Source organism: Carcharodon carcharias, chromosome 2 (assembly GCF_017639515.1).
Source record: "Carcharodon carcharias isolate sCarCar2 chromosome 2, sCarCar2.pri, whole genome shotgun sequence".
Lineage (NCBI taxonomy): Eukaryota > Metazoa > Chordata > Chondrichthyes > Lamniformes > Lamnidae > Carcharodon > Carcharodon carcharias.
The window spans coordinates 141,617,913-141,746,747 of record NC_054468.1 but is presented as its reverse complement, the minus strand read 5'-3'; the positions used below and the strand labels follow the sequence as shown (position 1 = coordinate 141,746,747).

General features: G+C 45.2%; 2 protein-coding genes across 4 annotated transcripts in view; both read left to right on the top strand.

Annotated features, from left to right (window-relative positions):
- Positions 1 to 24,443: 24,443 nt before the first annotated feature.
- Positions 24,444 to 91,599, top strand: LOC121271616 (platelet-activating factor receptor-like). 3 transcript variants are annotated; one of them, XM_041177661.1, is made up of 2 exons: positions 24,444 to 26,062; positions 91,548 to 91,599. In XM_041177661.1, coding segments are annotated over exons 1-2 (963 nt in total). In that variant the 5' UTR covers positions 24,444 to 25,101; the 3' UTR covers positions 91,550 to 91,599. The 3 variants fall into 3 exon arrangements, with proteins under 3 accessions (XP_041033595.1, XP_041033604.1, XP_041033613.1); XM_041177670.1 differs by lacking the exon at positions 91,548 to 91,599 and adding an exon at positions 41,944 to 42,367; XM_041177679.1 differs by lacking the exon at positions 91,548 to 91,599 and adding an exon at positions 32,871 to 33,253.
- Positions 91,600 to 111,850: 20,251 nt separating this feature from the next.
- igf2r (insulin-like growth factor 2 receptor) overlaps positions 111,851 to 128,835 on the top strand; it is a 227,071-nt gene continuing 210,086 nt past the window's right edge. Inside the window, exon 1 of the mRNA XM_041211704.1 lies at positions 111,851 to 112,153. Within this exon, the coding sequence (XP_041067638.1) occupies positions 112,041 to 112,153 (113 nt within the window). The 5' untranslated portion in view covers positions 111,851 to 112,040. The remainder of the gene's footprint in view (positions 112,154 to 128,835) is intronic.

Genomic DNA, 128,835 nt, shown 5'->3' with positions numbered 1-128,835 from the left:
ACAGGGAAGAAGCCCTGGACTTAGACACCTGCCTTTATCCTGTGCAGGAACCAAGTCTTTACATCTGAGTGACACGAACACTGCTCATCATAACAAGGAGCCATAGGCAAGGAGACATTCTTGGAAGTTTATTTACAATCATGAACATTATGTACAAATAATTAATACCCATGCCCAGGCTCTGCAACTACATCTTCTTAACCTTCCTAACCCTGCTGTTACATCTTAGTGCTCCCCCGACATCCACAGTGGAGGTGGAGGCAGCCTGCTGACTGCGATGCCCTGTCTATGGTCACCTTGGCAGGTGTCCTCTGCAGGGCTGAGACCTGGAGGGTTCTGGGCTGCTTTGGGTGTCCTGCTTTGGACACCCTCCTTGGCCCGTTTAGCTGGAGCTGTGGGGATCACAGAAAGAGGGGGTTTGGATCTGCTGGACATTCCCAGGGTCATCTGGGTGTTTGGCCCCTGGGTGTCAAGATGCTGGTCCTCCTCCCTTTGGGGCTCCTCCTCTCCTTGAGGAGAAGGGAAACTTGGAGTGAGATTGAGCTTCCCTGGACCCCTCTCGCATTGACACTGCTGGAGGTCAACTATGGCTGCAACGATGGAATTTAGCCTGCGCAGCAGTGCAGGACCGATGTCCTGGACCAATGTCTCCATGGCAGCCGCCGTCCTATCAGTGTTGACCTCGGTGCATTGGCATGCCGACACTATCACCTCAGACTGAGGGTGGACAGACTCCTGCATTGTGCCTTGCAATCTGAGGAGTGCAGCGTACATCCCTTCCTGATGTTCTCGAGCTTACCTTTGCAACTCCAGCAACTGAGGTATAACCAAGTGCGGAGGCTCCTCATCTGACTTGGAATCAGCAGATTCCTGGCCTTCAGTGGTCCTCCGAATACCAGAAACCTGGGAAGTCCTTGCCTCCACCTACTGTGAATCAGACAGTGCAATTAGCTCACCAGATTGTGACCTCGAGGCTACTCTAGAACTAGGTCCCATCAAGGTGTGTGTGTCTGCGCTGGTGGAGGCTATGGGTGAGTGCTGTGACGGGTCTTCAGTTAGGGCATCATCAGGTTCTTCTTTCGAGGTGTCTTCGGGGCTTGAGTTGTGGACCTGGCTCATGGATCCCCTCGGCTGTTTCCAGGATGCGTCTGCGAAAGCAAGGAGAAATAATTAGTGCATGACAGGGGACTGCGGAATAGGGGAACTACTCACAGCATGGTTGTCTGATAGATGTTGCATTGCTGAATCCTCACTTGGTGGAGCACTGCTGACCTCACCGTCAGCACAGGAATGGTCCAGATGGTCAGCTGGATGGCTCTGTTTTCTAAGTCTGTGTGGACCTTAATTTCAGGCATTCCTCCACCAGCCTGCGACCTCTCCTTTTTGTTGTGTGCCAGCTTGTCTTGTATGAAGACAGATAGAGTGTAAACAGGACATCAGCCAGGCCAGATGAGAAGGATTCCTGCATGTGTGAGTGGTCAGTGATGCCATGCACGGGATGAGGCCACGATCCACAGGGCAGATGAAGGCGTGTGTGAGATAGTGAATGGTAATGTCCCTTGAACTGGCAGTGAGTGAGATCTTTGAGGATGTGTGATGGTTTGTGAGTGTGTGAGTTGAGAATGATGAAAAGAGTGACTTACCTGGTGGAATAGAGGAGACCATTCATCCTCTTTTGGCACCGGGTGGCTGTCCTCTTTTGCAGGAAGTTGGCGCTGGCCACCGCCTCCCATGCTGGATTGGTGACCTTGCTTGCTGGTTTTCGCCCAGAGTGGGGGTAGAGCACTTCTCATCGTACCTCCTATTAGGTGCCTGAGGGAAGCGTCACTAAATTTTGGGGCAGCATGTTTCCTCCTTTTGGCAGCCGTGACTTTGCAGCAGCTTCTGATCCCTTAGGGAGTGCTAGCTCTGTACAGGCACGCCCTCTAAATATGGCCCCTGGATTATTGAAGAACTGAGGCGATGGCAAGCAGGCGAATCAGATGCCAATCCTCCAGCAATCCGGCATGTTTCCTGTAAGTGTATTATTAATGAGGCAGGACTTGCCGGGAATAGGACGATATGGCGTGAAAGCCCACCATTGTGGCTGGCAGGTAAAATGACTTTGCTCATGCCCGGTACCACACTTAGTGCAAATCCAGGATGATTCTGCCCCGTAAGTAACTTTAATAGGGAGTTTGACAGGTCTGTGAAGATAGGGAACTTAGACAGTTAAAGGCAAAAATATATGGATATGGGATTAAGCACAGTTGCTCTTTCAAAGAGCTAGTTCAGGCATGACATGCCAAGTGCCTTCTTTTCTGGTGTAAATTGATTCCTTGGATGCTCTGGAAAAAGATCCAAAGCTAAATTTCAAAGAATAAGCATCCAACAAAAGACTTTTGGAGAAAAGAAAATCCAGTAAGGTGTAAGCCAGGTTGCCTATTCGCTGTTGCCTATTTTGCACAATTGGTGAAGACCAGCTTCAGCCAGATGTCAGAATAAGAAAATCATAGAATGGTCCAGCACAGTAAGCTGTCAGTCGGCCCATTGTATTCATGCTGGATATCTGCTAGAACTCACCAAGTTCCACTTCCCCACCCTTTCTCCGTAGCCCTGTAAATCTTTTTTCTTCAGATAATTATCGTTCTCTTCTAAAAACCTCGACTGAATCTGCCTCTACCACACTCCTAGGCCATGCATTCCAGATCCTAACCACTCGCTGTGTAAAAAAAGATTTCCCTCATTTCGTCATTGCTTCCTTTGCAAATCATCTGAAATCGGTGTCCAGTGGTTCTCAACAATTCCACCAAGGGGAACAGTTTTTCTCTATCTACGCTGTAAAGTAGATTTTGAATATCACCATCAAATCTCCTCTTAATCTTTTCCTCTCTGTGGAGAATAGCCCCAGCTTCTCCAATCTATCCACGTAACTGAAATTCGTCATCCCTGAAACCATTCTTGTAAATCTTTAGTGCTCCCTCTTGAATGCCTTCACATCCTTCCTAAAGTGTCCAGAATTGGACACACTACTCCAGTTGAGGCTGAACCAGTGTTTTATTAAGATTCACCATAAACTCCTTGCTTTTGCACTCTGTGTCCCTATTTGTAAAGCCCAGGATCCCCCCATATGCTTTATTAACTGTTTTCTTAACCTGCTTTGCCAACTCAAATTATTTATGCGCATATACACCCAGGTCCCTCTGCTCATGCACTCCCTTTATATTTGTATCTTTTATTTCATATTGTCTCTCCTTGTTCTTCCTACCAAAATGAATCACTTCATATTCTCTGTATTAAATTTAATGTGTCACGTGCCTGCCCACCCATTTCAGCAGCTTGTCTATGTCCCCTTGACGGTTATCACTATCCTCCTTACAGTTCACAAGGCCTCCACATATTTGCAAATTTTGAAATTGTGTCCTGCACACCCAAGTCTAGGTCATTAATATATATCAAGAAAAACGGATCCTAACACACCCCGGGGAAACCCCACAATACATCTTCCTCTGGTCTGAAAAATGATTAACTACTACTCCCTGTTTCCTGTCACGCAGCTAACTTTGTACCCATGCTGACATGGTCCCTTTTATTCCACGAGCTTTGACCTTGCTGATAAGCATGTTGTATGGCATTTTATCAAACACCTTTTGGAAGTCCATCTACACCACATCAACTGCATTACCCTCAAACTCTCTGTGTTACCTCATCAAAAACTCAATCAAACATGATTTGCCCTTAACAAATCTGTGCTGGCTTTCCTTAATTAATCCACATTTGTTTAAGTGTCTACTAATTTTGTCCCAAATATAATTTGTAAAAGCATTCCCGCCACTGAGGTTAAACTGACTGGCCTGTAGAAGCTGGGCTTCACCTTGCACCCTTGTTTCAATAGCCCTCTGGCACCACACTTGTATCTAAGGAGGATTGGAAGATTATGGCCAGTACCTTCACAATTTCTACCCTTATTCTCTTGGTAACTTGAATACATCTCATTCAGTCCTGATGACTAAGTACATCCAGCCTATCTAATACCTCCTCTTTATTAATTTTTAGCCCATCCAGTTGTCAACAATCTCCTCTTTCACTATGGCTTGAGCAATATCTTCTTCCTTGATAAAGACAGATACAAAGTACTCATTTAGTACCTTAGATATACCCTCTAGCTGAAAGCATAAATCTTCCTTTAGGTCTCTAAATGGCCCCATGTCTCCTTTTACTATTTATATGCCTATAGAAGACTTTAGGATTCCATTTTATTATAGCTGCCAATCTCTTCTCATACGTTCTCTTTGCTTCTCCTACTTATTTTATTACATATCCTCTGAGCTTGCGATATTCAGCCTGGTTCTCGATTCTCATTGTTACCACCTGACATGTCATATGCACCCTTTTTCTCCTTCGTCTTACACTATATTTCTTTTACCAGCCAGAGAGTTTTGGCTTTGTTTGTCCTACATTTGCCCCACCTGGGAAAATACTTCAATTATACCTGAACTAGCCTACTTTTAATAACTACCCTCTTTAAAGGCAATCCTTTAGATTATTATGTTATTATTGTGTTATGTTCTGTTATAGTCTTGCCTGCCAATCATTGATTCCAGTTTATTTGGGCCAGATCTGTTCTCATGTCATTGAAGTTGGCCCTCCTGAAATTAATTATTTTTACACTGGATTGCTCCTTGTCCTCTGTAGCCAACATAAACCTTATGATGTTATGACCACTGTCCCCTATATGTTCCCCTACTTCAGTGCTTCCCAAACTTTTTCCCATCGTGGCCCTATTTTAATGCTTGAAAATAGGTTCAACCCCAATTGAGAGCAAGTGGGGTGGCGGGGGAGGGGTGGGGGGTGGTGTGAATTGTTGATGGAGATGGGGAGGTGAGATTGGGGGAGGGAGAGAGGAAGAACTGTTGAGCAGTTGGGGGGAAGTAAAGCGTTGTTGTTTTGAGGGAGGGGGTGTTGATTTGCTGGGAGCCAGGGTGGGGCGGGTGGGGGGGGGCAGTGGTGGTGGAATTGGTGTGTTGGAGGTGGGGGTTGTTGAGCAGGGACCAATGTTTTTGTCCACAACTGTTTTGAAGACTTTGATGGGGCTTCAGAACTAAGCATCATGCGTAACTGTTATGGAGCCTTGATACCAGTCCCAGGATTGTCTCTCACATTTAAAGCACTTCTTCAATTCCATGGAAGTCCCCAATTAGCTATTCAGGGCACTGAACTGAATGACCAATCAGGGCACTGAAAGAACAACTAATCAGGGCAGTGAAAACCTGTCCCATTTGGGGAAAAAATATTTGCGCCCCAGCTAGAGCCTCCGCTCCAAAGTCACCATTGGTGCCTCGGTGCTCGTGACCCCAAATGATTGTCTATTGACCCCAAGAGAGGGTTGTTTGGGAACTTACTTGACCCACATCAGTCTCTGGATCCAGTCTTGCCTCCTTCCTCATTGGGCCAGAAACATGCTGATCTAGAAAATTCTCCTGAACACACTTCATAAGCTCCTCCCTTCTCTCTGCTGTTTACACTATTACTACCTCAGTCTTTATTAGGATACTTAAAGTTCCCCATAATGTCCTTGCAAATTTGTTCCTCTAGATCGTTTCCAATAGCCAGTGGCCTATAGAATACATGCAGTAGTGTAATGGTACATCCAGTGTTTCTTAGCTTAACTGCTTCTCTGTCTACTCATTATTTGGCAGCTCATTTTGACAAAAGCACTTTGACAAATGAGTTAATCTGGAATATCCTAGGATAGTTATTTGACTGATTTTAATGTCTAAAACAATATTCTTGGAACCAGATAGTTCGCTACTGGTGAAAATGAAGCAAGAAGCCCTGTAGTTTGGAGCATTGAATAGAATACCCCTGAGTGCACAGTCTGTATTAAATCATCCGCTTGCTCTGATTTTCCAGTCATTTGGATGTGTCATAGCTTCCGTACTTACATTTGCTGTGCAGAACTGAACTTTTTTTTAACCTAGTTTTTTTGTGTTTTACCATTTTGCCTTTTATTTCTTGAAAATTTGAATGAAGTTTCTCTGACAACTTGTGTCGACCCAATAGGCTGAATTGCTCTTGCTGTGAATTCTATGGGGTTGAAATTGGTTTAAACCAGTAGCATAAAACAAGCTCATAGCCAACCGGCTTCAATGGAAAAAAACTGGACACAAGAGGCTGCTAGTTCACTGTGAACCCACTTTGAAGTACTGGCAAGACCAATTTCACCCCCATGATTCTAAAACCCTGATACATGATGGAGAGAAATGAGTACTTTCACAATACTGGTAAACAATAAAGTGACAAAGAAGGTCAAAATTTAAATTCAGTAAAACAAAAAGGAAAGGAAGAACTTTATTTAATTCTTCCACAACCTGATAATAACAGGGAGATAGAGAAAAAGAGCCTGAGAGAGAACAGTGCTGGATTTTCCATTTCTATAAACAAATTCCCATAAACTGACCATAAAATTTGCCATGAAAATGTTAGAGTTATGCAACAGAAATGTTTGTGGCATTCAGGACACCATGCATAAAATATGAAATGAATTAAACTTTAATCGTATCCCATTGTAATCATCTGAATGGGAATGTTTAAAAGGATGACCAGATGTTCTACTTCAAAAGGGAAATAAACAGGAGAAGTCAGGAATTCACTTTCACTTCTAATCGATCCTGAGATGGTCCTTCTATCTATGGACTCTAGGCATGGTACTTGGGTGGTAAACAGACTGCAGTCATACTCTGGTATCTGCTTAACACTTGTTTAATAGTACTACTTCTAAACAGGTTACAGAGTAGGCATGTTGCTCCTAGGCATGATGTTCCAACTTCTCTCTCTCTGTCGAGAGAGAGGTTGGAACATCATGCCTAGGAGCAACATGCCTACTCTGTAACCTGAGCGAGAGACAGCCTAACACATGACTGACTGATGTCAGTGGTACATCATCATCATCTACATCATATATTAGCATATCCCATCTGTTAACCCTTTATACTGTACCAACCCACCAAGTATACTTTCCCATCTTTAACAAGAATATAAAACTATGTCTTTAACTATTTACATTGCATTTCTGTAACTCCCTATTTACAACTACAGATTCTACTCAACTCCAACCCCTACTCTTCCCCTCCCCAAGTCATAGTCCTGGGGGATTCAATCTCCCATGGTATTCTTGGCCCTTGGGGAAGATGTTTTGGAGACATGAGGGTTTTCTTCTGCATCTGGTAGGACATCATAATCTGCAGGATAGGACAGCAATTTAACAACATCGCTAGGAAGCTGAGTGTAAGTTGCAGGATGACTGAACTGCAAGGACAACAAAGACTTTTCAACGAAAGACTGATCCAAGAGAGAAGACTGAAAAGCTTTGACCTTTGGACTCTCTGGGGCTAGAAGAAAAGAACTCAAGAGACTTTGAGGAACTTATTGCTCCCTCGAAGCACACAGGGAATGACCATCAGAAGACAAATGATCTACAACTCCAGGTACGACTCTCACAGCCTCATCTTGCTCAGCAGCATCAAAGACTGAAAAGGCTTTGAAGACCTGAGATTTCAATTAACTTAGACAATGAAGGAAAAAAAAGAGCAAATTCCTGTAATGCTGTGAGGAAATAAAGGGATGATTTCCCAATGATAGTTCAGAGGACTGCTTACTTTCTTTAGGCAGTGGTAAGAGGGCTACGTTCTCTCTGTGTGAGGCTGCTCCACTCTGGGTAACAGGAAGAATTGCTGAGGATATGGAGACAAACAGCATCATCTTCTGTAATGAAACAACTTTCTTATACTCAACCAACTTGGGGACAAGACTGCTGGACAGGAATCTGCAGCTTCAGAAGTGCAAAGACTCTGCTTCAGTTTCTGTGCTGACATCCAGCTCTGGAGGGAAGACTTTTAGCTGAGACTAAAGTATTGGCTTCAATTGACTTTCTCCCCTGGGGGGTACCAGCTCTGTGGCAGTGTCATCCTCTATGGACTCTGACATGGACTCAGGCAAGGCATCCTCTCTGGAAGTTTCTTCAGGGACAACGAGAGGTAAACTAAGCAATACATTGGTTGGCTCAGTAGAATAAAGATCTGAATGCTGCTCAGCCACTGACACACAACTGACTCCACTAAAAAGACAACAGAGACTTCATAAGGTGCATCTATCAACTGGAAAGATGAATCAATCTGTAGGGCCTCAACTCCAACAGGTCACTCAGTGCGGTAAAGGTTTCTTCCTCATCACCTTCTTCTAGGAAGAGCCAGTTCAGGTCCAGCAAGTCTTCATGAGGATGGTCACCATCTGCTGTAGTGCCTTCTATATCCGCCACCTCTCGCCTAACTTCATGAAGAACTGAAGAATGAATTACTTCAATCTCTGCCCAGGGTGTAATGGATGGTATCTCTGTGGAAGAAAGAAATTTGCCACGGATTGTGTAAACTTCTTCAGCTTCTGAAAGCTGAATTTCCACTGGTTCTAAATAAAAGGTTGAAGGTTGTTTCATGGAAGATAGTGAATCATTCAAATTGTTCATCTGGTTTTTCTAGGAAATCTTAGAGTATGCCAACATTTCCACTCAATGAGGATGTAAGTTGATTGTGACTAGCAGGGGTAATCAATTATCTGTTGCCCCTTGTAGCGAAGTGGAGCAATTATCCTGCCTTTAATTGGAAGGACTATGCCGCCTGGAACTTGTAATTGGATGTCTGATGGATGAAGGGTCATTGGCTGAAACCAGACAAGATCATCTGCTAATATGTTAACAGCAGCTCTAATATCAATTTTAAAGTGGTATGGAAACCTTGAACTTGCACTTAATTGACCAATAGTTTGGATTAAGATGATCAACTTCCCCTAGGAACTCTGTAACTGCATCTTTTTCTTCATTTCCAATTTCTTGGATGGAGTGTGTTTCATTAATAATCTTGTCTTCTACATGGATTACAATTGCCGCACTGGAAGCATTCTGGGGGCTGTGCCGTTCTGGATTTTTTGCACCACAACACAAGCATCGCAAAATGGTTGCCGGCAAGGAGTTTACTGCCCTTTTGCTTGGTTTAGTGAGCTTTCTTGTGAGTGAGGCCACTGCTCGTAGGCCTACCCAGTCAATGGAGTGAAACCTTGGAGTCGCACCAAATTATTGCCTGATTAAATTCCCTAAGCTCAGCCTGCCTCGCATACTGGACCACTTGATCCAAAGTAAGATCATCTTTGGTCTGCAGAAAGTCAGAAAGTTTTTCATCGCGGACACCATGACTATGTGATCATGGATTAGCTCATCCTTCAATGCCTCATATCCACAAGAACTAGCTGGTCGGTTAAAAATAATTCAATCGATTCTCCAAGTCATTGTGACCACTTGTTAAAACCTGCTCATTCAATTACTAAGTTTCACTTCAGGATAAAATAGATGCCAAAGGCTTTGAGAATGGTCTCAAAGTCCATAGTGTACTCCTGCAGTCCCTGACTTAGGAGAACAACATCGCTACTGGACCCATGGCATAAAGAAATGAACTGACTTGATGTTGCTGGTCTGATGCTGCTCAGTACTGGAGAAAAAGGTGTTGCTATAACTCCCATTGCTGGCCTCTCTCCAGGCCCTCAAGCAGTTAAATGCTTGAGGTAGGACTGCTCACCAGGTACGGTCATTGTTACCTCTTTCTAGTGTGCCTTCTCTTTATGTCGATTTGTTACAAGCTGCTATCAAGGTTTTCTGCACTCCGTGGTTCCTTCGATAAAAACAATGTGTTTTTCTACATCAAAGTCTCCACTACTGCCACCACATTCTGAGATGGTCCTTGTATCTATGGACTCTAGGTGTCATATTTGTTCAGTCAGACTGCAGTCATACTCTGATATCTGCTTAACACTTGTTTATTAGTACTACTTCTAAACAGGCTACAGAGTAGTCATGTTGCTCCCAGGTACGGTGTTCCAACCTCTCTCTTGAGAATCTAACATATGGCTGACTGATGTCAGTGGTACATCAGCATCTAGGTCATACATTAGCATATCCCATCTGTCAACCCTTCATGCTACAGTTGTTATTCAACAACCATTACCATGGTTTTGCAAGTCTTATAATTTGCCAGTCCTCTGTGACATATCCATATCTCTTTTCAGTTATTGGCTACATGCTGATCACATTGAGCCTGAACTTCCTCGGAGTGGCAATCAGTGTTGGATTGCCATTCTACTCCTAGCTTTTTACCTGAATTCTTTTTCCATCCTGTCTCATCAGACCTTCTGACTCAGGCCGGGCGAGATTGGGTGGTGCAGTGTCACTGATACTGAAGGGAAGGGGCCTATGTCCCCTTTTTTATGGCACTAGCTGCTGTAAACCAGGTAAGTTTAAAGGTCTAGCCAAGTTTAAAGGGTTGGAGGTGAGGTCAGTGGGGGTTTGGAGGTGGGGGAGAAAGGTTGGGCCAGGAAAGGCTGGGCCGGGAAGGGCCGGGTCTTGGGTGGTGGGGACGGGGTGAGGCCGGGCCAGGCCAGGCCAGGCCAGGCCTTGGGGTGTGACGGTATTGGTTGGGCCAGGCCAGGCTGCTGAAAGTAAGTGTTGCCTGCTGGTGGCAAAGACTGCACACTGCAATTGACTCAGGTTGAGTGCTGGTGTGCTGCTTTTCACATTGCACAGGTGCCATATGCAGCATTGGATACAGATCTTTCCAGAACTGATACCTTCATGATCCCTGAGGGTTACTAGGCCCAGGCAGAGAGATGAGCTTGTGATGTGGACATTTGGAAAGCACTTGCTGATCATTCCTATGTGCCCAGGGGGACAGGTGAAATGCGCACTTGTCACCTTGAGTGGACCTCACTCCTCCTAGAACCTAGCGGCAATCAGCCTCTCATGGGCACTACAATGGCATCCTCACATGGAAAGTCTCATCCTGGCCCTCTTCAGGTCCCGTCCCTTCCAAGTCGTCCTTGTCTGAGGAAATCTCTGCCTCCTCCATGTCTCCCTCTAGCAAGTAATCTCCCATTTGAAGCACCAGGTTGTGCAATACACAGCAGACAACGTTGATGCAGGACACCTTCTGTGGAGAGTGCTGCAGAGATCCCCCTGAATGGTCCCAACATTGGAAGTGTATCTTCAGGATACCAATGGTCTGCTCTATGTCAGAACTTTGTTACAGGATGCACCGTATTTTATCTGTGCTCCGAGGCACTTTGAGGACGATGCACATATGTCATGAGCCAATTCTTCTGCAGGTATCCCCTAGCACTCAGCAGCCAACCATGTAAGCACCGCAGGCCCTCAAAGATCTGTGGCACCTTGGAGTGACTCAGATTGTAGGAGTCATGAGAACTCCCAGGGTACCTGGCACAAACATGCATAATCTTCTTCTGATGATTGCACATCAGCTACATGTTGAAGGAGTGGAACCCTGTTGATGAAGATCAGTAGCTACTGCCACAGAGCTCTTAAAGCGGCATGTGTGCAATCTATGGCAGCCTTCCCACTCATAGGAAGCTGGAGATCACTGCAAATCCCAGAAATCTAGCAGCCTGGCTGGCTTCATTCATTGTGAACAGCATGCAATGATGCACATTACTGTAACTTCTCTTATACATTATGCGTTATAGACTGAGATATGCTGCGTAGGTCCTCAGTAGATCCCTGGAACGAGCCGCTTGCAAACAATTGACTGTCTTACAGCCATTGGTAAGGGATGACTTCCCAGTCCATATGGCATCAAATCCTCCCTAAGAATGTGGCAGATGTTAGCCACCACATCCCTTGACAAGTGAAGGCATCTGCTGCATTTCTCTCGGTCATCTCCAAATATGAAAGTCTTCTTCGGTACACCCTGTCACCTCCATGCCTCTGGGTCTTCCTGTGCTCTCGCACCCACCTGCCAGACCATGTACCTCAGGCTGAGGCTCTCCTCTGAGCCCTGCCACACAGTGATGGGCCCTTCTTCTCCTTATACTGAACACAGCCTTCAAGAAGGCAGCATTGTCTGCAGCCTCTGTTCTTTACTCCTTCTTCCTGGGGACAGATAGATCAAACACATGAATGCAGCTCAGTCTGCAAGGATCAACCTCTCACTCCAAGTAAAATACAGTGTGAAGCCCTTGGCTACGCTCATTAGATACATGCCATTCCTAGTTCCACTCTGCACCTGAGGAGCAAACCAAGGATCATATGTGCCTATTAATCCCCCAGCCACTTGACAGCGCAATCACAAATAGAATTGGAGAGGGCAGTTTTAGACTTATCATAAGCTCTGTCAGGCTGCCACATTTGGATTTGAATTCACCCCTGCCTTGCACTTTTGGAATCTTTGGAAACTTACCTGGTTTAGAGCCTCGGAAGCTATATCTATTCCACAGTGCCATGTACAGGGTCTCATGGATCATCTTGGCATTTGTGTGTGATAATGGTGTGATCCCTCTTCCCTTCTTACATTCCTCTGGTGGCAACAGACTCAATGACACCAACTCAAATGTGACCCCAAGCCCTGGTGTGTAAGCATGTCAAAGCGCACCATGATTTAGGGTTTCCGATTCATTACCTTTTCAATAAGTCTTCATTACTGTTTTCAGTTGAGCATGGATCTCTATGCTCTCGTGTGCAAAAAATCAGGGTGCCCAGTGAATGCGCTCCTGAGAACAGCCATCGACTCCTCCCTTATGGCTTCTGACCCCTCCCCGGCAAATATTTTCTAAGGGACTTTTTTAATTGCATCATTCCATTGGGCAGTCAACATGGTGGCGCTGCACCTGTACTTTGAGACAAACTTCCAGCCTCCCCCTGTCTCTGTGGAAGTCCCTCCGATCATCATGGAATCCCACAATGTGCAGGCAGACCTCCCTCCAGTCACTCTCCAGCCTCCCTCAGTAATCCTGGAGCCCATTGTAATCGTTGTTGACATTTCTGCCCTCCCCCTGAACCCTCAATGTCGATATCCCTATGCCCTTGAGGCCATCTGCACCTTCACATAAAGAGACCACCCCCACAAGAGTTTCAGGTAGTCCCCCAGTATTATGTCATTCCCACCTACAGGCTGTAGATGTCTCCCCTGACCATGACAATACCATCTGTAGCCCAGTAGGGAGCACACATCCCCAGGACCACCGTGTGTGAGGCACTGACCACGCCCTGCACCCCGCCCAACCACCTTCTGCATCCACTCCTTCCATGCCAGCCTTCAGTTCCCCCAGTCCAAGTAATTTCTGAATGCCCCTCCCCACAAGCCCCAGTCATTCCTCTGCCTGCACTCCCCTCACTAACTCCTTTGTTCATCTGAAACCCACATCCCCCTCCAACCCCAGTATGACTCTTCCAATTCTCCCAACCCCTCCCTTCCCCAGCCTCCTGTCTCCGGATAGAGTACAGCCCAGCCTGCACCCCACAAGAGTCTCTCTGGGTACAGTGCAACCCTGCCTGCCCCCCAGCACAGTCTCTCTGGGTACAGTGCAACCCCGTCTGCACCCTAGAACTGTCTCTCCAGTAGTATGCAGCCATGCCTGTGCCTCATAACAGTCTCACTGGGTGCAGTTCAAACCTGCCTGCACAGCATAACAGTCTCTCTGGTCAGTGCAGCCCCGCCGATGCTCCATAACACTCTCTCTGGTTCCAGTGCGATGTTGCCTGTGACATACAATGTCTCTCTGGGTACAGTGCAACACTGCCCGTGCCCCATAACACCATCTGGCTACAGTTCAAACCTGACTGCACAGCACAACAGTCTCTCTGGTACAGCGCAACCCCACCTGTGTCCCACACACAGTCTCTCCTACAAAGGCCTGTCCAGTTACAGTACAACATTGCCTGTGCCTCATAACAGTCTCTCTGGCTACAGTTCAAACCTGACTGTACAGCACAACAGTCTCTCTGGTACAGTGCAACCCCACCTGTGTCCCACACACAGTCTCTCCTACAAAGACCTGTCCAGTTACAGTACAACATTGCCTGCGCCTCGTAACAGTCTCTCTGGGTATAGTTCAAACCTGCCTGTGCAGCATAATAGCCTTTCTGGTACAGTGCAAGCCAGTCTGCGCCCCACAACCGTCTCTCTGGGTACAGTGCAACCCTGCCCGTACCCCACAACAGTCTCAGCGGGTACAATGTGACCCTGCCTGTGCCCCACAACAGTCTCTCTGGTACAGTGCAAACATGTCTGCGCCCCATAACAGTCTCTCCAGGTACAATGCAGGCCTGACTGTGCCCTACAACGTTCTCTCCTAGCATAGTGCAACACTGCCTACTCTCCAGAACAGTCTCCCTGCTGCTGTGCAACCCTGCTCATGTCCCACAATATCTGTCCAGGTACAGTGCAGGCCTGGCTGTGCCCCACAACCATCTCTCGGGGTGCAATGCAACCTTGCCTGCGCCCCACAACAGTCTTGTCGGGTACAGTGCAACTCTGTGCCCCATAACAGTCTGTCTGCGTATAGTTCAAAGCCACCTGTGCCCCACAACAGTATCTCCGGGTAGTGTGCAATTCCATCAGCATTCCTCAACAGCCTTTCCAGGTACAGTGCAACCCTGCCTGCGCCCCACATCTGTCTCTCCGGGTACAGTGCAAACCTGCCTGCACCCCACAACAGTCCCTCTGGGTTGTGTGCAACCCCGCCTTCGCTCCTCAACAGCCTTTCCGGGCACAGTGCAAACATGCCTGCGCCCCACAACTGTCTCTCTGGATACGGTGCAACCCTGCCTGTACCCCACAACAGTCTCTATGGGTTGCGTGCAATCCTGCCTGCGCTCAACAGCCTTTCTGGATACAGTGCAACCATGCCTGTGCCTCATAACAGTAGGTACAGTTCAAACCTGCCTGTGTAGCAGAACAGTCTATCCGATGCAGTGCAACACTGCCTATGCCCCACAGCAGTCACTCTTATAAGAGTCAGTCCAGATACAGTGCAACCCTGCCTGCACCACTCAACAGTCTTTCTGGATTTAGTGCAACCCGGCCTGCGCCTCTTAACGTCTTTCCGGATACAATGCAACCCTGCCTGCAGCCCACAATAGTCTCACCAGGTAGAGCGGAGTCCTGTCTGTGCCCCACAACAGGTTTTCCGGGTACAGTTCAACCTTGCCTGTGCCCCACAACAGCCTCTTTGGGTGCAGTGTAGCCCTGCCTCCGCCCACAACAGTCTCCCCAGGTAGAGTACCTCCCTGCCTGCGCCACACAACAGTCTCTCCTGGTACAGTGCAACCCTGCCTGCTCCCCACAACAGTCTCCCCACTTCAGTGGAACCCTTCTCGTGTCCCACAATATCTGTCCGGGTGCAGTTCAGACCTGGCTGTGCCCCACAGCCATCTGTTGGGGTGTAGTGCAATCTTGCCTGCACCCCACAACAGTCTCTCTGTGTACAGTTCAAACATGCTTGTGCAGCACAACAGTCTCTCCGGTACAGTGCAGCCATTTCTGTGCCCCACAACAGTCAATCCATGTACAGTACAGCCCTCCCGGCGCCCCACAGCGGTCTCTCTGGGTAAAGTGCAACCCTGTCTGTGCCCCAACAACAGGTTTTCCGGGTACAGTTCAGCATTGCCCACGCCCCACAACAGCCTCTCTGGGTACAATGCTGGTCTGACTGCGCCCCACAATAGTTTCTCCAGGTACAATACAGCCCTGCCAGTGCCCCACAATAGTCTCGGTACAGTGTAGTCCTGTCTGTGCCCCACAATAGATTTTCTGGGTACAGTTCAAGCTTACCTGCACCCCATAACAGCCTCTCCGGGTACAGTGCAACCCCACCTGTGCCCCACAACAGTCACTCAGGGTACAATGCAGGCCTGACTGCGCCCCACAACTGCCTCTCCATCAACAGTCTGTCCAGGTACAGTGCAACAATCCCTGGGCCCACAACAGTCTCTCCAGGCACAGTGCAATGCTGCCTGCTCCTCACAACAGTTTCGCTGCTGCAGTGCAACCTGCTCGTGTCCCACAATACCTCTCTGGGTACAGTTCAAGACCGCCTGCACTCCACAACAGACTTTCCCATACAGTGCAGGCCTGGCTGTGCCCCACAACTGTCTCTCCAAGTACAGTGCAAATGTCTCTCCCACAACAGTCTCCCCGCTACTGTACAACTCTGCTTGTGTCCCACAATATTTGTCTGGGTACAGTGCAGACCTGCCTGTGTCCCAGAACAGCCTCTCCTACAAAGGTCTATTCAGGTACAGTACAACCCTGCCTGTGCCCCACAGCAATCCCTCCGGGTACAATGCAGGCCTGACTGTGCCCCACAACAGTCTCGCCAAGTACAGTGCAACCCTGCCTATGCCCCACCACTGTGTCTCACACAACAGTCTCCCCGTGACAGTGCAACCCTTCTTGTGTCCCACAATATCTGTCCAGGTACAGTTCAGACCTGCCTGCTCCCCAGAACAGTCTCTCCGGGCACTGTGCAAGCCCACCTGTGTCCCACAACAATCTCCCGTACACTACAGAACTGGCTGCGCCGCACAACCATCTCTTGGCGTCCAGTGCAACCATGCCTGCATCCCACAACAGTCTTGCTGGGTACAGTGCAACCATGCTTGCGCCCCACAACAGTCTCTCTGGTTCCAGTGCAAAATTGCTTGTGCCCCACAATGTCGCTCTGGGTACAGTGCAACCCTGCCTTTGCTCCACAACGGTCTCTCTTACAAAAGTTTGTCCAGTTACAGTGCAACACGGCCTGTGCATCACAACAATCTCTCCAGGTATGGTGCATACCTGACTGCGCCCCTCAACAGCCTTTCCAGGACAGTGCAACCTTGCCTCAAGCCACAACACTCTCTCGGGTACAGTGCATCTCGGCCTGTGCCCCTTAACAGTCTTCCTGGCACAATGCAATCCTGCCTGCACACCACAACAATCCCTCCAGTACAGTGCAGACCTCCTGGCACCCCACAGCTGTTTCTCCAGGTAGAGTGCAGCCCTGCCTGTGCCCCAATAACAGGTTTTCCGGATACAGTTCAGCCTTTCCCACGCCCCGCAACAGCCTCTCCAGGCACAGCCTAGCCCTGCCTCTGCCCCACAACAGTCTCCTCAGATAGAATATGACCATGCCTATGCCCCACAACAGTCTGTCCTACAAAAGCCTGTCCAGGTACAGTGCAACATTGCCTACACCCTGTAACAGTCTCGCTGGGAACAGTGCAAGTCTGCCTGTGCCCCACAACAGTTCCTCCAGTACAGAGCAACCCTGCCTGTGCTACCCAACAGTCTTTCTGGGTTTAATGCAACCCTGTGTGCGCCCCTCAACAGTGACTCCTGGTACAATGCAGGCCTGACTGTGCCCCACAACAGTCTCTCCAAGTACAGTGCAACCCAGCCTATGCCTCACAACTGTGTCTCCCACAATAGTCTCCCCATGACAATACAACCCATCTTGTGTCCCACAATATCTGTCCGGGTACAGTTCAGACCTGCCTGCTCCCCATAACAGTCTCTACGGATACAGTGCAAGCCCGCCTGTGTCCCACAACAATCTCCCGTACACTACAGAACTGGCTGCACTGCACAACCATCTCTTGGCGTGCAGTGCAACCTTGCCTGCACCCCACAGTGCAACCATGCCTGCACTCCACAACAGCCTCTCCCAAAACAGTCTGGCCAGATACAGTGCAAGCCCACCATCACAACAGTCACTCCGGTTACAATGCAGGCCTGACAGCGCCCCATAACTGCCTTTCCCACAAAAGTCTGTCCAGATATATTGCAACCCTGCCTGGGCCCAAACATTCTCTGCAGGCACAGGGCAACACTGCCTGCACCCCACAACAATCTCTCCGATACAGTGCAACCATGCCTGCGCCCCACAACAGTCTCTTCGGGTACAGTGTGACCCTGCCTGTGCCCCACAATAGTCTCTCTGGTTCCAGTGCAAAGTTGCTTGTGCCCCACAATGTCACTCTGGGTACAGTGCAACCCTGCCTATGCTCCACAACAGTCTCTCTTACAAAAGTCAGTCCAGTTACAGTGCAACACAGCCTGTGCATCACAATAGTCTCTCCAGGTACGGTGCATAGCTGACTGTGCCCCTCAACAGCCTTTCCAGGACAGTGCAACCCTGCCTCAAGCCACAACACTCTCTCGGGTACAGTGCATCTCGGCCTGTGCCCCTTAACAGTCTTCCTGGCACAGTGCAATCCTGCCTGCACACCACAACAATCCCTCCAGTACAGTGCAGACCTCCTGGCACCCCACAGCTGTTTCTCCAGGTAGAGTGCAGCCCTGCCTGTGCCCCAATAACAGGTTTTCCGGATACAGTTCAGCCTTTCCCACGCCCCGCAACAGCCTCTCCAGGCACAGCCTCTGCCCCACAACAGTCTCCCTAGGTAGAATATGACCATGCCTATGCCCCACAACAGTCTGTCCTACAAAGGTCTGTCCAGGTAACGCCCCGTAACAGTCTCGCTGGGAACAGTGCAAGCCTGCCTGTACCCCACAACAGTTTTTCCAGTACACGGCAACCCTGCCTGTGCCTCATAACAGTCTTTCTGGGTTTAATGCAATCCTGTGTGCTCCCTTCAACAGTGACTCCTGGTACTATGCACGCCTGACTGCACCCCACAACCTTCTCTCCGAGCATAGTGTAACCCTGCCTGTGCCACACAACAATCACCTTGCTACAGTGCAACCCTGCTTGTGTCCCACAATGTCTGTCCAGGTACAGTGCAACCCCGCCTGTGCCCCTCAAATGTCTCTCCTACAAAAGCCTGTCCAGGTACAGTGCAATACTGCCTGCTCCCCACAACAGTCTCCCCGTTGCAGTGGAACCCTGCTCATGTCCCACAATATCTGTCCAGATACAGTGCAGACCTGGCTGTGCCCCACAACAGTCTCTGTGGGTGCAGTGCAAACCTGCCTGCACCCCATAGCAGTCTCTCTGGTTCCAGTGCAACGTTGCCTGTGTCCCACAATGTCTCTCCGGGTACAGTGCAACCCTGTCTGAGGCCCACAACAGTCAACCTTGTACAGTGCAGCCCTCCCGGCGCCCCACAGCGGTCTCTCTGGGTAGAGTGCAACCTTGTCTGTGCCCCAACAACAGGTTTTCCGGGTACAGTTCAGCATTGCCCATGCCCCGCCACAGCCTCTCCGGGTACAGTGCAGCCCTGCATGCGCCCCACAACAATCTCGCCAGGTAGAATATAACCCTGCCTGCACCCCACCAGGCTCTCCGCTACAGTGCAACACCGCCTGTGCCCCACAACAGTGTCTCCGGTAGAATGCAAACCCGCCTGCGCCCTAGAACTGTCTCTCCAGTAGTGTGCAACCATGCCTGTGCTTCATAATAGTCTCTCTGGGTGCAGTTCACACCTGCCTGCGCAGCACAACAGTCTCTCCAGTCAGTGCAGCCCTGCCTGTCCTCCATGACGGTCTTTCTGATTCCAGTGCAACGTTGCCTCTGCCCCACAATGTCCCTCCAGGTAGTGTGCAACCTTCCTGCGCCCCACAACTGTCTCTCCGGGTAGTGTGCAACCATGGCTCTACCCCACAACAGCCTTTCCGGGTTGTGTGCAATCACGCCTGCTCTCCTCAACAGCCTTTCCGGGTACAATGAAACCATGCTTGTGCCCCATAATAGTATCTCTGGGTACAGTTCAAACCTGGCCGCACAGCATAACAGTCTCTTCAGTGAAGGTAACCCTGCCTACGCCCCACAACAGTTTCTCCCACAAAAGTTTGTCCAGGTACAGTGCAACACTGCCTGCGTACCACAACGCTCTCTCCAGATATGGTGCAAACCTGCTTGTGCCCCTCAACAGCCTTTCTGGGATAGTGCAACCCTGCTTCAACCCACAACACTCTTGGGTACAGTGGAACCCTGCCTGCGGCCCACAACAGTCTCTCCAGGTAGAGTGCAGCCCTGTCTGTGCCCCAACAACAGGTTTTCTGGATACGGTTCGGCCTTGCCCGCACCCCACAACAGCCTCTCCGGGTACAATGCTGGTCTGACTGCGCCCCACAATGCTTTCTCCAGGTACAATACAGCCCTGCCAGTGCCCCACAATAGTCTTGGTACAGTGTAGTCTTGTCTGTGCCCCACAATAGGTTTTCCGGGTACAATTCAAGCTTATCTGCACCCCATAACAGCCTTTCCGGGTACAGTGCAACCCCACCTGTGCCCCACAACAGTCACTCAGCGTACAATGCAGGCCTGACTGCGCCCACAACTGCCTCTCCTACAAGAGTCTGTCCAGGTACAGTACAACCCTGATTGAGCCCACCACAGTCTCTCCAGACACAGTGCAATGCTGCCTGTTCCCCACAATAGTTTCGCTGCTGCAGTGCAACCTGCTCGTGTCCCACAATACCTTTCCGGGTATAGTGCAGTCCTGTCTGCGCCTCAGAACAGTCTCTCTGGGTACAGTGCAAGACCACCTGCACTCCACAACAGACTTTCCCATACAGTGCAGGCCTGGTTGTGCCCCACAACCATCTCTCGGGGTGTAGTGCAGTCCTGCTTGTGCCCCAGAACAGTCTCTCCAAGTACAGTGCAACTCTGCCTATGCCCTACTACAGTCTCTCCCACGACAGTCTCCCCTCTACAGTACAACCCTGCTTGTGTCCCACAATATTTGTCCGGGTACAGTGCAGACCTGCCTGTGTCCCAGAACAGCCTCTCCTACAAAAGTCTGTTCAGGTACAGTTCAACCCTGCCTGTGCCCCACAGCAATCCCTCTGGGTACAATGCAGGCCTGACTGCACCCCACAACAGTCTCTCCAAGTACAGTGCAACCCTGCCTCTGCCCCACAACTGTGTGTCCCACAAAAGTCTCCCCATGACAGTGCAACCCTTCTCGTGTCCCACAATATCTGTCCGGGTACAGTTCAGACCTGCCTGCTCCCCGGAACAGTCTCTCCGGGTACAGTGCAAACCCGCAACAATCTCCCGTACAGTACAGAACTGGCTGCGCCACACAACCATCTCTTGGCGTGCAGTGCAACCATGCCTTCATCTCACAACAGTCACTCCGGGTACAATGCTGGCCTGACAGCGCCCCATAACTGCTTTTCCCACAAAAGTCTGTCCAGGTACAATGCAACCCTGCCTGGGCCCAAACATTTTCTCCAGGCACAGTGCAACCATGCCTACACCCCACAGCGTCTCTCTGGGGACAGGCCAACCTTGCCTGTGCCCCTCAACAGTCTCTCTGGGTACAATGCAGCCCTGTCTGTGCTCCACAACAGTCTCTGTGGGTATAGTGCAACCCTGCCTGTACCCTATAATAGTCTCTCTGGTTCCAGTGCAACATTGCCTGTGCCCAACAATGTCTCTCCGGGTACAGTGCAAATCTGCCTGTGCCCCACAAGTCCCACCAGGCACAGTACAATGCTGCCTGCTCCCCACAATAGTCTCACCACTACAGTGGAACACTGCTTGTGTCCCACAATATCTGTCCACATTCAGTGCAGCCCTTCCGGTGCCCCAAAATAGTCTCTCCAGGTAGAGTGCAGTCCTGTCTGTGCCCTAACAACACATTTTCTGGGTACAGTGTAGCCCTGCCTCCGCCCCACATTAGTCTCCGCAGGTAGAATATGACCATGCCTGCACCTCACAACAATCTCTCCGGGTACAATCTAGGTCTGACTGCACCCCACAACCTTCTTTCCAAGCATAGTGCGACCCTGCATTGCCCTGCAACAGTCTCTCCAGGTACAGTGCAACCCTGCCTATGTCCCACAACAGTCTCTACAACAAAAGTCTGTCCAGGTACAGTGCAACACTGCCTCCGCCCCTTAACAGTCTCTCTGGGTACAGTTCAAACCTGCATGCGCAGCACAACAGTCTCTCTGGTACAGTGCAATCCTGCCTGTGTCACACAGCAGTCTTTCAGGGAATAGTGTAACCATGTTTGTGCCCCATAACAATCTCTCTGATAGAGTGCAAGCCTCCTGCGCCCCACAACAGCCTCTCTGGGTACAGTGCAAACCTGCCTGCACCCCACAACAGTCTCTCCGGGTGCAGTGCAATTCTGCCTGTGCCCCTCACAGTTTCCAGCTACAGTGCAACCCTGCTCACATCGAACAATGTCCTTCTGGGTAAAGTGCAGACCTGCCTGCGCCCCAGAACAGTCTCTCCAATTACAGTGCAGCCCTGCCTGCATCCCACAACAGTCTCTCCACTTACATTGCAGCCCTGCCTGCGCCCCACAAAAGTCTCTCTGGGCACAGTGCAACCCTGCTTGTATGCCACAACAGTCATTCCAGGTACAGTGCAACCCTGCCTGCACCCCACAACAGTCTCTCTGAGTGCAGTGCAAACCTGTCTGCATCACACAACAATTTGTCTGGTACAGTGCAATGCTGCCTGAGCCCCACAACAGTCTCTGCTGATACAGTGCTACCCTGCCTGCGCACAGCCTCTCCAGAAAGAACACAACTCTGCCTGCGCTCCACAACAGTCTCTCTGGGTACAGGGCAACCCTGCTTGCATGCAACAACAGTACTTGAGGGTAGCGTGCAATCCTGCCGGCACCCCTCAACAGTCTTTCCGGTTAAAGTGCAACCCTGCCTGCGCCCCACAACAGTTTCTCCAAGTACAGTGCAAAGCTGCCTGTGCCACACAACAGTTTCTCTGGTACAGTGCAACCCTGCCTGCACACCACAACAGTCTCTCTGGTACAGTGCAGACCTGGCCTCACACCACTATAGTCTTTCCGGGTACAGTGCAGCCCTGCCTACACCCCACAACACTCTCTCCAGGTAGAGTAAACCCTGCCTGCACCCCACAACAGTCTCTCTGGGTACAATGCCGGCCTGACTGCACCCCACAACATTCTCTCCAAGCATAGTGCAACCCTGCCTGTGCTCCATAACATTCTCACTGGGTACAGTGTAACCCTGCCTGTACCCCACAACGTCTTTCCGGTTACAGTGCAGCCCTGCCTGCACCCTACAACAGTCTCTCTGGGTACAGAGCAGCTGTGCCTGTGCCCCACAACAGTCTATCCAGGTACAGTGCAACTCTGACTGTGCCCCACAACAGTCTCTCCAGGTACAGTGCAGCCAAGCTTGCGCCCCACAACAGTCTCTCTGGGTACAGCACAGCCCTGCCTGCACTCCACAACAGTCTCTCCAGGTACAGTGCAGCCCTGCCTGCGCCCCACAATGTCTCTCCGAGTACAGTGCCGGCCTGTCTGCACCCCAGAAGTCTCTCCGGGTACCGTGCAACCCTGCCTGTGCACCTCACCAGTCTCTCCATGTACAGTGCAACACTGCACCCATAACAGTCTTTCTGGGTACAGTGCAAACCTGCCTGAGCCCCTCAACAGTCTTTCCGGGTAGTGTGCAACCCTGCCTGTGCCCCACACCAGACTTTCTGGGTATAGTGCAACCCTGCCTGTGCCCCATAACAGTCTTACCAGGTACAGTGCAACCCTTACTGTGCCACACGATGTCATAACAAAAATAGTCAAAAGTTCTATGTGATCTTGTCAATCTAAGTACCTATTAAATGAGTTGCACTGGGAGCTGGAAAGATACCAAATTGTCTGTTCTCCACCTTGCAGTGTGCTGCTCTCAATTCTTTGGTTTTCATCCTCCCCCACACAGCTTCTAGTCCAGAACTGTCTGCAAAATGCCACCAATCTGTCTCTGAAGGTCCAAAAAGCTGCCAGTCTATATAATATTTTTTCCACACCACAAATAAAAAGCTCCTCAGGTCTCCCCAAACACAACTCCTTATTTATGGCTAACCTGACTTTCTCTACTTTGCCAATTTGTCCTTCCAGTACTCTCAATAGGAGTAGCATCATTACAAATCTCTGCATATCGTTGTACACACTGCATGTAATGAATAAATTATCAATGTATACTTACTTAAAAAGAACACGGACAATGTTTGACATCATGTTTCATAAATGCACTTCAGGCTTTCCTCTGGCACATGCGGCCTTGTTGTTTACTATTCCATAATGAATAGAATTGTATGTTTGGCCTCACCCTAGCTCTCTGGCAAATATAATTCCTAGTGTTCATTCATTTTATCTAAAAACAGACATGAGCACTATCTCTTCATTAAAAGAGACTTTCTCCTTTTTCTAGCCAACTTAAATCACATATTTTGCTCCATTATAAAAGCAACTGTTAAAACATCGATTTACTTTCTTTGACCTTTTTCCTGGCTGGCATCCTTTTTTTGGAGGTGGACATTAGCTACAAAATACTACAAATGCTGAAAATTTGAAGCAAATTATGGACACGCTTCGCAAGTCAGGCAATATTTGTGCAGAATACAAATAGAAAAGTCAATGTTTCGGACAGCACCCTTAACTCAGAAATCGAAAATATAGCAGGTGAATCTTTCAGAGAGCCAATGCAGACGCGATGGGCCGAATGGCCTCCTTCTACACTCTAAAGATACTGTGAAGATCATTTTAAAAGGAACAGGTCAACACGGGGTGTGGGAGGAGCCACACACTGAAGAAAGAAAAGATAGAATGTCATTGTGGGTGAAGAACGGGAGACGTTTAAATGCCATGTGATATTAGCAGAAAACAAAAGGAGAAATGAAAGATATCAAAGAATTAAAATATAGACGAGTGTGACCAGCAAAGGCGGGATAGCGAAATAGTTAAAAAGGGAAACATGAAAAAATGCAAGCTCTAGAAGGAAAGCACACGATGACACCAGCATTGTTCCAATGGCGAGGTTCAGCACAGCAGGCACCAATCCACTGTTTTCTCCCCTTTTGGAAATGCCGGCATACTGGCCTCTTTTTAAACTAGGGAAAGTTGGCTTCAACTAGAATAACCAACAGCCGACGTCAATTCAAAGCGGGTGGCAAGTCAGAAAAAGGAAGACTGAGGAAAGAACAGAAACGCCTACAATGAGTCAACAAATAGCAGCATTTTGACATAAGACGCCCGCAGTTTACTCGGTATTAACCATTCAGCTGTCGCAATGTGAAACAATCAGCATAGTCAGACAAACGGACCAGAAAACACAGCTTCCTTTCAATCTGTCTGGAACAGAGAAGCCCTGGATGCCACATTGACAAAGTTCTGCCCTTCTCTCCAATCAGAATTACGCTGAAAGGTCATAGACCTGAAACGCTAACTTTGTTCCTCTTTCCACAGATACTGCCTGACCTGCTATTTCCATCATTTGCAGTTTTTAGAACAGGGAAGCTGTAAGAGGAATAATAACGTCCAGCGACATCGAATGTTCGGCGGTTAAAATGAGCACCTCAAAATATTCGAGAAACTGTAGCGAAGAACATTTTTATGACACATCTGAATTTAGGTACACGGCTTCCTGTGTATTTTACAGCTTTCTATTTATTGTGGGACTCCCGCTAAACATCGCATCACTTTGTGTTTTAATACGTAGCAGAAAAGGACTGACTGAAATCAAAATCTACATGATCAGTCTAACAGTGTCTGATCTCCTGTTCGTTACATTTTTTCCTTTCTGGATTGATTACTTCTATCGCGAAGGCAACTGGATCTTCTCCAGTTTCATGTGCAGCCTCTGGGGATCTCTGTATTACATCAATACTTACACAACTATCTTCCTTTTGGCTCTCATCAGCTTCACTCGTTATCTCGCCGTCTCAAAGCCGGTGAAGGTGGCTCAGTCGAGACAGAACGCAAGAGGTTTCGCCTTAACTGCTTTAATCTGGACAACAACGATATGCTTTTCTTTACCGACTTTAATCAATCACAAAGATCACATTAACAAAACAAACGGGAGCAATGCAAAATGTTTTGAAAATTATCGGGATAAAGACATCAAAAGAAAATTACTACCTATTCATTTGCTAATGTTCCTGGGGTTTATCGTTGGTTTTGGAGTGGTCATTACCAACAGTGTCCTTATCCTTCGAAGACTATCAATTGATCGGAGGATATTCAGAAGTTCGCAAAAGTTGAAGATACGGGCTTTTCGAATGGTGCTTGCGGTCCTGGTCATTTACATTGTTTGTTTTCTACCTTACCATATGGTCCATCTGCCCTGGACGCTTTTAGTTCTCAATTTCTGGGAATCTGAGGACTGCACTTTTAGAAAATCTGTCAACGATGTTCATCAAGTCTCTCTGTGCCTGATGTGTATCAACTGCATTCTGGACCCCATTCTTTACTGCTTCCTGACAACAGGTTTCAGGCAATATCTTGAAGAATTAACAGAGTCCTGGAAATGTAAATATACCATCAGGGGAAACCCTGAACCTCAAGAGATTCAGCTTTCATGAAAGTTATATCCTAGTTTGGTAATTTTATTTAGTCAGTACTTTACCCATCATCTTAAAAATAACCTGTTCAACTTTTTATTTTATTACATGTGTATATATATATACCAGTGTTCTTAAAGTTTGATAGTTTACCATGAGTAATGAATGACCGTTCTGATGAAGAGTCATACAGACTTGAAACGTTAACTATATTTCTCTCCGCAAATGCTGTCAGACCTGCTGAGTTTTTCCAGCTATTTCTGCTGATAGGAAGGATAAAGGGGCTGGTTAGAAGGCCCACCATGATTCTCTGGGACTTAGTCTCAGTTTTAGAAAATTTTAGACCATCTAGTCCTTACCCCTCACACACTTTCACCCCCCTCCCCATCCACCCCCAATGGCCACTCATACCCAATATGCCAATTCATGCCCCAAACATCCCTCATACCCTCCATGCCAAATCAATGCCAACTCATCTCCCACCATTCCCCATGGCCCCTCAAACCACCCATGTCAACTCAATGCCAACTCAGCCAGCATAACCCATGGGGAGACTCAGGAGCCATGAGGAGATGAAGAAAATAAACTTCTAAAAATCTAATGTGCCTCTCACTATACAGACTTGATGGTGAAAAACACCCAGCCATAAAAGCATCAAAGCTTTTAAATCTCAAGTGGCTAATCTTGTATAAAAACAAACATGTTCATACTCAATCTTTTAATAGTCTCTTTAAGCTGTCAATCAAACTGTGAACTCAGAAGCACCTGCTGAATTAATTGTAGCTTTTGAAACTCAGCCAAGAATTCATAAGAAATGGTCCTTGGTGAAATGCCAACAAAGAACTCTATTGAAACTGCTCAAACAGCTGCTTCACCATAGGTCTGTCAATCAAAGAAGTCCAACAGAGGTTTCCTTTTAACATTCACTGACAGCTGCATTCAGTTTTTTTTTCACAGTTTAAAGACTGGGGAATTTAAAAAAAAACTTCAGATCATGACAGTTAAACAAACATTATATACCATGCAAGAACATTTATGGCTACTACATAAATTTGTGACACCCACACTATGGGTTAAGGTCTTTGCAACAGCCAAAATGCTGCCTATTTGAACTCAGCACTGAATTCAAGTGGCCCTGCTGAATTCAGATTTCCCTTCTGTGTGAATCATGCCCTGACGCTTTCCCCTATTTGCAAAAATTGGCTCTGTTGGAAATAGAGGTGCTATTTCTGCATCTGGGTCCAACATGCCATCTGTAAGTGTCCACGGAGCCTTCCCGAGTCCACAAAAATCCAGACCTTTGTCTCCTGAGTGAATTTCCTGACTAGGCCAATAACTTGACTTCTCTTCCATTTATGTCCTTGGATGAAGTGATCTTCTGCTCACAATCATTGTCTAGGCTTGGTTGGGAAGGGAGATCTCTTGGCTGAAGTACAGCCAAGTACAGGAGACTGTTCAGCATCTATGGGACCATACCCCAGACTGAGTCAGCATTTTCAGGTGGGAAGAGATCTAATATTACTTTAAAAAAACAGACTACTGTATTGATGAGAAACCAGGAAGGCACATGATGAATTCTTTCAATACAATTCTACCATGACAGTATTTTAGCTTAAAATAAAAGCAAAATACTGTGGATGCTGGAAATCTGAAACAAAAATAAGAATAGCCGGAAAAACTCAGCAGGTCTGACAGCATCTGCGGAGAGGAATACAGTTAATGTTTCGAGTCCATACGACTCTTCATCAGAACTGAGGGAATATAGAAATGAGGTGAAATATAAGCATATAAGCTGGATGAGGGGTGTGGGACAGGTAGAGCTGCATAGAGGGCCAGTGATAGGTGGAGGTAAAGAAGAGATTGCCAAAGATGTCATAGACAAAAGGACAAAGGAGTGTTGATGGTGGTGATATTAGCTAAGGAATGTGCTAAATGGCAACATTAAGGATAGAAAGCAGATAGGCCCAGTGGGGGTGGGGTGGGGTGGGTTGGGGGGAAGGGATTGAATTATTTGAAGGGATTTGAATTATTGGATTATTTCTCATTTTGTAACCATAGGTACATCTTGTTTGTGATAGGTTATTCCAGATTTTTACTATACCAAAACAATTAAAAAAGAATCAAATCAAAAAAACTTCTTCCCTTAAATATTAGCGAACTTTTTGATGTATAGCATTTCCTGAGTGGTTAGAGACATTTACGAAAGAGCTTTCAGTTCCGTATTAGTCAGTTCATTGATCTCAGAATTGACTTCAACGTCTTTGAGCTGGAAATAATATCATCTAGGGACTTGATTTTGATTTCCATCACTTATTCCCTTCTGCAAAGTGCACAGCATTGAGAATAGCAGCTTTACCCCAAATGCCCCTTATTACAAACATGCCAACCATGAAAGTAGAAGATCCTCTGGTCCATCCAGCCAGTCAAATTTAATTATGATATCTTGTGCTTGGTAATATATAGACTCCACCCACAGGCCATGTGATCTTCTGTGAATAGCTAAAGACACAAGCCAATTTGGTTGGACAAAATCTGGAAGATTCAGCTCTGGCCCTTGTGGACAATCACTATTATCCCAGCACTCTAGTCTTGATAATGGCATGCAGTGCCTACCACTTACAGAAACATAGGGACAGGAGTAGGTCATTTAGCACCATGACATTGTTGAACCACCAGTCAATGAGATCATGGTTGATCTGTGATCTAACTCCATATAACAGACTATGCCCCACATCCCTTAATATCTTTTGTTAGCAAAAATCCATCAAACTCAAATGTAAAATTAACAATTAATCTAGTATCACTTGCCATTGGTGGAAGAGAGTTGCAAATCTGTATCACTCTTTGTGTTGAAGTGTTTCTTAGCTTCACTCCTGAAAGGCTTGGCTCTAATTTTTGGGCTATGCTACTTATCCTAGACTCCTAACCAATGCAAATAGTTTCTTCCCATCTACCATATGTTCCCCTTAATATGTTGAAAATCTTGTTCAAAACATCCCATAACCATTTAAATGACAGGGAGTGCAATCTCTCCTTGTAACTTAATCATTAGAGTCCAGGTATCATTCTGCTGAATCTACACTGCACTCCCTCCAAAGCCAATATATCCTCCTTAAGGTGTGGTGTCTACTTCAGGTGTGCTCGAACTAAGATTTTCGTGGCAGCAGAAGAGCTTCTGACCCTCATATTCTAGTTCTCTGGACATAAAGGTCAGCATTGCATTAGCCATTTTGATTATTGTCTGTACTTGTTCATGACACTTAATGAGCTGTGTACCTGGATCCCTAAGCCTCTTAGAATCTCCACTGTTTCTAATTTTTCACCATTTATGAAGTGCTAACCTTTTAGGTCCAAAGTGGAGGACCTCAGATTTGACTGCATTGATATCCTTTTGCTATAAATTTGTCCATTTGCTTAACCTGTCCACATAACTTTGTAATTATGCTGGAGGACTGGAGAATTGCAAACATTACTCCCTTGTTCAAAAAAGGTTGTAAAGCTCTGCCCTGCAATTACAGACCAGTCAGTTTAACTTCAGTGGCGGGGAAACTTCGAGAAACAATTACTCAGGATAGAATTAATAGCCACATGGAAAATTTGTTTTGATTCAGACGAGTCAGCATGGACTTGTTAAAGGAAAATCTGGTCTAAATAATTTGCTGGAATTTTTTGAAGAGGTATCAGAGATGGTTGATGAGGGCAAGACCATTGATGTGGTGTATGTGGACTTCCAAAAGGCATTCAATACAGTGTCACACAATGGACTTGTGAGGAAAGTTATAGGTCATGAAATAAAAGGGGCAGTAGCAATGTGGATACAAAATTGGGTGAGGGAGAGGAAACAGAGAGTAATGATTAATGGGTATTTTTCGGGCTGGACGAAGGTTTGTAGTGGGGTTCCCCAGGGCTTGGTATTGGGACCCTTGCTCTCCCTGATATGTGTATATAAATGATCTAGATCTTGGTGTGCAGGGGATAATTTCAAAGTTTGCGGACAACACAAAAGCTGGGAGAATTGTAAATTGTGAGGAGGACAATGTAAAACTTCCAAAGGACATTGGCACATTGGTGGAGTGGGCAGATAGGTGGCAGGTGAAGTTCAATGCGAAGAAGTGTGAAGTGATACACTTTGGTGCAAAGAACATGGAGAAACAGGGTAAAATAAAGGATACTATTCTAAAGGGTGTGCAGGAGCAGAGAGACCTGGGTGTATATGTACATAAGTCATTAACGGGCACAGGACAGATAGACAGAGCTGTTTCTTATGCATAAAGTACTCTAGGCTTCATTCATCAGGGCATAGAGCACAAGAGCAGGTGGGTTATGATGAACTTATATAAGACACTGGTTAGACCTCAGCTGGAGTATTGTGTACAGCTCTGGGCGCCACACTATAGGAAGGATGTGAACGCATTGGAGAGAGTGCAGGAGAGGTTTACGAGAATGGTTCCAGGGTTGAGACACTTCAGTTAGGAGGAAAGATTGGAGAAATTGTGACTGTTTTCCTTGAAGAGGAGACGACTGAGCGGAGACTTGATAGAAGTTTTCAAAATAATAGGGGGCCTGGACAGGGTAGATAGGGAGAAGCTGTTCCTGCTCGTAAATGAATCGAGAACCAGAGGGCACAGTTTTAAAGTGTTTTGCAAAAGAAGCAAATGTGAGGTGAGAAAAAGCTTTTTCATACAGCCAGTAGTTAGGCTCTGGAATGCACTGCCTGGAAGTGTGGTGGAGGCAGGTTCAACTGAGGCATTCAAGAGGGCATTGGATGATTATCTAAATAGAAACAATGTGCAGGGTTATGGGGAAAAGGCAGGAGATTGATACTAAGTTACAATGCTCAGAGAGCTGGTGCAGACATGATGGGCCAGATGGCCCCTCCTATACCGTAACAATTCTGTGATTCTGCAATTTTATGCTTCCGTCTATGCTGATTGCAATGCCACTTATCTTTTTTTGCCATCAGCAAACTTGGATATGTGGCTTTCCATTCCATCATCTAAATTGTTAATAAATCCAGTGAATAGTTGAGGGTCCAATACAGATCCCTGCTGGACACCACTAGCCATATTCTGCCAATGAGAGTACCTTCCCTTATCCCTACACTTCAGGCCGAATTTTGGCTACAGAGGCAGGTAGCTCAAGTCAGGGAAAATTCCCGACTCGCTGGACCCACTTCAGTTAAAAAGTGGCATGAATCATGAGATTTCTGCTCCACAACAAAATACTGCGGATGCTGGAAATCTGAAACAAAAATAAGAATAGCTGGAAAAATTCAGCAGGTCTGACAGCATCTGCGGAGAGGAATACAGTTAATGTTTTGAGTCCATATGACTCTTCATCAGAACTGAGGGAATATAGAAATGAGGTGAAATATAAGCTGGTTGAGGGGGTGGGTGGGACAGATAGAGCTGCATAGAGGGCCAGTGATAGGTGGAGGTAAAGAAGAGATTGCCAAAGATGTCATAGACAAAAGGACAAAGGGGTGTTGACGGTGGTGGTATTAGCTAAGGAATGTGCTAATGGTGACATTAAGGATAGAAAGCAGATAGGCCTAGTGGGGGTGGGGTGGGGGGAAGGGATTGAAATAGGCTAAAAGATGGAGATGAAACAATGGATGGAAATACATTTAGAAATAATGGAAATAGCTGGGAAAAGAAAAATATATTTTAAAAATTATAAATTATAGGAAAAAGGGGTATCGGAAAGGGGGTGGGGATGGAGGACAGGGTTCGTGATCTGAAGTTGTTGAACTCAATGTTAAGTCCGGCAGGCTGTAAAGTGCCTAGTCAGAAGATGAGGTGCTGTTCCTCCAGTTTGCGTTGAGCTTCACTGGAACATTGCAGCAGGCCAAGGACAGACATGTGGGTATGAGAGCAGGGTGGTGTGTTGAAATAGCAAGCGACAGGGAGGTCTAGGTCATGCTTGCGGACAGACCAAAGGTGTTCCACAAAGCAGTCACCCAGTCTGCGTTTGGTCTCTCCAATGTAGAGGGCATATTGCTAAATGTTTTGTTTGTATTTTAAAAATTTTCATGGACAATGTTTTGCAAACCATTTTGTTTTTCTCACAAGCGCAGAACACGTTACCATAAACCGTAATAGAACACTTACATTTAAATTCACATACTAAAAATTATGCACCTATATTTCTTTACGCAAGCTATTAAAGTTAAACACTTTTTCATAAACACATTGCTTCAATTTTGACTCAAGACAGTTCTAGTTTTTGTAAATACCATATTTCTTCAGGTTAATTTGTAGTCAAAACCATTTAGGGAGTTAGCACTTGACTAAAGATTATTTTTTGCAGCTTTTGTATATTAGTTATCCAATTATGCACATAATTTATTATTTCCTGGGGATGGCACTGAACAAATTATAAATTCTGCCCAGCTATTTTCATTCTATTGCCATAATTTTGAGAGATTTTGGAAGAAACTTCAGATTCTTAAGACTTGGGCCCAATATTGTCATCATCCTTAGACATGTGAGATTGATCTTTTCTTTGCAGTAAGTCTGCCGTGAAAGAAGTTCTTAAGTTGAACAAGATAAGGCAGGAAGGGGGAGGTGGCCATTATCCCAGAAAGATATCACATAATAGATGACACATTGCGGGTACAATCATGGAACAAGAAACACACAAGCTCTCCCCCAAGGAGCTTGGTCACCTATCTGCAAGTCTCAAATCGCGCTTTTGACTTTTGGGTCTGCACATGGTGATGATCTAACTTTAATTGGGCTTTTAAGCTCTGCATTGGAATTGCACTATATTTTCAGAGCAAATTGCTGGAATGTCGATCCTATAACAGCAATACCACATGTGAGACCTTGTGAACATCTTCCTCAATAGCCTACATTCCTTAATAATGGAAAGCAAAGATCGTGCAAGAAACAACACATGAAGAAGCAGAAAATACGGTCAGATGAAAATGGCAATTTGTGGAAGATCAAAACTCATCGCATAAGTTAACACCTCATTTTTCTTTTGCAAATTAATTGTTAATGTATCATTCTAATGATGCACCTCCCCAGTAATTTATGGCTCTTAGAGTTTGCAGCAGGAGGGGGCATTGTTAGAATACGCTTCAGGGGAGCTCATGTGACTGTGACAGAGAATCTAATAGCCACTGACCCATCTATAAATTGACATTCCATCTAGAGACAACTTGTATGAGTTCCTGTTGCTATCCAGTTGTGGCCTGTTGTATTTCTTATAATCAAATAGAATGAGTACAGCACAGAATTGTTATAATTATAAAATAATTCTGCACTATTAGTTATTCGATGCCTAAAATGGTCTACGAGTTTTCTATATTTTGACAGGAAATTTCCAAGTCTGTCATCATTAACTGCTACTGTGAGCGATCAGGACATGTGTTCAAATGGCAAAAAATTGGCTGCCATTATTGAAATTCATGCATTGTCAGAACCAGTTGTCACATTGGCCTGTACATCCCACTCTTCCACAACATTCAAAAAATGCTCAGGAGAATATTACATTTCTAACTTTGCCCAGTTTTGATGAACAAGAATGACCTGTGGCTGCAGCTGTGGTCCTCTGATCCCTGCAGCAGCAGGATGGAAGGATTTCAAAGAGGCATCAATGGTCCACAGTGCCTGTCTGTGCATCAGGAAGATCCTGGTGGCAACCTCAATTTGGCCCCAAGTCGGCACATAATTGATACTAATTGGCTAACCACTTCATGCCGGGCCCCCATCTCCAGCATGATTGCTCAGAGGCAAAAATGCATTGGGTAGATGACCAAACGTGCATCTTTCAGGAATTAATCATCTTCCCTCCTCTAAAGCTGCCTCTGCACAGGCTGGTAAACTTCTGCCCTTAGTCACAAAAACATGCATTCTTCACTAGTGACACACACCCACCTTAAAGAACATTGCTGGAACCTTATTGAATATCTTCTGGAATTTCAAATAAATAACACCCAAAGACAGTCCTACATCTACCAGATTTGTTCCTGTTTCAAAAATTCACCTAGTTCAGACATCACTTTTTCTTTACAAATCCATACTTTCTTTTTCTCATCACCTCAGATTTGATCTCAATGCACAATCATCCTAATATGTCAGAGAAGGTTAAGGGGATACTTAATGGAAGTATACAAAATCGTGGGGGGGTGGGGTTGACAAAGGAAATAGGGAGAAATTGTTTCCTCTGAAAAGTGAGTTGGTAATCAGAGGTCATAGATTTAAAATAATTGGTAAAAGAATTAGAGGGGAAATAAAGAGAATTTTGTTCACACAGGACTTTTACGACCAGAAAGCTTGATGGAGAGTGGGGATGGAGCATAAAAGTAGGGAACTTTACATGGCATTGGTGAGACCATAGTGTATTGTGTGCAGTTTTGTTCTCCTTACTCAAGGAAGGATATTCTTGTATTGAAAGGTGTTCAGAGAATGTTCTCTGGGCTGATTCCTGGGGTGAAGAGGTTGTTTTAGGGGGAGATTAAGCAAATTAGCCCTATACTGATTGAAGTTTCGAAAATTGAGAGGTGATCTTGTTGAAACATCTAAGATCCTGAGGGGGTTTGACAGGGTAGATGCTGAGAGTATGTTTCTTCTCATGGGGGAATCTAGAACTGTGGGACACAGTTTAAAAATAAAGGATCTCCAACTTCAGACTGAGATGAAAAGAAATTTCTTCTCTTGCCGGAGATAAGTTAGTGTTTGGAATTCTCTCCCCAGAGAGCAGTGGAGGCTGGGTCATTGAATATATTCAAGACTGAGTTAGATAGATTTTAGATCAACAAGGGTGTTGAGGGCTATGGGGCAACAGGAAGTGGAGGGAAGGCCACAATCAGATCAGCACTGATCTTATGGAATGGTGGAGCAGGCTGGAGGGGGCTGAATAGACAACTCCTGCTCCGATTTCTTGTGGTCTTATGGAAGCGAATTCCTTTAAAAAGGCAATCAGACATGTACTTGAAGAGGACTAATTTGTGGAACGACGGAGAAAAACTTGTATGTGTGTCTAAACTGGGCAGTTTTTAAAAGTATCCAGCACAGGCATAACAAGTTCTTAAAGCAGCAAAAGAGGATTTTACTCAGAGAAAGAATGAACTGCTTGCACAAAAGGAGATGGAATGAGTCATGCTTCTCCTGGGAAAGAACACTGAAGGAATAAATGGGCAGAATTTTTCGTTCGGCGGGCAGGCACACCCTGGAACTGCTTGAGTGGGAAACGACATTCGTTGACATTGGCTGAGCATGCTGACATCAAACATGCACCCTTGCAATATTTCGCTTGGTGGGCGTGCCAGGGAGACAGAGGTGTGCCCACCATTAATTAAGAGGCCAATTAAGGCCCTGACACATCAATGGTCTCCAAGTTCACATTAAAGCAAAATGGGGGAACAAAATATCATCCATGATAAGGTCATCTTGTGCTTTCAGTGCATTACATTTATGTTCGTGCGTGCTACATTTAGTTGCTCCCCCTTGCTGGCACCGGCATTGGAGACAGCCTGCTGATTCTGCTACCATGTTGGCCCTGATGATCTTAGTGGTCATCCTCTAGCCCGTGGAGCATCTGAAGGCCCCACCTGGGAGGGAGCGGCCGGTGCAACACCTGGCACCTCCCCAGTCGCTGCAGACGCATCAGATGCCGAGGTCACTGGCAGAGGGGCAGAGGATCTGTTGGCGTCATCCGGAGTACCCTGAGAGGAGCCCGCAGAGACGACAGGCAGCTCATGCACCAACGTGACGTCGCTCTGGACCACCCTGCTCACCATTGATGGACAGGCACCGAGCTGGGATACTGGGTGCCCAATCCATGTCCCACACTGACCAGCTGACGTCATTGCCAGTGTGTAGGCTTGCAGTTTCGAGTGCACCCCCAAGGACCCCTGATTGTGTCCTTGGAGCAACCTCTCCATGAGAGTAACCACTCTCTCCATAGACAAAGCATTGTGCTCGGCCATGAGGGTCAACGCAATGGTCATGCGCTGCAGGGAGCCCTCCCAAACAGACACCATGGCACGCTTTCCCTCATGTACCTCCGCCAGATCCTCCAGCAGCTGTTGCCTAATGGACGACTCCAGGGGCCCATCATCAGCCACCGACTGAGCATTGCCCTGGTCCCCAGCAGTCCTCCGACTGCCGGAGTCCTAGGCACACTCTGCCTCTGCCTGCAGCTAAAGCGAGTGTGGTGTGACCTCACCAATATAAACCAAGATATTAGATGGTGATGTTATACCCTCCGAGGTGCTGGTATCTGCACTGATGCCTGCTTGACAGAGAGGGCATGACGCAGGTGCATGCTGGGCATGGTGGTCCTCCGAAGTCAGGGATGGGCCTTCAGGGTCCTCATTGCGACCGTCTGCGCGAGTCTAAAAGGGAGAAGGATGACATGTCATGAGTTGAAGTTATGACACTGTCACTGTGCATGCCAGGCACCCTGGTGAGACAACAATATCTGCATCATGGTGCCCTTGTCTTTCGATTATCAATGGGGACTCCAGTTTCGAGGCTCACATCAATATAGAAACAACATTACAATGGTTGCAATAGCTGACATTCTCACTCAGTGAACTCTTACCTTCGTCTGGCACCACAACCTCACTGCGGCTTGTTGACCGAGATGCATGCTGCTTCTTGAGCTCCAGTACCTCCTGCTCATAGCACGTCAGGATTAGGAGCTGTGGGGATCCCCTGCCAGTCCGCGATTCTCAATATTGTTATGGGACGTCTTCTCTTGAAAGTCTAGAAAAGAATTGAGTAGTCCACTCTGTAACTGCATTGCCATTGCAGCCTGACCAACCCCAGCAGAGGAACACCTGGCAGAGCTCAACCAATTCATGGCCCTTGAGCCGCAAGGCACTCAGTCCACAGAGCCAGGGCTCACGCTCATGGCCAGCTCCGATATCATTGCCAGTTGCCAGTCACACTCTATCACCCCTCAGACCCACAGTAGGATGGCCAGCCCTTAACTGTTCTGCACACTGACCTATTCCAACACGTTACTCACCCTTCCCGATCACAGCAGACTGTTGAAGCTCTTCCGGCACTGCACCCACGTGCGCCTCACCACGTCGTGGCCGTTCACCCTGGATGCCACCTTCTCCCAGGCCTTTTTTGTTAAGGTGCAGGAGCTTCCTCCTCCTCCTGCCTCCACGGGGGCAGCGATGTACTCATTGAAGAAATGCAGGGCCAACGGCCCCGCCGACCTGCCCTCTTGGCTGCTGTGTCCAACCTCACTGGAATCCATCAAGACTTCTGCGCCCTTCCGCGGCTGCCTTCCATGGGCTGCCAGGGCCACTTTTGAATCGGCTGCTGTGACGCTATTGAACCCGGTGGACTTCATGCCCTTGCCCCCACCCGCCCCATTTCAGAGCTTCCCCAGTTCCCATTCATGCTGGAGAGGCCTTAATTGGCCTGCCAGCATGATTACATGTTGCTGTGCCGATCGCAGGCATCGGACAGCTTTCCGACTACCCTGCCTGCCCGCCAAGGGCAAAATTCTGCCCTATGCAAATAAAATTAAAGAGAAAAGTGACTCTGAATTAAAGCAGGATGAGGACAATTTGAATGTGGTGCAGGTTGGGATTTTCTTCATGTATTTGGACATTAAAAAACCAGCAGACATGGAGAAGAGTAGGCGATGGGGAGGCAATGGCATAGAGGTATCGTCGCTACACTAGTAATCCAGAGACCCAGGGAAACGCTCTGGGGACCCAGATTCAAATTCTACCAGATGGTAGAATTTGAATTCAATAAAAATCTGGAATTAAAAGTCTAATGATGACCATTGTCGATTGTTGTAAAAATGGAAGGAAATCTGTCACCCTTACCTGGTCTGGCCTACATGTGACTCCAGACCCACAGCAATGTGTTTGACTCTTAAAATGCCCTCTGAAATGACCTAGCAAGCCATTCAGTTGTATCAAATTACTACAGAGTCACAAAAAAGAATGAAACTAGGCGGAAACAACAATGACAACGACAATCACAGCCCTGTCGGCCCTGTCGGTCCTTACTAACATCTGGGGGCTAGTGCCAAACTTAGGAGAGCTGCCTTACAGGCTAGTCAAGCAACAGCCTGACATAGTCATCCTCATGGAATCATACCTTACAGATAATGTCCCAGACTCCACCATCACCATCCCTGGCTATGTCCTGTCCCTCCAGTAAGACAGACCTAGCAGAGGTGGTGGCACAGTGGTTAGCAGTTGGGGTGAGTTGGCCTGGGAGTGTTCAACATTGAATCCAGACCCCATGAAGTCTCATGGCTTCAGGTCAAACATGGGCAAGGAAACTTCCTGCTGATTACCACGTACCACCCTCGTTCAGCTGATGAATCAGTGCTTCACCATGTTGAACATCACTTGGAGGAAACACTGAAGGTGACAAGTGTGCAGAATGGGGGACTTTAATGTCCATCACCAAGAGTGGCTTGGTAACAGCACTACTGACCAAGCTGGTCGAGTCCTAACAGACATAGCTGCTCAACTAGGTCTGCAGCTGGTGGTGAGGGAATCAACAAAAGGGAAAGCATACTTGGCCTCATCCTCACCAAACTGCCTACTGCAGATGCATCTATCTATGACAGTATCGGTAGGAATAACCACCGCACAGTCGTTGTGGAGACAAAATCCCACCTTCACAATGAGTATACCCTCCGGCACTGTCACCGTGCTAAATGGGATAGATTTAGAACAGATCTATCAATTAAGACTGGGCATCCATGAAGCGCTGTGGTCCGTCAGCAGCAGCAGAAGTGTACTTGAACGCAATCTGTAACCTCATGGCCCAGCCTATCCCCCGCTCTACCATTACCATCAAGCTAGGGGATCAACCCTGGTTCAATGAAGAGTGCAGGAGGGCATGCTACGAGTAGCATCAGTCATACCTAAAAATGAGGTGTCTAACACAGAACTACTTGTGTGCCAAGCTGCATAAGCAGCAAGTGATATACTGAGCTAAGCGATCCCACAGCCAACGGATCAAATCTAAGCTCTGCTGTCCTGCTGCATCCAGTCATGAATGGTGGAGGACTATTGAACAACTCGCTGGAAGAGGAGGCTCCACAAATACCCCATTCTCAATGATGGAGGAGCCCAGCACATCAGTGCAAAAGATAAGGCTGAAGCATTCACAACACTCTTCAGCCAGAAGTGCTGAGTGGATGATCCATCTCGGCCTCCTCTAGAGGTCCCCAGCATCACAGATGCCAGTCTTCAGCCAATTCAATTCACTCCATGTGATATCAAAAAACGGCTGAAGGCACTGGATACTGCAAAGGCTATGGGCCCTCACAACATTCCAGCAATAGGAGTGAAGACTTGTGCTCCAGAACTTGCCGTGCCCCTAGCCTAACTGTTCCACTACAACTACAACACTGGCATCTACTCGGCTATGTGGAAAATTGCCCAGGTATGTCCTGTACACAAAAAGCAGGACAAATCCAACCCAGCCAATTACTGCCCCATCAGTCTACGCTCCATCATCAGTAAAGTAATGGAAGGCGTCATAAACAGTGCTATCAAGTGGCACTTGATTAGCAATAACCTGCTCACTGATGCCCAGTTTGGTTTTCGCCAGGGTGATTCAACTCCTGACCTTATTACAGACTTGGTTCAAACATGGACAAAAGAGCTGAACTCCTGAGGTGAGATGAGAGTGACTGCCCTTGACATCAAGACTGCATTTGATGGTGTGGCATCATGGGGCCCTAGCAAAACTGGAGTCAATGGGAATCAGGGGGAAACATCTCCACTGGTTGAAGTCATACCTAGCACAAAGGAAGGTGGTTGTGGTTGTTGGAGGTCAGTCATCTCAGCTCCAGGACATCACTGAAGGAGTTCCTCAGGTTAGTGTCCTCGGCCCAACCACCTTCAGCTGCTTCATCAATGACCTAATCTTCCATCATAAGGTGAGAAGTGGGGATGTTCGCTGATGATTGCACAATGTTCAGCACCATTTGCGACTCCTCAGATACTGTAACAGTCCATGTCCAAATGCAGCAAGACCTTCACAATATCCAGGCTTGGGCTGACAAGTGGCAAATAACATTCGCACTCCACAAGTGTTAGGCAATGACCACCTCCAACAAGAGAGAATCCAAACATTGCCCCTTGATGTTCAATGGCATTTCCATCACTGAATCTCCCACTATCAACATCCTGAATGTTGCCATTGACCAGAAACTGAACTGGACTAGCCATATAAACACTGTGCTGCAAGAGCAGATCAGAGGCTAGGAATCATTCGTTGAGTAACTCACCTCCTGACTCCCCAAAGCCTGTCTACCAACTACTAGGCACAAGTTAGGTGTGATGGAATATTCCTGACTTGACTGGATGAGTGCAGCTCCAATGTCACTCATGAAGCTGGACACCAACCGGGACAAAGCAGCCCGCTTGATTGGCAATACACCCACAAACATTCACTCCCTCCACCACTGACGCATAGTAGCAGCAGTGTGCACCATCTACAGGAATGCTGCAGGAATTCGCCAAGGCTTCTTCAACAGCGTCTTCCAAATCCACAACCACTTCCATCTGGAAGGACCAGGGCAGCAGATAGATGGGAGCTCCACCACCTGGAAGTTCCCCTCCAAGTCACTCACCATCCTGATTTAGAAATATGTAACCGTTCCTTCACTGTCGCTGGGTGAAAATCCTGGAACTCCCTCCCTAACAACACTGTGGGTGTACCTACACCACATGGACTGCAGCGGTTCAAGAAGGCAGCTCATCACCATCTTCTCAAGAGCAATTGAGGATGGGCAATAAATGCTGGCCCAGCCAGTGAAACCCACATCCCGTGAATTAATTAAAAAATATTCTAAAAAGAATGGAAATCAGTAGTTAAAACCTGAACAGGTTAGTTCAAAGTAAAATCAAAGCAAAATACTGTAGATGCGGAAAATCTGAACTAAAAACAAAAAGTGCTTGAAAAACTCAGCAAATCTGGTAGTATCTGTGGAGAGAGAAACAGAGTTGGGATTTTGAGTTGAATATGACCTTCTTCGGGTAGCTCAAAGACAGAGTTAAAAAAATCAACAACCTCATGACAATATTGTCCTTGACAAAGTTAACGAAGCCATCTCAAATACTAACTCAGGTGCAGACTGTGTACAATACAATGCAGATTTTAAAAAGTAACCTCAAGGATGCAAAATCATGGTGCAATCTTTTAATCCAGTATGTGGAAGTGTTGGACAACCTTTTCAAAATGGAAAAGGGGATCTATTGTGCAGCCTGAAAGAAAGTGAAATGACCAGTCATGAAAGAAACTCTCACTTGCAAGAGAGTTGGAACTCATGCAAACTGGACTTTAAATCCTAATATCACATATAGTTCATTGTGACAAGCTAATCCTTAAGTTCAGTAGTTCTGGACAGTCAAAGTTTGTTTTTTTTTAAATCATGTTTATATTGTGTTCACTGTAACAAGGTCAAAGAGGCCATTTTAAATTCTAACAAGTGGCTATATATTGATCTTGTATTTAAAGCATCATGAGAGAGATGATTGATAAGAAATTAACCTTGATTAAGATATAGTTAGTGAATCAATAAGATTGATAAGTATATTGGAAAGACTAGATTTTTATTTTTAAATGAATATTGTGTCAGCTTAAATGTTCCTAGAAAATGAAGAGCTAGCAGAAACTGTTCAGACAAAGGAATCTTTCTAACTTTTGATAAGTTACGACATCATAGTCTTCCATGGTCTGGCTCAAGAATAAGGCTCATTTTTCACAATCTGATCAAGATTAGTAAGCAAGGAAGCTACTTTCTTCCATAAACTGTCCTTTTAAACTGAGATGTTGTCATTGAAAGATGTAACTAAAAACCAATTAAATTATCCTAACTAAGGACCTTGTTTAATAGGACGCTGGAAGATTCATCCTGTTAAAATTGGGAGGAGTTTGGGATTTTATTCACAAGACGACAATTCTTTAATGTTGCGTGGTGACCTGGGCAACTGCAGGGAGCCCATTTGGTGCTGACTGGGTTAATGAGAAATTGATTGTACGCCTAGGCCTAAGAGAAAAATACTACAACCTTGAGAAGAATACAATCTTGTCTGACCACAGTTGGAGGATGAGCCAACATTCCATTTAGTTCTTTCTCAGGCCGAATGTAATCAGGGTTGTGATAAGCAACAGCGTAACCAAACATCTGTTGTGAGGGAAATGGAAATTTACTGGAACATGGATTGGTCAGTTAACTTATGCATATAAACGGATAGGTTTGCTGCAAAACTTTCTGATTGGCTGTAAAAATGCTTTTAACAAGTCGGCGTGTATTCTACTACGAGACTGTACAGTAGCTCTTTTGTGTGCTGTCTTCCTTGTGCACAAGGAATAAATGGGGTTTCTGCTTAGTAATGATGCCTTCGTGTGATTAACCTCCGACAGTTTCACCCCAAACCAGAGTCCAGATTGTCATAAAAATTAAATAGAGTAATGAACGCAGTATTGACTCTTGGGGAGCAACAATGCAAACCATCTCCCAGTCTGAAAAACATCGACCCACCACCACCCTCTGCTTCCTGTCACTGAGGCATTTCCATATCCCTAACAGAACTCTGCTCTTAATTCCATGGACTTCCAACTGCTGGGGTAACACCACTCCTCAAGTTCCTTGATGAAGGGCACCTCATAAGATGTTCGGAATCAGTGGAGAACATTGACTTCACAGACTCAAGCTGAAAGACATGGGGCAGAATCGTCGCAGATTTGCACTAAGTGCGGTGCAGTCGGGAAAAGGACATTTTTCCCACCAGCTGTAATGGCGGCTTTTCAAGCCATATCATCCCATATCCGCCTCATTAATAATGCATTCCTGGGAAACATGCTGGATCGCTGGTGGGGCAGCCTCTTAATCACCCGCCTGCTGTCACCTCAGGCCTTCAGTAAACCGGGCACCATATTTAAAGTTTGCCTCTGCAGAGAGCTCGCACTCTTCAAGGGATAGGAAATTGCTGTGAACTGATGGCTGCCAAAGGGAGGAAACATGCTGCCCCCAGATTTAGCGATGCCTTCCTTGAGCGCCAATTAGTCGCAGTGGAGGCCTGCCGTGAAGTTGTCTATCCCCACTTTGGGCAAAGACCAGCAAGCAAGGTCACCACTCCAGCATGGGAGGCGGTGGCAGCGGTGGTCAGCACAAACCCTGCAAAATAGGACAGCCATCCGGTGCAGGAAGAGGATGAATGGTCTCATCTGTTCCTCCAGGGTAAGCCACTCTTCTCATCACTCGCAACTCACACACTCACAAACCCATCAAACATCCACAGGGATCTCACACCTCAAGGGACAACACCACTAACTCTCACACACACTCTCACATCTCCACCAGGCTCATAACCTCTGGAGCTCACATCCTCATCCCATCCATGGCTCTGCTCACCACACAAATATTCCACACAGTGCCTTGCCTCCTGCTCACAATTTTCATGTGGGAGAAGCTGGCTCACAACAGCAGGGAGAGGACCTAGACCAGGGTGCAGTGGCTCACATTAGGCCCCTCACTCACTTTGAGGACTGTGCCATTGCCAGTGACAACACAAGAGGGAAACAGGGCACCTTGACGTCCCTCCAGGTGCTCCTTCCTCTCAATGAGTCAGGCTGTGTCCTCGGGCACCCGGAGGGAGGAGGAGCAGCAGTTAGACACCCCTGGATCATCCACTCAGGAATCTCAGACGCTGTCCTCTGCCTCTCAGTTCCCTTTGCCTGTGATCGCCTCAAACTCATCCTCTGTCATCACAGAGGGAGCAGCTGGCCCACAAGAGGATATCCAAAAGCCTCGGCTCTCCAGAGGACCCACACTGGAACACCAGAGGCAACAGGGCCAACCATTGCACAGGCTGTCTCCACTCCTGCTGCGGATGTAAGGGCAGCACCTAGAAGAAGTGGCAGGCCTAGAAAAGTTAAGAGCTTCTGATCACAAGTGGTTGTGACAGGCTTCACGAGTCGTCCCCTGCAAGCCCCCCACTAGCAGTTCAGCTGCACACAGCCAATCCTTGAGTGATTCTGGAGGAAGGTGAGTGCAGCAGGGCCTTTCGGAGCCTCGTGCGAGCACGCTCCCACGTACCCACGCACACGGATCCTTTCTCTATCACACTCATCTCACTGTCCTGAGCATTTTCAATGCTGCCTGCTGGGGTTCTCTTTTAGTTGTCCATCTGCAACTTCACCCACCCACTGATCGCACTCCCATGCAGCACCTGTGCTCGCCCAACACTAGGCTCCTTTCACTTTTCAGTTTAGAAGCATGCTGGTTGTTAAGTATGTTTTCAGCTCCCCTGTGTTTTCCCCTCCACCTGTCACCCATGTCCTTTCCCCCATCACTGTTAACCTCCCTGGCATCACCTTCCACCTCCTCACTTCACTACCAATTAGAATTGTTTTCTTTCCAGGATGCCCAGATGAACGTGTACGTTCCCTACTTTCCTGATATTCCCACCCACTTCCACACTGACCTCCTCAACCTCCTCCTTCACATCCCCAGGGTCCATGTCTGCCTCTGAGTCCTACCAACCTACCTCGCTGTTCCTTCTACCGCTGCCGTCGCACCCTCACCTCCCCATCCTACTGGCTTACTCTGTTCTCTATCATACCATTCCCTCCTACCATGTCCACCCTCAACTTCACTCTCCAGGAAGTAGTCATCAGCCCCACAAACCCATCCCTTGCACATTTACCTGGACATGCGCCCCCCACCCCCCCCCACCCCCCCCCCCCCCCCCCCACCACCCCCCGCTTACTCCTTCCTCCATTCTTTCTCCTCCTACACTCTGAACTGCCTCCTCTACCCAGACTCTTTCCTGCCCCAAGGCTTCTTCCCCCACCCTTACTGCTTCCTCTCCCTGGACTCCTGCTCCCCTCCAAACTCCTTGCTACCCTTGAAGTCCTTCCCCCCTCTGAACTCCTTCCCTTATATCTTCCTCCCCCCCCTTACACCGACCTCCTCAGTTGCCACATTCTCCCCTGTTACACCCTCCTCCAGCTGGACTCCATCCCCACCTCCCAAACTAGCCAAGGCATACAAGGCTATGTGCTTAGTGCTGGAAAATGGGATTAGAATAGTTAGGGACTTGTTTAAGTGGCACAGACTCGATAGGCTGAAGGGCCTTTTTCTGTGCTGTAGACCTCTATGACCCGATGACTCTATAACTCAGCCCCCTGAGACCATCACCCCTCACCCCAACTTCTACCATCCCTCAGTACACCTTCCTGTCCCAGTCAAACCAAGGCCTTACTCTACACCCCCTTGATGATCTACCGTAGCAGCCCATGGCCAAGACACTTGATGTCCCAAAGCAGACCCCAGACATCTAGGGGGCCTCCAACATCCGTGAGCTGCTTCACAATGAAACCATGTCCATGTAAATCTACCCAGCATGTGATGCACATGTTCCTCCAGGGTCCGTTAGCTGTCGGGCTCCAGTATCTTCTGCACCTCGGAAGTGCAATAAATTTGATGTGGGCGGATGATTCCGGCAAGCAGGCCTTATAATGAGATGCAAATGCATTAAAATGATGTTCCCAACAGCCCGCCATTGACGAGCGTAGTGGACGATGACAAACTGGTTTCACGATGGCCTGAAACCGATTTTTGGCCTTCCCGCCATGTTGTCCACTCATGCCCACCTTGATGCAAATAGGACGGAAAATTCCAGCCACAGAAACTCCTACCCCGTCTGGAAGCAGCCAAATAACAACCACACCACAGCACAAAATCATCACTGATGCTGTCGCTTCACATCTGTTAATAAAAACTCAGCAGGGAAGATAAACAAATGGTAAAAACAGCCCTGCTGCAGCCTCTGACACTGTCCCAGAGCAGGCAGATTTCTCAAGCCCCTATACAGAAGAGGAAGTGGACAGCGCCCTAACCGAAACCAAGTCAAGCAAAGCAGCAGAAGCTGACAGGATTTACCCAGAATTCCTGAAGAACAACAGATCACATGGTAGAAAAATGCCTAGCAAAGCTTTTTACCAACACCCACAGCACAGGCACCATATCAAACATCTGAAGCAAATCCATTGTCAAGCCAGGGAATCCACTCGACGACCCATCACCCTGCTTTCAATAATATACATTTTTCTGGAATGCCTCCTGCTAAACAGACTGAGTCCCACCCTGGAGGATACAATAACCCCCCAACAGGCAAGTTGTCGCACAGGCCACAACTGCTTTTAGCAGGTCCTGATACTGACCTATTATATTGAGGCTGGTTTCCAGAAGGGCCTGAAGACAGGAACCACCTTTGTTGACTTATCCTGTGCATATGACACAGTGCGGCACACAGGCATACTGCTGAAACCCTCCCAAATCATCTGCTGTGAGAAAAACCTACAACTAATCAACACCATGATCAGTGACCAACAATTCCATGTGCAACTTGGAGATCAAATCAACCACCCACACATAACCAACAGCAGGTTCCCAGAGGTATCAGTCCTCACATTGGCTATCTTCAATATATACACAATACAACAAGAAATATATACTTGGAATTCAGAACTGGGCAAACATTCTCTTGGAGTCCTGTCAATGTCCAGTTCTACGACTGTATATTGAGTAATTGACAAAAGCAAAATATTGCAGATGCTGGAAATCTGAAATAAAATGGAAAATGCTAGAAGTAACAGCAGGTCTGGCAGCAGCTGTGGAGAGAGAAACAGAGTTCATATTTCCAGTCAATGACCAGTTCTGGAAAAAAGGTCATCAGCCTGAAACACTGGCCAAAATTTTGCCACAATTGTTGAAGTCCCGCTGCCAGGATTGGAATTGGGAAGCAGCCTAGGCTGAGTTCTTGGCAATGGACAATTAAGTGGCTGCTGCCGGGACTGCCATTCCTATTACGTTCGACGCCCCAACCCCCCAGCAGCTGGAGTGCTGGCCATTGCTGATGCTGCAGAAGAGGGCATCTTAATGGCTGGATGCCCTCAAAGAAACACAAGTGAGATTGGGGATGCAGGGCATGGCAGGCCGGCCAAGGTAATAGCGGCGGGGGATATCTTGTCTTGCGTAGGGGGTGGCCACTGCTGCCATATTAGTCCAAATAGAAGGGCCTCCTCTCTACCCCAGGTTTCACTCCAGCATCTACCCATGTGGCGGAGGCCACCAAGCCCATGGAAAGGGGAAATGGCTTTTAATTGTCCACTTCAGTGTTGGAATTGGGCTCCTGGTGTGCAGCACATCTGTCAACTTCCACGCCACTGGCAAAATCTACAACCCCGATGTCTTCCCCTGTCATTTTGGCAACATTCCCGCTTCTTAGCCTGTCAGCAAGGGGCTGGTAAAATTCTAGCCCTTTTCTCCGCAGATACTGTCTGAGCCGCTGAGTGTTTCCTGCACTTTCAGTTGTGATTTATTGAACACTGTTCACTAATCCCCTTGTCAGTGGCCAATCCTGAGAAAAATTCTCTGACATAGTTCAGTTGTTACCTGATACTTGCTTTTCCTCAGCAATATGTAAACTAATCAATGTGTGAAAATGAGTGAAGCTTTCGTATTCACAGAGACTTGGAACAATGCACCTGAAATAACTCTCTCATTGTCCAAAATTATAGATCAAGTCAGCTCCTCACCAACACACAAAACTCAGATACATTTTGAAACTCTAAATCAAATGTGAAATAATTTAATTCTTCTATTTCAGTAGTTAAAGATTTGGCATATGCTTTATTTCTCAATTGTGGATCAATAAAATATATTCACAACTGCAACATTAGGTACTCTGGTTGATGTGCGTGTATGTTTTGTAGAAGCACTATATAACCCTACTCATTCCACTTACATGACTGAGAAATAAAGGAATCTAGCAACTGGATGACAAACAATGTATTTAGAGTGATTATGTGAAAACATGGATAACCATAATAGGATCTGAGCTGACCTCAAGGGGATAAGCTCTTGTTTACTTGGAACTAATGACCTAAGGATAAAGCAATGTTAGGCTGGATTTCTCAGCACTCCACCAGGCATGCTTTTTGTTGGGGTATGGGAGGCGTTGGGGCACATAAAATATGACAGGTTTGTATCCCACTGCCTTCCTACCCAATCACGACCCGATCGACATAATCACAGAATCACAGTGCAGAAGAGGCCTTTTGGCCCATCGGGTCTGCACCGACACGTGAGAAACACCTGACCTACCTACCTAATCCCATTTACCAGCACTTGGCCCATAGCCTTGAATGTTATGACATGCCAATTGCTCATCCAGGTACTTCTTAAAGGATGTGAGGCAATCCACCTCCACTACCCTCCCAGGCAGTGCATTCCAGACTGTCACATCCCTCTGGGTAAAAACGTTTTTCCTCACATCCCCCCTAAACCTCCTGCCCCTCACCATGAACTTATGCCCCCTTGTGACTGACTCTTCAACTAAGGGGATCAGCTGTTGCCTATCCACCCTGTCCATGCCCATCATAATCTTGTACACCTCGATCAGGTCGCCCCTCAGTCTTCTCTGCTCCAACGAAAAAAACCCAAGCCTATCCAACCTCTCTTCATAACTTAAATGTTTCATCCCAGACAACATCCTGATGAATCTCCTCTGCACTCCTCTGGTGAATCTCCAGTGCAATCACATCCTTCCTATAATGTGGCGACCAGGACTGCACACAGTACTCCAGCTATGGCCTCACCAAGGTTCTATATAACTCCAACATGACCTCCCTACTTTTGTAAGCTATACCTCGATTGATAAAGGCAAGTGCCCCATTTGCCTTTTTCACCACCCCACTAACATGCCCCTCTGCCTTCAGAGATCTATGGACACACACGCCAAGGTCCCTTTGTACCTCAGAACTTCCTAGTGCCATGCCATTCATTGAATACTTCCTTGTCAAATTACTCATTCCAAAGTGAATCACCTCACACTTTTCAGGGTTAAATTCCATCTGCCACTTATCTGCCCATTTGACCATCCTGTCTATATCTTCCTGTAGCACAAGACACTCAACCTCACTGTTAACCACCTGGCCAATCTTTGTGCCATCTGCAAACTTACTCGCCCCACATAGTCATCTATGTCGTTTATATAAATGACAAATAATAGGGGACCGAGCACAGATCCCTATGATACGCCACTGGACACTGGGTTCCAGTCACTAAAGCATCTTTCTGTCATCACCCTCTGCCAATAAGCCAATTTTGAATCCACCTTATCAAATTACCCTGTATCTCATGTGCCTTTGCCTTCTTTATAAGTCTCCCATGTAGGATCTTGTCAAAGACTTTGCTGAAATCCATATAAACTACATCTACTCCACTACCCTCATCTACACACCTGGTCACCTCCTCAAAAAATTCAATCAAATTTGTTAGGCATGACCTCTCTCTGACAAAGCCATGCTGACTATCCCTGATCAAACCTTGCCTCTCCAAGTGGAGATAGATACTCTCCTTCAGAAATTTCTCCAATAGTTTCCCTACCATTGACATGAGACTCACTGGCCTGTAGTTCCCTGGCTTATCTCTATAACCCTTCTTAAATAGCAGAACCACATTAGCTGTTCTCCAGCCCTCTGGCACCTCCCCCGTGGCCAAAGAGGAATTAAAAATTCGGGTCAGAACCCCTGTGATCTCAGCAGTCTGGGACACAAATCATCTGGACCTGGAGATTTGTCCACTTTTAAGCCTGCCAACACCTCCAATACCCTGTCACTCCCTATATCAATTTGCTTAAGAACCTTGTAGTCTCTCTCCCTGAGCTCAATACCTTCATCCTCATTCTCTTGGGTGAAGACGGACGTGAAGTATTCATTCAACACCCTAGTAATGTCCTCTGGCTCCACCCATTGATTGCCCCCTTGGTCCCTTGTGGGCCCTACTCTTTCCCTGGTTATCCTCCTCCCATTTTCTACTTTTCTACTTTTACCAGCCAGAGCTTTCTCATATCCCCTCTTTGCTCTCCTAATTGCTTTCTTAAGCTCCACCTTGCACTGTCTGTATTCCACTAATGCTCTGCTGATTTGCTTCCCTTGTACCTGCTAAAAGCCTCTCTTTTCCTTCTCATCGTAACATGAATATCTCTGGTCATCCATGGTCCTTATTCCTTCCTATCACCCTAGAGAAAACATGTTGAGCCTGTACCCTCCCCATTTCCTTTTTGAGCACCCTCTACTGTTCCTCTGTAGATTTCCCCACAAGTAACTGTTCCCAGTCTACCTTGGCCAGATCCTGCCTTATTTTACTAAAATCCATTCTCCCCCAATTCAAAACATTTTTTTGCAACTTGTCAATTTCTTTGTCCATAACAAACTTAAACTGTTCCATGTTGTGGTCACTATCGCTAAAATGCTCGCCCACCACCACCTCAGCCACTTGTCTGGCTTCGTTCCCCAGAATTAGGTCCAGCAATGCACCGTCCCTTGTTGGACCCTCTACATATTGACCTAAAAAGTTCTCCTGTACACATTTCAAGGAATCCAATCCATCCAAGTCCTTAACACTATGTCTTTCCCAGTTAATGTTGGGAAAGTTGAAATCACCTAATATAATTACCCTATTGTTATTGTTTTTACACACCTCCACAAATTGTGTACATATTTGCTCCTCAATTTCCTGCTGACTATCTGGGGGTCTATAATAAACACCTAATAATGTGGTTGCCCCTTTTTTATTCCTAAGCTCTACCCACAAAGCTTCATTCGATGCCCCGTCCAAGATATCATCTCTCCTTATTGCAGTAACTGACTCCTTAATTAATAATGAAATGCCTCCTCTTCTTTTTCCCCCTCCCCTGTCTCACCTGAAAATTCTATATCCCGGAATATTGAGCAGCCAATCCTGCCCTTCCCTCAACCACGTCTCAGTGATGGCTGCTATATCACAATTCCACATGTCAATCCTCACCCTCAAGTCATCCGTTTTACCTGTAATACTCCTGTTTAAAGTAGAGGCCATCCAGCCTTGCCTTAATCCCTTGAAGCTTATTGCAGCTGTATTCCCTCTGACTTGATTATTTTATTGTATTATGGTGTGTCCCTATTCTGCTAACATTCTGTGCTGCCTCCCCCTGCCGAAGTAGTTTAAACTCCTCCCAACAGCATTAGCAAACCCGCCTGCAAGGATGTTAGTCCCGTTCCGGTTCAGATGTAGACCGTCCTGCTTGTACATGTCCCACCTTCCCCAGAAACGGTCCCAGTGATCCAGGAATCTAAAACCCTCCCTCCTTTACCAACTCTTAAGCCATGTATTCATCTGTGCTATTCTCCTATTTCTGAGCTCGCTAGCATGTGGCACTGGGAGTAATCCAGAGATTACAACCCGTGAGGTCTTGCTTTTTAGCCTACTGCCTAACTCCCTGAATTCTTGATGCAAGACCTCATCCCTCTTTCTACCTATGTCATGTACCATGACCTCTGCCTTATCACCCTCCCCCTTCAGGATGCCCTGCAGCTGTTCAGTGACATCCCGGACCCTGGCACCAGGGAGGCAATGTACCATCCTGGAGTCACGTTGATGGCCACAGTAGCATCTATCTGTTCCCCTGACTATAGAATCCCCTATTACTATTGCTCTTCCTCCCTTCCTCCCCTCCTGTACAGACAGGCTGCTTGTGATGCCAGAAGCTCAGCTCTGTCCGCTCTCCCTGGAGGAACCAGCGCCCTCATCAACCTCCAAAATGGAATACCGATTTGTGAGCGGGACCCCAGGGGACTCCTGAACTACCTGCCTGTTTCTCTTGGACTGTCTGGTGGTCACCCATTCCCTTCCTTCCTCAAGTCCCTTCATCTGCTTTTTAAACATGCTATCCACAATACTCTCAGACTCGCGGATGCTCCACAGTGTCCCCAGCCGTGGTTCTAGCTCTGAAACCCGAGCTTCCAGGAGCTGCAGCTGGACACACTTCCTGCACACATGATGGGCCTGGGCACTGGAATGTCCCCGGCTTCCCACATGGAGCACGAGGAGCACACCACGGCTTTCAGCACTCCTGCCATGACTTATCCCTTTAAATTAAACCTTTTAAGTCAATTACTTTAGGGCCTTCTTTCCTGATCCTCGTTACTGTAGAATATACAAACTATAAATCACAAAAAGACCTTAAACTATAAGCAATTAAAGTAGTAAATACCTTACCAATTACTTACCAGTGATTCCTTTCCCTTGTAGCCTCTATTGCTGCAACATGCTCTGAAGATTTAAGAAGTTGGATAGCAAGGAAAAATTGCCAAGAGCACCTCATCCCCTGTGCACCGAATTCCCGCTTTGCACCAAATTCCGATTACCCACTCTAGCTGTGCCCCACTCTGGATGTGCTCACTCTCCTGTTCCTGTGCAAGCACACTGTAGCATGCTTCTAGATCATCCTTTTCTTTAATAAAGCTTGATTCACCACTAGTTAAGTTTCAAATAGTAATTAACACCTATTCAGGCCCTAATCAGACTTCAGGTGATTGACATTTAACTGTCGCACAGACATCTGAGTCAGCTACCTTACCAACCTTTTAACTAGACTACTGAACTTACAAAAATTAAAGAGAAATTAAAGAGAAAGAATGACCAGTTCAATTTCCCCTTTGCACCAAATTCCGCTGACTTGACTCACCACTAGTTAAGCTTCAAATAATACAGGGATGGTGGGGGGGAGTGGGTGGGGGGCAGTGCGTGGGGGTGGTGGGGGGGAGGGTGGTAAGATGCCCACTAGACTACTTGCCCTTTGGCCTTCTGAGGCCTTAAGTGATCAGTTAATGGCCACTTAAGGACCTCAATCTGCCTCCACTGCCACAATATGCTGGGCAGTGGAGGGTGGGAAGGTAGGGCACATCCTTTGGGGTTGCTGTGTGCTCCGTGGTGCAGAGCCCCCCAAGATTGCGGCCCCCACCACCTCTTGTGCTTTCCCGTCTGGCATCCATAACCCATCTCCCCACCCCTCTTCGCCTCCTCTCTGCCCCCACAGCCCAGGAAGCCCCACCCCTCCCTGCCCAATAGGCCCGGGAGTTACCTGGGTCGAGGCACCATCAATACCCTTCATGGGGCTGCTTGCAGTCCCAACAGCACCCGTGTTCTGGGGCTCCTAGTGCTGCAAGAGCTGCCAGACAATCAGATTAGAACCATATAAATCTTAAGGCGCCAAAAGATGCCATTCAGCCCATCGTCTCTGCACCAACCAAAAAAGGTGGATAAAAGAAACTAGCCACCTCAATTTTAATCCCACTTTCCAAAACCTGGCCCGTAGCCTTGCAGGTTATAGCATTTCAGACACAGATCCAGGTACCTTTTAAATGAATTGAGCTTTTCAGCCTCAACCACCAATTTAGGCAGCGAATTCCTGACACCCACTACCTTCTTGGTGTAAAAGATTTTCCTCATGTACCATCTAATCCTTCTACCAATCACCTTAAATCTGGTAATTGACCCCTCAGCTAGGGAAACACGTCTTTCCTGTCTACTCTACCTAGGCCTCTGGGTACTGTGCAAATCTGCCTGCACCCCTCAACAGTCTCTCTGGGTACAGTGCAACCCTGCCTGTGCCCCACAACAGTCTCTCCAGTACAGTGCAAGCCTGCCTGTGCCACACAGTAGTCTACCCACTACAGTGCAACCTTGCTCACGTCCCACAATATCTTTCTGGGTCAAGTGCAGGCCTGCCTGAGCCCCTCGACAGTCCCTCCAGGTAGAGTGCAGCTTTCCCTGTGCCCCACAACAGTCTCTCCAGGTACAGTGCAGCCTTGCCTGTGCCCCTTTTTCCTGGTTGGCATCTTTTTTTTGGAGGTGGACATTAACTTCAAAACACTACAAATGCTGAAAATTTGAAGCAAATGATGGACACGCTTCGCAAGTCAGGCAATATTTGTGCAGAATACAAATAGAAAAGTCAATGTTTCGGACAGCACCCTTAACTCAGAAATCGAAAATATAGCAGGCGAATCTTTCAGAGAGCCAGTGCAGACTCGATGGGCCGAATGGCCTCCTTCTACACTCTAAAGATACTGTGAAGATCATTTTAAAAGGAACAGGTCAACACGGGGTGTGGGAGGAGCCACACACTGAAGAAAGAAAAGATAGAATGTCATTGTGGGTGAAGAACGGGAGACGTTTAAATGCCATAAGTGATATTAGCAGAAAACAAAAGGAGAAATGAAAGATATCAAAGAGTTAAAATATAGAAGAGTGTGACCAGCAAAGGCGGGATAGCGAAATAGATAAAAAGGGAAACATGAAAAAATGCAAGCTCTAGAAGGAAAGCACACGATGACACTAGCATTGTTCCAATGGCGAGGTTCAGCACAGCAGGCACCAATCCACTGTTTTCTTCCCTTTTGGAAATGCCGGCATACTGGCCTCTTTTTAAACTAAGGAAAGTTGGCTTCAGCTAGGATAACCAACAGCCGACGTCAATTCAAAGCGGGTGGCAAGTCAGAAAACGGAAGACTGAGGAAAGAACAGAAACGCCTACAATGAGTCAACAAATAGCAGCATTTTGACATAAGACGCCCGCAGTTTACTCGGTATTAACCATTCAGCTGTCGCAATGTGAAACAATCAGCATAGTCAGACAAACGGACCAGAAAACACAGCTTCCTTTCAATCTGTCTGGAACAGAGAAGCCCTGGATGCCACATTGACAAAGTTCTGCTCTTCTCTCCAATCAGAATTCCACTGAAAGGTCATAGACCTGAAACGCTAACTTTGTTCCTCTTTCCACAGATGCTGTCAGACCTGCTGAGTTTTTTCAGCTATTTCTGCTGATAGGAAGGATAAAGGGGCTGGTTAGAAGGCCCACCATGACTCTCTGGGACTTAGTCTCAGTTGTTTTAGAAAATTTTAGACCATCTAGTCCTTACCCCTCACACACTTTCACCCCCCTCCCCACCCGCCCCCAATGGCCCCTCATACCCAATATGCCAATTCATGCCCCAAACATCCCTCATACCCACCATGCCAAGTCAATGCCAACCCACCCACCATTCCCCATGGCCCCTCAAACCACCCATGTCAACTCAATGCTAACTCAGCCAGCATAACCCATGGGGAGACTCAGGAGCCAAGAGAAAATAAACTTCTAAAAATCTAGTGTGCCTCTCACTATACAGACTTGATGGTGAAAAACACCCAGCCATAAAAGCATCAAAGCTTTTAAATCTCAAGTGGCTAATCTTGTATAAAAACAAACATGTTCATACTCAATCTTTTAATAGTCTCTTTAAGCTGTCAATCAAACTGTGAACTCAGAAGCACCTGCTGAATTAATTGTAGCTTTTGAAACTCAGCCAAGAATTCATAAGAAATGGTCCTTGGTGAAATGCCAACAAAGAACTCTATTGAAACTGCTCAAACAGCTGCTTCACCATAGGTCTGTCAATCAAAGAAGTCCAACAGAGGTTTCCTTTTAACATTCACTGACAGCTGCATTCAGTTTTTTTTTCACAGTTTAAAGACTGGGGAATTTAAAAAAAAACTTCAGATCATGACAGTTAAACAAACATTATATACCATGCAAGAACATTTATGGCTACTACATAAATTTGTGACACCCACACTATGGGTTAAGGTCTTTGCAACAGCCAAAATGCTGCCTATTTGAACTCAGCACTGAATTCAAGTGGCCCTGCTGAATTCAGATTTCCCTTCTGTGTGAATCATGCCCTGACGCTTTCCCCTATTTGCAAAAATTGGCTCTGTTGGAAATAGAGGTGCTATTTCTGCATCTGGGTCCAACATGCCATCTGTAAGTGTCCACGGAGCCTTCCCGAGTCCACAAAAATCCAGACCTTTGTCTCCTGAGTGAATTTCCTGACTAGGCCAATAACTTGACTTCTCTTCCATTTATGTCCTTGGATGAAGTGATCTTCTGCTCACAATCATTGTCTAGGCTTGGTTGGGAAGGGAGATCTCTTGGCTGAAGTACAGCCAAGTACAGGAGACTGTTCAGCATCTATGGGACCATACCCCAGACTGAGTCAGCATTTTCAGGTGGGAAGAGATCTAATATTACTTTAAAAAAACAGACTACTGTATTGATGAGAAACCAGGAAGGCACATGATGAATTCTTTCAATACAATTCTACCATGACAGTATTTTAGCTTAAAATAAAAGCAAAATACTGTGGATGCTGGAAATCTGAAACAAAAATAAGAATAGCCGGAAAAACTCAGCAGGCCTGACAGCATCTGCGGAGAGGAATACAGTTAATGTTTCGAGTCCATACGACTCTTCATCAGAACTGAGGGAATATAGAAATGAGGTGAAATATAAGCATATAAGCTGGATGAGGGGTGTGGGACAGGTAGAGCTGCATAGAGGGCCAGTGATAGGTGGAGGTAAAGAAGAGATTGCCAAAGATGTCATAGACAAAAGGACAAAGGAGTGTTGATGGTGGTGATATTAGCTAAGGAATGTGCTAAATGGCAACATTAAGGATAGAAAGCAGATAGGCCCAGTGGGGGTGGGGTGGGGTGGGTTGGGGGGAAGGGATTGAATTATTTGAAGGGATTTGAATTATTGGATTATTTCTCATTTTGTAACCATAGGTACATCTTGTTTGTGATAGGTTATTCCAGATTTTTACTATACCAAAACAATTAAAAAAGAATCAAATCAAAAAAACTTCTTCCCTTAAATATTAGCGAACTTTTTGATGTATAGCATTTCCTGAGTGGTTAGAGACATTTACGAAAGAGCTTTCAGTTCCGTATTAGTCAGTTCATTGATCTCAGAATTGACTTCAGCGTCTTTGAGCTGGAAATAATATCATCTAGGGACTTGATTTTGATTTCCATCACTTATTCCCTTCTGCAAAGTGCACAGCATTGAGAATAGCAGCTTTACCCCAAATGCCCCTTATTACAAACATGCCAACCATGAAAGGAGAAGATCCTCTGGTCCATCCAGCCAGTCAAATTTAATTATGATATCTTGTGCTTGGTAATATATAGACTCCACCCACAGGCCATGTGATCTTCTGTGACTAGCTAAAGACACAAGCCAATTTGGTTGGACAAAATCTGGAAGATTCAGCTCTGGCCCTTGTGGACAATCACTATTATCCCAGCACTCTAGTCTTGATAATGGCATGCAGTGCCTACCACTTACAGAAACATAGGGACAGGAGTAGGTCATTTAGCACCATGACATTGTTGAACCACCAGTCAATGAGATCATGGTTGATCTGTGATCTAACTCCATATAACAGACTATGCCCCATATCCCTTAATATCTTTTGTTAGCAAAAATCCATCAAACTCAAATGTAAAATTAACAATTAATCTAGTATCACTTGCCATTGGTGGAAGAGAGTTGCAAATCTGTATCACTCTTTGTGTTGAAGTGTTTCTTAGCTTCACTCCTGAAAGGCTTGGCTCTAATTTTTGGGCTATGCTACTTATCCTAGACTCCTAACCAATGCAAATAGTTTCTTCCCATCTACCATATGTTCCCCTTAATATGTTGAAAATCTTGTTCAAAACATCCCATAACCATTTAAATGACAGGGAGTGCAATCTCTCCTTGTAACTTAATCATTAGAGTCCAGGTATCATTCTGCTGAATCTACACTGCACTCCCTCCAAAGCCAATATATCCTCCTTAAGGTGTGGTGTCTACTTCAGGTGTGCTCGAACTAAGATTTTCGTGGCAGCAGAAGAGCTTCTGACCCTCATATTCTAGTTCTCTGGACATAAAGGTCAGCATTGCATTAGCCATTTTGATTATTGTCTGTACTTGTTCATGACACTTAATGAGCTGTGTACCTGGATCCCTAAGCCTCTTAGAATCTCCACTGTTTCTAATTTTTCACCATTTATGAAGTGCTAACCTTTTAGGTCCAAAGTGGAGGACCTCAGATTTGACTGCATTGATATCCTTTTGCTATAAATTTGTCCATTTGCTTAACCTGTCCACATAACTTTGTAATTATGCTGGAGGACTGGAGAATTGCAAACATTACTCCCTTGTTCAAAAAAGGTTGTAAAGCTCTGCCCTGCAATTACAGACCAGTCAGTTTAACTTCAGTGGCGGGGAAACTTCGAGAAACAATTACTCAGGATAGAATTAATAGCCACATGGAAAATTTGTTTTGATTCAGACGAGTCAGCATGGACTTGTTAAAGGAAAATCTGGTCTAAATAATTTGCTGGAATTTTTTGAAGAGGTATCAGAGATGGTTGATGAGGGCAAGACCATTGATGTGGTGTATGTGGACTTCCAAAAGGCATTCAATACAGTGTCACACAATGGACTTGTGAGGAAAGTTATAGGTCATGAAATAAAAGGGGCAGTAGCAATGTGGATACAAAATTGGGTGAGGGAGAGGAAACAGAGAGTAATGATTAATGGGTATTTTTCGGGCTGGACGAAGGTTTGAAGTGGGGTTCCCCAGGGCTTGGTATTGGGACCCTTGCTCTCCCTGATATGTGTATATAAATGATCTAGATCTTGGTGTGCAGGGGATAATTTCAAAGTTTGCGGACAACACAAAAGCTGGGAGAATTGTAAATTGTGAGGAGGACAATGTAAAACTTCCAAAGGACATTGGCACATTGGTGGAGTGGGCAGATAGGTGGCAGGTGAAGTTCAATGCGAAGAAGTGTGAAGTGATACACTTTGGTGTAAAGAACATGGAGAAACAGGGTAAAATAAAGGATACTATTCTAAAGGGTGTGCAGGAGCAGAGAGACCTGGGTGTATATGTACATAAGTCATTAACGGGCACAGGACGGATAGACAGAGCTGTTTCTTATGCATAAAGTACTCTAGGCTTCATTCATCAGGGCATAGAGCACAAGAGCAGGTGGGTTATGATGAACTTATATAAGACACTGGTTAGACCTCAGCTGGAGTATTGTGTACAGCTCTGGGCGCCACACGAAAGGAAGGATGTGAACGCATTGGAGAGAGTGCAGGAGAGGTTTACGAGAATGGTTCCAGGGTTGAGACACTTCAGTTAGGAGGAAAGATTGGAGAAATTGTGACTGTTTTCCTTGAAGAGGAGACGACTGAGCGGAGACTTGATAGAAGTTTTCAAAATAATAGGGGGCCTGGACAGGGTAGATAGGGAGAAGCTGTTCCTGCTCGTAAATGAATCGAGAACCAGAGGGCACAGTTTTAAAGTGTTTTGCAAAAGAAGCAAATGTGAGGTGAGAAAAAGCTTTTTCATACAGCCAGTAGTTAGGCTCTGGAATGCACTGCCTGGAAGTGTGGTGGAGGCAGGTTCAACTGAGGCATTCAAGAGGGCATTGGATGATTATCTAAATAGAAACAATGTGCAGGGTTATGGGGAAAAGGCAGGAGATTGATACTAAGTTACAATGCTCAGAGAGCTGGTGCAGACATGATGGGCCAGATGGCCCCTCCTATACCGTAACAATTCTGTGATTCTGCAATTTTATGCTTCCGTCTATGCTGATTGCAATGCCACTTATCTTTTTTTGCCATCAGCAAACTTGGATATGTGGCTTTCCATTCCATCATCTAAATTGTTAATAAATCCAGTGAATAGTTGAGGGTCCAATACAGATCCCTGCTGGACACCACTAGCCATATTCTGCCAATGAGAGTACCTTCCCTTATCCCTACACTTCAGGCCGAATTTTGGCTACAGAGGCAGGTAGCTCAAGTCAGGGAAAATTCCCGACTCGCTGGACCCACTTCAGTTAAAAAGTGGCATGAATCATGAGATTTCTGCTCCAGGCAGGTGTGAGTGGAATGAGGTTATGTCCACCCATCCTGGAAGCATGCAGGGGCTGGTTAAATGTCCACCACGATTCTCTGGGATTTAGTCTCAGTTGTTTTAGAAAATTTTAGACCATCTAGTCCTTATCCCTCACACACTTTCACCCCCTCTCCACTCACCCCCAATGGCCCCTCTTACCCAATATGCCAATTCATGCCCCAAACATCCCTCATACCCTCCATGCCAAGTGAATGCCAACTCATGTCTCCCACCATTCCCCATGGCCCCTCAAACCAACAATGTCAACTCAATGCCAACTCAGCCAGCATAACCCATGGGGAAACTCAGGAGCCATGGAGAGACGAAGAAAATTAACTTCTAAAAATCTAATATGCCTCTCAGTATACAGATTTGATGGTGAAAAACACCCAGCCATAAAAGCATCAAAGCTTTTAAACCTCAAGTGGTTAACCTTATATAAAAACAAACATGTTTATACTCATAATCTTTTAATAGTCTCTTTAAGCTGTCAATCAAACTGTGAACTCAGAAGTACCTGCTGAATTAATCGTAGCTTTTGAAACTCAGCCAAGCATTCATAAGGAACAGTCCTTGGAGAAATGCCAACAGACAACCCTATTGAAACTGCTTGAACAGGTGCTACACCACCTGACTCTCAATCAAACCAGTCCAATAGAGGTTTCCTTTTTATAATCACTGACAGCTGCATTCAGGTTTATTTTACATTTTAAAAAACTTTAGATCATGACAGTTAACTCCCCTGCAAGAACGTTTATGTCTACTTCATAAATTTGTGACACCCACACTGTGGGTTAAGGTCCTTGCAACAGCCAAAATGCTGCCTATTTGAACGCAGCACTGAATTCAAGCGGCTCTGCTGAATTTGGATTTCCCTTCTGTGTGAATCATGCCCTGTCGCTTTCCCCTATTCACAAAAATTGGCTCTGTAGGAAATAGAGGTGGTATTTTTGCATCTGGGCCCAACCTGCCATCTGTAAATGTCCAAGGAGCCTTCCCGAGTCCACAAAAATCCAGTCCTTTGTCTCCTCCTGCTGAGTGAATTTCCCGACTGGGCCAATAACTTGACTTCACTTCAATATAAGTTCTTGTATGAAGTGATCTTCTGCTCACAATCATTGTCTAGGCTTGGATGTGAAGGATGATCTCTTGGCTGAAGTATAGCCAAGTACAGGAGACTGCTCAGCATCTATGGGACCATACCCCCGTACTGAGTCAGCATTTTCAGGCAGAAACAGATCTAATATTACTAAAAGAAAATCAGACTACAGAATTGATGAGAGACATTTAGAAGCTAGAATCTTAAAAATGACAAGATGCTGTGTTTGTATGTGCAGTCATTGTGTGTTTATTTTCTGCCCCCTTTCCCCTGTTTGTTCATGTTTAAAAGCAGCTCATCTGCATTACATTTCAGTTCTGAGGAAAACCTATATTTGAAACGTCAACTGATTTGTGGTCTCTCAACAAATGCTATTTGACCTTTTAAGTGTTTCTGCAATTTCCATTTCTGTTTAAGAAGCAGAGTGGCCAATTTCCCTAATAAATGTCAGTGCAATTATGAAGCAAGATATCTGAGGCCTGGTCCCAGGGCTCTTGTGTACACTCTGCATGCCCTCACATTCCTTGAACATTTTGAGATGTCATTTGCCTGGCTCAATATATGTTAGGTAGTAGCATATGCTTTAAAATAAGAGGCAAAATCTGTGCATCTTTTTATTTCAGCTATGTCACAGCAAGTCACATGATGAATTCTTTCAATACAATTCTACCATGACAGTACTTTAGCTTAAAACAAAAGCAAAATACTGCGGATGCTGGAAATCTGAAACAAAAATAAGAATAGCTGGAAAAACACAGCAGGTCTGACAGCATCTTTGGAGAGTTAATATAGTTAACAACTCGAGTCTGTATGACTCCTCATCAGAAGTGAGGAAAGTATAGAAATGAGGTGAAATATAAGCTGTTTGAGGGGAGTGGGACAGTTAGAGCTTCATAGCGGGCCAGTGATAGGTGGAGGCAAAGAAGAGATTGCCAAAGATGTCATAGACAAAAAGACAAAGGGGTGTTGACGGTGGTGATATTAGTTAAGGAATGTGCTAATGGTGACATTAAGGATAGAAAGCAGGTAGCCCTAGTCAGGGTGGGGTGGGGTGGGGTGGGGGGGAAGAGATTGAAGTAGGCTAAAAAGTAGAAATGAAACAATGGATGGAAATACATTTAAAATAATGTAAATAGGTGGGAAAAGAAAAATATATTTTAAAAATGATAAATTATTGCAAAAAGAGGGATCGGAAAGGGGTTGAGGATGGAGGAGAGAGTTCATGATCTGAAGTTGTTGAACTCAATGTTAAGTCCGGCAGGCTGTAAAGTGCCTAGTCGGAAGATGAGGTGCTGTTCCTCCAGTTTGCGTTGAGCTTCACTGGAACATTGCAGCAGGCCAAGGACGGACATGTGGGTATGAGAGCAGGGTGGTGTGTTGAAATGGCAGGCGACAGGGAGGTCTAGGTCATGCTTGCGGACAGACCAAAGGTGTTCCACAAAGCAGTCACCCAGTCTGCGTTTGGTCTCTCCAATATAGAGGGCATATTGCTAAATGTTTCGTTCACATTTAAAAAATTTTCATGGACAATGTTTTGCAAACCATTTTGTTTTTCTCACAAACGCAGAACACATTACCATAAACCATAATAGATAACTCTTTTGCATCAACACTTACATTTAAATTCACATACTAAAAATTATGCACCTGTATTTCTTTACGCAAGCTATTAAAGTTAAACACTTTTTTACAACCACATTGCCACACTGCACTGTTTCCTTTTGATTCAAGACAGTTGCAATTTTTTTAAATACCATATTTCTTCAGGTTAATTTACAGTCAAAACTGTAACACTTGATTAAAGATTTTTTTTTGAAGTTTTTGTATATTAGTAAACCAATTGTGCACATAATTTATTATTTCCTGGGGATGGCACTGAACAAATTACAAATTCTGCCTAGCAATTTTCATTCTAAAGCCATAATTTTGAGAGATTCATAGAATTTTGGAAGAAACTTCAGATTCTTAAGACTTGGACCCAATATTGTCATCATCCTTAGACATGTGAGACTGATCTTTTCTCTGCAGTAATTCTGCAGTGAAAGAAGTTCTTAAGTTGAACAAGATAAGGCGGGGAGGAGGTGGTGGCCATTATCCCAGAAAGATATCACATAATAGATGACACATTGCGGGTACAATCATGGAACAGGAAACATACAACCTCTCCCCCAAGGAGCTTGGTCACCTATCTGCAGGTCTCAAATCGCACTTTTGACTTTTGGGTCTGCACATGGTGACAATCTAATTTTAATTGGGCTTTTAAGCTCTGCATTGGAATTGCGCTATATTTTCAGAGCAAATTGCTGGAATGTCGGTCCTATAACAGCAATACCACATGTGCGACCTTGTGAACATCTTCCTCAATAGCCTACATTCCTTAATAATGGAAAGCAAAGATAGTGCAAGAAACAACACATGAAGAAAGTACGGTCAGATGAAAATGGCAATTTGTGGAAGATCAATACTCATCGCATAAGTTAACACCTCATTTTTCTTTTGCAAATTAATCATTCATGTGTCATTCTAATGATGCACCTTCTCAGTAATTTATGGCTCTTAGAGTTTGCAGCAGGAGGGGGCACTGTTAGAATACGCTTCTGGGGAGCTCATGTGACTGTGACAGAGAATCTAACAGCCACTGACCCATCTATAAATTGGCATTCCATCTAGAGACTTCTTGTATGAGTTCCTGTTTCTATCCAAATGTGGCCTGTTATATTTCTTATAACAAAATAGAATGGGTACAACACAGAATAGTTATAATTATAAAATAATTCTGCACTATTAGTTATTCGATGTCTAAAATGGCCCATGAGTTTTCTTTATTTTGCCAGGAAATTTCCAAGTCTGTCATCATTTACTGCTACTGTGAGCGATGCAGGACATGTGTTCAAATGGCAAAAAATTGGTTGCCCTTATTGAAATTCATGCATTGTCAGAACCAGTTGTCACATTGGCCTGTACATCCCATTCTTCCACAACATCCAAAAAATGCTCAGGAGAATATTACATTTCTAACTTTGCCCAGTTTTGATGAACAAGAATGACCTGTGGCTGCAGCTGTGGTCCTCTGATCCTTGCAGCAGCAGGATGGAGGGATTTCAAAGAGGCGTCAATGGTCCACAGTTTTGCCGGGAGTTCAGAGGGGTGCCTGTCTGCGCATCAGGAAGATCCTGGTGGCATCACCAATTTGCTCCCAAGTGGGCACATAATTGATACTAATTGGCTAACTGCTGCTGCTGGGCACTTAGCCAATGCCAGTCTGGCCCCCATCTCCAGCACGATCGCTCAGAGGCAAAAATGCGTTGGGTAGATGACCAAACGTGCATCTTTCAGGAATTAATCACCCTCCCTCCTCCAAAGCTGCCTCTGCACAGGCTGGTAAACTTCTGCCCTTAGTCACAAAAACATGCATTCTTCACAAGTGACACACACTCACCTTAAAGAACATTGCTGGAACCTTACTGAATATCTGCTGGAATTTCATATAAATAACACCCAAAGACATTCCTACCTCTACCAGATTTGTTCCTGTTTCAAAAGTTCACCTAGTTTAGACATCACTTTTTCCTTATAAATCCATACTTTCTTTTTCTCATCACCTCAGATTTGATCTAATGCACAATCATCCTAATATGGCAGAGAAGATTAAGGGACAGAGAAGGTCCATTACTTAATGGAAGTATACAAAATCATGGGGGGTTTTGATATAGGAAATAGGGAGAAACCCTTTCCTCTGGAAAGTGAGTTGGTAATCAGAGGTCATAGATTTAAAATAATTGGTAAAAGAATTAGAGGGGAAATAAAGAGAATTTTGTTCACACAAGACTTTTATGACCAGAAAGCTTGATGGAGAGTGGGGATGGAGCAGCAAAGTATGCACGTCTTGCTACAACTGTACAGGGCATTGGTGAAACCATAGTGTATTGTGTGCAGTTTTGCTCCCCTTACTGAAGGGAGGATATTCTTGCATTGAAAGATGTTCAGAGAAAGTTCACTGGGCTGATTCCTGGGGTGAAGAGGTTGTCTTTGGAGGAAAGGTTAAGCAAATAAGCCCTGTACTAATTGGACTTTTGAAAATTGAGAGGTGATCTTGTTGAAACGTCTAAGATTCTGAGGGGCTTGACAGGGTAGATGCTGAGAGGACATTTCTTCTCATGGGGGAATCTAGAATTGTGGGACACAGTTTAAAAATAAAGGATCTCCAACTTAAGACTGAGATGAGAAGAAATTCCTTCTCTTCTCAGAGATAGGTTAGTCTTTGGAATTCTCTTCCCTGGAGAGCAGTGGAGGCTGGGTCATTGAATATATTCAAGGCTGAGTTAGATAGATTTTAGATCAGCAAGGGTGTTGAGGGCTATGGGGCAACAGGAAAATGGAGGGAAGGCCACAATCAGATCAGCACTGATCTTATGGAATGGTGGAGCAGGCTGGAGGGGGCTGAATGGACAACTCCTGCTCCGATTTCTTGTGGTCTAATGGAAGCAAATTCCTTAAAAAAGGCAATTAGACATGTACTTGAAGAGGACTAATTTGTGGAACTACGGAGAAAAACTCGTATGTGTGTCTAAACTGGGCAGCTTCTAAAAGTATCCAGCACAGGCATAACAAGTTCTTAAAGCAGCAAAAGAGGGTTTTACTTAGGGAAAGAATGAACTGCTTGCACAAAAGGAGATGGAGTGAGACATGCTTCTCCTGGGAAAGAACACTGAAGGAATAAATGGGCAGAATTTTTCATTCGGCGGGCAGGCACACCCTGGAACTGCTTGAGTGGGAAATGACATTCGTTGACATTGGCTGAGCATGCTGACATCAAACATGCACCCTTGCAATATTTCGCTTGGTGGGCGTGCCAGGGAGACAGAGGTGTGCCCACCATTAATTAAGAGGCCAGTTAAGGCCCTGACACACCAATGGTCTCCAAGTTCACATTAAAGCAAAATGGGGGAACAAAATATCATCTGTGATAAGGCCATCTTGTGCTTTCGGTGCTTTACATTCATGTTTGTGGGTTCTATGTCTAGTTGGTCCCCGTTGCTGGCACCGGCACTGGAGACAGCCTGCTGATTCTGCTGCCATGTTGGCCCTGATGATCTTGGTGGTCATCCTCTGGCCCGTGGAGCATCTGAAGGCCCCACCTGGGAGGGAGCGGCCGGTGCAACACCTGGAATCTCCCCAGTCGCTGTAGCCACATCAGATGCCGAGGTCACTGGCAGAGGGGCAGAGGGTCTGCTGGTGTCATCCGGAGCGCCCCGAGAGGAGCCCGCAGAGACAACAGGCACCTCGTGCACCAATGTGACGTCGCTCTGGACCTCCCTGCTCACCATTGATGGACGGGCACCAAGCTGGGATACTGGGTGCCCAATCCATGTCCGACACTGACCAGCTGACGTCATTGTGTAGGCTTGCAGGTCCGAGTGCACCCCCAAGGACCTCTGGTTGTGTCACTGGCGCAACCTGTCCATGAGAGTCACCACTCTCTCCATGGATGAGGCATTGTGCTCAGCCATGAGGGTCAATGCAGTGGTCATGCGCTGCAGGGAGCCCTCCCAAACAGACACCATGGCACGCTTTCCCTCATGTACCTCTGCCAGATCCTCCCGCACACCCTACAGGAATTCCAGCAGCTGTTGCCTAATGGACGACTCCAGGGGCCCATCATCAGCCACAGACTGAGCATTGCCCTGGTCCCCAGCAGTCCTCCAACTGCCGGAGCCCTAGACACACTCTGCCATCTGTCTGCACCTGAAACGAGTGTGGCGTGCCCTCACCAATATGCAAAGAGATATTAGACGGTGATCCTATACCCACCGAGATGCTGGTATCTGCACTGATGCCTGCTTGACAGAGAGGGCGTGACACAAGTGCGTGCTGAGCATGGTAGTCCTCTGGAATCAGGGGTCGGCCTTCAGGGTCCTCATTGCGACCTTCTGCATGAGTCTAAAAGGGAGAAGGAGGACATGTCATTAGTCAAAGTTAAGACACTGTCACTGTGCATGCCAGGCACCCTGGTGAGACAACAATATCTGCATCATGGTGCCCTTGTCTTTCGATTATCAATGGGGACTCCAGTTTTGAGGCTCACATCAATATAGAGACAACATTACAATGGTTGCAATAGCCGGCATTCTCACTCAGTGGACTCTTACCTTTGCCTGGCACCACAACCTCATTGTGGCCGGTTGACCGAGATACATGCTGCCTCTTGAGCTCCAGTACCGCCTGCTCATAGCGCGTCAGGATTCGCCCGCCAGTCCGCAATTCTCAATATTGTTATGGGACATCTTCTCTTGAAAGCATAGAGGAGAACTGATTAGTCCGCTCTGTAACTGCTTCACCATTTTAGCCTGACCAACCCCAGCAGAGGAACACCTGACAGGGCTCAGCCAATTAATGGCCCTTGAGCCGCAAGGCACTCAGTCCATGCAGCCAGGGCTCACGCTCTTGACCAGCTCCGATGTTATTGCCAGTTGCCAGTCACACTCTATCACCCCTCAGATCCACACGAGGATGGCCAGCCCTTAACTGTTCTGCACACTGACCCATTCCAACACATTACTCACCCTTCCCGATCGCAGCAGATTGTTGAAGCTCTTCCGGCACTGCACCCACGTGCGCCTCACCACATCGTGGCCGCTCACCCTGGATGCCACCTCCTCCCAGGCCATTTTGTTACGATGCAGGAACCTCCTCCTCTTGTCTCTGGGGACAAGAGTCTCCCTCCTGGTTGCCACCTCCTCCACGGGTGCAGTGAGGCACTCATCGGAGAAATGCATGGTCAACAGCCCCGCTGACCTGCCCTCTGGGCTGCCGTGTCCAACCTCACTGGAATCCATTGAGACTCCCATGCCCTTCCGTGGCTGCCTTCCAGGGGCTGCCTGGGCTACTCTTGAATCAGCCACTGGGTCGCCTTTGGACCCGGTGGACATCATGCCCCCGCCTGCCCCTTTTCGGAGCTTTCCCAGACCCCTTTCATGCTGGGCAGTCCTTAATTGGCCCACCAGCATGAATTTGCGATGTCATGCCGATCGCAGGCGTCAGTTTGCCTTCCGACCACCCCTGCCTGCCCGCACCAAGCCTGTCCGCAAAGGGAAAATTCTGCCCCATGAAAATAAAGTTAAAGATAAAAGTGATCCTGAATTTAAACAGGATGAGGACACTTTGAATGTGGTGCTGGTTGAGATTTTCTTCATGTATTTGGACATTAAAAAACAAGCAGACGTGGTGAAGAGGCGGCGATGGGGAGGCAATGGCATAGAGGTATTGTCGCTAGACTTTTAATCCAGAGACCCAGGGAAATGCTCTGGGGACCGGGGTTCAAATTCTACCAGATGGTAGAATTTGAATTCAATAAAAATCTGGAATTAAAAGTCTAATGATGACCATTGTCGATTGTTGTAAAAATGGAAGGAAATCTGTCACCCTTACCTGGCCTGGCCTACATGTGATTCCAGACCCACAGCAATGCATTTGTCCCTTAAAATGCCCTCTGAAATGGCCTAGCAAACCATTCAGTTGTATCAAACCACTACAAAGTTGCAATAAGGGAATGAAACCAGGCGGAAACGACAATGACAACGACAATAGCAACCCTGTCGGCCCTGTCGGTCCTTACTAACATTTGGGAGCTAGTGCCAAACTTAGGAGAGCTGCCTTACAGGCTAGTCAAGCAACAGCCTGACATAGTCATCCTCATGGAATCATACCTTACAGATAATGTCCCAGACTCCACCATCACCATCCCTGGCTATGTCCTGTCCCACCAGCAGGACAAACCTGCTGAGGTGGTGGTGCAGTGATTAACAGTTGGGAGGGAGTTGCCCTGGGGGTCCTCAACATTGAATCCAGATCCCTTGAAGTCTCATGGCATCAGGTCAAACATGAGCAAGGAAACTTTCTGCTGATTACCACGTACCACCCTACCTCAGCCGGTGAATCAGTGCCCCTCCAAGTTGAACATCACTTAGAAGAATCACTGCGAGTGACAAGGGCGCAGAATGGGGGACTTCAAAGTCCATCACCAAGAGTGGCTCGGTAGCAGCACTACTGACCGAGTTGGCCGAGTCCCAAAGGACATAGCTGCTAGACTGGGTCTGCAGCAGGTGGTAAGGGAACCAACAGGAGGGAACAACATACTTGACCTCATCCTCACCAACCTGCCTGCCGCAGATGCATCTGTCTATGACAGTATTTGTAGGAATGACCACCACACAGTCGTTGTGGAGACGAGATTCTGCCTTCACATTGTGGATACCCTCCATTGTGCTGTGTGGCTCTACCACCGTGCTAAATGGGGTAGATTTGGAAGAGATCTAGCAGCTCAAGACTGGGCATCCATGAGGCGTTATGGGCTGTCAGCAGCAGCAGAATTGTACTCGAACACAACCTGTAACGTCATGTACCAGCATATCCCCCACTCTACCATTACCATCAAGCCAGGGGATCAACTCTGGTTCAATGATGAGTGCAGGAGGGCATGCACCAGGAGCAGCACCAGGCATACCTAAGAATGAGGTGTCAACCTGGTGAAGCTATAACACAGAACTACTTGTGTGCCAAACCGCATAAGCAGCAAGTGATAGACAGAGCTAAGCGATCCCATAGCCAATGGATCAGATCTAAGCTCTGCTGTCCTGCCACATCCAGTTGTGAATGGTGAGGGATTATTGAACAACTCACTGGAAGAGGAGGCTCCACAAATACCCCATTCTCAATGATGGAGGAGCCCAGCACATCAGTGCAAAAGATAAGGCTGAAGCATTGGCAATAATCTTCAGCCAGAAGTGCTGAGTGAATGATCCATCTTGGCATCCTCCGGAGGTCCCCAGCATCACAGATGCCAATCTTCAGCCAATTCAATTCACTCCACATGATAACAAAAAAAGGCAGAATACACTGGATTTTGCAAAGGCTATGGGCCCTGACAATGTTCCAGCAATAGTACTGAAGACTTGTGCTCCAGAACTTGCTGTGCCCCTAGCCAAGTTGTTCCAGTACAGCTACAACACTGGCATCTACCTGGCTATGTGGAAAATTGCCCAGGTATGTCCTGTACACAAAAAGCAGGACAAATCCAACCTGGCCAATTACCACCCCATCAGTCTACTCTCCATTATCAGTAAAGTAATGGAGGGGTCATCAACAGTGCTACCAAGCAGCACTTGATTAGCAATAACCTGCTCACTGACACTTAGTTTGGGTTCCACCAGGGGCACTCAACTCCTGACCTCATTACATCCTTGGTTCAAACATGGACAAAAGAGCTGAAATCCCAAGGTGAGGTCAGAGTGACTCCCCTTGACATCAAGGCAGCATTTGACCAAGTGTGGCTTCCAGGGGCCCTAGCAAAACTGGAGGCAATGGGAATCAGGGGAAAACACCTCTGCTGGTTGGTGTCATACCTAGCACAAAGGAAGGTGGTTGTAGTTGTTGGAGGTCCGTAATCTCAGCTCCAGGACATCACTGAAGGTGTTCCTCAGGGTAGTGTCCTCAGCCCAACCACCTTCAGCTGCTTCATCAATGACCATCCTGGTCAGAAGTGGGAATGTTTGCTGATGATTGCACAATGTTCAGCACCATTTGCGACTCCTCAGATACTGAAGCAGTCCATGTCCAAATGCAGCAACACTTGTACAATATTCAGGCTTGGGCTAACAAGTGGCAAGTAGCATTCGTGCCACACAAGTGTCTGGCAATCACCAGCTCCAATAAGTGAGAATCCAACCATTGCCCCTTGATGTTCAATGGCATTTCCATCACTGAATTCCTCCACTGTCAACATCCTGAGTGTTGCCATTGACCAGAAACTGAACTGGACTAGTCATATAAATACTATGGCTGCAAGAGCAGATCAGAGGCTAGGAATCGTGCGACGAGTAACTCACCTCCTAACTCCCCGAAGCCTGTCCACCATCTACAAGGCACAAGTTGGGAGTGTGATGGGATACTCCCCACTTGCCTGGATGAGTGCAGCTCCCACAACATTCAAGAAGCTTGACAACATTCAGGACAAAGCAACCCACTTGATTAGCACCACATCCACAAACGTTCACTCCCTCCACCAGCAACGCACAGTAGCAGCTGTGTGCACCATCTACATGATGCACTGCAGGAATTCACCAAGGCTTCTTCAACAGCATCTTCCAAACACAAGACCACTCCCATCTAGAAGGACAAGGACAGCAGGTCGATGGGAACACCACCACCTAGAAGTTCCCCTCCAAGTGTCTCATCATCCTGACTTGGAATTATAACACCATTCCTTCAGTGTCGCTGGGTTAAAATCCTGGAACTCCCTTCCTAACAGCACTGTGGGTATACCTACATCACATGGACTGCAGCGTTCAAGAAAGCAGCTCATCACCGCCTTCAGAAGGGCAATTAGGGATGGGCAATAAATGTTGGCCCAGCCAGTGAAGCCCACATCCTGTGAATGAATAAAAAAAACATTCTAAAAAGAATGGAAATCAGTAGTTAAAACCTGAACATGGTAGTTCAAAGTAAAATCAAAGCAAAATACTGTAGATGCGGAAAATCTGAACTAAAAACAAAAAGTGCTTGAAAAACTCAGCAAATCTGGTAGTATCTGTGGAGAGAGAAACAGAGTTGGGATTTTGAGTTGAATATGACATTCTTCGAGTAGCTCAAAGACAGAGTTAAAAAAATCAACAACCTCGTGACAATATTGTCCTTGACAAAGTTAACGAAGCCCATCACAAATACTAATTCAAGTGCAGACTGTGTACAATACAATGCAGATTTTAAAAAGTAACCTCAAGGATGCAAAACCATGGTTCAATCTTTTAATCCAGAACGTGGAAGTGTTGGACAACCTTTTCAAAATGGAAAAGGGGATCTTTTGTGCAGCCTGAAAGAAAGTGAAATGACCAGTCGTGAAAGAAACTCTCACTTGCAAGAGAGTTGGAACTCATGCAAACTGGACTTTAAATGCTAACTATCACATATAGTTCATTGTGACAAGCTAATCCTTATGTTCAGTAGTTCTGGACAGTCAAAGTTTCTTTTTTTTAAAATCATGTTTACATTGTGTTCATTGTAACGGGGTCAAAGAGACCATTTTAAATTCTAGCAGGTGGCTTCATACAGCTGTTTCATTCTCGTTAAATCTTCTTTGTTAACTATATATTGATTTAAAAAATGACAAAATTGACTTTATATTGATCTTGTATTTAATGCATCATGAGAGAGATGACTGATAAGAAGTGAACCTTGATTAAGATATATTTAGTGAATCAATAAGATTGATAAGTATATTGGAAAGACTAGATTTTTATTTTTAAATGAATGTTGTGTCAGCTTAAATGTTCCTAGAAAATGAAGAGCAAGCAGAAACTGTTCAGACAAAGGAATCTTTCTAATTTTTGATAAGTCACGACATCATAGTCTTCTATGGTCTGGCTCAAGAATAAGGCTCATTTTTCACAATCTGATCAAGATTAGTAAGCAAGGAAGCTACTTTCTTCCATAAACTGTCCTTTTAAACTGAGATGTTGTCATTGAAAGATGTAACTAAAAACCAATTAAATTATCCTAACCACAGCTAGACCCAATCAATGACTTAACAGTAGCCTCACCTAACATAGCATGATGTCCACAAAGAAATGATTAAAACAGGATCCTTTAAAAGATTCATTGCTAGTGACCTACTGACGACTCCCGAGGCAGGATTCCATAAAAGAATTGTCTGTGAAAAAGAGTATTTTTTGAGAGTGTATTTTTTAAGAGTGATTATGTTTCTATTGACTGGTCTCCCTCATGACGTTGTAAAAACTCATTTCTCTTTCAATAAACTTCTTTTAAAAATTTCCTATCCAAAGTTTCAAATTTGTTTTTAACGGGTTAAAGTCTTGTCCGACTTTATTTATCAAATTTATTAAATGGCAAGTTGGGGTGGCTGAAATCAATTAAGTTACAGATAACATAAATCTTAGCATAAATCAAGAGAGTTGGGACTTTAAGAACACATGCATCTGGACTTTAAATCCCAATTAGGACACACAGTTGTTTGTAAGGAGTGAAACCTTATGATTTTACCAAAACAGAATGTTTCATGGTGAAATGTGGAAAAAAGGGGGAAGAATATTGTGTAGAGTGCGTTCATTGGTAACATGTATATAACGTCATACGTCATTATATTTTAATAGTGTTGTAGAAAAATCATTACCATGGTAATAGTTTTTCATTTTTTTAGGGAGGTGGTGTTATGACTGCTAGACTTTATAGGAGGGTTAGGTGTCAAACTGTCCCCTTCAATTCAAGGTAAAATGGAGTTGTTTGGAGTGGGGAATGTGACCTTTTAGAAAATCTGCCTGGAAACAAGCTTATGTGACCTACTTGTTATGGTGACAGTCAAACTGAAATTTATTCAAAGTCAGTTGCAAGTTTTAACATCGGCATACAAATGAGGCGGAAGCTGGGTTTACTACTGCCCAGACTCTCAGGGTCAGACAAATCAAGAGCTTGGAGAAATAAAAACCACTACATGTGCTGTGGTACCAAATAGGAAAAAAGGATCAATTTTGGGTTAACCGCCAAGCAGAGTGTTGACAAGGGCAGATTTGCAGTTCGAAGAGTTGTGAAGAGCTAAAGACCACAGAATCTCCAGAGGAAACCTTGCTCCTGGAAGTTCATTTGATTATGCTCAACGGGTTGAGAGAAGAGGACTTTGTTTAACAGGATGCTGAAAGATTCATCCTGTTAAAGCTGGGAGGAGTTTGGGATTTTATTCACAAGACAACAATTCTTTGGAGAGTGTGGTGTAATGTATAAATGTGGAGTGGGGTTTTTGGTTGTGTTAAGATGTTAATAGAGAATGTCTTTTCTGTGGTTTAGTGTATTTGTTGCCTACTAAGTAAAGTTCAGTGTATGTTGATTTTGGTGTGTTTGTGAAATCACATTGTATGATCCTTTGAGTTGGTCACTAATAAATGCATATCTCTTTTAAAAATTTATCAGATTCCATGGGAATTGTAACAACCTAAGTAGTGAGTCTCCAGGAAGTCACAAAGATGAGGGTCTGCCCTATCAGCAGACAATTTGTACAGATCCAGCTGACACTTTTACACATTCCTCTCATCTGCAGAGCTCTCTGCATGGCCTGCAGACCATTGCTCCGCTCACCTGCTTTGTTTTATGATATCCTCCAAGATGATTCAAGGTCTCTCTTCTCATCTACACTTTACAAAATAATGTCATTTACAGTATATTGTCTTTCCATATTAGTCCTCCTGAAGTGAATCACTTCACACTTCTCTGCATTGCACTCCATTTCATCATTCTGCCTATGTCAGCCTGAGGACTACAACATTTTGTATCACCTGTCAACTTTATAATGTTGCACCCCAAACCACAGTCCAGATTGTCATAAAAATTAAAAAGAGTAATGAACCCAGTAATGACCCTTTGGGAACACCAATGCAAACCACCACCCAGTCTGAAACACATCCACTCTAAGGCAATTCCATATCTATAACACAACTCTGCTCTTAATTCCATGGACTTCTATCTGTTGGGGTAACACCACTCCTCAAGTCCCTTGATGAAGGACACCTCATAAGATGTTCGGAATCAGTGGAGAACATTGACTTCACAGACTCAAGCTGAAAGACATGGGGCAGAATCGTCCCAGACTTGCACTAAGTGCGGTGCAGTTAGGAAAAGGATGTTTTTCCCACCGACTGTAATGCCGGCTTTTCAAGCCACATCATCCCATATTTGCCTCATTAATAATGCATTCCTGGGAAACATGCTGGATCGCTGGTGGGGCAGCCTCTTAATCACCCGCCTGCTGTCACCTCAGGCCTTCAGTAAACCGGGCACCATATTTAAAGGTTGCCTCTGCAGAGAGCTCGCACTCGTCAAGGGATAGGAAATTGCTGTGAACTGATGGCTGCCAAAGGGAGGAAACATGCTGCCCCCAGATTTAGCGACGCCTTCCTTGAGCACCTATTGGTCGCAGTGGAGGTCTGCCATGAAGTTGTCTATCCCCATTCTGGGCAAGGACCAGCAAGCAAGGTCACCACTCCAGCATGGAAAAAGCCTGCAAAATAGGACAGCCATCCAGTGCAGGAAGAGGAGGAATGGTCTCATCTGTTCCTTCAGGGTAAGTCATTCTTCTCATCACTCTCAACTCACACACTCACAAACCCATCAAACATCCACAAGGATCTCACACCTCAAGGGACAACACCACTAACTCTCACACGACTCTCACATCTCCATCAGGCTCATAACTTCTGGAGCTCACATCCTCATCCCATCCATGGCTCCGCTCACCACACAAACATTCCACACTTTTCATGTAGGAGAAGCTGGCTCACAAAAGCAGGGAGAGGTCCTAGACTAGGGTGCAGTGGCTCACATTAGGCCCCTCACTCACTTTGAGGACTGTGCCATTGCGCTGACTGATGAGGAGATGGGCCGTGCCTGTGAGAATGGTGAGGTTGGCTGCAAACACCCACGTGAGGATCCTGCAGCACATCATCCCTCTCTGAAAGCAAATGTGAGTGCTCTTTCTCCGGCTTTTCACTTTGCTGCTATACACTATTTATATCTACTTTGGTTCACAGGGAGCTCTGCCAAGTGACCAACACCCTCAGCCAGCCAGTCCCTCAGTTCCATCCAGCCCCACATCTCCAGCCAGGAGGACACCCCCTCCATTCAATAAGCAACCTGGAAAACCCATCACAACGCTTACCCACAACTTCCACCAGCGCAGAGACACATACCTGGCTGGGACTTAAATCTAGAGCAGGCTCGAGTTCACAATCTCGTAGTCACTGCATGGACACATGTCTGCAGCAGGATGGGGCAGATTCATCTAAACTCCCCACTTGGAGGAATGCTGGGGGTGAGGCATCTGTGAGGTCTGAGTCAGATGACGAGCCTTTGGATTCAGCCTTCCAGCTCATTGTGGAGAGTCAGCAGAAGGCTGGGGAACATCATGCAGACCTGTTAGAAGCCCTCAACATGGTGGCACATGAGTCAGAGGAGTGCGTACCCCTGTTTCTGATGAAGTGATGCCAGCATGTGCACATATAAAGGTCTCCCTGCGAAGGATGGCAGATGCCATGGAGACCCTGGTCCAGCAGAATGCGGAGATCCACATAGACCGGCATTCCATCATGGTAGCCAAGGGTGAGTTCCTACAGTGACAACATGAGAGGGAAACAGGGCATCTAGACGTCCCTCCAGATGCTCCTTCCCCTCAATGAGTCAGGCGACAGCCCTCGGGCACCCGAAGGGAGGAGGAGCAACAGTTGGACACCCCTGGATCATCCACTCATGAATCTCGGAGGCTGTCTTCTCCATCCGAGTTCCTTTTGCCTTTGACCGCCTCAACCTCATCCTCATCCTCTGTCATTGCAGAGGGAGCAGCTGGCCCAAGGCCCTCAAGGCCTTGGCCCTCCAGACGAACCACACTAGAACACCAGAGGCAACAGGGCCAACCATTGCACAGGCTGTCTCCACTCCTGCTGCAGATGTCAGGGCAGCACCTAGATGAAGTAGCAGGCCTAGAAAAGTTAAGGGCTTCTGAGCACAAGTGGTTGCACGTACGAACAAATTTTGTCATTTTATAATCTGAAAATATATTCATTTTCACTGAATAATGTGTAATCTTGTCTTAACGCTTCATTGACAGGCTTCACGAGTCGTCCCCTGCAAGCCCCCCCACTAGCAGTTCAGCTGCACACAGCCAATCCTTGAATGATTCTGGAGGAAGAAGAGTGAGTGCAGCAGGGCCTTTCGGAGCCTCGTGCGAGCACGCTCCCACGTACCCACGCACATGGATCCTTTCTCTATCACACTCATCTCACTGTCCCAAGCATTTTCAATGCTGCCTGCTGGGGTTCTCTTTCTGTTGTCCATCTGAGCTGACCTGCATCTCCACCCACCCACTGATCGTACTCCCATGCAGCACCTGTGCTCCCCCAACACTAGGCTCCTTTCACTTTTGAGTTTAGAAACATGCTGGTTGTTAAGTATGTTTTCAGCTCCCCTGTCTTTCCCCCTCCCTCAGTCACCCATGTCCTTTCCCCCATCACTGTTAACCTCCCTGGCATCACCTTCCACCTCCCCACTGTCACTACCAACTAGAATTGTTTTCTTTCCAGGATGTCCAGGTGAACGTGTACATTCCCTACTTTCCTGAGAATCCCACCCCCTTCCACACTGACCTCCTCAACCTCCTCCTTCACATCCCCAGGGTCCATGTCAGCCTCCGAGTCCTAGCAACCACCCTCGCTGTCCCTTCTACTGCTGCCGTCGCACCCTCACCTCCCCACCCTACTGGCTTACTCTGTTCTGTATCATACTATTCCCTCCTACCATGCCCAACCTCAACTTCACTCCCCAGGAGCCAGTCATCAGCCCCACAGACCCGTCCCTTTCACATTCACCTGGACATGCTCCCCCAGCCCCACTTACGCTTTCCTCCACTCTTACTCCTCCCCCCTCCAAACTCCCTCCTCTACCCAGACTCTTTCCTGCCCCAAGAGTCCTTCCCCCACCCTTACTGCTTCCTCTCCCTGGATTCCTGCTCCCCTCCAAACTCCTTGCTACCCTAGAAGTCCTTCCCCCCTCTGAACTCCTTCCCTTATACCTTTCTCCCCTCTTAGACCGACCTCCTCAGTTGCCACATTCTCCCCTGTTACACCCTCCTCCAGCTGGACTCCATCCCCACCTCCCAAACTAGCCATGGTATACTAGGCTATGGACTTAGTGCTGGAAAATGGGATTAGAATAGTTAGGGACTTGTTTGACCAGCGCAGACTCAGTGGGCCGAAGGGCCTTTTTCTGTGCTGTAGACCTCTATGATCCGATGACTCTATAACCTCAGCCCCCTGAGACCTTCACCCCTCCCAACTTCAACCACCCCCCTGTACCCCTTCCTCTCCCAGTCAAATCTAGGCCTTCCTCTCCACCCCCTTGATGATCTACCATAGCAGCCCATGGCCAAGACACTGATGTCCCAAAGCAGACCCCAGACATCAAAGGTGACCTCCAACATCCCTGAGCTGCATCACAATGAAACCGTGTCTATATAAAACTACCCAGCGTGTGACAAAAGTGTTCCTCCAGGGTCCCTTAGCTCTCAGGCTCCAGCATCTTCTGCACCTCGGAAGTCCACAGTGTGAGCAAGGCCCTAACGGTAAGCCTTGGCTTCTGCATGTCTTGTCAAGACGTGTTCTGGTCTGGTGTGTTTCCCCGCCGATATGGGCGATAAATTTGACGTGGGTGGATGATTCCGGCAAGCAGGCCTTATAACGAGATGCAAATGCATTAAAATGATGTACCCGACAGCCCGCCATTGACGGGCGTAGTGGACGATGACAAACTGGTTTCACGATGGCCTGAAACTGAGTTTTGGGCTTCCCGCCATGTTGTCCACTCATGCCCACCATGACCTTCTTTATTTCAGCCCTCTACTTTCTATACTTCTCTTGGCTTTCTACAGTATTAAGCTTTTTTGTGACTGTATACGCTTTCTTTTTCTGCTTTATCTTACCCTGTATTCTTCTGGATAACCAAGGGGCTCTAGGTTTGGCAGTACCATGCTTTTCTTTGTGGGGACACGTCTACACTGTGCCCAGAAAGTCTCACTTTTGAATGCCTCCAAATGATTTGACACTGTTTTCCCCTCTTGTAGCTGCTTCCAGTCCGCTTTCGCCAACTCACCTCTCAGCTTTGTAAAATTTGTCTTCCCCAATTTAGAACTTTAACTCCTATTCTCTCTTTGTTCTTTGCATAATGATGCTAAATCTAACCATATTATGGTCACTATGTCCAAAATGGTCCCCCACTGCTACTTCATCCACTTGCCCAGCTTCATTTCCTAAGACTAAATCTCAAATTGCTCCTCCTTTCATTAGGCTTGTTATGTACTGGCAGAAAATGTTCTCTTGAAAGCAGTTCAAGAATTTTGTGCCTTCTGTGCCCTTCACACTGTTCGCATCCCAATTGATATTAGAGTAGTTGAAGTCCCTGACTATTACTGCCCTGTTGTTTTTGCACTCAGAAATTTGCTCTTCTAACTCCCTTCCGCTATTTGGGGGTCTATGGTACACTCCTAGCAGTATAGCTGCCTCTTTTTAAATTTCTGAGCTCAACTCAAATGGCCTCATTTGATGCCTCATTTAGTATATTGTCCCTCCTCACAGCTGTAACTGATTCTTTATTCAATACTGCCACACCCCTGCCTTTTTTATCTCCGTCTTATCCTGCCTGAAAACTCCATATCCAGGGATATTGAGCTGCCATTTTCCCCCTCTTTAAGTCAAGTTTCCGTCTGTGCTCTCAGCCCATCAGCTTTATTTGCTGCACTCCTTGCATTAACATATATACTTTTTAACGCTGCCAACTTCCTGTGCTATACACATTTTAATCTGTGATTCTTCAGTCTTTCAGAGTAACTCACTAATTCTCCATTTCCCGTTCCCTGCTCTGAATTTGCCCTCAGGTTCCCAGTCCCCTGCCAATCTAGTTTAAACACCCCCCAACAGCACTAGCTAATCTCCCTGTGAGGATATTTGTCCCAGTCCTATTCAGGTGTAAATTGTCCAGCTTGGTATAGATCCCATCTTCCCCAGAACCGGTTCCAATGTCTCAGAAACCTGATGTCCTCCTTCTTTACACTAGCTTTCCAGCCACGTGTTCAATTGCTCAATTCTCCTATTTCTGTACTCACGTGCATGTGGAACTGGGAATAATCCTGAGATTACTGCTTTAGAGGTCCTGTTTTTCAATCTTCTTCCTAGCTCCCTAAAATCTACTTTCAGGACCTTATCTCCTTTCCTACCTAAGTCATTGGTACCAACCTGAACCATGACCTCTGGCTGATTACCCTTCCTCAGAAGAATGTCCTGCCGCTGCTCCATGACATCCTTGACCCTGGCACCAGGTAGGCAACATACTATCATGGAGTTACGTCTACAGTCACAGAAACACCTGTCTGCTCCCCTTACTAATGAATCCCCTATCAGTGCTGCTCTTACCTCTTCTTTCTCACCTCCTGTACAGCAGAGACACCTGTGGTGCCACAAACCTTGCTCTGACTGCACTCCTCCAAGAAACCAATGCCCTCAGCAGCATTCAAAACAGAAAACTGATTGGCGAGCGGGACCCCAGGGGGCTCCTACACTACTTGCCTGGTTCTTTTGGACTGCCTGGCAGTCACTTATTCCCTTTCTGCTTCCATGTTCCTCAGCTGCGATGTGACCTCTCTGAATGTGCTATCCACGTAGCTCTCAGCCTCGCAGATGTGCCACAGTGACTCCAGCCACCGCTCAAGCTCTGAATCTCGGAGCTCAAGGTTCTGCAGCTGGTGACACTTCCTGTGCATGTGGTCGTCTAGGACACCAGTAGTGTCCATGACTTTCCACATACTACAGGACACATATTACACACGACTGAGCTGTTCTGTCATGGCTTCAATTTACTTCCCTTAGGTTAACTTTGTTTTACTTTGATCTACTTATTTACTTTATTTTACCTGGCCTTGACTTAACTTTACTTCCCTATTGCTTGTGTTTCTTCCTGAAAGCCAAATAGTTCCTCCTTTTAAAAAGAATGTGTTTTTCTAACTCTCAGCAGCTTGAAGACCCTCCCTAACAGCAGTTTCTCACCAACCAATGAACTTATGTTTCTCCTGTGATGTCACTCCTGAATGTTTTCAAAACTCGGCCCTCTCATGTAAGTTTTCAACTCCTGGTTCCCTACAGGCTGAGAAAGATAAAGAAAAAGAAAAGATCACTTCCCTCCCCTCTTCACCACACCCCCTTCTCACCAAACTCACAGTAATTCCACTCTGTACCATTAGCACTCCATAACAGTGAATTTAACCTCTCTTAGTTATACTACTGAGATTCAAATGAATCTCCTATCTGCAGCTACAAAACCTAGATGAGGCCAGTTCCTTAATTCGCTGACTTCACCTGCTCTCCAGCAGAGGGCTTGATTTGCTTGATTAGCCCTGCCCAAGTCTATAAGAAACTTAAAACAGTAAATTTAAGTAAGGTGCTAAATTGCAAGAAAGCAGTACTAGATTTGATAAAAGATTAACCCTTAAAATTTAACTCCCTTCTCATCAAACGCGCAATAATTCCACTCTGTACCAGTAGCACTCTGCTTGACTGGCTATCTGATTGGTTAGCAGGAACAATAGTCCCAATCTCTGCTTATTCAGGCCACCCACAGTGTAATGTCGGTGTGGGGAAGCCTTTTTTAAAGTCAAATCAACTATTCATATGGGTGGGCAAGCAATATGCCTTCCTGTGTAAAATTCAGCCCATGGTTACTATTATTAATTACAATCTTTTGCCATAAAATGTATAAATCAGTGTTGTGTTCCTGCAGATATAAGAGATTTATTTATATATGGTATCAGATGGTGCCTAATCCGTAAAAGGATTGGACAAACCAGAAGTGTTTTCACAAAATTAAGCAACGTTATAAGAAATTTCAACTTGAGTTTTGAAATGAGAATCCATGCAGTAAATGTTATGTCTAGTCAGTAATGAACTATGGATGTGAAGCTTGGAGCATCGGGAAAGAGGAAGAAAAGAAAATCAACAGCTTCGAAATGTGGTGCTTAAGAAGGATCCTCAGAGTTAGTTGGGTGGAGAAAAGAACTAATGAAGAAGTACTGAATGAGGCCATAATAACAAGGGAACTCTTAAATAATATCAAAAGCTGATATATCAAGTTCTTCAGGCATGTTCCATACAGAAGGGTTGGAGTCCCAAATCACCACTGGAAGATTAATGGAAGAAGAGCAAGAGACTGACACCGAAGGAAGCATCTAGACAACTTGAAAGACCTGCTTAACCACAACTCCACCAATCAGATCATCCACTGTTGCAATGATTGGAAAGTTTGGAAGACCATGGTCACCTACCCAACTCAGCATGGCACTTCGATGATGAGTCACTAATAAATCCAGTAACAATTCAGGAGAAATTTCTTTATCCAGAGAGTGGTTAGAATGTGGAACTTGCCACCACAAGGAATAGCTGAGAATAATAGCATAGATATGTTTAACAGAAATGTAGACATATACATGAGGGAGAAAGGAATGGAAGGATGTGCTGATAGGGTTAGATAATGAAATGTATGAAGGAGGCTAATATGGAACATAAACACTGACAGAGTGCATTCTGTACTGTAAATATTTTATAATGTCATTTGATGCCACATTTATTAAAAGGTATTCCATGAACTGGTCTTCTGCTCGATGCATCCTTACATGTACAGATCATTACATGATCATTCATCTTTTCACCATGCTGTGATTTTGAATTTCTAGTTCAATAGTTCTGCTAGCTTGCCCACTGGGTTGAAACCAACCTTTACGATGGTTTGACCAAGAGCTTGTTTTTACTTTTAAGTTTCAAAAGACAACAGTTAACACAGTGCCACTAGTAACTACATTCCACAAGTGCCCTATCCAATAGGAGGCCGCCAATAATGTAGGCAATCAACACTATATATTTTTTTATTCTTACATGGGATGTAAGCATCCCTGGCAAGGCCAGCATTTGTTGCCCATCCCTAATTGCGCTTGAGAACATGATGGTGAGTTACCTTTTTGAACCACTGCAGTCCATTGGGTGCAGGTACACGGACAGCTCTTAGGAAGTGAGTTCCAGGATTGTGACTCAGCGACAATAAAGGAACAGTGATACAGTTCCACGTTAGGGTGGTATGTGACTTGGAGCGGAACTTGCAGGTAGTTGTGTTCCCAAGGTTCTGCTGCCCTTGTCTTCTTACATGGTAGAGTTCACGAGTTTGGAAGGTGCTGTAAAGAAAAATTCTAAGGGGAGGCCCCACCATCCGTGGTTAATTAAACATGTTAAGGAAAGCATCAACTTGAGGAAAAAGCATACAACTCCGCAAAGATGAGTGGCAGGACAGATGATTGGACAGAATATAAAGAACGGCAGAGAATGACTAATAGTTTAATCAGGAGAAAGAAATTACAGTATAAAAGGAAGCTAGCTAGAAATGTAAAATGGATAGCAAGAGTTTCTACAGGTATTTAAAAAGGAAAAGAGTAAGTTACGTGAGTGTTGGTCCTCTAGGGAGTGACAGTGGGCAGTTAGTAGTAGATAATAAGGAAATGGCGGAAGGAATAAACAAATATTTTGCTTCTGTGTTCTTCACTATAGAGGGTACAAAAAATATTCCAGTAATAGTGGCAAATTGGGAGAAAGGAACTTGGTGGAATTGAAATCACTAGGGAAATGACACTGAGCAAATTGATGGAGCTGCAGGTTGGCAAGTCTCTGGGTCCCAATGGATTACATCCTAGGGTCTTAAAAGAGTTGGCTAATGAGATAGTTGATGTGCTGGTGTTAATTTTCCAAAATCTGCTAGATTCTGGAAAGGTTCCATCAGATTGGAAAGTAGCAAATATAACCAACCCCTCTATGCAAGGAGGGAGGCAGAAAACAGGAAATTATAGGCCAGCTAGCTTGATGTCTGTCATGGGGATGTTATTAGAATTGATCATTAAGGTGGTTATAGCTGGGCACTTAGAAAAGCTCAAGGCAATAGGGAAGAGTCAGCATGGTTCTGTGAAAGGCAAATCATGTTTAACCAATTTATTGGAGTTTTTTTGAAGGAGTAACATGTGCAGTGGATAAAAGGGAGCCTGTAGAGGGACCGTACTTGGATTTCCAGAAGGCATTTGATAAGGCACCACATCAAAGATTATTACGGAAAATAAAAGCACATGGTGTAGTGGGTAACATATTAGCTTGGATAGAAGGTTGGCTGGCTGGCAGAAAGCAGAGAGTATGCATAAATGGGTCTTTTTCTGTTTGGCAGGATGTGATGAGTGGAGTCCCACAGGGGTCTGTACTGGGGCCTCAACTTTTTATAATTTACATCAATGACTTAGATGAGGGGAATAAAGACATGGTAGCTAATTTTGCTGATGACACAAAGATAGATAGGAAAGTATGTTGTGAAGAGGACATGAGGAGGTTGCAGATAGATGTAGATAGGTTGAGTGAGTGGGCAAAGATCTGGTAAATGGAGTTTAATGTGGGAAAATGTGAAGTTGTTCACTTTGGCAGGAAGGACAAAAAAGCAGAGCATTACTTAAATGGAGAACAGCTGCATAATTCTGAGGTGCAGAGGGATCTAGGTGTTTTACTACATGAGTCACAAAAAGTTAGTATGCAGGTACAGCAAGTAATTAAGAAGGCTAATGGAATGCTCTCTTTTATTAGGAGACGGATTGAACATAAAAGTAAGGATGTTGTGCTTCAGTTATACAGGGCATTGGGGTGAAACCACACCTCAAATACTGTGTGCAGTTTTGGTCTCCTTATATAAGGAAGGATGTAAATGCATTGGAGGCAAAGGAGGTTTACTAGATTGATACCTGGAATGAGTGGGTTGTCTTATGAAGAAAGGTTGTACAGGCTAGGCTTGTTTCCACTGGAGTTTAGAAGAGTGAGGGATGATTTGATTGAGGTATATAAGATCCTGAACGGCCTGGGCGATAGACCTCTTGTTCAAGAAGGTATTACAATTAGTACAATGGTCACCCTCATGGCAATAGGGCAGCCAGAACTTCACAACCCCCTCACCCCCGGCTGCTGGCTGGCCCTGGCTTCCCCCTCAGTGCTCCTTAAGGACACCTGGCCACTGAGGTGCTGCCACTAATATACTTCCCTCGGCTACTTCACCAACCCAGGGGTTGGACTTCATTCCTACCAGCAAAATCCAGCCCATAAAGGTTCATTTCTCACATTTAATTGGAATTAATTATGAAATCTCACTTTGAGTAAGCTGATAGAAGCAAATGAGGCACCCTGTACCCCAAATGTTCATGTATTTTGTGAAGAAGGTCTGGGGAACAGAATGCAGGGGCTGGATAGTAGTGAAGTGAATGATTGTGATACACAGGACAGAGCTATCATATCTAAAGGTCAATTACACAGAGAGTACTTGGATGATATAAATTCCAGAGGTTTGCAATGAATAGAGGGATGCGACAATTGTGAGCCACGCAAGAAAGGCTACTGGCAAGTTTAAATATTATTTAAATGCTCGAGATGATTGCCAAGAAATGAGGTTGATGGATTGGCAGAATTGGGTGAAAGAGTGGAGAGTAGAAAGTGCGGTGCAAGTAATGATAGTGGATCTGGAAGTGACTCTTGTATCAAAAAATGATCACAAACTGGAGAAAGAACCTCCAAGAATGCAAGAGGGAGATTTCACAGAAGCAGTTCCGACAGACATTAAAGTAGAAGTAGAAGCTGTACACTGAAAAAATTAGATAATAAAATAAAGGTCACAGATGTCTTGGATCAGAACTAAAAGTAGAAGTTTCATGATCGTGAAGCTTTAGTGGCTGCCGGTAAACTTGAGGATAAACTAATAAGAGAGGCAAAACAAAGGGAGCTAGATAGTTGGAGAGAGATAGGAATTTATTCTGTTGTACCAGCTAAGAGTCAAACCAGCCTTGTCACTTGGTTGGATTTGTATTGAAAAGTACTTATAGAGGGGACTTGTAAGGTTAAAGCAGGGCTGGTTTCTGGGGCTTTGTGCAGGCAGCGGACATATGATTCTATTTATCAAATATTTTAAGTGAGATTCTATAAAAGTGATGTACTGAAGATAGTATTGAACCCATTGAATGTTTTGTGGATATTCATTCCTAGTGGGATAATGTACACTCTGCAAAGAGCACAAGTGAGAAAACAGATTGGCTTCACTGGCCTCAAACAAAATTTGGAGAGAAAGAAAAATTAAACGGATGGATGCAAATTATCAACTGTCTGACAAAAAGAAATACATGCTCAAAGAAATGTTTGGGGTCCTGGAAGAAATGCATCGCACAATGCCATGTTTCGTACAGAATATGGAGGCGTCTGAATTAATTTCTTTTGAAATTTTTGTTGTACATATAAACTCTAATTTTTATTTAGACAGAGAGGAGAATCTGTTAATTATATACGAACTGTATGAAGGTGGTGAGCATTAACTGGGCATTCATTTGTGTCCCTATAAATAGGAAGAGGCAGAAACTGTGGTTGTTGGGTTAGGAGGCGCATATTTGCACATGTATATTTGTGAATAAATGTCTATGAAAGTGTATAAAGATTGTCTCTAGTTCTATTCTTCACTACCTGGCTTTCTGGAATATAATAGGGACTAGGATATTGAAAGTGGAGGTGAGGGTGTGGTCAAGTTGATTGTTAGCTGCAGAAATGTTGTGATATGTGAAAAATGGCTGCCAAATTAGATAATCTATGTTTTTAGTGATGTTGTTTGAGGAATACATTTTGGAAAAAGGCAGTGGGAAGAAATCCCTTACTGATCTTTCTATACCATAGCAGGATATTTTATGTACAACTACAACTGAGGGCAGAATGGGCCTGGGCTTAATGAAGCTTACAGCTTTTAGAGGTTCAATTTCTTTGGTTAGTATTTATACTGCTTTCAGCTAGTTCACAAACCTGACATTGCAATGAATTGTACACTGAAATTTCACAGTGAGTAAATGTTTTAGGTGACTAACAGTAACATACAGAGAACATGCAATATTATTTTAAACTATACTCCTGCAAGGCACAGTAATAATCTACACATAAAGGACATCATTATTCTAAATGAATGTTAACAAGATCACTCACTACTTCCTTAACAGGGGAAAGGAATAAAACACCTGCCATCACAACACCAGATGCCATTACTAGATTAAAGAGAAAGCTATGGTTAGGAGTTAGTGAGATTCAGAATAAACACAGAGAGCAATTCTGTCCAGAGTAAAACTGTTGTATAGACTGATAATAATGGTGTACATTTATATAATGCCTTTAATGTGGAAAAACATCCCAAGGCACTTTAGAAGGAAGGGAAGAACACCACTATACGCTCATAAAAAGAGATACTGAGTCTAAACTCATGCTGACTAGTGTGCTTAATGAATACATGGAGATTTTTCAATGCCAATGGTAGAAATATTTTTGAAAGGACACTGGGGGCAGAATTTTACGGCCCCGTTTCAGTGGGGACGGGACCGTAAAATGCAGCGAGACATTCTAAACCTCATTGGCTTTGGTGGGAATGTAAAATCCCACTGCCATAAAAATTTCACCCTGGAAGTTTCGACATAGCGCAGCAGGGAGAAGTGAGTCTGTTGGAAAGCTGGAAGTAACTTGGGACCTGTTCCTGTAATCTTACACATCTGCCAGAAGTGCGAAGCACAAGAAAAAGGGTTGCCAGAAGTGTCTTAATTGCATTACTTAGTTAATGAAAAAAAGTGTGGCTTAGTTGATTTATTAGTTGTCTATTAAATAATGATTAATCTATGTTGATTTTAATTTATTACAATAATAGTCTTAAAACATGACATCTTGTCCTTTGGTTATTTCCCTCAGTCAGTGGGAATTTCATCTCTTTTAAAATGGTTTTTGGTCTCTTTGGGGATCATATTGAGGGCTCTTGTGGAATTTTTAAAAATTTAAATGGGAATTTGAATTCTGAGGCTGTAAAATGGGTATACAAGAATTTTCCAGAGTTTAAACAAACAAAATTTTACATTTACTTTTGCTGCATTCGGTGAAGAACAATATGGGAACTTTCAATTATCTGGCATTACTGAAGAGAGATGGCCTGTCTGTTAGTACATTTCAACAGTTAACAAAGGAAAGAGAGAGAAGAATCAAGGCAAAATGATTTTGACAGATAGTGACAAGCAATAATCCAGAGTCTGGAGAGCAGAGGGTGCAGGCTTCACTACAAGGCTGGAGTTATGAAATTATGAAGCACAAGGATACCGATGTTGATTTTTCTAGACATGAGGAGCCAGCTAGGGTGGAAATGGATTGACTGGATAGATGATACCTTTTATGAAGGCATTTAGTGTAAAGGATGGATGCTCGTGACTTTGTGCAGGAGAGGAACCAGGTTTCTGTTTTCTGGATTAGCTCATGAAGGGTAGAGATGATGAATGTGTGGCTCAGGCTTTCAGCAGTGGAAGTGAGGGTCTCAGCCAAAAGAAGATAATGTTGCAGAGGCAGATGACAATGGTCTTCATGCAGGACCAGATGTAGGGTTGTAGGATGAGGGTTGCCAATTCTGGTGGACATACTTCTGAAGGCTTCATTACACAACTCCTGTTACCAACCACCCCAATCCCACATTTCCACCACTGATCACCCAATTTGTCCATTATTGCAGTGCACTGCCTTGCCACATTGATTGGAAAGCAAACAGGCTCTTGATTATCTGATCAGATGCTGCTTGACTGTCAGTCAAACAGCACTTTTCCCCAATCTCTAATATTTTTAAACTAATAAATGAACGTATTTAAAGTAAATGATAGGAAATAAGATTTTTTTTAAGTCCCAATGGTTTTTCTCGCAAATAGCTTGTGGTAATGTCCTGGAGATTAATATTTAATTCCTACAAACTCCAGGATGATTCTGGATGGTTGGCAACCCTCATGTGGGACATTGGTTCCATGTAGAGCATAATAAGTGAGGTTGGGTGGCCTGTGTCAGTCTGAACCCTAAGGCCCAATGAGGAGGACAAGCAGGTCTTGGAGGCAGCTGAAAGAAGGTATGATAAAGAAAATATCAAAGTTAAAATCGACTTAAATGTTTAAGTAAGATATAAATGGAAAATACCAATAGTTGAATAAATTGAAGAGAAAAACTTACTGTGCCACTTACAGAAACAGAAGTGAGCCAGCAGTACTTAGTGTTGGGAGACCTGAAAAGTAAATCAGTTACTAGTTTAAAAGCATTTCTAAGTTGTACTAGGAACCTTCCCTGTCTCAAGGAATTAAAGAAGAATATTCTACACAATGCTGAGAGAAACCTAAGAAGTAAACCATCAACAAATTGAATGCGTTTTTCATTTTCTTTGAATGCTTTTGTAAGTTAAAAAAATATTGGAGGTAGGGGTTAAGGTTCTTTGACTGACAGTCAATAATCCAAATGGGCAATGAAGGCTGTTCAACTTCTGATTAGCAAGGGTGATGGTGCAATGTGAGGTTGGAAATGTCAGGCAGCCAAAAACGGGAGCGTGGGAGAAGGGCGGTAGGAGATTGGAGAAAATGTGATAAAACCTCTTGGAATAGTTTTAAACAGAGGTGGAAATTCCCCAACTCTTTCCCAGCTATTAACCCAGTATGTCAAAATTGTGACTTGCAGATATGACAAAATGACACAGACAATAACTGTGATTATGCTGAAGGCAAGTCAGAATTTGCACTTATGGGTAGAGCAGCTCATCTCCAGTGAAAGGATTTGGAAAGAAGTTTGTAAATGATCTCCCAAGAGACAGGAAGACAAGTGTTCTTGATTTATGGCTGAACATTATTTAAATGTGTGCCTTCGGCATGGCTGGCAAATAAATAAATATCACAGTTACTTAAAATAAATTCCTGTACTGTGTATAAGGGAGCAGTTCTTTTCTGTCTCTCTTTGATTTATTCTCAGTGTTGGCTTTGCTGGCAAGACAGCATTTACTGCCCATCTCTAGTTGCCTTTTCACATCGCAGAGCGTAGACTAAATGTCCTTTGCTTTCTGCCTGCCTTTTGAAAACTGCTTTAATTCGCTGGTGGCGGGCCTTCCTCATTGTAATAGATTGATACAACGTAGGTTTACTAGGTCACATCAAAGGACAATTAAAACTTGAGTCACTTTACAAAGCAGACCGGAGCAGGATGGCAAATTTGCTTACCTACAATATGTTGCTAAACTAGTTGGGTTTTTACAACAATGAGACAACTTCATGGTAACATTTACTGATGCCAGCTTATTACTTCCAGACTTAAAGGAAAATTAAATTCAAATTCTCAAACTGCCATGGTGGGATTTGAGCTCATATTCTAGCAACACTACTACTACACTATTACATCACACTTTTTTAATAATAGAGGTTAAAGAAATACCCAAAATTTCAGATTAACCTTCTCTGATTGGTGTCTTTCCTGCTTTCCCAAATAACTCTGGCCAGAATTTTCCAACCCTGTTGGCGTCTGGAGTTATGGAGAGCATGAGCGGCAAAATGGCCAGAAGGCCAAAAATCAGTTTTAGACTGTTGCGAAACCAGTTTGCGATCGTCTGCTCTGCCCGTCAATGGCGGGCCATCTTTCCCACTGCCAGAGGCCAAGAATGTCAGTTTAATACATTTGCATCTAATTATAAGCCCAGCTTGCCGGAAAAATCCCCTCCATGCTGGATCATCCAGGTACCAGGCCGATGCGTGACTTGCAGATATGACAAAATGACACAGACAATAACTGTGATTATGCTGAAGGCAAGTCAGAATTTGCACTTATGGGTAGAGCAGCTCATCTCCAGTGAAAGAATTTGGAAAGAAGTTTGTAAATGATCTCCTAAGAGACAGGAAGACAAGTGTTCTTGATTTATGGCTGAACATTATTTAAATGTGTACTGCCCGACATTTCCAACCTCACATTGCACCATCACCCTTGCTAATCAGAAGTTGAACAACTATACATAAGCGACATTCACCTGCTGAGCTGCACTTCTTCAGGACTTCAAGGTTCGTTTGACTACCTTTCTTCAGACAGAACTTGTGGTCATTAGCGCCAGGCTTTGCAGGCAGCACCACATCACTTTTAGGGGGTCTCATGGGCAGGTCTCTACCTTCCAGGCCAGCTGTAAGGGAAGGGTGGCTTTTCAATGGCTGCAGGGCGAGGGCTTGCTTGGGAAAGGGGGAGAAGTGGCCTCAGGTGAGGGAAGAGGCTGCAGGGTGAGGCCTGTACTGGGGAAGGGGGGGGGGTATCCCTGGGAGTGTATAGGGGAACATGTTGATCTGTGCAAGTGTCCTCAAGATGGTAAGGGCTGAGGAGGCAGTCTCCAGAGGAGATAAATCCAGATGGTGATGTGAAGGGTGTGTGTGTGAGAATGGGTGGTGATGTCCCTTGAGCTGGTGGTGAGTGAGATGCCAGTGAATGTGTGATGGCCCTGTGAGTGTGTGAGTTTAGAGTGATGAGATGGTTACCTTACCCTTGAGGCACGGATGAGATCATTCATCCTATTTCTGCACTGCATGACTGACCTCTTGTGTGCAGCATTGGCACTGATCACCTTTGCCACCATCTCCCAACCAGAGTGGTAAAACTGATGGGCCTCCTGTGGCCAGAGCAGGGTTAGAGGACATTGCGGCGGGCCTCTATGGTGTCCAGGAGGCATCCCAGGGATGTGTCACTGAATCGGGGTGGGGTGGGGCTGCTCCCTTCTTGGCTTTTGGGTCATGTCTTCACCGGTGCCCTCCTGGGCTGCAAATATTGAGAAGTGTACGCGCAGCTGCAGTTTAAATATGGCGCCCTGCATGATGAAGCAGTGAGGTAACGGCGTGGTGGACAAATCGGAGACCACCCGCCAGTAAGACAGCATGTGGATGTATAATTAATGAGGTGGGAATGGGATGATATGGCACGAAAACCCGCCATTGCGGCCAGCGAGTTAAATATCTGCTACTGCACTTTGTACAAAGCTGGGATGATTCTGCCCTCTGAAGCAGTACTGATGAGTACTGTGTTTACAAATAATCTGCTTGAAAAATAGTTCGAGTTCAAAACTTGCACTAAAGGAATGAATTATTGTAACATTAATCTTGCATTTCTATTTTTGGGCACAAGGTGGCTCTGTATCATATTTTCTCCAGCTAATAATGTTCAATATTTCCCCTCTTCCCACAGGATTGCCTTCACTCCCAGCTGCTGCCTCTTCACATTGCTGCCTTTTACATCCGCTCTCACGCTTTTAGCCCTAATTACATTAGGCCGTAGTGCTTGATCTGTCCTGCTGTTTTACTTCCCAGTTCAGTTAATGTTCTGACCTGCTCAAAGCCTTGCCCACCTTGACTTATGCAACAACTTTCTATCCATTTCCTGGCCTTGCACTTTCCAAGCCAACCCATATAAAAAGGCCCACTTTCAGCTCCTGGTCACAACTGCCCCTGGCCCTGCTCCTGAGCAACAATCTACTCTAATTTTACCTGGAATCTTTTATGTCCATTTTAAAGAGCCGGTAGGGCCTCAGCGAGATGTCTCAACTGAAACCTCCCTGAAAGGATCACTTGCTTAGTGTTGCACAGGAGTGTCGGCCTGGTTTAAAAACAAAAAAGCTGCAGATGCTGGAAATCCAAAACAAAAACAGAATTAGCTGGAAAATCTCAGCAGGTCTGGCAGCATCGGCGGAGAAGAAAAGAGTTGACGTTTCGAGTCCTCATGATGAAGGGTCATGAGGATTCGAAATGTCAACTTTTTTTTTCTCCGCCGTTGCTGCCAGATTTGCTGAGTTTTTCCAGGTAATTCTGTTTTTGTGTTGGCCTGGACTGTGTGCTCAAGTTCTGGGGCGGACTTGCACCCACAACCTTCTCACTGAGAGGTTCTGACTGAGAGACTGAGAATGCAACCATTGAGTATAATGTTTCATTTCTGTGTGAGCTGGTGCTTAATTTCCGGTTTTTATAGCCACGATATCTTTCCTGATTTTAAAGCAATTGGCTCTTGCTGATCTTTAACTAAAAAGCTATTGGCCCAAATCTTCTGATCAAGATCAGAAACCCCGGGTGGAATCGTCCCAGATTTGCACTAAGTCTGATAGTGGGCGGGTAAAACAATGTTTTACCTGCCAGCCGCAGTGGCGACTTTTCACACCATGTCATCCCAAACCCGCTGCATTAATTATGCATTCCTGGGAAATACACTGTTTCCACAGCAGGCGGGCTCTCATTCGCTGCTGCAGCATGCCAGGCGCCATATTTAGAGTCCATCCCTGCACACACCTCTCAGCGCTTCCAGCCCACAGCTGCTGCAAAGAAGACATGGCCCCAAAAGGTAAAAAGACTGCAGCCCCCAAGTCCAATAACGTGTCCCTCCAGCACCTTTTGGACACAGTGGAGACTCGCCGTGATGTCCTCTACACCTGCCAAGGCCACAGGATGGGCAGCAACATCACTAATCCAGCTTGGGAGGCAGTGGTCAGCGCCAACACCCTTCAAAAGAGGACATCCACCCAGTGCCACAAGAGGATGAATGATCTCCCACCAGGGTAAGTTACTCTTATCAACACTGTCAACACACACACTCACAAATCCATCACACATCCACAGGGCCCTCACTCACCGTCAGTTCAAGGGACATCACCATTCACTCTCTCACACACATCTTCTTGTCCTCATCCCTTCCGTGGGACCACTCACCACCCACACAGGCCAGGCATACTTATCATTTGGCCTGGCAGGCGTTCTGCTTACACTCTCTCCATCTCTATTCATGCAGGACAAGCTGGCACACAACAAGAGGGAGAGGTCGCAGACAGGTGGAGAAATGTCTGAAATCAAGGTCCTCACAGACTTTGAAAGCAGAGCCACCCAGCTGGCCGGTTATGACCGGGACCGTTCCTGTGCTGTTGGTGAGGTCAGCAGTGCACTACCAAGTGAGGATCCAGCAGTGCAACATCCATCAGACAACCATGCCGTGAGTGATGTGTCCTCTTTCACAGGCCGTTGCCATGCAATAATTATCTCTCCTTGCTTCCACTGGCACATCTGCCAATCAACCGACAGACTCCACAACATAGGGCCTCCAATCAAACCCTGAAGAAACCTCTGAGGAGGAATCTGGAGGCATCCTCCTTGAAGTCCTGTCAGAGCACTCACCCACACTCTCCACCAATGCAGAGTCGTACATCTCGGTGGAACCTGGCTTTACAGTAGCCTTGGGATCACAGTCTGTGAGCACATTGCACTGTCTGATCTGTAGCAGCCGGTGGTAGAGATTTCCCAGGTCTCCGGCACTTGGAGGATTGCTGGAGGCCAGAAGTTTGCTGAGTTAGCTTCTGGACTCGGTCATATCACAGTTGCTGGAGCTGCAAAGGCAAGCTCGGGAACACCAGGAAGATATGTCTACTGCACTCCTCAGATTGCAAGGCACCATGGAGGAGTCCTTCCACCTTCAGTCTGAGGTGATAGCGCCGGCATTCCAACGTACTGAGGTCAACACTGGCAGGACAGCGGCCGCCATGAAGATCTTGGTCCCGGATGTTGCTCCTGCACTGTTGCGGGGGCTTAACTCCATCACTGATGCCATAGTTGGCCTCCAACAGTGTGTATGCAAGAGGGGTGCAGGGCAACTTGATCTCACCCCTGCAATCCCTTCTCTTCAAGGAGTTAGTGAGGGGTCCTTGGGCATCCATTGGGAGGAGGATCAACAGATGTACCCCTCCCGGGGCCATCCATCTGGGAGTGTCCAGCCCATCCAAATCCCTTCTTCCTGTGACCTCAGCAGCTCCACAGGCCGAGGAAAGTGTCATTGCCAACAGCAGGATCCCGAAAGCAGGCCAGCACATCTACCCATCAGCCCAACAGAGTCCACAATATAGAGCCTCCAAACAAACTCCGAAGAAACCTCTGAAGAGGAACCTGGAGGCACCCTTCTTGAAGTCTTGTCACAGCGCCCACCCACACCCTTCACCAGTGCAAAGTCTCGGCCCTCCATAAGACACCCACCGAGCTCATCACAGACAGGGCGTCACAGTCAGCAGGCTGCCTCCATCTCCACTGTGGATGGCCAGGGAACACCAAGATATAGCGGCAGAGTTAGGAAGGTTAAGAAGATGCAGTTATATGGCCTGGGCACAGATCTTAATCACTTGTACATAATGTTCACTATTGTTAATAAACTCCCAAGAATGTCTCCCTGCCTATGGCTCCTTGTTCTGATGAACAGTGCTCATGTCACTCAGGTGTGGAACCTTTCTGCACAAGATAAAGGCAGGTGTCTCAATCCAGGGCCTCTTCCCTGTGTTCTGTGCAGCCTTCAGACCAAAATGATGGTCCGGCCTCACATTCCCTGGACACATTAGTGAAGCCTGCACCTCGATGGTGATTGCCATTGTTACCAGAATGTCGTGGGCAGGTGTCACAGAGTTCTGTCATTCTCTCTGTGTGCTCTCAGCATCTTTAAGGTGAAGCTGGCCCCCATCTCTTCAGTATCTGTGACCAGTGATGCTGTGCTCCTGAAGGGGATAGGTACTGAAGGTGGACACAGGATCAGATGCTTTTAAAGTTTCATTGCTGCGTTTCTATGATACGACCCTGATCACAGAGCACAAGTGAGCTGCCATAAGCCAGACTGGAGTCAGACATTCACAGATGCAATGTGAGGATCTATGGGGTCACCTCACTGCATGTTGTCATCATCCTTCACAAATCTAGCAGCTATGAGGGCCTCCTGAGTGCACCTGCCCTGTTTAGCCAGTGCAAGTGCCTCATCCCCGTCATCATTGCCTTCGAGGACCTCCTCACCCTCATTCCTGTCGGCATCCTCCTCATCGGAGACGTCCGGCTCCTCTATCTCCTCCTCAGCCAGCTCCTCTCCATTGCAGTGCCAGGTTGTGAAGGGTGCAGCAGGCAATGATGATGCGTGACACCCTTGTGGACTATATTGCAGGGCTCCACCAGACCAGTCCAGGCACCGGAACCTCAATTTCAGCATCCTGATGGTTTATTCCACCAAGTTGTGAGCTGCAGCATGAGCCTCGTTATACCATCGCTCTGCTACAGCCTGAGGCTGCTGCATTAGTGTCATCAGCTACATCCCCTGCAGGTAGCCCTTGTCCCCGAGGAGCCATTCCTGCAGTATCTGCGGACCCTGGAAGACTTCAGGGATCTGTGACCAACTGAGAATGTATGAGTTGTGCACGGACCCTGGAAACTGTCCACAGACCTACAGGATGCACTTGTGGTTGTCGCACACCAGCTTCACATTCAGCAGAATGTTAGACAACTGCACACATTGTACAATCTCTTCGCTAAAGCTGGCCATGGAACAGTCACTGCTTGAGGTGCTCACAGACCCTTTCAATGTTAGCATTCGGTTTGGACCAGTCTCACCAATGGTTCAAGTTAACAGCGCAGTCTTGCAGCGCAGTTTAGGAGAATGCCTGTTCCTGAGCTGAGAGCACAGCATGCAGTCCAATGGGCAAAGCTGCCGCCAATCGGTCAGGTAGATTGAGGCGGAGGAAGGTGGGGTTTCAGGCAGCCATGCAGCGCACTAATCTCTGGCCATCCAAGTGGTGGCCAACACTCTCCGGGATGCATTAAGGGGCCTTCAGACTTAACCAGGACAGGTTCTTAGAACACCCATGCTAACCTACGCATCTCTCTCTGTCATCCTGCAGCAGAAGTACATCAAGTGGGGGAGATTGGTCCAAGCCTGGATGATGACATTGCACTACCTCCAACCATAGAGCAGCCCTTGGTTCCTTTCTCCAGTCCCTGATGTTGCCTCAACCACAGGGCAGTCCTTGGCGCATCCCCCCACCCACAGTCACCTCAATCGCAGGGCAGCCCTTGGCCCCCCCTCCTCCCCTCCAGCCCAACATGCCTCAGCATTGAAGTCCAACTGGCGACCTGGACAGGTGCTCCACAATGTTGCTGTGCACTCACCTCCAAGTTCTCCTCAAAGTGCAGCCTGCAAAGTGCACGCCTTTTATATGCTGCTGTGAAACATATCAGCATGGGTGGATGATCCAGCAGGATGGCGGGGGACAATTCCAGCAGTCTGGGCTTATAGTGATATGCAGATGTATTACAATGAGGTCCCTGATGTCCGATGGTGGGAAACACAGCCCACCATTGACGGGCTGAGTGGATGATCGCAAACTGATTACATGACGTCATGAAACCGATTTTCGGCCTTCTCGCCGTATTATCTGCTCATGCTATTGACCATGTCCAATGCCAGCGGGCATGGAAAATCCCAGCCCCCATTTCTGACGCTGATCAAGACAATGCGTGCTTATCTTCCTCTGAGTTTTCTGAGCAATCTACTGATAGAGGATCTTTCACATCCTACCCAGTGCCGCAAAACTCGTAGGGAGCAATGCAGAGAATCTGCACAGGAGCCATGCCCTCTTTTTTAAGGCACCAGCTGCTGTTTTCTGGTAAGCAAAGAGTCTAGATGTCCCAAAGCTTCTTTGAAAACAGCTATGGAGAGAAGCTAAGTGTGTAAAGGGGTAAGGTGGATAAGGGGCAGGGTGGTAGGTAAGCAAGTTGAGTAGGGGTGGTAGGTGAGTGAGGTGGGTGGGTGGGTTGGGGAGAATCAGGTCATGTTGGGGTTCAGGGGAAATCAGATGGTGAGGGCTAGTCAGGTTAGGTTGGGGAATAGTCAAATCGAGTCAGGGGATCTGGGGGTGTATAAGGGGTCATGGAGGAAGTTTGGGGGGTGGTCAGTGTGAGTGGTTGTGGGGTCAGTTGTATAGTTACCCAGGAGTTAGACAAGGTATTTTTCTGTCTAATATTTCCTGGGTAACTATCCAAGTAAGTAAGTCAGAACTGTCTAAAGTCTTCAACTATAACTCAGGGTTGGAGATTTTTTTAAGAGGGCCCCAGGGAGCAGGAGAATTGCCCAGCGGTAAGAATTTTGTTATGAGTGAGCTGTATGACTCTACCTCCTCAATAATATTCATGTCCTCCTGTTCTAGCTTCCAACAGGAATGGGTGATGATGCATCTGTTGTTGTTTGCTGCTTGCCTTGTAACTATTCGGTCTTGTTCCTTCTCCCTCTGTTCCAAGGACATCTTCTGTTTGGGTTCCTCTAGATTTTCCAATTCATCACCTTTAAACAGAAGTTGTAAATCTGTGCAAGTTTTCCAGCTTAACATTAAGCATTCTTGACTGTGAATCACATTCAAGGTTTCTGTGATTTTTCTTTCTTTGTGCTGGAGTTCAGCAGTCAACTGTCTCTTTTCTTTCAGCTGAATGCCTCCTGGACCATGGCGTCTTATGGTCGATAGCTAGAGTATCTTTTAATCACTTTTCTGTATCTGACAGAATTGAAACTGTTGCTCCAGTGTCTAACTCGAAGTTGGTTTTATGTCCATTGACATATATCCAGCCTCCAATAGTTTCCACTTGATCCCATGACCTGTCCCACGAATAGTACTTCTGCTTCTTGTTCTTCTTCAGCTCCTTGAATGCTTTCAATTTCCCAAATGGTACATGATCTTGGCTGTTTCTCCTTTAATTGTTTGGTTAAAAGCGGTTTGCTGTGGCAAACTGATTTAAAATGGCCTCTCTTCTTGTATGAATGACACTCCGCATTTTTGGCAGGTATTCTTTGTGCCGATGTAGCCTTTTCCCACCACATCGAGAAGAACACTGAATAATGGTGGCTTACCCACCCTCTTTTTTGCTCTGTTTTGGGTTAGGTACGCAGTAAATTTATTTTACTTGCTATGAACTGGACTATATCAACCTGTTTCCTCCACCAGATTTCTTTTTCACCTCAGATAAAACTTTGGTTTGGTTTTCTCTCTTCTGCCTTCCTCACTACTGTACTGCTTTTGATGGGGTTAAGTCTTCCCTCGACTGCAAAATATTGGAGAATGTCTCTCCTAAGACTCCAATGACAATCTGATCCTTATTTATCTTTCAGGGCTCTGTATTCACAATTTTCTGCTAATCGATATAGCTCATTAATAAAGGGATCTACACGCTCTCCCGATTTATGGGTGCACCTATTAAACGTTCCTCGCTCTGAGTTGGTGTTTCTTCGAAGCTTAAAATAAGTATCGAAGGCTTTATTGACTTTTTCATATGTCACCATGTCTTCGTTTACACTCTTTCCTCCATTATGTTGCCTCCACTGCTGCCTATGGTGTATAGTAAGGTACTGATTTGCTCCTTGCTAGTCTTTTCTGCTAGTCCTGATATTGCTCTTTAACTGGTGAATCTGCGATGTCAGTGCTGCCACTTCTCGGCTTGATCCAGGCCTTCCACGTGGTCAAAGCACTCGATAAAGATAGGACCTTTTCAATTGCTTCCATTCACTGTTCCTCCTTCTGGAGCATGGTTGAAAGTTTTCCTGTGTTGTTCTTGTCCTGCAGTCGTTTTCCTCGCTGCTCCTTCCAGTCGCTGAGCTCTTCACTGGTTGCTCCTTTCATCGTGTTTAACCCATTGCCACCATATGTTATTGTTAGTTTTGTTCTGGTGCCTGGTAGTCGTGGTCCTGGACTTACTGGTAAGGCGAAAGGCAATATTGTTAGCAAACTCCATCTTTTATTTAACATTATGCTAACTATTTACAAGGTAGTCTCAACAAGATGTTATACTTAGAACTTGTTCCAAGCTCTGTTATCATGTGATCTTGTGTCACTGATGATATGGACTATATATTTACATATTCCACAATAAACCTTTATGCTACAATGTGTCTGGCCATTTCACCAATCTGCCTGGATTCTCCTGAAGTCCGTTACAATACCTCTAATTGTTTTCTAATTTTCCAAGCTTTGTATCAACAGCAAACTTTAAAATAATGCTAACTATTCCCAAGTCCAGGTCATTAATATATATCAGAAAGAGCAGTGATTCCAACATCGACCTCTAGAGAGGTCAAGACTGTACATCTCCCTCAGGTCTGAAAAACAACCATTTACCACTTGCTCTGCTTTCTGTCCCTCAGCCAATTCCATGCAGCCACTGCCCCTTTAAACCCATGGGGTTTCAATTTTGCTAGCACGGTACTTTATCAAAAGCTTTTTGGAAGTCCAAATACAAAACAAACTGCAATACGCTCATCTACCCTCTCTGTTAATTCATCAATAAACTGTTCAAGTGGAAAACTGGGCAGATCCTGGAAGCATCTTCTCAAATCTGGACAGACAGTGAGACAACCGTAATGGAATCACATCATTTGTTGCAATTTTCTATCATTACTAAAAGAAAAAGAAAGGCTTGCCTTTGTAAAGTGCCTTTCATGTCCTTATGACATCCTGAATCACTTAAACAATTTTTATTTTTGAAATGTAATCACTGCTGCATTGTAGGAAAACGTGGCAGCCAATGTGTGCATAACAAGGTCCCCAAAGAGGATTAACCAGATAATCTCTTTTGGTGATGTTGTTTGAGGGATAAATATTGGCCAGATGCCAGAAAGAACTCCCCTACTATTCTTTCAAAATAGTGCCATGGGGTGTTTTACATCTATCCCAGAGGGTTAACAACTGATCTGTAAGATAGCACCTCCAACAGTGCAGCAATCCCTCGGTACTGCGCTAAAGTGTCAGCCTGGATTAAGATTTCAAATTTCTAGAGCAATGGTACTCAATCTTATTCACCCGCAGACCACTTAGGCAGGACAGAAGACCACCTACAAGTCCTAGCCCATCCATTTTTGCTTGCGACCACAAAAAAACTGATCAGAATTAATGGAGACTTATAAAAATTATTAATATTTCACTGCTTTTTTACTACTACATATTACAAATTGATGTGCATTAACTTTTTTATATTAAATATCATAACTAAATTAAGTGGCACCAGAAACAAAATAAGACATTTTCATATCAAACATGAATAATACAAGAGATCATTTTTATTAGAAACAATCTCATATCTGCTTTAAAATCAGCACTATAATATTTTTCTGAGAAACTAATGCTTAACTTACATCTATATAAATCAAACAAAATTAACAATAATATAAATCCTGATTATAAAACCACATTGCTGTTGCTCACATTCAATAAGTTCCCACTATTACTGGGCAACAGGAAAAGTTCACAGTGGAACTTGAATGAAGAGGGAAATCTTTTCAAAAACAGAATTACCTGGAAAAGCTCAGCAGGTCTGGCAGCATCGGCGGAGAAGAAAAGAGTTGATGTTTTGAGTCCTCATGACCCTTCAACAGAACTGAAATCTTTTGTTCAATGTCCCTTATCAGTGCTGTTTCCTCCTCAGAGCGGAAGCAGTCATCTCCCATTGGTTGGAAGTTCCCAAATGCTGTAGGCTATACTCTCAGGAAGCTTCTGGAAACTTCTAGTTATGGGGTACTTCAGCAGAGCCCAGTTTCAATTTTCATTGAAGTTCTCACGCTTTCCAGTAGGGGTCAGTGGAAAATAGTTCATGGCAGTTTTAATTTCACAAGAAATGGTTCCTGCGACTTGGTTAAGATATCATTTCAATCCAGTCAGCAAACACTGTGTTAGGCTGTAAGTCAAAAGAAGATTTGGGAGTAGAATTTGGACAAGAGCCACACACTCTCACATCATGTGACAGGGAAAAGTTCAAATCAGTTTAAGAATCAAAGACAAGGTGCTAATGGACATGTGATTGGTCCTGAGGCCAACCTATTCTAAGAACCTGGAAAACAGTCTAAGATTGTTACCTAATGACTGGACCGTGAGTCATAATCATGTGACTGGCCCTGAACACTCAGCTAAAAATCAGGATGGAATGAGTACTTCAGCTACTACTGCACTCCATCCATCATGTAGTACCTGAGTCAGTTCCATTGTCAAAAATCCAACCCTATCCCTCAACCAACTGGGATTGTGTGGGGTGTCACTTTCAATAACTGGAATCAGAAGCACCCAAGCTGCTCACCTACAATCTGGGTACCCTGACTGTTTTACTCTTAATTTCTGACAAAATGGGGCTGCCCCTGGGACCACACCCTGCTCTGATTGGACATACAGATTGAACTATGCACATGAAAACAGATATAATGCCAGAATCCAGTGTAACAGAGACAATGATTTAAATTTAGCTTTGATACCAGAATCAATTATTGAGATTAGTACTGAAGACAGGTACTTCCTGTTTACATGACATTTGTTTGCTGATTATACAGAGGGATGGTGTGCCACTGGTCAGTTTTTAGATCGGGACTTTGCTGCTCAGTGCAGGTATTTCTGGAACATCATTAAGTTATGATGTCACTAATTGTCAGTATAGCTGATATTTTCCTATGCAGGGTGATCTACAGATATAGAGTGGTGGATCAAATGATCTTGACAGAGCTTCCAGGTTTAGTCTCATTGAACAGTTTTGTTTCAGTGGGTTCCCGATTATCACCTCACTTATACTTGTGAGGTCTGCCTGTGGATTTGGGTGCGATTGCTGCTGCTGAATTTAAGAGTTGAAAAATATTTGCTCCTGTCTAAATTCGGCATTAATTTACCAATGAGTAAAGTTCTCAGTAGTGTGCGTGCTTACTGTAACACTGCCCTGGCCATGCTTGCATCTGTTCTGTTCTGGAGATCTTTAGCATCACTTAGCTGATAATGATGGCAAAAGTGATATACTGAATCTGAGCATTATTACATTGTTGTTTGTGGGAGATCATTTTGCACAAATTGGATGCTGAGTTTCCTATAACAGTGACTGCACTTCAAAAAGTACTTCATTCCCTGCAAATCACTTTGGGACAGCCTGGGATTGTGAACGGTGCTATTTAAGTGCAAGTCTTTCTTGACTGTGTGGTCATCACTCCTACAAATACTATCACGGACAGGTGCATCTGCAACAGGTATCCTGGTGAGGATGAGATCATGTAGGATTTCCCCGTTAATTCTCTCACCACCTGCCACAGGCCCAGCCGGGCTCATATGTCCTTCAAGATTCAGCTAGTTTGGCGAGTAGTGATGCCACCGGGCCACTCCTGGTGATGGAATTTTTCTGCCCAGAGTGCATTCTGCATCCTTGCTACCCTGAGTGCTTCTTCCAAGTGGTGCTCAACATGGAGGAATGCTGGTTCATCAACTGATGGAGGGCTGTAGGGGTAATCAGCAGGAAGTTTTGTTGTCCATGTTTGGCCTGATGTCATGAGACCTCATGGGATCCAGAATCAATGTTGAGGACTCCCAGTGCCACCTCCTCCCTACCATACACTACTGTGCCACCACCTCTGGTGGACCCATCATACAGGTGGGACAGGACATACCTAAGGATGGTGATGGAGGCGCCTGGGACATTGAATATAAGGTATGATTCAGTGGCCATGACTATGTCATGCTGTTGCTTGTGTAGTCTGTGGGACTTCTGCCAATTTTGGCACAAGTCCCCAGATGTTAGTGAGGGAGGCTTTGCAGGGTCAGCTAGACTGGATGTGTCTTTGTCGCATCTGATGCCTAGGTCAATGTCGAGTGGTCTGTCTGGCTTTATTCTTATTAGAATTTTTCAAGTAGTTTGTTACAACTCAGTGGCTCACAAGGCCATATCAGAGGGCAATGAAAAGTCAACCACATTGCTGTGGGTCTGGAGTTACATTTAGGCCAGTCCGGGTAAGAACAATAGATCTCCTTCCATAAAGGGCATTAGTGAACTACACAGATTTTTATTATAATCCAGTAGTTTTATTGTCACCATTACTCAGAATATGGCTTTTCTAGATTTATTTAATTGAATTTAAATTCCCCAGCTGCCTTGGTGGGATTTGAACTCATGTCTCTATATAGTCACGCACTGTTTATCCTTCATCAAGGCAGCTCTGCAACTTGCTGAGGGAGGCCCTCAATTGTCAACCAGCAAAGCCATCAATGTGAGATAAAGTTCAAAATTGCCTTATGCTTTTACATGAATGGCTCATTCCAGGTCCATTGATGAACTTACGCCAGATCAGCTCAAGAGGCAGTGAAGGTCAGTATCTGGCAAGGGACAGATATTCTGTTCCACCAGGTGAATAATTTCAGAAAAGTTTGATTTAACACTTGCTGGCAGGCGGCAGAAGTCACTGGTGTTTTGGTGAATAGCTAATTTTCCAAAGGTGCTTGGAGAGATTGATGGCATATAAGTGGCATTGAAGGTCATTAGTGACTCACACTATTGAACCAGGAAGGGATTCCACCATCTTAATGTTCAGGTACTGTGTAATGCCTTTTTGTGATTCTTCCATGTGAATGCTATGTGCTTATTATAAGGAACTCAGATGTAGGCCACATATTTGGAGAAGGCGATTGGCCTGATGGCTGATTCATTGCAGATAAGATCTACCCTTGCTTCCATGGCTGATGACTACATTTTGAGCACCTCACACTGCAGCAGAGGTGACATTTAATCAGGCCCTTCTCGCCACCAGGCAGGTCATTGGCAGAGATACTGGGGTCCTGAAGAGCCACTTCAGGTACTTGAACAAGTTTGGGAATGTGCTGGCATATTTGCCAGAGAGAGGAGCCCCAATTATTTCAGTGTGCTATCACGTTAAATCAACTTTCCCACTGCTGAGACAGAAAATGCTCATCACTGCTCTTAAAACTCATTCATCATTAAATTAAAATGAATTTAAATCAATCAGATCAGATCAATGAATCCCTTAGATCAATTTGCACACTGCTCAAATTGAGAACACTCAACACTGATCTTAAAACTTTACCATGATTTACATTTAAGTTAATTAAAATTAAATCAGATTAATGCATTCCTTAAATCAACGTGCACACTGTTCAAATTGGAATCATGCGCCACTACGATATATTAAATTAATTGACCGGATAAATCAGACCACTTGGCATTGCTTTCCAGGCAGAATGCAGAGTCTTCTTACCGTTTACTCTTCAGCCTTACTCTGAAGGAGAAGTTTCCAGACTGGCTTTTATTTGATTCCTCTCCAGCTACTTGGGGCCCAACTGATTCTGTTCCTGGACACTTGTTGATCACTACTATTGCATTGCATTCTTTACACAGAATACCTTGCATTCAGTGGTTTGAAAACGTGTAGGTGCAAACATGAACGATAGCAGAACTTCAACTACGATTTGTGTACAGTTCCTAGATTGTGCCCAAAGTGGTAACGATTCCGCAGTACCTTTAATGTGAATATTTTGCAAGACTTTGAGAGCCACATTGCTTTTAAAATCATAATTTAATGAGCCCATTACTAAAAGATGTGTACCTGTGACTTGCAGTGCAAGTTTAATGTTCTTCACTCACCCCTAGTGATGATGGGGTGTAATTCCCAAATTGCAACTCCACCATCGTCAGCTTAGGAAACAATACTACAGTTGTAATTTCATAACATTATCTCCTTTCTAAAAACATTTGGAAAAGTGGAGGAATGTTACTTGTCCGTTGCACCAGGTTTGCAATCTTTGTACTGAACCAGCAAGTGAAATCTGAGTATTTCCGCTCTCTTGATCAAGTAAGGAGAGTTGGTCAATCTACATTTTACAAAGTGATAAAGCAAGTAGATCCCAATGCCAGCATCTCCTCCAAGGTCATGAGCAGATGAAGCTTTTTGCCTGGCCCAGTAAAACAAGCACTTAACCATCAGCTTCAGGGAGATCCAGGCTGCCGTGTATCTCCCAGCTGCCAGGCAAGCTGACCAAACACATTGTTTGAAGGTTGTACAAGTGCACCAGCCCCAAGTAAAATTTCACAATGCAATGAAATAAAAAAAGAAAGATTTTGAAGTAAGTTAAAAGTACTGAAGGAGGCAAAATGAAAGGCCAGTGGAATACTTAAAAAAGGATTGAACAATGGAAAGCAACCAAGTTTATAAGGATACAGGTAGCTCCCATTGGGAGGGATAGGACAATCCCATAAGACCATAGGACATAGAAGCAGAAGTAGGTCACTCGGCCCATCGAATCTGCTCCACCATTCAATGAGATCATGACTGATCTGATAATCCTCAAACCACTTTCCTGTCTTTTCCCCATAACCCTTAATTCCCTTACTGATTAAAAATCTGTCTGTCTCAGACTTGAATATACTTAAAGGCCCAGTCTCTACAGCCCTCTGCTGTAAAGAATTCCACAGATTTACTACTCTTTGAGAGAAATTCCTCCTCATCTCTGTCTTAACTGGGTGACCCCTTACTCTGAGATTATGCCCTCTGGTCCTAGACTTTCCCACAAAGGAAAATAACCTCTCAACCTCTACCCTGTCAAGCCCCCTAAGAATCTGACATGTTTCAATAAAGTCACCTCTCGTTCTTCTAAACTCCAATAAGTACAGGCCCAGCCTACTCAACTCTCCTTATAAGAAAATCCCTCTATACCCAAGATCAACCTAGTGAACCTTCTCTGGACTGCCCCCAATGCCAGTATAGCTTTCCTTATGTAAGGGCACTAAAACTGTTCACAGTATTCTAGGTGTGATCTAACTAGTGCCTTGAATAGTTTTAGCGAGACTTCCCTATTTTTATACTCCATTCCCTTTGAAATAAAGGCCATTCCATTTGCCTTACCTATTACCTACTGAACTTATATGTTAGCTTTTTGGGATTCATGCACAAGGACCCCCAAATCCCTCTGTGCTGCCGTTTTCTGCAGTCTTTCTCAATTTAAATAATATTCAGCTCCTCTACTCTTCTTGCCAAAGTGCATAACCTCCATTTTCCCACATTATATTCCATCTGCCAAGTTTTTGCCCACTCACTTAACCTGTCTATATCCCTCTGTAGACTATTTGGGCAGAATTTAGCCCTTGATGGGCGGGCGGGCAGCTGAGCCAATTAAGGCTCACCCAGCGGGCTGCCCGACGGGAAGCGCTATGTGCTTCCTGGGGGGGTGGGGGAGTGGAGGGAGGGATTCTCCAACTGTCAAAGTGTGCTCCCTGAGACTAAGTGCTGTCTCAGGGAGATTGGTGACAGCTTAAAAAACCTCAAAAATAGAAAAGTAAAAAAATTAACATGTCCCCCTCATGTGACAATGTCACACGAAATCGGACATGTTAATAAATATAACATAAAATTTATTAAAGATTTTTAAAATGGGCATGAAACCTCATCCCACCAGTGGATGGGGTTTCATGTTTTTACTATTGCCCGCCAGGGCTCTTGGCCTGCCCAGCAACCTTAAGGTTGGACGGGCAGGGCCTTTAATTGGGTTAATTATCCTGTCAATGGCCTCAATTGGCCATTAACAGGTCGATGGGCAGACAGCTATCCACCCGCCTTCCTGAATATTTAAATGGGGTGGGATGACGTCGGGGGTTCCTCCTGACGTCATCCTGTGTCATTTTCGCATCGGCGAGTGGGCCCCGCCCCCAACTCTCTGACCGAAAAATTCTGGCCTTTGTGTCATCCTCACCACTTGCCTTCCCACCTGCTTTTATGTCATCTGCAAACTTGGTGATGTTTGGCAAAGGCCAATGCAAACCTAATACTCTTTTGAGACAAGTTTAATTTCTTTTTAGACAATAGTTTTTAGATGATCAATTGTGTTTAAAATTAACCACAATGCAAAATTTTAAAGTGAAAGTCAAAAATTTCATGTGGGAGCAAAGCATGACCCTGAATCACCTGCCTATTTTCTGGCCTCCAATACAGATGAAGGAAGTGGCTACTGCTTCAGCTTTTGCAAACTCTATAAACCCAAGTACTTCAACATGCCAAAGTTTAGAATCAGAGTCATTCCTGAAACACTCCTTTCAAGTGAAGCAGCATTTCACTTATATTTCCCTCAATTGAATCTACTGCATTCGTTGCTCCCAATGTGGTTTCCTCTACATTGGAGAGACCAAACGCAGACTGGGTGACTCCGCAAGCATGACCCAGACCTCCATGTCACTTGCCATTTCAACACTCCACCCTGCTCTCATGCCCACATGTCCGTCCTTGGCCTGCTGCATTGTTCCAGTGAAGCTCAATGCAAACTGGAGGAACAGCACTTCATCTTCCGACTAGGCACTTTACAGCCTTCCGGACTGAATATTGAGTTCAACAATTTTAGATCATGAACTCTCTCCTCCATCCCCACCCCCTTTCCGATCTCCCTTTTTTTCCCAATAATTTATATAGATTTTTCTTTTCCCACCTATTTCCATTATTTTTAAATGTATTTCCAACCATTGTTTTATCTCTACCTTTTAGCCTATTTCGATCCCTTCCCTTCCCTTCACCCCACCCCACCCCCACTAGGGCTATCTGTACCTTGCTTGTCCTTTCTACCCTTAATTAGCACATTCCTTAGATAATATCACCACCTTCAACACCTTTTTGTCCTTTTGTCTATATCTTTTGGCTATCTCCACCGATCACTGGCCCTCTATCCAGCTCTATCTGTCCCACCCACCCCCCTCCCCACTCCCCCTTAAACCAGCTTATATTTCACCTCTTTTCTATTTTTACTTAGTTCTGTTGAAGAATCTTATGGACTCGGAACGTTAACTGTGTTCCTCTCTGCACATGCTGCCAGACCTGCTGAGTTTTTCCAGGTATTTATATTTTTGTTTTGGATTTCCAGCATCTGCAGTTTTTTGCTTTTATCTTAGTTTTTAATTGACTGCCACTTCTCTTCAAGGAATGCCTACCTTGAAGAAGTATTGCTCTTCTCTCTGACAGGATTTCCGTATCTCTCTTTTGCCTTGTTCACCGTAATTGCTTTCCGTTTCTCTCCTGGTGTTTGACAAGGTGTTTACTAAAACCCGCTTTCACAGCTATATTTCCTTCCTCAGTGACTGACTCCGTCAACGACTTACCCCACGTGGGTTTCAACTGATGTTCCATCCCTCATGTTTCGAACCCACCCAGGATTACAATTATCTCCGGGACAGACAATGCTCCTCGGACTGCTGTCCTCATCGCATCCTGAAATCCACACTCAGTGCCATGCGCCGTCATATGAACACACTCGACCTCTCCCTCCAGCAGCACCGCCGCACCCTATTTCTAAGCTGCCCATGCCCCCAGTTTAATTTTATTCTTCGTCTCATCCGACGCCTTAACAAGAAACTTTGTCTCTTTCTTTCAGGTGCAAAGGAACGCAAGCTCCAACACATCAACACCAACACCCATCTAGGTCCCTCCACCCCTGTCTGTCCCTCTGTCCCCATCCCACCTTACAAATCCCAGCCCTGGCCGTGTATTCACCATACCCTCTGACCTTACCCTCTTCGACGCTGAACGTTCAGTGCTCAGCAAAGGACTTAGTTTCATACCCTTGCGCCCTCATCTCAATGAATTTCGGGCTGCCTTCGTCTCCGTGCTCACTTCTTTGGTCAGAAAAGCGCTCCCCGTTCAACGGATCCTTTTACCCACCCCCAATATTCTCCGTCCGCCTGGACCCCTCCCTCTGGATTCTTACCTTCTCTTGATCTTTTCATTGAGAACTGTCGGCATGACATTAGTTGTCTCAATTCCTCTGCTCCTCTCACCCTCTCCAACCTGTCTCTCTCTGAACTTGCTGCACTCCGTTCTCTCAGGTCCAACCCTGACATTGTCATCAAAACTGCTGACAAGGATGGTGCTGTTGTTGCCTAGTGCACTGACCTCTATCTCGCAGAGGCTGTGCGTCAACTCGCAGACACTTCCTCCTACCTCCCCCTGGACCATGACCCCACCACTGGACATCAAGCCATAGTTTCCAGGACTGTTACTGACCTCATCTCCTCTGGAGATCTTCCTTCCACAGCTTCCAACCTCATAGTCTCCCAACCTCGGACAGCCCGCTTCTACCTGCTACCCAAAATCCACAAACAGGACTGTCCCGGCAGACCGATCGTGTCAGCCTGTTCCTGCCCCACCGAACTCATTTCTTGCTATCTTGACTCCATTCTCTTTCCCCTTGTCCAGTCCCTTCCCATCTACATCCGTGATTCCTCTGACCCCCTACACCATATCAACAATTTCCAGTTCCCTGGCCCCAATTGCTTCCTCTTCACCATGGACGTCCAATCCCTCTAGACCTCCATCCCCCATCGGGATGGTCTGATGGCTCTCCACTTCTTCCTCGAACAGAGGCCCGAACAATCCCCATCCACCACTACTCTCCTCTGTCTGGCTAAATTTGTTCTCTCACTAAAAAATTTCTCCTTAAACTCCTCTCACTTCCTCCAAATAAAAGGTGTGGCAATGGGTACCAGTTATGCCTGTTTCTTTATGGAGTATGTGGAACAATCCTTGTTCCAGTCCTACTCCAGCCCCCTCCCACAACTTTTTCTCCGGTACATCGATGATTGCTTTGGTGTTGTTTCATGCTCTCGTCTGGACTTGAAAAAATTTATTAATTTTGCTTCCAATTTCCACCCCTCCATCATTTTCACATGGTCCATCTCTGAAACTTCTCCTCCCTTCCTTGACCTCTCTGTCTCAATTTCTGGTGATAGACTGTCCACCAATATTCATTACAAGCCTACCGACTCCCACAGCGACCTTGACTTCAGCTCCTCACACCTCGCTTCCTATAAGGACTCCATCCATTCTCTCAGCTTCTTCACCTCCGTCACATCTGTTCTGATGATGCCACTTTCAAAAACAGTTCCTCTGACATGTCTTCCTTCTTCCTTAACTGAGGTTTTCCAGGGCCCTCTACCGTGTCCGGCCCGTCTCCCGCGCATCCGGCCTCACACCTTCCTCTCCCTCCCAGAACCATGATAGGGTCCCCCTTGTCACCCCACTGGCCTCCGCATTCAAAGGATCATCCTCCATCATTTCCACCAATTCCAGCATGATGCCACCACATCTTCCCTTCACACCCCCTGGCGGCATTCTGCAGGGATCGCTCTCTCCGGGACACCCTGGTCCACTCCTCCATCACCCCCTACACCTCAACCCCCTCCCATGGCACCTTCCCATGCAACTGCAGAAGGTGCAACACCTGCCCCTTTGCTTCCCCTCTCCTCACCGTCCAAGGGCCCAAACACTCCTTTCAAGTGAAGCAGCATTTCACTTGCACTTCCCTCAATTTAGTCTACTGCATTCGCTGCTCCCAATGCGGTTTCCTCTACATTGGAGAGACCAAACGCAGACTGGGTGACCGCTTTGCAGAACACCTTCGGTCTATCTGCAAGCATGACCCAGACCTCCCTGTTGCTTGCCATTTCAACACTCCACCCTCTCATGCCCACATGTCCGTCCTTGGCCTGCTGCATTGTTCCAGTGAAGCTCAACGCAAACTGGAGGAACAGCACTTCATCTTCCGACTAGGCACTTTACAGCCTTCCGGACTGAGTTCAACAATTTTAGATCATGAACTTTCTCCTCCATCCCCACCCCTTTTCCGATCTCCCTTTTTTTCCCAATAATTTATATAACTTTTGCTTTTCCCACCTATTTCCATTATTTTTAAATGTATTTCCAACCATTGTTTTATCTCTACCTTTTAGCCTATTTCAATTCCTTCCCTTCACTCCACTCCACCCGCACTAGGGCTATCTGTACCTTGCTTGTCCTGCTTTCTATCCTTAATAAGCACATTCCTTAGATAATATCACCACCTTCAACACCTCTTTGTCCTTTTGTCTATGACATCTTTTGGCAATTCCCACCTATCACTGGCCCTCTATCGAGCCCTACCTGTCCCACCACCCCCCCCCCAAACCAGCTTATATTTCAAAAGAAAAACAGAATTACCTGGAAAAACTCAGCAGGTCTGGCAGCATCGGCGGAGAAGAAAAGAATTGACGTTTCGAGTCCTCATGACCCTTCAACAGAACACCCTGCTCTCATGCCCACATGTCCGTCCTTGGCCTGCTGCATTGTTCCAATGAAGCGCAATGCAAACTGGAGGAACAGCACCTCTTCTTCCGACTAGGCACTTTACAGCCTTCCGGACTGAATATTGAGTTCAACAATTTTAGATCATGAACTCTCTCCTCCATCCCCACCCCAACCGATTCTGTTGAAGGGTCATGAGGACTCAAAACGTCAACTCTTTTCTTCTCCGCCGATGCTGCCAGACCTGCTGAGTTTTTCCAGGTAATTCTGTTGTTGTTTTGGATTTCCAGCATCCGCAGTTTTTTGTTTTTATCAGCTTATATTTCACCTCTTTTCTATTTTTCCTTAGTTCTGTTGGAGTCATTCGGTCTTGAAATGTTAACTGTGTTCCTCTCCGCACATGCTGTCAGACCTGCTGAGTTTTTCCAGGTATTTTTATTTTTGTTTTGGATTTCCAGCATCCAGAGTTTTTTGCTTTCTTTCTTGACTTGCCAGCTTGGTCACTATCAGTAAGCAGGCAGCAACATACTGCCATATCAGCGAGTCACGTCTGATTCAGCCAGCGCTAACCACATTCATCAATGTTGGCTGAATATGGATGTTGGACTGTGAATGTGAAGCAGAAGGAGCCACCTGCCCAATAGCCAGCCCAACCCTGAGCTCCAGGTGCGGCCCTCAGTTCCCGCTCCGATGTCACGCTGATCACGTGCATGCCTGAATCATGTGACCGGGCGCTTCGCCCGTCCCGATCAGTCATGTTTCGGGGGTAACTTGGCCTGGGCCCAATCAGTCATGTGACGGGGGACGCGGCCCGGATCAGTCATTTGACGGGGCGCTTGTCCCGGCCCCGATCAGTCATGTGACGGGGTGCTTGGCCCGACCCCGATCAGTCATGTGATGGGGCGCTTGGCCCGGCCCCGATCAGTCATGTGACGGGGGGGGCAGGTTGTTCGTTGCAGAAGGAGGCCCCGGTCTGTTTAATCAGGAGGGAGCTGCCGCTTGTCTCATAAGTAACGAGCAAATATGTCGGCCCGGTTCGGGTCTCTGGGATTGGCGAGGTGGCTGTTCCTCGCCTTTTGGGGCGTGTGGAGCGGAGCTCAGGCGACCGAGCTTTTCAGTTACCCGGAGCTGTGTGGGTGAGTATGGCGCTGTCAAACGCACCGGCCCCCGGGCCTCCGCAGCCCCGAGCTGCTCCTGCTGAACCGCCTTATGGTTGCTTTAACGGGGCTGTGGGGACACTGCCAAGTGCCTGCGTGGAGCCTGGCACGGGGATGGAGCATTGGCCCCGGGGAGAGAGAGGAGAGTCCGGCTGTTGGTTGCTTATGGCTTAGTGGGAAGCATTGTTGGTGTCGCTTTGGGACAGAAAGTTGTGGGTTTAATTCTCACTTTTAGGCGATATGACCCTGTAAGTGAGGGGGTGCTCCACTGTCTGTGGTGCCATATTGTCTGCCCCTCCGTTGGGTTTAAATAACCCAGTGACACCGTTTTTGAAGAGCAGACGGCGTCTATGGCGCCTTGAACAATATTTCTCAACGAAAATCACGAAAACAGATAATTTGGTCGTTGTCACATTGCTGCTGTTTGCCGGACCTTGCTGCATGCAAATTGGCTGCCGTGTTTCCGACAAAAATATTTCGGTGGCTGCGAAGTGCTTCGGGACGTTGAGGTCACGAAAGGCATTATAAAAATGCTGTTCTTTCTGAACACATTTTTTGGTCATATTCTCTGCCAGCTAAGTCACTGCCTTAAACCTGTGGGCTAAACCTGCCTTGTGTTCTCTTTATTCTCTTAAATTTTGCAGATGTGTAGTTTCAATTTGTCAGGTGACTCCCACCCTGTCCCACTTCTACACTGTCCACAGTGGGAATGTGTATGTTTGTTTCTGTGGATCCAGTATTATTTATTTTTAGATTTTTTAAAACATAGACATCATTAAATTAAAAGCATTCTAGCAAATGAAGCAGTCCATGCCTGCATATGGCAAGAACTGGACAATATTTAAATTTGGGATGATAAGTGGCAAAAGACATTTGTCAGGCAATGACCAGCTACAACAAGAGAGATTCCAACCATGTACCTTTTTGCATATAATGGCATTTCCATTGCTAAGTCCCACCATCAATATCCTGGGGGTTATGATTAACCAGAAACTGAACTGGACCAGCCACATAACATTTGGCTACAAGAACAGGTCAGAGGTTGGGAATTCTGCACTGAGTAACTCCCCTCCTGACTTCCCAAAGCCCATCCACCATCCACAAGGCACAAGTCAGGAGTGTGATGGAGTACTCCCCACTTGCTTGTATGAGTGCAGCTCCAGAAACACTCAAGCGCAACACCATCCAGGACAAAGCAGCCCACTTGATTGGCACCTTCCACCACCTTAAATGTTCACTCCCTTGACCACTGGTGAACAGTGGCAGCAGCATGTACCACATACGGGACGCACTGCAACAACACACCAAGGCTCCTTCAGGTTTCAACATTCTGAAGTATTAGTGCTTTTCCTTGCTACACAGATGATGTTTGACCTGCTGAGTAGTGGCAGCATTTTCTGTTTTTATTTTGGATTTTGAACAGCTCCAGTGTTTTGTCGTCTTTGTAAGAAACTTTAAATGTCTCTCAATTGAGTTTTTCTTGGATTGTTTATTTTTCCAGTTAGCCCTTAGAAACCACAATTTTGTAATTCTACGTAGGCTGGTTGTTGACCTGCTCGGTTTGAATTTAACCAAAAGCTTGGCAGTTAACTGTTCCCTGGTGCATCCTCCATGGCAACACCTCTACCAATCAGAATCCACTTGCCAATCAATCAGCACTCTCTCTTATGCGGTATAAATTCTTGTTCCCTTTGCAATTGTTATTCTTGCAAGTCTGTCCTGATGCTGAAGCTTTTCATCTTGCACTCATGTCTTTTTTCAGCAATACAGATTAAAAGAGACCTGAAACATCAGTTGGGTTTGGCCTGTAATTTTACATTTGGATGGAGTATAGTTTTAAAGCTTATTTTCAATGGAATACTGTTTAACAGATCTCTGTTGCATAGTAGAGTACGAAATGGTCGTGTATAAATTATTTTAGTTTCGCTCAATTTTAAGCTATCTGTAAAGTTGAAAATACAAAGAAATAATAACTTACGTTAGTTATTCAGTCAGAATGTAATTGCTTACACTGCAAATGGATACTTCCAAGGGAGTCAGAGGGTTCATGCAGATATTTTGAAATATTGTCTAATCTGATCTTTTTGCTTCCATATACAGAATTGCATGGCCCAGGAGTTTTATTGTAGTAATGATTTTTCATTCAGGGCCTCAAAGCTCAGATATCTTGTCCTTTACAACAGCTTGCATTTATTTGGCACCTTTAACATAGTAATACACCCCAAGGCACTTACAGGAATATTATTGAACAAAGCTTGACACTGCATATGAGATATTAGAATAGGCCAAAAGATGTAGGTTTTTAGAAACAGCCTAAAGGAGGAGAGCGCAGGTGAGAGGTTTAGGGTCGAATTCTAGAGTTGAGACCTTGGCAGCTGAAGGCAATGGCGGAGCAAGAAACATTGGGTGTAGGCCACTGGCCAGATTTGGAGGAGCGCCGAGAGGGTTGTAGGTCAGGAAGAGGTTAGAGTTAGTGGGGGAGGGGTTTGTGAAGGGATTTATAAACAGGGATGAAAGTTTTAAAATTGTAGCGTTGCCAGATTGGACCAATATAGTTCAGGGTGATTTGTGAATGGAACTTGTTGAGAATTGGGCTAAGGGCAACAGAGTTTCAGATATGCTCAACTTTATGCAGGGTTAAAAATGGAAGATCAGAGAGAAGAGCCTGGAATAATTGAGTCCAGAGGTAACAGGCTTGAATGAGGGTGTCAGCAGCAGATGAGTTGAGGGTAGAGGCAGAGTGGGGCATTGTTAGAGGTGGAAGTGGATATCTGTTTGGAAACTCAGCTCAGGGTCATATCGGATGCATAGTTTGAGAACAGTCTGGTTCAACCTGGAATGGTGGCTAGGCAGAGAGGGGTATGGGTTTGGTTTCTAGGAAATAAAAGCTTGTGTTTTTATTATATAATGTATACCGCACAGAACAGGCCATTTGGCTGAACCAGTCCATGCTAGTTTTCCTGCTCCACTCAAGCTTTCTCCCAGTTATTATCAAGCTGTTAAAGTTTACTGACACTGGAATGCACCAGCCCTAACTTTTTCTAGCATGCTGAGTGGTTAACTTCAAGGATCTTCAAGCCCTTACATTAATTTCAATGCCGAGCCTATTGTCGATGTGCTGAGCTCCTCCTGTGGAGGAGCAGGATGGCTTTGATGGCAGCTTCAGGATTTCCATGTTTAATTGTGCATGTGCATACTTCGGAAGTTGCTGTGTGATTTACTCCCTAATAATGCTGAGTGCTGTTAGTATCACTGGTATTCTTGATGCAAAATTCAGGCCAATAATTTGACAATTTATAATTCTTTGACATCACGTTTAGGCACAATGCAGTTTTTGTTTAGGACACTACTTCTGCTCTCAGGACTTTTTTTGTCCTTATTGGTTTTTACAATAATGAAATATGCAGCAGATTGAAGTTTGCGTAGTTATTGTGACTGTAAACATGCTATGTAAGAAAGTTTGTTTTATTATTGCCTAAAATGTGTGAGTTGCATAGTTAAAGATTGTGGATTCATGCCCTACCAGGGACTTGAGTACAAGTCTAGGCTAGCACTTCACTGCAATACTGAGGGAGTGCTTCATTGTCATTTGAGATGTTGAATGGAGGCCATGGATGCTAGTTCTGGTTCAGGTTGATGTTGTAATATCATAGATCTAATTCAAAGAACACTAAGGTGGTGTCTCTCAACCAGTACCACCACAAAATGATTAACTTCTTATTCATCCCTTTGGTGTTAGTGGTTTCTTACACAAAATGGCTGCTGTGTTCCAATGTAAGTTACACTCACTTTGAAGCAATTTGTTGTGTATGAAGCATGTTCTGGCATTAAGAAATGTAAGGCTGTATTACTGTAATATATTTTTTATCAAGGCATATTTTCTGAAATTTGACAGTTTTTAAACTAACATCGAAACATTTTTGATTTTGTGGTGAAGTCACTTCCTGTTGAAGTGCACTTTCTTAATTGTCCAGCAAATCTTCAATGTTATAACTGGGCTATTTGCACAGATGCTGCAAAGTTTTTCAGTTCTTGTGACATTTTGTATTTTGAATTGCTGATTGGAAGTGACCCAAGAATAGGTAAAACTCCTGCAGTGCAATATCATGAATGGAGGCAAATGGGCAATGTTCTCCATTCATGATGCTGTACTGGAGGGAGCTTTTCACAGGTTGATTGCTCCCAGTCTCCTGCCAACTAGAAAGGTTAAAGTGTTGCATGAACAAGGAGTGTCAGGAGACAGTGCAGCTATACTGCCATTCCTGTTGTGATTTCTGTTTCTCCATGTTCACAAGTTCAGAGTTGGGTTATGATTTTGAAGGGAAGTGATGGGGCTGTGTTTAACATTCTCCTTAATACACAGGAATGTTACTTCACAGTGCCAAACGTTATTTAACTGCCCAGGGAGATTTTTCAGCCTTTGAAGGTGGTGCAAAGAACCATGTGATTCATTTTAGTGTCAGGTGACTGAACTAAGTAGGAGGAAAGCCAAGGAGAAATTTGGGTGAGCTTAGAGGTATAAAAGATGACAAACATTATTTAAATATAAACGTTGAACACTGCTTCAAATGAAATTGAGAAGAGGCTAGTGGATTCTGACTGCTGTGATTGTCATCCTTGTTTTCGAATTCCCCCGTTGTCTTCCCCCTCCCATCTCTTCCAGCCCCACGACTCTGATATATGCACTCCTTTAATTTTGGCCTCTTGAACATCCCCTTCAAAGCCTGATCCTTGCACCTCTTCCCCCAGTCTACTTTGCTTTCCTCCTTTTAAGGCACTCCTTAAAACCTACCCCTTTGACCAAGCTTTTAATCATCTGACATATCTCTTTATGTGGCTGGGTGTCATACTTGGTTTTACAATGCTCCTGTGAAGCGCATTGGGATGTTTCATTTTGTTAAAAGGTGCTATATAAGCATGTTGACCTTACAGAGCTGTGGTTGCCTGTTGAGTCAAAAAAACAATCTCCCTTTGTCTTTTCAGTTGGGCTGCAATAATTTTGATTTTCATCCAAAGCCACTTTACAGAACTTTCGCATCGTCACCTGAGCTGCACTGAAGTGAAGGTGTGCAAGTCTCCTCTGAAAGGTGGTGGTATACCACTGGGTTTGGCACTGGCTGTAGTACAATTACTGTCTGATCTAAACTCATCATTTCAAACCATTGGCGTAAAGTTCGGTTAATTGGTTCCCCATGCAGTTTCCAAGCTTAGCTTGAATGCTGCCGGAAACATGTGCTACCTATTCTCTTCTGACCAAAAGGTAACTAAGGGAGTGCTATAGGAACAATGATCTGATTGGGGGCAGTGTTGGGTGTATTTCTGACCTGACCAGCTACACTTCTGTCTATATAACTATTTGTATCTAATTAGTATTGTGGTTCAGCTGCAGCTTTGGAGTTGCTAAATGCCAGGAGGATACTTTAAAGTCCTATGAAGATGTAACCTGCTCAGCTCCATTATGACCTACTATTATAGGCACATATACTTGGCATTACAGGATGGAGTGAACTGGCTAACTGGGTCTACATCAGATTATGTAAATTACATGTTAGCAAAAGCTATCGTGTTGTTGTTCAGGCTCTCTTTTATAACCCATTTCATGTAGTTTTGTACAGTGTTTAATCCTGATGAACAGTAATTTGAGATAACAGCTGCTAGTTTAAAAAAAAATCTAACTTTTTCGCTTGAGACAATTTAAATGATGCAAAATCTAAATGTTCTAGGCTGTTTATCAATTTATATTACATAAATAATGCAATTCTGCCTGACCTATCCGTCTTGATGAATCCAGACCCTGCTTGTGATTAGTGTAGTTGAAGTGTGGTAAAATATTAAGTTTATTCAGGCTTTCCTGCTTTATCAGGAGATTCAGGCTTCATCTTTTCTCCCCTCTTGGGTTAGTTTTGGCTTCAGACTGGCAGCCTGATTGAACCTTCGATCTTTCTATACCAACACAACATTTGCTAAATAATCAGGGTGCTAAGAATTACACTGACAATTTAAGATTGTCAGTCAGGCTTGCAGTGTGATACATATGCGTGTACTGGAAGCTACATGTATTAATATACAGCACCTTTGTAGACATAAAGAACATGTACACACGTTGCAGCTGTTTCAGCTAAACAAAATAAATAACGGCCATTCACTGGTTCATTCCCCAGGGCAATGTCTTGGCCAATCAGAGTCAAGCTGCCTGATTTAAATTTCAGGAATGTTTGGTAACTGTCAGTCACCATCCACTGGTGCATTCTCCACCGCAACGCCTCTACCTATCAGAGTCCACTTGCCAACCTGTCAGCAGCTCTTCTCATACATAAATATGTTGTTCCTCCTGACATTGGTATTTTCCTGCAAATTGTCCTGATGAGTGTAAGGCAAAAAACTGACAAAAAATGCCTCTTTTCAGCAATACTCTAGTTCTGTGCTATCAAATGACTTTTTATTTTAAAGTGCTCAATTATAATCTTAACTCGCAGGTTAGAAGGAAAATAAAACACCACTAAATGCTTGTACTTGAAATCTAACCTTGGGATATCACCCAGTCAGTATCCGGGCAGGAAAAGATGCTGTGAGATGATAGAAGTGGCTTACAGAAATCAGCTGAGCAACCCTGGGACAGGTTTTAAACTGAACGGTTTCTGAGGAGTTGGGTATAGATTATTGTGGAATTTCCACTTGTCCCACTCCAGTTACACTGCATAACCTGTCAGGCAATGCTTCCTCCTGTCTTAATGTAAATTAACCTTTAGGGTGGAATTTTCTGTGGGAATGTCAATAGGAAGTTACACTTAAAATTTCTCACAAATGAGTTTATTTTTCTAATGTTTATTCGCCCCCAAAAGAGGCTTCCAATCTCATTGGCATACCCCTAAAGAGGAAAGCAATGTAACCAGTCAAGGCCTAGGGAAAGCATTGAACCTTGAGTATGAAAATTGCATTTCAAACCATCCGACGATCAGTCATATGCATTAGGCACAGCATGTTTGAAAATGTGGAGTTGTCGTGCTTTTCAATTTTTAACGATGCCATAAAAAAAAGTCAAAGACAAGAGTGCAGAAAGTTTGTCTTCTGTCTGGTGATGTAGCCATTTTGAGGAACTCGTGTGAGTTCAAGCACAGGGACTGATGATAAAAGAGCCGAGACATTTGGGCATGCCATAATTGCTTGCATAACACTTGCACCTGACTTTCATCTATCTTCTAGATTAGATATTTGCTTTAGACCCTGATTACATGGGCCTCTGGATGTAAATGCAAGAAATTCTATCCCATGGATCAAATTCACTGTTACTGTGTTTGTCTTCATTTTTGTGCTTGGAATTTAGTGACAACGCAACACGAAAACTTAGGGACTCCTCATTCCCGGAATTTCTTTAGGCTGCTTCTTTCCCCTCCCCTCAATCCTGAGGGTTTCCTGTTATGATGGACTTATTTAAACTGATTCTTTAAACTAACTGGGTATTGAAAATTACTTTTGACTCCTAGCTTCATCTTGAAGGAATGCCTGATGCAGTAAGCTTCAGTTAATAGGAATTTTGAATTGTTTAGAAATTAGTCCAGAGGATAGTGTAGTTCAGCAGCTGAGCTTGTAGTGCTGTCACCCTTGTTAGGTTAATCCTGCTCTCGCTGGTAGGGAAAAGCTTTCCTTTTATTTTCCTTCCTTTCTTTCAGGTGCAATGGCCCTTCATAGAAAGTGTTTCAGATAGTCGCAGTATTACTGTTGATCCACAGTAAAGCATAGTTATGGCAGAGAGGCAAGTTTTTTTCTGTCTACCTTACTTCTGATAGTGTAAGAAGTAAAAAGTACTGCAATTTCCATTAAGGAAAGCTTTTATGTTAAGTATAAAATTCAATTGCCTGTCAATATTTAGGTGTGATCGAACCTTTTGGTGTTTTTATTAGAAACTTACAAGCGCAGAGCTAGAAAATTTTTAAAAAGGCAACGGGCCTTCAAACCTGCAATGACCAGTGATATCAAGTGTTCCGTAATAGTTGGATAAAATTGTCTCGAGTTTCTTCAACAGATGAAATGATTTGCCAAGGGATTCTGTAGAAACATCTTACTTGTGCATCTCCAGCTCTTTGCTAAACTTTCACTTTGTACTTAGATAATTTATCTAAAACTCCCTATTTGGGGAGATGGGTCTTGGGAGGAGTGTAGCTTTTCCTTTTTGTTATCTGCAACAAACACAGTAACAGCTAGTTGATCCTACCAATTTATGACTCGCAGACACTTCCTCCTACCTCCCCCGGACCATGACCCCACCAGTGAACATCAAGCTATTGTTTCCAGGACTGTTACTGACCTCATTTCCTCTGGAGATCTTCCTTCCACAGCTTCCAACCTCCTAGTTTCTCAAACTTGGACGGCCCGCTTCCACCTCCTACCCAAAATCCATAAACAGGACTGTTCTGGCAGACCGATTGTGTCAGCCTGTTCCTGCCCCACCAAACTCATTTCTAGCTATCTTGACTCCATTCTCTCTCCCCTTGTCCAGTCCCTTCCCACCTACATCCGTGATTCCTCTGACACGTCATATTAACAATTTCCAGTTCCCTGGCCCCAACCGCCGCCTCTTCACCATGGACGTCCAATTCCTCTACACCTCCATCCCCCACCGGGATGATGGCTCTCCGCTTCTTCCTCGAGCAGAGGCCCAAACAATCCCCATCCATCACTACTCTCCTCCGTCTGGCTGAACTTGTTCTCTCACTAAAAAATTTCTCCTTAAACTCCTCGCACTTTCTCCAAATAATAGGTGTGGCAATGGGTACCCGCATGGGCCCCAGTTATGCCTGTCTCTTTATAGGGTATGTGGAACATTCCTTGTTCCAGTCCTACGCCGGCCCCCTTCCACAACTCTTTCTCCGGTACATCGATGATAGCTTCGGTGCTGCTTCATGCTCTCGTCTGGACCTGGAAAAATGTATTAATTTTGCTTCCAATTTACACCCCTCCATCATTTTCACATGGTCCATCTCTGACACTTCCCTTCCTTGACCTCTCTGTCTCAATTTCTGGTGATAGACTGTCCACCAATATTCATTACAAGCCTACCAACTCCCACAGCTATCTCGACTACAGCTCCTCACACCCTACTTCCTGTAAGGTCTCCATCCCGTTCTCTCAGTTCTTTCACCTCCGTCGCATCTGTTCTGATGATGCCACTTTCAAAAACAGTTCCTCTGACATGTCTTCCTTCTTCCTTAACTGAGGTTTACCACCCACGGTGGTTGACAGGGCCCTCAACTGTGTCCGGCCCATCTCCCACGCGTCCGCCATCACACCTTCCTCTCCCTCCCAGAACCATGATAGGGTCCTCCTTGTCCTCACTTATCACCCCACCAGCCTCCTCATTCAAAGAATCATCCTCTGCCATTTCCACCAAATCCAGCATGATGCCACCACCAAACACATCTTCCCTTCACCCCCATCCCTGGCGGCATTCCGCAGGGATCGTTCCCTCCAAGACACCCTGGTCCACTCCTCCATCACCCCCTGCACCTCAACCCCCTCCCACGGCACCTTCCCATGCAACTGCAGAAGGTGCAACACCTGCTCCTTTGCTTCCCCTCTCCTCACCATCCACGGGCCCAAACACTCCTTTCAAGTGAAGTAACATTTCACTTGCATTTTCCCCAATTTAGTCTACTGCATTTGCTGCTCCCAATGCGGTTTCCTCTACATTGGACTGTATCCGCTTTGCGGAACAGCTTCGGTCTGTCCGCAAGCATGACCCAGACCTCCCTGTCACTTGCCATTTCAACACTCCACCCTGCTCTCATGCCCACATGTCCGTCCTTGGCCTGCTGCTTTGTTCCAATGAAGCTCAACACAAACTGGAGGAACAGCACCTCATCTTCCGACTAGGCACTTTACAGCCTTCCGGACTGAATATTGAGTTCAACAATTTTAGATAATGAACTCTCTCCTCCATCCCCCCCCCCCCCCCCCCCCCCCCCCCCCCCCCCCCACCCACCCCACCTCACCCCCTCTAGGGCTATCTGTACCTTGCTTGTCCTGCTTTCTACCCTTAATGTCACTTATTAGCACATTCTTAGATAATATCGCCACCTTCAATACCCCTTTGTCCTTTTGTCTATGCCATCTTTTGGCTATCTCCACCTATCACTGGCCCTCTATCCAGGTCTACCTGTCCCACCCGCACCCTGCCCCCGCACCCCCCCCCCCCAACCCCAACCAGCTTATAATTCACCTCTTTTCCATTTTTACTTAGTTCTGTTGAAGAGTCATACGGACTCAAAATGTTAACTGTGTTCCTCTCCGCAGATGCTGCCAGACCTGCTGAGTTTTTCCAGGTATTTTTATTTTTGTCTTGGATTTCCAGCATCCGCAGTTTTTTGCTTTTATCTGCCAATTTATGATCTTGCTACTGCAGGGTTTTATTCATAAATTAGTGTTTGTTCCTGCACAGTGTTAAACTATTTCTTTAAAACACAAACATCTAGCAGAATTTAAAATCATTTTATTTAGTAGCATTTTAACAGTACAATTGGAGGTTGAAATGTATCCTGAACTTGATAAATTGCTGCCCAGCATAATTTGATACCTCCTTCAGCTTTGTAGTGTCTGTTAAACTGCTTGATTTTTTTTGTATGAAATGTCTGCCCTTTTTAACTCCAGTTTTAATACTTAATACTTCCTTGTTTTAACAAAATCCCCATATTGCATGAAGATAAAGATCAACACTTTTACCTCGCCACTGCTTAAATGCTGTAACATATGATCTTTCTGCTGTTGCTGTGACAATTATATGTATAGAACAGAACTTTGACAATTGATGGAAAATGTACTTTATACTGATTGTATCTTTTAGAATTCATATATTTGAAGGTCTGGATTGTGTTTCCTGTTGTTTTGAATACTGTATGTGCTGTTGAATCTTTGGTTCAGATTGCTATATTGTGCAATCTGTAAAAGGCTTGAATGCTGCTTCAGTATTGAAGAGACACTTCTACGACTTCTGATTTTTGGAAAAGATGCAGAAAAGGCCCAAATTGGCAACCATTCTCTCTCTCTGTTCCCTCCTCCTCACTTTGTGTATATCTCTCCATCAAAACCTTTCCTTCCCATTGATTTTTTTTAACTTCTACTATAGTCAGTATTGCCCTAAACTTTATACTCTTGTTTAAAATTTAAATTTAAAATCTGTAAACCATGAGGGTTCTGGAAAGGGTAGATGGGAGAAACTGTTTCCGCTTATGAAAGGTTAGAGACAAGACAGCAGAAATATAAAGTAGTTGGCAAAGAAGCAAAGGCAAGGCAAAACCTTTACACAGCGAGTGGTTAGGATCTGGAATGCACTTCCTATGTGTGGGGGAGGCGGGTTTAATTGAGGCACTTGAAGGGCAGTCAGATTGCTATCTGAAAAAGAAGACTTTACAGGATTGGGGGAAATGGCTGGGGAATCGCAGTAGGGGTGAGTTGCTCATTTGGAAAGCTGGTGCAGACATGATGGCCCGAATGGCCTCCTGCACCGTAACAGTTCTGTGACTTTTGTTTCTCTTGAACTCCATGCACATCCATCCTTCCCACTGTTGAAATCAAGACTTGTCAGACAGTTACCTCCTCAATTTATTTTTTTCCTGAACTTTAAATCCATTTAACTTGTCTTCCATAATAATAAAAGCAAAATACTGTGGATGTTGCAAATCTGAAATAAAAACAAAGTGCTGGAAAAACCCAGCAGATCTGGCAGCATCTGTGAAGCTAGAGTATTAATATTTTAAGAGGAATAACTCTTCAGAACCCTGAAGTTATTTTCCGTCCTCCTCCAAGCTTCAGACTTTTTAAAGCCTGATTTAAATTATTTGCATGTTGGTCCTTTTACCTGGATTTCTCAATAAAAATAGTTGTGAATACCAGGTTCCAAAATTTGTGTTTTAAAATGATAGTATTTAGTTTTAGGAATATATCTTTTAGGTTGGGGATTAAGAGTGAGAAATGGAAACACTTGGGTAAGGAAGTGGTAAACAGACTTTGGGTGATTGCAGTTTAAGGGGTAACCCATGTTCATTTAACTTGAAGGGAGAAAACATAAACAATGGACTATTTTTTGGTAGAGATGTGAAGGCCACAGCTGTCTTCGTAAGGGATTTAAATGATGTAGTTCCAGATCATTGATGTTAAGAGTACCTTTGTAAATAAGGGAGTACCTTGGTAGAACCAGGGAGTCTGGAGAGAGGGTAATTATGTATATTAGTCATGTGCATCACAAAATCAGAGGTTGTTTTGAAGGTAAAAGAATGTTACATTTTTGTTTGGAACATCCCCACGTTGCCATGGAGTTGAGCTGTGGGGGTTAGTGACGTTCTTTTGTTTAATTTGTTTATATTTTCTCACAGAAGCAAGCAGTCAGCAGTTCAGTTTTGAAACAGACAGCTGCAGCTTACTGAGTCAAGAGGGGAAAAGAAGTAAATATTAGCAAGGCCTGCATCTTAAGCAGAGAAAATATTAACTTATCATTCATCATGTGGAATGTGGGTGGAAGCTTATGCACAGTTTGGAGATGGGTTCTGTGAGGCTAGAGACTGGAAGATTTGCCTAGCTTAGAGCTGGAGGAAGAAATCCACATTAACCTTCATAGTGACGACAAGCAGTTCAGCTTGGAATCAAACAGAGACACAGTCTGCCAAGTATGATAAAGAAGCGGTAGACCAGAAGTGAAAAAGGTTACCAGAAATCGAGGATATTTGAGGTGGAGCCACTAAGCAAGAGTGAAGGGTGACCCATGCTTGAACTGAAGGATTCACAGTTTTGAGGGGGTTGAAGTTTTAAAAGGGATAACCTTATCGAGTACTAGTGGAAGGAAAGGCCCAAGAAATCTTTAATTTGAAAAGATTGCTGTGGAAAACTTGGAACTTGTTCCAGAAAGTGAAGGAACCTTCCGAGTACCTGAAGAGTAGCCATGACTTTGTGGGTCATGTCAAAGTGGAAAGGGAAAGGTTCAGTTGAGGATTTCAGTTTCAAAATTTGTGATCATGTTTTATTTTACGTTGCAAAGTATAATTGATGACCTAAAATGGTATTTAGCAGTGTTTGCTTTGTTTGATTCTTGTATAGTAAAATCATTTCAAACCTTCGATTTTGTGCCTTCATTCTTTCAGTAAATGATGGGATATTCAAATTTCTCTAAACATTAATGGTCTCTACGGGGACCATAACATAATATTCAAATTTCCATAATTGCTGCTCTTTAATGGTTTATGAAGGAACTGGACTTTTAGTTCCAATTCTGTGAATGCAGCATTTTGTTCTAATATAAGGTCTTTTTTAAGCTCTTGACGGAATCATGACCGTTTTAGGTGGCCATAATGTATTCAGGTCAAGTGCTGTTTTAAATGCATTAACTCATGGTTCAGGTTTGGCTGCTGGTCCACGCAGTTTGCTTAGCTAGCATAATTTCTGCTCAATGCCGTGGGTGACTCAAGTGCTGTTTGTGTTCAATTTTTTAGTTCCACTTTAGAATGAAATGTGCTGCTTGAATGATTTAGTGCTATTGCATATATCACTTATTTGTAACAGTGTAATGAGCTTCTTTCTCCTAAATAAGTTACTGGCTGCTCAGTATAGTACAGACTATTTGAGAAAGTAGGACCAAATGACAAGAAATTCTGTATTCGTATTGCTTGCAATAGGCGTTTTACTTATTTGGTATTTTGTAAACCATGTGTTCTGAGCTGTAAATATTTTGTATTATCGAGGGACCCAGGGCAGCTGCTCAAAATTCTTAATTTTAGTTGAGCTGTATTATGAGCCTGATGACTGTTGATTCCTAGGTCAAAATTTCACATTAAGTGGATAATTACAGAATTTTAATTTTTCACTTTTAAAAAGAGATTGCTAATAATTTATATCTGCTTGGTTAGAATGCTGTAAGCTTTGGTCAGTGCTTTTCAGCATTGCTCTTTCCAAAAGCTGAGATGTGGGGGGTATTGTTTAAGAAGATAGAATATTTTCTAAATGGTGAGAAGCTAGGAACTGTGGATGAGCTAGATTTAGGGACACAATTACAGTAATTAAACAGTGGTGGGCTAGAACAAAAAAACACAAGGTTTTTCATTAGAGAGCTGAAATACAAAGAGGCTTGACTAATTTTACAGCTATATAGTTAAAACTTCTGGAGTACTGCATTTAGTACCTGGTACTGCATCTTGGCATATTGAAGAGTGTACAGATTATCAAACTGATTCTGGGACTGAAGGGGTTAATTTGAGAGACTAGGCATGTATTCCCTGGAATACAGAAGATTATGGAATGATTTAATTGAAGGTGTGGTGGTTTAAGGATTTGATGGGGAACAATCCTTGTTTTCAATGGCTGAAGTTTAGCTTTAAAGGCTTGCCTTCCATCTCATGGAATGTCCAGATTCTGCAGGATAATCTTTGTGGAAATGGCATTCAAACAGGGAAGTATTGTCTTAATATCCAAAACGTGTAATTCATTATTAAAAAAAACAGAATGCTGGAAATACTCAGCACATCTGGCAGCATCTGTGGAGAGAGAAACAGTTAACATTTCAGGTTGTGACCTTTCATCAGAACTCTCAAAGACACTGAGCTGAGAAGGGAAACTCCCTGCATTCTCAGCTCGCTAGCCAATCAAAGCTGTAGAAATATGTGGCAAATGGCTCCCGGACGACAAAAAAAAACAGGACCCAGGACAATCGTCAAAATGACGGGATGATCCTGTTTTTTTAAAAAAAAGGAGTGGTTTGTTACCCTGACACCTGAACTATGACTGGTATGCATTCAGTTCATTGCATACCTGATCAATGGGTTATGAATTAAATGGGTGAAGTCAGGGTTCCATTGTGAAAGGTCCTCTATTAAACTGGGGTGATTAAAGTCATTGAGGGGCAAGAACCTGGGGTATGCAATTACTCAAATGTCTTAGATGATAGCAGCTGTACTTGGGCTGAAAGGGAATTATATAAAAAAAAAAGCTCCATTATTGGGCATCCTCTGTTTAGTGGTTTTTGGAGGAGTTATTGAACTCTTGTGATATTGTTCTACATGTCAGCTGATTTACTGGAGTTTAGATTTGGGACAAGTTGAGGCCTAATTGCTTTCGGAGGAATTCAGCAGGATTCTGCTGAAGCAACTTGAGCATTGAAAAGTACCTCTTCAGCTATGACACTCTATCTCTTGCCACTTGCTTTTCACCACTTTTCCATATTCATAGAAACTCAGCACTGTTCAGTGCAGAAGGAGGCTGTTTGGCCCATCGTATCTGCATCAGCTCTCCAAAGGAGCAGTTCACCTAGTGCGTTCCTTGGCCTTCTCCCTGTAACCCTGCACACACTTCCTTTTCAGATAAACTAATTCCCTTTTGAATTCCTTAATTGAACCTGCTTCCACCGCACTATTCGGCAATGCATTCCAGGCCTTAACCACTATCTGTGTGAAAAAGGTTTGCTTCATGCTGCCTTCGCTTCTTTTGCCAGTTACTCTAAATCTGTGTCCTCTTGTCCTTGATACTTTCACAAGTGGGAACAGTTTCTCCCCATCTACTCTGTCTAGACCCCCTCATGATTTTGAAATTTTAAACAAGGGTTTAAAGTTCAGAGCAATACTGACCATAGTAGAAGTTTAAAAAAAAATCATGGGAAAGAAAAGTTGTGATGCAGAGACATGCAAAGGAAGAGGGGTTGATTACCAAGTTAGCCTTTTTCTGTATCCTGTCCAAAAATCAGAAGTTCTAAAGTGCCATCTTCAATATTGAGGCAGTAGAATCATAGGACTTAAGAACAGGAGGAGGCTATCAGCCCTTTTATCCTGCTCCTCCATTCAATAAAATCATGGCTGATTGGTAATGGTCTCGCCTCCACTTTCCTGTCTCTCTCTCTCTCTCCCCACCCCCTGCTTAACTCTTGACTCCCCTGTCTAACACATATCTGTCTAACTCGGCCTTGAATAAATTCAATGACCCTGCCTCCATTGCTTTCTGGGGAAGAGAATTCCACATACTAATGACCCTTTGAGGGAATGCATTTCTCTTCATTTCCATCTTAAGAGGGAAACCTCTTATTCTTAAACTGTCTCCCCAACATGATGAAACATCTTCCTAGTATCTACCCTATCAAGTTCCCTCAGGGTTTTGTGTTTCAGTAAGATCACATCTAAGTTCTAAGCTCCAATGGGTATAGGTCCAACTTGTCTGACCTACCTTCTTAAAGATAAGCCCCTCATCCCAGGAATGAATCTTGTGAACCTTCTCTGAACTGCTGACGCAATTATATCTTTTTTCAAATAATGAGACCAAAACTGTTCATGGTATTCCAGATGTGTTCTCACCAAGGCCCTGTACAGCTGCAGTAAAACTTCCCTATTTAAATATCCCATTCCTCTTGTAATAAACACCAATGTTCCATTTTCCTTCCTAATCATGTGCTGTACCTGCATACTAATTGTGATTCATGTACCAGGACACCCAGATCCCTCTGTACCACCGGATTTTGAATCTCTCTCCATTTAAATAATATACTGCTTTTCTATTCTTCCTGCCAGAGTGGTGAAGTTCACATTTTCCCACAGTAAACTCCGTCTCCAAATTATTTCTCCCACACTTAACCTGTCTATATCCCTTTGCAGACACTCTACTTCCTCTTCACAACCTACCTATCTTGGTGTCATCAGCAA

Coding starts and splice junctions, on each gene's coding strand:
- LOC121271616 (XM_041177661.1), top strand. CDS start 25,102: ATGAGCACCTCAAAATATTCGAGAAACTGTAGCGAAGAACATTTTTAT.